Source organism: Pantherophis guttatus, chromosome 1 (genome assembly GCF_059756535.1).
Source record: "Pantherophis guttatus breed Tessera chromosome 1, ASM5975653v1, whole genome shotgun sequence".
Classification (NCBI taxonomy): Eukaryota; Metazoa; Chordata; class Lepidosauria; order Squamata; family Colubridae; genus Pantherophis; species Pantherophis guttatus.
This window is the reverse complement of record NC_142063.1, coordinates 280576449-280698344: the sequence shown is the minus strand read 5'-3', so window position 1 is coordinate 280698344 and position 121896 is coordinate 280576449. Positions and strand designations below refer to the sequence as shown.

General features: G+C 37.2%; 2 protein-coding genes and 1 long non-coding RNA gene across 5 annotated transcripts; 1 reads left to right on the top strand and 2 right to left on the bottom strand.

Moving 5' to 3' along the window:
• Nucleotides 1–3420: 3420 nt before the first annotated feature.
• On the top strand, nt 3421–33744 carry ADSS2 (adenylosuccinate synthase 2). Of its 2 annotated transcripts, XM_034428228.3 has the most exons (13): nt 3421–3851; nt 16655–16757; nt 19632–19700; nt 20598–20648; nt 22034–22100; nt 24317–24424; nt 24638–24719; nt 25544–25670; nt 26459–26613; nt 27350–27474; nt 29832–29929; nt 30401–30550; nt 31527–33744. In XM_034428228.3, the coding sequence occupies exons 1-13, from the start codon at nt 3519–3521 to the stop codon at nt 31577–31579; spliced, it is 1521 nt and encodes a 506-aa protein (XP_034284119.3). In that variant the 5' UTR covers nt 3421–3518; the 3' UTR covers nt 31580–33744. The 2 variants fall into 2 exon arrangements, with proteins under 2 accessions (XP_034284119.3, XP_034284120.3); XM_034428229.3 differs by lacking the exon at nt 24317–24424 and having other exon boundaries at nt 3451–3851.
• Nucleotides 33745–35562: 1818 nt separating this feature from the next.
• On the bottom strand, nt 35563–59904 carry SPMIP3 (sperm microtubule inner protein 3). 2 transcript variants are annotated; one of them, XM_034428230.3, is made up of 5 exons: nt 59729–59904; nt 41573–41648; nt 38994–39086; nt 37450–37625; nt 35563–36019 (listed from the first exon to the last, which is right to left on the bottom strand). In XM_034428230.3, the coding sequence occupies exons 2-5, from the start codon at nt 41638–41640 to the stop codon at nt 35907–35909; spliced, it is 450 nt and encodes a 149-aa protein (XP_034284121.2). In that variant the 5' UTR covers nt 41641–41648; nt 59729–59904; the 3' UTR covers nt 35563–35906. The 2 variants fall into 2 exon arrangements, with proteins under 2 accessions (XP_034284121.2, XP_034284122.2); XM_034428231.3 differs by lacking the exon at nt 59729–59904 and adding an exon at nt 56667–56749.
• A 39031-nt stretch (nt 59905–98935) lies between these two features.
• Nucleotides 98936–101988, bottom strand: LOC117671451 (uncharacterized). Its single transcript, XR_004592882.3, has 3 exons — nt 101876–101988; nt 100619–100680; nt 98936–99182 (listed from the first exon to the last, which is right to left on the bottom strand). It is a non-coding gene; the product is annotated as an uncharacterized LOC117671451 (long non-coding RNA).
• Nucleotides 101989–121896: the final 19908 nt, after the last annotated feature.

Sequence of the window (121896 nt, the reverse complement as noted above, 5' to 3'; positions counted from 1 at the left end):
TTTCTATTGCTAAAAATACTGCCTTGTACAATTTTATTCATGAATTTTGCAAATTGGTCTTGAAAGGATATATAGCCTGAAATACATCATTACAACTAGAAAATAAATTAAAAATAACTGCACCAATATTTTGAACAAATCATTATCTTCATATCACACACACAAAAAGATTGTGCTGGTTTTAAAAAATATTTAAATATTTGTTCAAAACCAACATTGCAAATTTAACTAAATTGTGTGAAATGTTTGTTCTATAGAATTGCATGCTTAGAAGAGGATTCAATGGAAAAAGTCTACAAATTCCCATTCTGTAGATTGTCATCTTCATTTCACTTTTCACATTATTCAATTATATTTGGAACCCTGACCTCTTGAATGAAAGGTGGGATATCAAATCTAATAAATAAATTGATTTATAAATGAAAAGACAGATTTAAATAAACTAAGATCTCTATTGAATTCATACAGTACTTGCCACAATGTAGTAGTTCTACTGCAGGACTGAGTGCTCTAAATTGCATACTAGTAATTTTTAAAATGTTTGTTACTATTACATTGCCCTTTTCCTCCAGCATAACACTAGTTGTTCCCCACAACTGCTTTGTGAGATATAGTGCACTGGGAGAGCAACTAGCCCAGGTGAGCTTCCACTTTTGAGAGTAACTTGAACCTGGCCTCCTCAGCCATAGTTCAATATGTAGATCAATATGGAGTTTTTTTTAGAAATTAGACTTCTCACATCAGTAATACTGTATATCAATTAACTAAAAAGATGGAAGTTCTTCTAATTTGTATGTATGTATTTTTCTATCTTCAGCATGGCTGAATTTAAAGGAGCTTTAAATTATCGATTATTTTTTGGAGTGTTACAAAATTTTAAATTTCAGTTTTATCTATAGATATAAATATGACATTGTATATGATGAACTGTCTTTTTTTCCCTAGAATAATTAAATTTAATGAGATATTTATAGCATAAATTTTCATAGCATTTTGTAAAAACATAGTCTCACATTTTGGCAATACAGATTTCCTATCTTGGTAATTGTTTTAACACATCATTCACTACAGTACCGCCGGTAGGAATGCCCCCCTCCCCAGATTAAAATAGTATTTATTCTTAATATTAAAAAGAGGCAGAATAAAATATTTTCCCCCAAAGGAGAAAAATCTTAACAAAGACAGAAAATAGCCCCAGTCTTCCTGCCATAGGAAAACAGCTTCAAACTTGAAGAGGCTGGTCTTTTGGAATGGAGATTTTGTACCCATTCAGAAAGACTGGGCCAATTTATTCATAAGCAAAGAGACTCCAAATAAACAATACAATTAGGCAAGGCAGAGCTGACAAGATTAGCTATGATAAAAACCTAGGCATTTCAATCACAAAGCCACAAAGAATGTTCGTCATGTCACTGAAGTTTCTGATATTCAAATAAACAGACTTTTCCTGCACCCAGCCTCCATTTTATTTCCAGCATCTTTCTCCCAGCTTGGAAACGGACTGGAATGTACTACTGCAATTTTAATCAAATATGTTCCCAAACCTCTGTATTGAAATAGTCAAACATGGAAAAATCATTTGTAAAGGAAAAATGCAAAATGGTGGATGAAGAGTTTCTACACTTTATCTTCAGAAAAAACCCTACTACCAGATTGTCCTCTTCCGCCCACCAAACTTGTTTCCCTTCCCCCCCCCAAAAAAAGTCAGTTCCATGTTAAGATGTCACAATGTCCATCAGTTTGTCATGTAGCCCATACCCACACAGGCTTTCAATATTGTAGTAACCATAGATTAAAAAAAAGAAAGACATCACAATATTCCACCAGTAGATTTTTTTTCTTTCTGAAACATGATTGGATTTTCTTTTTCAAGTTTGCATGCACATTGTGTAATAAACTCAGTAATTGCACATCACTTCAAATGGTATTTGCAATTTAAAAGGTGCACTTTCTACCACAGACAAATCTATTACCAGGATTATCCAGTTTCAGAATTGTGAACAGTTACCAAATTACAGTACTGTAGTAAATTTCTATAGCCATCCATGTCAATCTAATAGACTGAGCAAAGAACAATATCACAATTAAAACCATTAAAAAGTTACAAATAATATATATATATCCCATCACACACACACACACACACATATATATATATCCCATCAAGATTTATAATAATTACATAAAAAATTAAGTGCAACCAGGTAATGGAGCTTCTTACACTTTCAGGATCCCAGGCAATATACAGCCCTCCATACTGTTTAATTCCTGACTGCTAAATAACATCATAACTACGTAGTATGATGGACTTGCAGTGCCGACGCAAGGTATAACATGTTCATGCTGGTGCAATAAGACTGGGTGTTTTGTTAACATCCCTAACATTGGGTTAGGGATTTTCTGTCTTCATTGTGAGTTGAATTGTGTTGGGGGGGTGCACAGGGGAGCTCAACCAATCTCATTGTACATATGTTGTGCACTGACAATAAAGATTTGAAATTTAAATTAAAAAATTTCAACTCCCATTCTACCTCAGTGATATGTCTGATGAGAAGTCATGTTCAACAAGATCTGAAAACCAAGACACTGGCATCTTTGCTTTAAGTAGTGAAAATAAGTGGAATTCACCAAAAAGGGACAGTGATCATGTGACTGTAAAAGGTAACTGACAAGTATTACTTATAAACAAAATTTATACAACACATCCTTATTGGATAGTTATCAATTATACTGCCTCTTAGCTCCCACCTTGTTCAACTACAGGCTAAGCAGCAACGAGTTAGCTCAAAAAGGGAGCTATTAACACCCCCATATTGTTATTAACAAATTACAGTGCTCTTAAAAGTCTTATTTTAGCCCCAAAAGGGTCCATTTGAGATTGCAGTAGAATGTAGCCCTATACTCTTTCTCCAATGGGATACACACTAGTACGAACCCTTGACATTCTCTCTAGGACAAATTTTGCACAAAAGAACTCAAGAACACAAATTTGGCATCAGGACTCAGGACAAAAACAAAATAATTACGTTTCAGTTTCCTATGGCACTCTATTACAGAATTCAAAGAGGAAAAAAACCAAGACTTGAATAGAACTCACAACAAACACTCATTAACCAATAAGGCATTTGTAATTTTACTGACACCGAACCTTTATCCACACAAGCAACCCTGCCCTCCCTTCCCAACAGAATCCTCCATCAGCCAAGTCATGCATCTGATGAAATGAATAACGAATTTGGAAAGATGCTACCAAACTACTTCCTCTTTTTTGCTACCCTAGACTGAGGAGGTTTCCTAAAATGGAGCAACCGCTCCTCAATAGCCCCATCCAGCCGGTTCTTTCCCATGTCCGAACAGCAACTACGCTTCCCAGGATGACCCGCGGCGACGTTAGCCCAGTAGCACTCTGGGCAGCGTAGTCCCTTCTTCTATATATGGGCATGAAGCGGCATCCTTTTCACGTTATGCAGATGAGGAGGCGGGTCTCTTGATCCCGCGTACAAGAGGGCTATCGAAGAATGACCAATAGGCGGCGGGCAGCGCAGTTGTCGGATGCGGCAACGGTGTACCTTCTGTATGAGAAGGCGGGGAAGAAGGCGCCTTCACCGGCCGCGCCGTTTCCTCCTTTCCTCCTCGCATGTGTCTTGCAAACGAGGAGGGAACAGTCGCCTGCGGGAGCCATGTCTGAAAGCGGCGCCGCTGCCGCCGCCACCATCCCTAATGGAGGGAGCGCCGCTCGGCATCCCGGCAACCTAGTCACTGTAGTCCTGGGAGCACAATGGGGCGACGAAGGGAAGGGCAAAGTGGTGGATCTGCTCGCGCAGGACGCGGACATCGTCTGCAGGTGCCAGGTGAGCGCTCCGATGGGCCGAAGAGGGGTGTGTGTGTGTGTGTGTGTCACCTTGAGCCTTCTGGAGGCGAAGCCGGCACAAGACAAAGGCGGCAGCGGCGGGATCCGGAGGCACCTTTTGGAGCCTTTCCCGCCTTAAAATTGCGAGAGAGGCTGCCGAGCGCTGGGTCGATTAATTGCGCCCCTCCATCTCTGCGCGCCTCTCGGGGTTGCTTGTCCTCCGTTCGACCCGCTTTTCTCAACAACGGAGGTTTCCTGGCTACGTTGATCGCGCTATTGCCGGGTCGCCGCCGCCGCAATCTGCCGCTACCCGGAGGTTTTCCGTGCAGAAGATGCCCGAGCGCGAGTTCCCGTCTTTCCCACCCACCCCCGACGACGCTGCTTTATGACGGGACCGGGATCGAGGCAACCTCTTCCTCTTTCGGCTTCTCCCACGGCGAGCCCGTTACGGCCATTTCCCCGCCTGGGGAGGGGAGGGGATGGCTTTGTGGCCCGCCAGAGTCCGTTGTCCCTTGTTCCTGCAGTGCAGTAGGCGCGCGATTTGGGCGAGGCAGAAAAGCCTTTGCGGGACCAAACGTAGGAAGAAGGAGTAAGAAGAGCGATGGGGACGGCTGAGGCCTTTTTGCTCGCCCGTCACCAGGGATCTGCCCTTGTCTCGCTCCCATCCTAAACTCGCCAATGTGCAAAGAATGAATATTTGGGTTCCGTTCTCGTTGTGCGTCTAGCAGGTTTCCCTCCCATCTCAACAGGCAACCAGGGATCCGACACGTCTTTTTTTTTTTCCCTAGGTGCAAAAATATACCGAAATCCCACCCCTCCCTATTTGTGATCTTTTTGATGTTATTAGGTACACTGAGGTGCTGTGGAAGCCATATAAGAGCAGACGGTGTAATCCATCAGGATTAATATTCAAAGAGTTGTCTGCAGTTAGATATTTTGCAGGAATTGAGTTAGTCCATACATAGATCATCAAATGAAATTACAATTGGCAATAGGATTTACCGCTAGACTAAACTCTAGGCTAATATTCAAAGCTAAATCCATCTCTGCCCAAGAAATTTGTAATTTTATCTTCACCGGGTTTTCCAGTCTTCAAAAATGATAAACATGGGAGATGAACAGTCTGTTATAAATACCTGAAAATCTATGCAAATACTGTGAATGTCCTGTGTCTAAGCTGTCATCTGTTTATTTAAAACAGGCTGAGACTAGGAAAAGGTTGTTAGTCATAAGCAATGCTAGGAAATAGTAGTTTCATGCTTTTTGTTTGTTTGTGTGTGCACAGGTGCTTGCGCTTGTACATGCCTTTGAGTCAGAGTTGACTTCTGGTGATGCTTGGACTAGTCCCCTTAGTTTTTTTGGCAAGGTTTTATGGAAATGATTTGTCCTTGATTCCTTCCTAGGGCTGAGAGAGAGTGACTAGCCCCAGCTGGCTTTGTGCCTAAGGCAGGACTAGAACTCACTGTCTCCTGGTCTGTAGCCTGATGCCTCATCCTCTTCACCAAAGCTAGTTGTCTCTTAAGTTTTCATGCTTAGAAGTTGAAAACTAGATTGCCTACAATATCTAGGTTAATTTTAAAAACTCAGTAGGCTTCATTGTTTGCTTTGTACCCTGTTTTCCCCAAAATAAGACATCCCCTGATAATAAGCCCAATCGGGCTTTTGAGCGCATGGCAATAAGGCCAAGCGCTTATTTCAGGGTTCAAAAAAATATAAGAAGGTTCTTATTTTCGGGGAAACACGGTATATCTTAGGACAAAACCTTGACACCCTTTTCTGTTTGTTTTTAAAGAAGAAACAAAAACAAAGCACACTGGCTTGTTGTTTAGGAACACTAAAGTCTGTTTTGTTGGAGTCATCTACTTTATGGAAATTTGGCAGTATGATTGAAAAAATTCTGTAACTTTACAGAATTGTAGCACTGAAAACTATGAACATTTTGGTAATAGAAACAAAAATCAGAACCTAAAGGATCAGTTTGAATTAGTTTTTTCTTGTTTGCAGCATCAAGATCAAGCAGGTAATAATGTTTAAAGAATGGACTTAGATATTGGTTCATGTAAGAGATTTTTAACACTTCTCTTGAAAGACATCTCAGAAGGTCAGAGAAGCTTCCAGACCTGTCAGAGTTTTTTGTGTTAATGCAGAAAAGGAAAGAAGGTAATTATAATAATGAATCCAGTTCAGAGACCTTGGCATGGGACAAATTTGTAAAATGCTTCAAGGATAAATCACTTGTATTGATATTGACTGGAATGTGGCTTTCAGTACATTGCATACAAACTACAAAGTATCCAGCACTTTTTGTTTATGAGATTGAAATATGAGATTGTTTTCAGTCTTTGAAATCTAAAGATGTGTCTGGTCTACCATATGTTGTGTTGACTTCTGATCATTTTGACTTAATAGATGAAAAGATGTCTGCATGATGGACTGATGAAGGTAGCATTGATTTGCCCATTCCTGTATATGCCCTCTGGGACCAGACTTTTTTTTTTTTTTTTTTTTTGCTATCCTGATAATAAATCCCTCCCTTTTCGTTTTTTTTTTGAGGAAATTACACTATTTGAAAAAGTAGTACTGTATTTGTGCAGCTGTAGATGTTCTTGAGGAGCCTTGATTTAGGTTCAGTCATGGTTTGAGGTAGAATCAGCCAAGGCAAGTAGTGTACTTCCTGCAAGGTAGAGTCAGACGGAGTGTTATGTTATTGATTTTGCTTGGTCTCTTAATAACCATACCATCTATTATGCTGTTCTGTGTAAATTACACAGACTGCACTAAAATTAATCTACTACTACTTGCAGGGATATCTCAGAGAGCAGTTATTTGGCAACTCTCTGCATTCTGGCAACAATCTATAATGTGTTACAAATCACTGCTTTGTCCCCACTATTATTTAATATCTATAATGAAGCTGCTAGGGATGGTTGTCAAGAGTTCAGGGGCTAAGTGTAATCAATATGCCAATGATACTCTTACTCCTTGTACAGGAGAGACTGCGTGTTCTGAAACAGGATAAGTGACGGGGTGGGATGTGAAGTAAACAGTTTGAATCTTGAGAACATGGCGAGCTCATGTGGGTGAGTTTAGGAATTCTAAATGGGGTTGCACTTCTTCAGAAAGTGATAAGTAGTTTGGGCATGTGTTTGAAGTCATTGTCACTGGAAGCCTAGGTGGCCTGTGCAGTCAGAGATTGCCTGTCATCAGCTTTGGTTAGTGTAGTAATTGTTATTTTAGCAACTTGGGCAGAGGCAGCCTAGGCTAATGTTTACACATCAGTACCCTTGCATTTGGATTATTATGCTGAATGCAGAGTTTCCATTTGATCAAATTGTAGCTGTTTGGAATGCAGTAGTAGTCAAGTTGTTGGATGGGACACTTTCCTATATTGTAGTCATGTTACACGTCATTTGAAGCAACTGCACTGACTTCCAATTAACTATTGAACCAAGTCCAAGGATTTTTTTAAAATAATATATACATCACTAAATAACTTGGGATTGTTACAGACTTTGTTAATCATTAAGATCATTTGGGAGATCTTTGTTAGATGGCTACCATAACATCTTTCAGATGCTTTTTAAATGCCTGTCTCTTCACATTGGTCTTGTTGGGGCATAACAATCAGATGAGTTAATTCTACTTTATTATAAGAACTACATTGACTGAATTTTGCAAATCTGAAAATACATCCCCCCCACATCTCTCCCATCTTCTTTACTGTCTGAGAAACTAGGGAGGATCCCTTCTGGGTTCTTGCCCCATCCACTATCAAACTGTAGGGTAGGCTGTTTCTTACTTGATAGCTCCCTTTACCCTGTCTCCTAAAGTCATTTCCACATACCACTACAGGCCCTTTGTGAATATTCTCATTCTCCCTCCCTCCCCCTCCCCCCCCCACAGACACACACTCATACTCACACAGTTTTATTACAAGGTTTTATTGTAAAACACTTTGAAATGCAGTTGTCTGGAAAGGGCTATATAAATATATTTAGTATGTAACATATACATTTTATAAATTTGTTCCTGGTATTCTATCTTTTATCCATTAGTGTATTACTAGGTTGATCAATCAAATCCTATTGTTGAAATATTTACTTGGTTACAATACTTTTTTTCAATGTTTGCCCTTAAATTTTCTTAGTGCTATTCGATACTTCTTTTGGAATTACTTAATCAATTGCTAATTGATGAAAATAATTTTTGTATGGGAAGGCCAATCTTTTTCTATTCAGTTATTGTGAACAATTTCTATTCAGGACTGCAGTTTTCTTATAGAAGTGATTTGTTCTTGCTTTCTCATGTTTTTTCCAACTTCCCAATCTAGCCTATAACTGTCAGATTCCCAGCTATTCTGCCATGCAAATATTAATCAAAATTAACCCTGCTTGCTTAGCTTCTGATATCAGCCAGTCACACGTTTTTAAATGATTTCTGAATCTACAGCCTGATTTGAACATGGAAGTTAAAGAACTTGGAAATTAGAGAAGGATTATATTTCTTTTCCAAAAATAATGTGTTATTCAAAGCAACATTTTACAAGGTTATTTCAATTTCAGCTACTTCGTGATAGTACTCCCTCTGAATGATGTAAATATGCTTTGTTAAGTTAGGAAACAAAATTGAGATGTCTATCCTCTTATTCAAATTCTTTGCAACAAATTTGAGCAGAAAATAATATGCCATGTCCACGATCTTGTGGAGTTTATTTTGTGTCGGGTGTGTATGTGTGCTTATTTTTTAGAACAGCTCTCCCTAATCTACTATCCTATTATAGAATGGTGTTTCAAGCAACCTTGCTCAAGGACTCTTTGAATCTTTGTTAGAAATTTACCATAGTTATCTTGGGCAATCAATTTTTATCTGTTGAATAAGATATTAATACTGTACTTTTTTCTTTCAAACACATTGTATAAGAAACTGCTACCAGCGGTAAATAATGACGTTTTATCCTTTATTTGCCTTTAGTTATTCAAATAATTTTATGCCATTCTCTGCTGATAATTCCTCTTCTAATGATATCTGAAACTTTATTATATGCCTGCCCTAAAAAGCTGTTTAATATTTCTCACTTCATAAGAATTATGTACTGCTAATTTAGGCTGAAATCCAAAATGTTATTTAGAAACGAGCCCTAATGAATACAGGGAAAATATGCATTTCTATGTAAGCATACATGGACTTTGCACTTTACAATACGGCATGCCATTAATGCCCTGTATTATTTTCTGTTCTAAAGTGTTAACCTGTGAAATTACTAGATCATTTTCCTTTGAAGCATATTTATGTAACAGTTATAAAACTGGATATTTTAGAACTATCAAGGAGTGGTCATCTCCTTCAGGTCTAGCAATCTGAGCCAACATGGTTTTTTTAAAATGGTTCTGCCACTGTAGTCATAAAGCAAAGTTTTACCACAATATTTTTTTTCTTATTAAGATGGCATATTAAAATAAAGGTGATAGTGGCATCTAGTCAAAGATTGCCTTTATTTAATTGCATTCCTAAGAACTGAGTATGATTATGAGAGTTTTGTTCTATATTCCAGAGATTTACTGTCTGATATATTTCTAATTAGAATATCTGTTATGGCTTACAAAAGTTATACAGTAGTTGCAATGAGAGAGTGGCCTGTTCTCAGTTGTATTTCTTTATTTGGCTGTTGATCATTTTAATGTCTCCTGATTATGTTAAACTGATTGTATATAAGTATATGAACTTGACAGGGAAAAGAATTTGGGGATGTTGTCTGAACATCTTTCTGATCCAAGTGAATCAAGCTATTATTGCAGTGATATCATCGTTTGGTCTCCCTCTCCCTCCCTCTCTCTCTCTCTCTCTCTCTCTCTTTCTCTCTCTCTCTCTATCTCTCTGCTGATCTACAATAAAAGCTGTTAGGGGTTCTGTGCATGTTAGGATTTCTATCTGCAAGATCAGTATTAGTATTATATGTTAGACATACATTTTGTGATATAATATTGAGGTCATATTTAGTGGAGAGATGGTAATTAAAAGGTTTCTAGCTTGATTTGTTAAAAGCAGGATTTAATTAACAAGGTATAACTAAATTTATAATGTAGTTTAATAGTTTAAATTTATAATTTATAGTTTTAAATACAGTGGCCCCCAACTGGCCGCCAGGGACTGGTTTCATGGAGAAAGGTTTTTCTGTGGACCGGAGGGGTTGTGATTTTGCATGCTGCCTCCACCCTTCGAATGGGGCTTCACTTGTTTGTGTGGACCGGTTGCTGGTATGCTGTGGACCGATGCTGGTCCAAGGACTGGGGGTTGGGGAACCCTGGTTTAATACATAAAATGTTGACCTTTTTCAGTATGTTCAAATCAGGGGTGCAGTTTTTTGTTCTAGTGGTGTCATCTGACCTATAGATTACATTTGGCTGGTACACTCAGAAAATGGACAAGATTAGAACAAAAACAAACTTGATATATTTTAAATTTATAGTTATAGTTTATAAAGCAATGGATGGAAACTAATCAATCAGAGAAGCAACCTAGAACTAAGAAGACATTTCTTGGCAGTTAGAACAATTAATCGGTGGAACAACTTGCCTCCAGAAGTTGTGAATGCTCCAACATTGGAAGTTTTTAAGAAGAGATTGGACAGCCATTTTTCTGAAATGGTATAGGGTTTCTTGCCTCACCAGGGGGTTGGACTAGAAGACCTCCAAGGTCCCTTCCAACTCTGTTATTCTATTCTAAATTAAACACATTTATATGTGTGGAGTGCACTCTTTCCTCTTTTTATGTTATTAATGTAAGACTGATAATAAAGGTTGAAATGTCCTTTCAGAAGTACAACATGGAATGTCAATAGTTTTAACTAGCTTGCATTCCTCAGAGAGATGGCAAATTAGACTGTTACTAAAAAGGAATTAAATGTCATGTGTTTTGTTGCTTTCGTTGTATCAGTGGCTCCACTGAGACTTCAGACAAGTTGCTTATTATTTATTTACAGCTCTTAATAGTTAATTCCTTTGTCTCAAGGAATTAGCTAGAATAATAAACATAGAGATATTTTCGTATGCATGTAATGTTTTTGGGAGTTCTAGCCAGTGAAAATGAATCAATAAAAATAATAATAATAAAAAAAAACCAACCAGAAACCAGATATTTTATTTAATTTAAATCAGTTATACTGTATATGTATTCAAGTTTTTAATGTTTCATGAAAATAAATGTAGTTGAAAGCATGGAAGTCTTTGGGATTTTGCTGAATTTTGTCAAAATGATGAAAAGAGTGGCATGCTGTTGTGTTGTAAGCTCCATCCCTTTTGGATGTGCCTGCCACTTCATGTTGTACATACAAACGCTGTGGGAGTTTGCCACAACTGTGCAATGCTGCTTTTATCTTTTTGCTATCCTGTGGATATATCTGGGTCAGAGATATAATCAGTAATATAGAAAGATAAGATCCCTGAATACTGAATTTGATATGATAAGAGTATTCTAGACAAAGAGGAAGTAATCAGATTCAGGGAAAGTCTTTGTTAAATCAAAATTGATTCCTAGTTAGTTTATAGTTATTTCTGTATAATCTTGGGAGAAAAACAACATGGAAATTGTTCTCTATTGCCACATTTTCAGGATTTTTGTTTCTACTTTCCATCCTAGCCTACAAACAATTTACTTCCTTGGTGAACCTCTATCCAAAAATTAACCAATTTGATTCTGCTTAGTTCCCTCAATCAACCAAGATTAATTAGTTGGTTGGGTAAGGAAGAGTTTGAATATAAATTAGGGTGGATTTGATTTAAATCAAGTCGATTTAAATCATAATTTAAATCATAATTTAAATCACTAGTAAAAAGCTTGATTTAAATCAACTTGATTTAAATCATAATTTTTAAAGAACAACTGTCATCTCTGTCCCACAGCAGCTCCTTCTTTGACCCGCTGTTGACTCATTGACACTCCCAATATTGCAAAATATACAGCCTCATGCTACATAACTAAGCTCCATTTCATGCTGAATAAACTAAATTATGAATGTATCTTAAATAGAAAACTATCTTTTGATAGATTTTTACTCCAAAAGCATTTTATTAAAATAAATTTAATAAAAAATTTAAAAATCCAATTTTTGTGATTTAAAAAAAAAGCATCGATTTTTATCTACCCTAATATAAATATAAGGACAAGATAAAAGTATAGAATATTAAATTAAAGGTACATCCTTTTAGGCACATCTCTGATGATTTGTGGAATATGTTTTTGATACTGCAATGTATTTTCTATTAAGCAAGTTTTTTTGACCATTTATTAATAAAATTCCTGACTGTTTGTATCGGATAGATAAGTACATAGCAAAGTAATTCATATTGCAGCATGTTTACACATATAGAATTTTAAGCTAGTAAATATTTTCACTTTTAAGGCCTGTTGGTTATAGATAATTGTTTTTGGATATTACTCTCAGAATTCTGATGTTTGCTCTTGGAACCCTCATGTTATCAATAAAATGAAAAGTGGTGCCATTATGTTTTGGTATCTGAAAAAAAATAATGGGAAAGGAGATGGACCATAGATGTTACCTCAGCAACCTAAGTTTCAGACGTGTTCAGCAGCAAATTCTGAAAAGCAAGGCAACTGTCATTTAGTTGAATATAAATAGAAAAATGATATTGTAAAGAAAGGCCTAATATCATAAAACAATATGATAGGTGACACAAATCTTCAGAGAACTCAACCATATAACCAGTAATAAATAACCTCTTTGCTCTGAAAATTTTACTTTAATGTTGTTTATCTACAAATATAGTACTTGTAACAAGGAAAGCTTCATATGCAATGCTGGACTGTACATACGAGGGCATTCACAGGAGTTTAGATTCTTATAGAGAGAAGAGCTTCTTGTCACTGTTTACATTCTGCGTTCTGCACTGGTCTATGTTACCTGAACAGTATTTTATGCCTGTGCTAAAATAAACAAAAGAGGATCAGTTTGACATGTCTTCAGAGTGGTAGCTGTGTTAGTCTTTTACATCAAACCCAATAAATAAAAACTCTTAAAGGTTTCCCATCCAAACACAACACTAACCATCTGAATTTGATGGAGCATGAGCATGGGATGTGGGGGTAAAATTATCATTTGGATAAACCTATCACATACATCAAATTAGCTCCAATGAGTGTCGAAGATTCTTATATTTGAATAAAAAATGAGTGTGGTATCAGTTTCATTTGTTAAATAAAAAAATGCTTCTCTGTATCTTGATACATCCATTTGTGAAATCTTAGCTCATATCTTTAGTTACGAACAACAGATATGTGCTAACAAGATTTGTGTGCAAGTGAAAATATGTTGATTTAAATAATTGAGAGGTCATGGACAGAAAATAATAAGGGTAACAAAACAGCAAATGCTGTCTCTCCCACAAATGCTCAAATATATCAAAATTTTAGCTGTGTAACACTCCGATTCTGTTTGCTGAGACTGTAAGTGATCAAATGGAAAATTGCTCAAATAGCATGGAATTAAAAGAATACGGAGCAACTTTTTTCCCCCTGATTTATGAGAGATTCTCAGGCAATTATAAGTTAGGGGAAATTTATTATTTATTTAGCATATGGCATATCGTACATGGACTAGAAATATATATTAACATTCCACTTAGATTCATCTAGGTGAAATTTAAAGGTGTGTTCGTGATAGATCAGATGAGATCAGAATTCTCATCTTTCAACCTAATTTTTAATTTCTCATTTTTCAGTTTGCCACACCCCAAGTGGTTTCACAAAGCACATAGCCCTAATGGAGGATTATCTCCATCTTTAGATAATAGTGGACAACTGTTTTGTGTGTGTGTAAAGGAGGGGGAGGAATTACACTCTGGTTTTTTTGGATAGCACAACATGTCCAGTAGGAAAAGGAATACTTCTGAGTTCCATGTTGGAATTAAATACTTTATTTTGGATGAATGGAAGAGAAAATATAAAATGAATTAATGAGATTCTCAAATAAAGTGTAGACAAATGCACAAGAAACTTTCTGAATTACTTGTGGTATTAAAGTATGTCAGAGATAATGTGGTGTATTTTTATAAATATCCCAGTAAAGAATACTGTATTAAAAAATCGGCTTTAGAAATTTTTAGTACACTGTCAAATATTCAATGCTTCTTTCTTGGCTTTCTTGGAGGATTTAAATGGCCATGCTGAAGTTGCTACTTACAAATACTCCTTGACTTAGGATCATAATTGAGCCTGGAATTTTGATTGTAAGTTGTTGGAATAGTTAAATGGGACACCCATATGACCACCTAGCTCAATGACTACAGTCTCAGGTCTCTCACTTGTGATTGTTAAGCAATTATGCAGGTTAGGCAAAATTGCTGCCTACGAAGGGTTCAGGCAGCTTTCTTCTATGGGCAGAAGGAAATTGTAACGTTAGGCTAGAGAACAGAAGCTTGGATCTTTGTGATCTGAACTTTTTCTCCAGCCCAGTACTGGAGTTTTCTTCCCCTCAGTGGACAGAATGGTTGTGTGAGGGTCGATGAGGGGCAAAAACAATCTGACAGGCAGTCCTTCCAGTTTGCAAGACAACTGGCGGGAAAAGTCCATGCCAAGTGGGATTTTGGCACTGGGGATTTGTGGCAAGAAGCATTTGTTGCCAGCTTGGCTCCAAATGCCCCTTGCTGCAAGCACCTCATGCCATACTCTTTGACAGTAACAAGGCTGCTGGCGAGAGGGACTCCATTTCATGTGGGGTGAGACCAGTCTGGAGGCTGACGATTTTCCACTCCCAAACAAGCTGCTGGAAATGGTTTGTCCCAAAATGGATCCTGATGGTCCTTTTTCAGTTAGCCCCCTTCCCTCCCAGAGCCAGAAGGAGTCCTGACAGCAGATGGCAGTGGCTTGTGCCCTTCCCTCATTGACTTTCTTAGGGAAGCCGCTGGCAGGGAAGATTTCAAATGCAATCCTATGATCACAGGGTGCTTGGAAACTCATTGTAAGTGTGAAAGCTTGCCAAGAGCCCAGATCTCACTCACCTAACTGCAGAGGCCCTGCAATGGCTGTAAACTTTAAGCATGGGTCGTAAGTCCCTTCTTTCAACGTCATCATAATTTCAAACAGATGTTGAATGAATGGTCGTTAAGAAAGGATTACCTGTACAAGCAATTCAGGAGAACATGTATCCCATCATGACCATGGAACCTTCCTTAGCTAGTAAGCCCTGGCACCTCATTGATTTGGAAGGGAACTTTTCACCCTTCTGCCCTGAGTTAGGAACCCAAAACTCTAGGAGGTAGGCTGTCCACTGTTCAGTCTGGAAATTATTTCTTATTTTGAGTTTGGATTTCCCTCTATATCACTTTTATCCATTGGTTCTTTCTGCCCTTGGATTTATCTAGAATAAATCCCACACACTTTTTATTGCTAAAGCCATTCAAATACTGAAAGACTGCTTCCTGTCTCCCCATAATTGTCTCTTTTGTAGTCTAAATGTACCCCTTATCATTTTTATCAGATGGTAGAGGACTTATATGAATAACTTGGGGAGTGGGGGTGAGAATGCAGTTTTGCTATATTGTCTGTATTTCTTGGTAGGCCTTTTTTATTATTATTAACTGTAATATTCTTTTGGAAAGCTTGTTGAAAGAGGATGGGGGCAGCGGCAGTGTTTTTACAGTTGTTTGGATCATATCCAGGAAACAATGGGGATTGTTTTTTGACCCCTGCTGTCTCGGCACATAGGACCTCTGTGAAGATGCAACTATTTTATTGAGCTTTTAACTGTTATATGATTTTAGTATTTGTTTATCTTTAATTTTAATTTGTATTGATTTCATTCTGTTTTTCTTAATTTTTTAAAATTGTCTTGAGTGTTTGCCAGAGCATTAAGGCAAGCTATAAATCAAGTAAGGTAGCTATAAAAATAACTATTGCACTCTTCAATGCTTTTCCTTTTTTTTTTTTTTTTTTTGGTTGTTGCTGTTATTATTATGTGTGTGTATGTGTGTACTTATCTGAGCAGAAATATTATATTTGATGGCATACTTGCACAAGTGGTTTACTGCACGGTCACTGCTGTAGTATTTCCATGTTTGTGAAAAGTTGTTCTATTTTAATGCTGCATTAATTTGTTTATTTAGATGCTGCCCAAACAATAGATAAATAACTTCAGATTGACTCTTGCCAGCTCACAGTGCAAGATAATATAAAAACAACAATCTACATAAAACAGTAAACAGATGTATTGTGAATGACAATTGTTAATGAGCATTATGCTAATTCATAGTATTAAATAGCACCTGGTTGACATCTGCTACAGGAATACCTAAACTGAATAGCAAATACGTGCCCCACTTTGCTAAGCATTATATTCAATTCTGATTTGCATAGACCACAAACTATAGACAAAGCCTTTCGATTTTCTTTTAGATATTTCTGATTTCTGGAGGAACCAACCAGAAATTCTTGATCCAAATGCATATTTTTGAAAACTATTAAATTAATGGAAGTGTCAGTGCTTTAAAGGATGAGATCTTTCTTTCATTAAAATAACCCACTACAGTCCTAAATTTATTTCAACTTACTGTCTCCGGTAATAATTTTACTTCTTTATTAATACACATATAAATGAAAAGACGGGTTGGAAAAAGCAGTCAAGTGAATATCAGTGGACTCAAGAATATTCTTACTCATATTTGTTTTTGTTACTAAGACATGTGTCTTCTAGCTGTAAAAAGGGACATTGAAAGAATCAAAGTATCTTTAGTGAGAATATAATTTTTTAAAATATTTGTTTTTAAATAAAGCTAAAAAAATTATTTTTAACAGGGAGGCAATAATGCTGGACATACGGTTGTTGTAGATTCTGTGGAATATGATTTTCATCTGTTACCCAGTGGTATCATCAATCCAAAAGTCACAGCATTTATTGGTAAGTGATTTTTACTATTGTACAAACATACCATTCTTGTTAGTCAAGATCTTGAAGGTTCCTCAGTGTTTATGAAAAATTTGAAATACATTGTTCAGTAACTACAGTGAGGAAATACATGAGGACATATCTCACTTGCTGCAATATTTATGCAAATAAAGGAGGAAATACACATTTCTAGACACCACCCATGTTAATGGTATCTATGGAAATGATTTATTTGCTTTTGTTTCCTCAGAGGATCACACTATTTGTAGTTCTACTTCTGAAGTGTAGCTTTATTTATGACTAGATGCAAAAAATTAATACATCATTGCAAGAATGCTGGGAAACCTCTCAAGCTAAAACCTAGGAAAGAAAAAAAAGTATCCATATTGTATTTGGGTATTGCTGTTGTTTTTAATTGCCCAAGTGATACTAGGTTTGGGACAAGACTTTGTTAGATGAAACAATTTGTTTTACTGTTATGCAGTAAGTTGCAGAAGATAAGATTTTTTTTCCACTGAATATACTGTTACAGAGATGCTAAGCAAAAGGAATTGCATATCTCTTGCTGTGTGCCACAGGGTGATCCATTTTGACCTCAGAATTCAGGGTTGAATGAGTTGCCATCTGTCTTCCCTAGCAAATGTAACTGCAATGCATAGTGGGGAACAGGAGTGGGGTTTTTTCCTCTTCTGAGTCATTCCTATTTTCATACATGAATATATTTTTATATCTGCTTTATACATGAAAAATCAAGTTTTTATCGGTTAAAGTGCACCAATAACAGAGGTCGCCTATGTCTAAGTAGGCTCTCCATGTCTGTTGGAACATGTACAAGTAAAAATCACGATACCCACTCACACAAGTCTGGCAGTAGGGCAGGCAGGAACCAAATGCATTCTTCAAATAGCAGATGCATTCAGCAACAGTTATAGAGGAGCCCACCCTAATTTTATATTCCTTTAGCTATCTTGGACTACAGCTCACCTTATCCTCAACCATCACAATAGAAGTTGCAGTTTGATGAGTCTGGAAGGTACAACTTTCAGAAATACCTTCAAACATTATAGCTGCTGTTTTTCACATTTTTGAAACATAACAGTAGTTACACCAGAGAGAGATTAAAAAAACATGCATTACTTAAAATTTCCATAATGGCACCTATAAGAGCCAATGCACCCATCTACCATCCTCCTACACAATGGGAAGCTGGCACTGTATAAAGCAAAGAGCTACCCTATTAGTTTTATTTTGAGAAAATGTATTTTGACTTTACATAGATACTTTAGACATTCTTAGAAAATTAAAATGTTAATTGGAAGATTCTTGCTTGTCCAATATGAAGACAGAGTTAAGTTGCTGCTTATAATTGTGAGGCTGATAAAAACAGGTGGGAAATTATGTCTTACAGAGTGGTTGCCACTGATCATCTGAATCATGTGTTAAATGATACGCCCCTATGTGGAGCCATTTTGTGATAGCAATCACAAAAGTCTTAGATGAGTCCTTCATTCCAGAAGCTGTGTGTGTGTTGGGGGAGGGGGGAGATCAGACACATACCATTGTGGGACATTATGGAATAGTATTACTGTGTTTACATGAAAGTAATATTAGATTATTTTACCCCCAACATATGGGAAGGCTATCTTCCCATATGTTGGGGCTGCCCTTGAGGACCACTCGGAGGCTTCAGCTGGTGCAAAATGCGGCCGCGCGGGTTGTGATGGGAGAATCCCGATACTCCCATGTAACACCCCTCCTGTGCGACCTGCATTGGTTACCGGTTGCCCTCCGGGTGAGATTCAAGGTGCTGGTGATGACCTATGAAGCCCTACATGGCTTAGGCCCAGGATATTTGGCGGACCACCTGCAGCCAGCAACAACATCCCATCGCTCAGTTCGCGCCCATAGGGAGGGCCTGCTCAGGGTGCCGTCAGCGAGACAATGTTGGCTGGCGGCCCCCAGGGGTAGAGCCTTTTCTGTGGGTGCGCCCACTCTCTGGAATCAACTTCCCTTGGGGCTTCGGCTGGCCCCTGACCTTGGCACCTTTCGCCGCAAATTAAAAACCTGGTTATTCGAGTCCCCCGGCCTGGACTGATGGGGTTTTTTATGGGTTTTTAATTGTATCTGATTTAATTAGGCATTTTAACTAGCATTATGGATTGTGGTTTTATTGTTGTGAGCCGCCCTGAGTCCGTTGGAGATAGGGTGGCATATAAGCCTAATAAAATAAATAAGTAAATAAATAAATAAATCTTAGATTCTCCAAAGAAATGGCAGATTCATTTCTATTTATCTGTTGCTGGTTTTAGGGGGAATAAAGAAGTTTTAAATTCAGGGTTTTTTTCTTTCAAAATTACCATTAATGTGGTAGTTTTAAAGGTTGATGGCAACAACCTGGAAAAAAAAAGTATACATACCATTGAAGTAATTCCAGGTTAAATTGTAAGCTCTGATACAAGTAATAAGTAGAGATTAGTTCATATTAACCAGCTATAGTGTAAAAGTAAGAACTTCAAACTCTTCGGTCTGTATCCAAGGGGCTGGTTTATGCTACTTGAGACTACTTACTCTTAGGTAAATTGGGTCTCTATATTCGTGTTAATCTCTCTACTGAGTGAATAACACACTGCTATATTTCTATTATTCCAAAGGGTGCTTTAACTTTCTGGAGCTCCAGTGGAGGAGCAATTGGGAGAGAGGGTGAGAAAGTAAAATGACAGTGCTTTGCCTTGCGTGAGAAATGTACTTCCTTGCAAACCAAAATCACCAATACATGATAAAAATATGATGTGTGTAATAGTATTTACATTATTTTATCATACTTCAAACTGTGATTTTTGGAAGAGAGCTCACATTATTTTTGGAACCTTTTTTCTCTCTCTCCAGGAAATGGTGTAGTAATTCACCTGCCAGGATTGTTTGAAGAAGCAGAGAAAAATGTTAAAAAAGGAAAAGGTGAGAATATCTTGGTAAGCTACTATTTGAAGTACCGGTAGTTCTCATGGTCTTCTCACAACAGTATAATAGAACTGACTGATAAGATGCTGTTCTCATTCAGTTGCCTTATATTCAGTTAGCAATTTGATAATTCCCTTTGGCTTTTTTTTAAAAAAAATATTTGTTTCATGCAGCTAATATCTAGCAGTACAGTGCTCCAAAATGAAAATGATGTTAGTATGATGCTAAATTAAGTAATATCCAACAGCATATTGTGAAAATAAAAATAGAAATATAGACATTCGAAAAACATATGTGGAAGAACAGACTTATCTGAACCAATCTTCAAAAGCATCCCACAGTCCTGTTCTCTAACTCTTAACTTTATCAGCTAGGAAGATTTTTCAGAGCAGTTTCGAAAGACATAGGATTTGCAAGAGAAGGAAAGGATGTCTCACTGCGTAAATACAAGTTAATTGATGTGACATTAGAAATCCCACCCAGATTTTTGGTGAAAGTTCAAGGTTAGAAGTTTCATTGTGTCACTATGAAAATGACATTTTTTAGAATGGATTAAAAAAATTAAACACCTCAACTGCAGTGGCAATATATAGTTTTCTTGGTAGCAATATAGAAATGGTTTGCTGCTGTCTTTCTCTGGGATTTTTCCTTTTTCCTTTCTGCTGTAGCTTAAAAGCCTGGAATTCCCAAATGATATCCCAACCAAGCACTAGCCCGGACTGGTACTTCATAGTTTTTTGAGATCAGCCCAGATGGTTAGATGGAATCCTTTGCATACTTGAGTGTAATAACAGTGACTTAGGGGAATGTACTCTTGCATAAATATGCATGGGGTTGCATTATTAAACACTGACAAATAAAATTAATGAGTATTACCTAATATTTCTTCAAAAGGTTTAGAAGGCTGGGAAAAAAGGCTAATTATATCGGACAGAGCCCATATTGGTAAGTAATTATATTAATTGCACTCTCATCAATATATGTATACTGGTAATTCTTTACTAAGTGATGATTATGGATGAACTACTTGTCAATTCTTAAAGTAATTGTTGCAATTCCAAAGGCCATTTTTTGGGATCTGTAGCATCCTAGGACATTCAGGGGAAAATATTATTAAGTTAATGCCTCAAGCCATTTTTTTCTGATTATACTTAATCTCACTGAGATTTTGATTCTAAAATTAGCTTAGTGTTGTAGAATCAAATGCTGGCTTTTGTCATATTTTAAGATAACTTTTTCAACAGGGTCATTGTTCTCTCCAGTTTGGCAACTACATTGCTCAGCCAGGGAATACTGCCTATTCCCGGCTTATTTCTGCATTCTCATTTTTAGCATCAAATTCACATAACAAGTGCTGACTTTGCTTAGCCAAATCTTGACTCAAGCAGATATCTTTTCATCAGAGAAATTTTAAAAGCAATTCTTTAGCACCTTTCACTCATCCAATCAGTTGCAATGAGAACCTTTTCAGAAAAAATAAAAATTTAATCAAGAAAAAGCTGGTATTCTGGGAAATGTAGGTTTCCAAAGGTGTCATTTGCTTATCGTGTACTGGGAGTACTATAATGAATGAGGAAGATTTGCCTGCTGGTACTCTAAACAGTCTCAGTCCCAAGATCATAGTTACCCATTCATTACTGATTATGATTATGTGCCATCGGGTTGTTTCAACCCTACAGATCACATAGATAGATTTTCTCCATGACAATTATCATTTCTGATAAGCTACATTAAAGATTTATTGTTTAACCATGGGTAAGGAATCGGCAGTCTGCCACCTGGAAAGCTTCTTGTTCTGTTTCGTGACATTTCATCCACACCAGTTCATTAAATAGGTTTTTAAAAGTTTTCCCCTGGCACCAGAAGGTTTTTTTTTACCAAGTAAATGGCTATGCAAGAATGATTTGGGTGTGGAACGTTAACTAAAGAGAAAAATTGGCACTAAGCAATCATTACAGCCCGTGAAAGGTTTTTTTAAACTTTAATTTCAGAGGGTTCTTTGTGTTACTGTATGTTTGTATATGAAATTGCATAGGAAAACCTCACCAATTTAACTCTGAGACTGTTCACAATTGTCACATTATTAGATTCTGCTTGAGAAGGAATTTAAAAAAATATTTGAAAATATATTTTTATTTGCAGCACAGTACAATATAATTTACAATTGCCACATTTCCAGTCTTGCCAAAAAGTGTATAGTTTATAAACAATGTTTCTTCTGGTGTTTTCTGTTGGAGCTTTTGAATATTTAGTTGTTAATGAAAATAAGGAACTCCAAAATTTAAATTTGTATAGAAGTCCATTCATTTTGTACTCTTGAAATTCCTTAGTATTTGACTTCCACCAAGCTGCTGATGGCATTCAAGAACAACAAAGACAAGAGCAAGCAGGGAAAAAGTATGTTGTGCTTTGTCAAATATCTTACTCGTTTTAATGTCATGAAAGGTCTTTTTTGTCAATTCCTCCACAATATTTTAAGGACATTTTATAATAAGATGATTCAGAAACTTTTTATAGGATGTCTGAAACATCTATAAATTCCTACTTATTTTTGTATATTGATGAGGCAGGCAGTTTAAAGGTTTAAAAAGTAAGATTTTTTTTTCGGCAACCCAAATTGTACAACCAGACAATGTTGTAACACAATGTATGGTTTGTTCAGTAAACTTGGTTTTAAATTGTAAGCCTCAACCTGGAGGCTTACATATAACTCAAGGAATATATTAGAAAAACACTCTTTTTTCTAATGTAGAACATGATTGTAAAGACCATTTACCTGTTAAAGTATATAAATCTTGTTCTTGATCAGTAATAGAAAAATCTACCTGAATCTTCAGGATCAGAATACAACATGTTGTTGTAAACAGTGCATTCTAGAGATTACATACAATCATGAAATCTTAATCAGAATCAGGAAAATAGCTGTTATTAAATAAAATTGTTTGAGAATCTGTGCCAAAGTTTTGAGATGGCAGCATTAATCATTAATGATGTTATCAAGGAGGAAAAGTACAGCACTCTTTGTTTGCTTGTTATTTTATTTGTGTATGTTTCTATCTGTCATGCCAAAAACAAATATAAGTCCATTTAAAAAACACCATTGCCATCCTGGTGGATTCCCTTTAACGATGCAAAATAAAAATATGAAAAACTGCTTTTTATCACAATATAGGAAGAGGCGATATCAAATTATTGGTGATGTATTTTTTGTATGGGTGTTAAATCGTTGCAAACAAAAATCCTATAATAACAACTCTGGCTAGTTGTGTTTTTAATATTTGCTATGTTTTTAAAATATAATTTTTATTTGAATAGAAAGCTTTTTAGCTATTGATAGCAACTAATGAACCAAATAAAATCCAGTTGCACCTACAAATTGGCAAATGTGTTTTTACTATTTGATTCATATTAGGCTGTCAACGTATTATATTAGTATACTATATTATTTATTAATTACTAAGATTTCTATGTTGGAATAAGGGTTCCCTGTGATGTCACACTTAAAACTACAGAAGCACAGATAAAAGTTTGGTTTTGGGGGTTGGGTTTTTTCTCTCTTCAGTATCTGAAGTGCAGATTAACGTTGACTCATAGTCTAAACTAAAATTTAGTAACTGCAAACCCCAGATATTAGAATCTTTTATGCTTAATTTACATTGTCTTAAGCTTTTATTGAATATTGGTACAGATCAGCTGAGTAATATTATAGCATTTTGATGCAGAGTATAGTGAACTCTTTCTACTTTTTATATATAGCAGCTCAGATCATACATTACATTAATTCAGTATGTGTTTTGTCTGATTTAGAGAATGATGTGTGAATTCAGACATTGTGGTTTGAAAGACCAACATTTATATTTTTTAAATGTTAGTTTATTCAAATTATAGTTTAAAAAACCTTAGTTTAGTACAATATATAAACTGCTTCCTTTATTTGTGGTTAGAGGCCAAAAGCTGAATAGTTTGAGGGTCAGGTAAGGATATAGATAAAAGATATAAATGTATGTCCTATATACTGTAGGATTTGGGACAACAAAACTTTACTTCCAACTGTGAAAGAAGACTTTTTGACCACTTTGAATGATAATACCTATATAATTTTAATTTGAATAACCTTAACATTTAGCAATGTTACAATTTTTTTACACACCGCTTTATGTTAAAGCAATCGGTAACATGCTAATAATCATACTATTAAAATTCAGTGAAAACTATGTAAAATTTGTGTAAATTTTCAAGTAATGTAAAATAAATGTGTATTTTTATGTTTATCATATTTAACAACAGAAAGCTAGTATTTAAACTGTGTGCATACCGGCACATACCTGCATACACATACATACATTTAAATTATTTATAACAGTATTTGCAAAAGTCTGCCACTGATAATGGTTGTCTGCCTTTTATCCCACTTGCCTGCATTCTGCCCTTTTTCAATCCTCCCCTTGGATGCTCACATGAGAGCAAGTTTAACTCCTATGAGTGGCAAGTAAAAAGCCATCAAAATGAATTTTATTTTAAGAAATATTAACAAGAAATCAGTTATCACATTTGAGAGTCAATCAGATTGTGTAGTATGTGTGTGTGTTTTTTTATTTTTTTGTGTTTTAAAGCTTGGGAACCACAAAAAAGGGAATTGGTCCAGTGTATTCTTCTAAAGCAGCTCGAAGTGGGCTCAGAATGTGTGATCTAGTTTCTGACTTCAAAGAATTTTCAGAAAGGTAACGATTTCTCTAGTGTAATGTTACATTCTGTGTATATTTATTACTAGGGCAATCAGTTTTCTTATTTGTAGATTCTGATTTTCATACTCCTTGCTGGATTTCTCACTTATAATTTTCTCTCTTTTCACTTTCTAAAAGCAAAGTCTATATCAAAGATTTGTGTGAATATTTTACACATATAATAGAATATAAACTTTTTTTACTTTTTAGATTCAAAGTCCTGGCCAATCAATACAAGTCTGTTTACCCTACATTAGAGATCGACATTGAAGGAGAATTGAAAAGATTAAAGGTAAAACACAGAAATGGCCTGTTAGCTGATGGATTTTTCTATGTACATTTCCTCTAATGAAAGGGCTTTAAAGAAAACAGAAAGCTGCGACACTAATAAATATCTGTATAAAGATTTCAGAGATGCTACGAAAAGATTGTCATTGTATATTGCTGTGAAAAGGTATTTAGTGATTAAATTGTTTTATAGTAAATTCTCTGTTTTAGACATGTTCGTTTGAGGAAGTTATCTCTTAGAAGCTCATATTTCTTGTAAAAATCTGTGATTGGAATCTCAGGATCCATGTCTTACGGAGGGATAGGCATTTGTTTTGTAGTATCAAAATACTATACAATCCATGAATGGGGCTTGAAAAGACAACCACAGCTAAAGAGAGATTATACCCTCCTTAGAATAAGATCGTTATATATTCCTGTTTGCAGTTTTGTTGAGAGTATTTGATTGGCAAATATTGTTAGTTTGATCATATAGACTTTTTATTTGATCCCATGGGGATGTTCTTAATTTTTAATACAAGAAGAACATATTTGTTTCCTTTAAATATTTTACTATTTAGTCACACTCATACATACCTATTTCTTTCATACAAAGAGTAGCTCATTGGTGGCATCCATAACTTCATTTAAAGCAGGGCACTTAAACCAGCTTTCACCAAACTGGCACAATCCAGTGCTCTGAATTTCAAAAGGATATCTTGTTGGGAAGACATATGACTATTATTGTTATTATATTTAGCACAATGTCTACATTGCACTTTACTATTTATTGCACATCACTATGTACTAATTTAATTCTAATCTGTGCAACACTCTTTATTTGTCCAGAGCTATAGAGAAAGAATCAAACCAATGGTGAAGGATGGGGTATATTTTATGCATGAAGCATTGCATGGCTCTCCAAAGAAAATTTTAGTGGAAGGTGCAAACGCAACATTATTGGACATTGATTTTGGTAAGTATGAATAACAAAACGTGTTCACTTCTGAAAAATGACTAGTGTATAAATAACATCTCAAATTACTTTTCATGTCCTTAGGAGATGAGTGGTTTTTTCCCCACACAGGATAATGTATTCCATTAAAGCTTATATTACTGTTTAGTCTTTAATGTGCCATAGAACTCTTCGTTTTGGTAGTATTATAAATTCTAGGTACTTTTGAAAAACTTATTTTTAACTAGAACATATTGAAAGTGATTGCTAACTCTGTGATTTTTTTCCTATTCTAATGATGATATGGATGAAAATATGCGTTAATAAAATGGTCTAGAATTTGGAATGTTGAGATAAGTTTCCTCACATGGAACTAGTCTTCCCCTTCAAATTTAAACACAGAAATATACTTTAAATATCCTGCATTCCAAAAGCTGAGAAATAAATATACTTTTCTTCTGATAGAAACTGTGGTGATATGATGGAACATAATTAAATACGTGCATATCTGTTAGATAGCACATATAATACATGTTCAGATAGTGCACATAAAGTTTTTACTAGAAAGCATTTCTGAATTAAGCAGAACTGTAAAAATATCCTTGCAGTTAGCTGTAAATTTTGTATGGAATAAATGGGTGCTAAATAAAGCATGAATAAGAGCTACAGCTATATATCTCAGTGGAAATGTTTCTTGGTATAAAAAGCAGCACTGTGAATAAGATACAATTTATACACTGTTCAAGAACTTTTATTATAACAATACAGATCTTACAATTTATGTACCCTTTATTAACCTGTGTTAATAGGCACTTATCCTTTTGTAACCTCATCAAATTGCACTGTGGGAGGTGTTTGCACTGGCTTAGGTATGCCACCTCAGAATGTGGGTGAAGTATATGGGGTTGTGAAAGCATATACAACTAGAGTTGGGATTGGTGCCTTTCCTACAGAACAAAACAATGTAAGTATAATGTTAAAATATATATACATGGCCTCAAATGTCATGCATGTAATTTTCCATTAAATTAAGTAAAGATTTTAATAGACATTTTCTCAATAGTAGAGATGTCTATGGAGATTCTGAGTCATGCAAGTCATGATTGTCCCAAAGACAACCATGTTGTTGAGGCCTCTTGGAGGTTTCATCTTTACCCTCAGGGTCACCTGAATCAGAATGCAAATGGGACTGCTTCTTGAGACTGCTGAAAAGACTGTGTTGTAGACACAGGGATAAGTGGTGTCATACTCAGCCCCCACCCCCTTTGAGAGAATACTTGTTCAATCTTAATAAATCTGATCTCCTTGTCCCCTCTTTCAAACCAGTGGTCCCCTCTGTCCAAAACCAAGATTTTGCTGTCTTCAAAAGAGTGACTTGTCTTTCAGAATCTTGTCCCAATTAAAATGGGACAAGATTCTGAACAAGATTCAGCACCCCATTTAAATTTGAAAGACAAAGGTCACTCTTAGCATATAGACATTAAATGCCATTAATAGCTTTATGAGAAAATTGTTTATTTTGCTAGTATTTTTAAATTGCCTGACATTAATAAAGGTAGCTTCTATATTTTTATCTTGTTTCATATATGTTAACTTGGGTAGAATGTAAAACATACTTTATTTTGTTACAAATAGATTGGGTTTATAAGTTGATAAAATTGTTCCAAGATAGTATCAATACTGTGTTGGTTTTTTTTTAGGAAATTGGGGAATTGCTACAGACACGAGGAAAAGAGTTTGGTGTGACCACAGGGCGAAAGAGAAGATGTGGTTGGCTTGATCTCGTATTGCTTAGATATGCTCACATGATCAATGGATTCACTGCGTGAGTAATGTGTACTGGTTTCATATGGTCTTATTGACTGGTATATATTACATGTTTTGTAAAATATTCCAAGGGGACGTGGTGGCTCAGTGACTAAGATGCTGAGCTTGTCAGTCGAAAGGTCGGCAGTTCGGTGGTTCGAATCCCTGGTGCCACGTAATGGGGTGAGGTCCCCTTACTTGTCCCAGCTTCTGCCAACCTAGCAGTTCGAAAGCACGTAAAAAATGCAAGTAGAAAAATAGGGACTATCTTTGGTGGGAAGGTAACAGCGTTCCGTGCTCCTTTGGCGTTTAGTCATGCCGGCCACATGACCATGGAGACGTCTTCGGACAGTGCTGCTCTTCGCTTTGAAACGGAGATGAGTACCGCCCCCTAGAGTCAGGAACGACTAGCACATATGTGTGAGGGGAACCTTTACTTTACCTTAAAATATTCCAAAGTAACAGATGAAAATAATCATTACTCCAAGAAACAAAATTCCAGTTTTTTGAATGTCATCGTACAAACTCGTGATTTAAAAATGGATGTTATTGTAAGACTTTTGTATGTATACTAATTTTACATATTTCAGGATGGAAATGTAGTATAGGTAATCCTTGACTTATGGCCACAAATGAGCCCAAAATTTCTGTTGCTAATTGAGATAGTTGCTAAATGAATTTTGCCTCATTTTACAACCTTTCTAGACACAGCTGTTAAGTGAATCACTGCAGTGGTTAATTTAGTAACATACGTAATATGTTATTACATATGTTTATGTAGTAATATTTATGTAGATTTTATATAGACATATTTAGTAATATGTAATTTAGCTGTTAAGTGACTCTGGCTTTCCCATTGACTTTGCTTGTCAGAAGGTCGCAAAAGGGGATCATGTAGCCCTGGGATACTGCAGCCCTCATAAATATGAGTCAGTTGCCAAGCACCTGAATTTTGATCACATGACCATGGGGATGCTGCAACGGTTGTACATGTGAAAAACGGTGATAAGTCAGTTTTTCAGTGCCATTGTAACTTTGAAAGGCCATTAAATGAACTATTGTATGTTATACATTAACAGTGGACTGTCTGTTTTGAATTTAAATAGGGAATTGTTAGGGTGACAGGGCTTTGGCAGATCGGTTAATGATATTAGCAGGTTTTTTTTTTAAGTAGTTAATTATATCTAGCTCTATTTTCTATCACTGAATTTCTTTTCTGAGTTTCTGAGTGAATCACTAGGAAAATGTGATTTACGTGAGTTGATAGAATTCAATATAGATGAGAATATGCCTTGTGTTAATTAAAGTTTTAGGAATGTTTTGGGATTTTTTTCAATTCATTTAAGTTTTCTTTATTATAATATTGTTCCTAAAAATGTATTCTAGAAGAGGAATAGTAGTTTTTCTGAAAATGGAGGGTACAGCACCAAAGTTAAGCAATTGGTTCTTGACCATATTGGTTGTATGTCAGCCTTATGGGTTAGACCAGACAGAAAACACGACCGCATGAGCCAATTCTTTACTGTAAGGTTGTATTAACAGAACCTTACAAATCTGAAATCTCTCCCCAACTAGCATCCCTTCACAGCTCAAAAAACAGGGGGGGGGGGAATCTCTTTTGACCCTCCTGCCCCGCCCACATTTCTGCTGCAGACTAAGCTGCCTTTTATCTATCTGTTCCTTTCGTTTTGTCTGATTGCCCTTTGTTCCAAATCATTCCCACATACCATTGAGTTCTCTACTCAAATAGGACTTGTTTGGTTAATAATATAATTATAGAAATTTTCAAAGGTGATACCCACCAGTAGTGGTCTCCTGTTCTGGAATCTTTTTTTCTAGAAAGGGAATTATTTCCTAGGTAAAACAAATATATATTTTAATGCTTTTAAGACTTTTCATATAGTAATATTTTTTAAAAAGTATCTCATGCTGATTTTAATCAAAATTTGTTACTGCAGTTATTCCATTTTTGCTCTTTAGAAATAATTATTGTGTTTTTAGCTTTTGTTTTTAGTTTAATTTTACATTTCGCCTCTTAAAATTGTTTTTATTCTGCCCTAGCAAAAAGAATTGCTTTAAACATACTGTATATTTTTGAAGAAAAGTAATAGCAGTAGCTGTGTGCAGATTCTGAAAAAGAAAGCTGCCACTTCTCAGCGGTACAATTGGTACCGTAGAATATTGAACTACAATTACATCTGCAGGCAGCTAACTGGTGCATCGGCTCTAGTGAATAACTGCAATTTATTTGATGTAATTTGGTATTCAGTCAAATACTGAAGTAGATGGTATTTTAAGAAGGTAAATCTCAGTTTAAAATCCAAGAGTTTATGTTTGCCTACAAATAACTAAAATTTGAACATTTGTTTTAAACAGACTGGCTCTTACCAAATTGGATATTTTGGATGTATTTCCTGAAATTAAAATTGGGATTGCCTACAGATCAGATAATAAAATCATACCTCATTTCCCAGGTAAGAAAATTTAAATGTACCAAATATGTTCATTCTATAGTGTTACTGCCACTAAAAAGATATGGTTGCTATTAGATGTGCTCCACAGCTTCAGTTGGTTTTGTTGATACAATTCCATATATTTCATCTATAAAGAAAATACAGTTCTCTGCATTAATTACTTGGATAGGGAACTTTCCCCTCTCTGATAGATATAAGACTTTGGTTGTTTATTTTCATTCATTGTGTAAACTACCAAAGGAAAGATTCAGTACCATTTTAAGATGGGCTTATATTCTACAATTCAGTGATTGGATAGCTAACCTTATTTTTATGAATGTTTTTCTGTGATCAAAACAATTGTTTTGGACTCTTAATAACTAATTATTTAGTTACTTCAGCTATAGAAATTCCTGAGCACAATAATCGATTAGTCTTATGTTGTGGTAACATAAATCTAATTCTAATAGTCTGGTTCTTTTTTCTTCTCAGCAAACCAAGAAGTCTTAAATAAAGTAGAGGTGCAGTATGAGACCCTCCCAGGATGGAAGAAAGATATATCAAATGCAAGGACATTTGATGAATTGCCTGTAAATGCACAAAATTTTGTTCGATTTATAGAAATGGAGCTCGGAGTTCCAGGTAAGCGTAACACAACTGCAAGTTTGAAGGGATACTTGGGGAATCATACTTTTGTACAACAATTCATATTTTTGTTATTAGCTACTTTTAGCAATCAGATCATCGTCTGTAAATCTTAAATTTATGAATAAGAAGCACTAAGAAATCAAAAATAGAACATATAATGTACTTGTTTTTTTAAAAAAGGAAATTGTTGCATTTAATAATAATTTAAATTGATTGAATGAAAAGTTCCTTTTGAATTTTGAGCAATTAAAAATGATTGTCCTAATATTAAAAGAATGGAATTTTATCCCCAAATGTGTTTAAGCTTTAACAAGCACAATTTATTATTTTATTACTTGATAAACTGGAAAAGTTCATACTCCACTTACATTAGATGACATAAAATTTTTAAATGTACATTTAAAAGAAGAGTTTGTTGATGGAAAATACTGAGTTTTCATATATTATATTTTGCACCCTCCTCCCACTATGACAAAATTACTAGTTTTTCTAGTTATTGTTTTTTCCTGCATCAATACTGCAGAATTCCTAGGAAAAAAAAAGATCCTAATCAGTAACACAACAAGGATTAAGGAACAAAGCATCACACAATTCACTAATCACACTATTGACCAACTAGTTCAATGAAACTACTAATATAAATTATCTGTGAATAATAAATTGGCATGACCAAAATACCAAAGGACTATTAAGTATTGATTACATTTAAAAAGGGTGTGCCAATCTGCAAAAAGCTGTGTGCCAGTGGTAAAGTTGGTATCTGATGTAGTTTGAGCCAGCTGATTTTCTTGAGAATCTAATCACAATAAAACTTGCTTTTCTGACTAACTTTCATGTGGTAATTAAAATTATGGAATGATAATTAAAATTTTAAGCAATAATAATTTCTCCTATTGCTTTTGCATATGCTTTAGTTCGTAAGAAAGACTTCCTTCCAAGATATGATGCAAAAATGTTTTTGCTTTTGCAGTTAAATGGATTGGAGTAGGAAGATCCAGGGAGTCGATGATCCAGCTCTTCTAAAGATATTGGATAATTTGAAGAAAGGAAAGCACACTCCACAAAGACTGCTTGTTCACATACACACTCACACAGACATACGTGTCTTAACCCAATAAGCAATTATTTGGATGAGGAAATTGGAAACATCTTGTAAAACAACAATGTAAAACAACTAGAGGTAGTCTGGGGAAAAAAACAGTTGTTGCTATAAAACATTGACAGATCAGTATCATTTATCTTACTTTGTCAAAAGTTCTAGTGGCAAGTACTGCCACCATTTGCCACTGATACTTTTTCTCCAGATGTATCCCCAGGCCTTTTTTCTGTTTATGTTTCTGACTCTACTGTACGTCTGCTTTTGGTGGTATTACTTCCTGAAATTTTGGATGCTTAAGATAATGCAGTTTTGCACAGAGTTTTACATCTTCATTTGTACTCCTAAAGCTGTTATACCTTGTATGGTTGCTGACGTAGTGTGTGATTAAAGAGAGGGGTGATTTTATAATGATGACAAAATTAATTTTTTTGTTAACAGTTTTTATTAAAAGAATAATGAACCATAGTTTAGATGGGGTGCTTAATATGTATACAGTACAACTTAATTTATAAATGATATTGGAAGTGTTTATACCCTCGTATGGAGTTCATTCTTTTCCCCCCGTTATTGATACCTTTACATTTCAGAGTTTCATCATTCAGTTCAATTCATCATTGCATTGGCCTATTGCCCAATCTATTCAGTAACACCCATTCAGAGGGTGATTGGAAAAAGGATGACCTAAATATCACCCAATTAGCTTCTTAACACAGAAAGTCCTTGTGGGTTAAGCTGACTTGGCTACCTTATGTAAATAGGCATCAGAAACAATATTTATGTAAATTGACTTTTTAAAGAACTGAATTCATCCTTGGCAGATATTCAAGACAATATATTCTGTAGTTTCTAGTTGTGCTTTGCTAAAGACTTTTCTTTTGAGTGTATTGTATGTCTGTATTGAACTAGCTTGTAGAAATTGAAGTAATTTCAAGCCAATAATATTCTTTAACCTTAACACCATTCATGACCTTTTCTTACTCTGTGGGCATTATTTTGTAAGATGAAGAATGCTGATTTTCACTCTGTTTCTATGTAATTCTTCTGTACCTTTATTCCTGCAGTATTTTAGGAGGGGTGAGCCACGGCTTCACGTAGGATGCAATAATTGAATGTACATGTATATTTTTAACTGACATTTTATTAATAGGTTATATCTAATAGCTGTCTTACAGCATAGTATCTAAAAACAAGATGCTAACATCAGGGAATTTAACTTAAGTTTTCCAGTCCTGTTCATATTTGCACGTATGCAATCATGTCATTTGAAGTACATTTTCCAGAATGTACATTTTCATGATCGTTGTCATGAGTTCTGAAAAATGTATCTTGGAGTGTGAACTCTTAAAATAATGTATTAATTCCATTTGATAAAATGTGAGGATGGAGGGGAAACAGCAGCTTTTAAAAAATTTCTATGAAAATACCACCTCACTTTCTGGGAAAGTTAGCAGTAAGCTTTAGACCGATATAGATGTTGCATGAAGAAACATGATAAAGTTCTAACATACATAGAAAACCCTCACTGTAAAATAACCATGATTCAACACTGTAATAGCTGTTATTTCTTTTTACTTTGGAGAGGTTTTTTTTTTTTTTTTTTGCACATGGAATTTTATTTTGAAATAAAAGCAAATTTACAGTCAGCAAAAAGGGGCACACCAAGATTATCAGAATAATCTTAGACTATTAGACTATGTCAGAAAAATCATAGGCTAGAAGTGACTAGAAATTTTGAAGATGTTCCAGACAAGATAAATGGAAACCCTAGTGCCACAATGCCTTTTTAGAAGATTGCTTGTTAAACATGGCCTTGCAAAAATTGTAAGTCATCTGTTGTTGACAAGATAAAGTATTTTAGAAAACCAAAGTTTTCCAAGTTTTCTTTGTACTCAGAAACAAGTATGTTATTCCTAGTATTTCTGATCCAAACAAGTGCCAGCCTTGATGTTCTTGCTTGTAAATATTACAACAATAATATTTTAACTGCTGTCATATACACCTTTTTCTTTAATGTTACCCTGAGCCAATTTGTGTCAAAGATTCATTTTCCTGATTGCTAAAATTTAAAAAGTAAATAAATAAACCCTCAGCCCTGCATTTAGATTTATTTTCATAGAGCAGAATTATGTTTGATCCTAAACAAGGCTTTGATAATTATGCTTTCAAAATTATACCTCCGTCCACATTTTGGAATGTTTGCTTCTTGTATATCTGGTTTTCTTACTAGACCAGTGGTTCTCAACCTTCCTGATGCCGTGACCCTTTAATACAGTTCCTCATGTTGTGGTGACCCCCAACCATAAAATTATTCCTATAACTATTGAAAATATGTGTTTTCCGATGGTCTTGGGCGACCCCTGTGAAAGGGTCATTCGACCCCCAAAGGGGTCCCGACCCACAGGTTGAGAACCGCTGTACTAGACTAACATATTCTGGTTCTGTCTTTAAGATTTGATGCCTAGCACTGAAAGAAATATCAGCAAATTACTACTTTTCTTACTCTAGTACTTTGTATTTTGTGTTTTCTGTGTTCATTGAATATTTGAACATTACTTGTTTTATTTAAGCTCATATTTAACGTGGAGTGAATAATGCTACTGTATGTTAGTTACTGGAGCATTTTTATATTTTATAAATTTAAGATTTTACTTATGCACATATGAAAGAAAAAAACCTCAGACTTTAGTTTACTGCGCTCTACACACATTTAAGTTCTGTATCTAGTTTCATCAAGTTTCTTAGAGCTCTGTCAAATAATGAATGTGTTTGAAGAGCTAGTATTTTTAAGAAGCACCAGTGCTCCTACTGCTTGTTATTTTGGGGCATGTATGACATCACAGATGGTACAGATTCCTTAGAATGTCTAATAACAACTTTACTGATTACACATTTGTGTTTGTCCCAAGTTTTAGACTCTAACCAATTATGTTTGGGTTAAAAAATTTTTTTAAAAAAATCATTTGCTTTCTAATGTGAACTGAAATCTGTGAACTGAAGAAACTTCTTGGATGAGAAGGGAAATGTTTTCAAGGAATGGAACCCAGAAAATCCAGTTGCCTTTTGGAAAAGCACCTTTGGGACAAGCATGACCTGGATGATTGAGGATCTCCATAGGCATTTGCTTTTAGAGCTTTAAAGCTTTGGTTTTGTAATTGTAGAGAAATTAGAGTGACTCTGTTCTAATAGGAGAATTTTTCCTGTTATTAGTGTTGTTATTAGAAAATGTATGTCCTGACCATCTCTGTCATTTGTTAAATTATGTCCTGGGTTATTCATATCCAACTGAAAAATGTACATTGAAAACCAGACTGAAATAAGGACACATTTCAGAAAACATGCAAGGGGCATATCAGTTTCATCTTTCATTAAATTAAGTTGTCATGGAAGTGCTTGTAGAGTGGTTTAAAGAATGGTACAAATTTGTACTGCTTTGTTACGTGAAGCATAGACATATTTTCTCAGTGTCTCTTTTCCTTATTTTTATAGGAATACAGTTTTTCATTCAGTTGTTTGGCAAATTGATCATGCATACAATGCACATAATTAATTACAAATCTACAAATCTGCCAATCTTTGTTGTTCATGTCTATTGTATGCTGGAACACTTTTGTGATTAGAAAAAAATAAGACTGAACCAGGAACCCAAAAATGGTAATAACGGTTGGGTATTACTTTTTGATTATTTTGCAAAATTATTCCGTGTTCTTAAATGATTTCCCTTCAGTGCACTAGAAAGTTTCTGGAAAAATATAAATAAAAATAAATGGTGCCAATAACATTTTTAAATGTTCAAAATGTGTGGTGAATCCATCAAACTCGATTAAATTATCCAAACAGATGGTTAAAAAAACATTGTAGTAATAATCATGTGACTATGAAATAGTGAAAAAAAAATTGTTTCTTGAGATGTTGAAAATTACTTTTTAATTTTGTGTCTATTTGAGGCAAAATAGAACATTTTTTTCATAAAAAGCTTCCTATAACAATGACTATTTACTACAGTGAGAGGCTGCAATGCTGCTTCTTAATCCATTATTTTGTTGAAGTTCCTTTTCTTAGACTGAAATGTTTTTTTACCTTTTCGCTATTTACAATGGAATTTTAGAAGGGTTCTATAGTCGAATCTAACCATATTGTACAGCTTTTGCATAGGGCTAGCAGTCATCTTTAGTACATTTGGATTAGAAGAAGTCTAATAGGATCCTTTCATATTGCTGCTTTAAAAAAGAGAAGAACTTCAGAAGTTAGCAGTTATCCAAAACCCATGAAAGAAGGTTTAATTCTCTCTTTCTTCATAGCAGATGTACTTTTCCAAAGTGATAGTATTTCAGCATCTGATCTGTGGCGATAGCTATCTGCACTACCTATAATTTTAAAAGAAAAAAAAAAGTTTTTGCTCCTGAATTTAGAAAACACAAAATCCAAATTTGACAAGATTTGGTAGCAATGTGTAACATTTCCATTATCTAGATACCAGTACTAATATATAAGCAGATCTCAAATTCTCCAGATACATATTCTCCTTAAATGTCTTGTCCCCGGTGCTCTTTAGTGAATTGTCTTCTTTTTTAATTCATGATTTGCCATGACTGATATATTTGCATTTTCTCACATATCTGGGCGTAGAATTGAGGGTTGGGAGGTGGGCTGGATTCACACCAAGGTCATACTCTGACTTGGTTTTCATTTTTGTGGCATCATTCCTTGCCATGGATAATAGATCACTCCCTTCTATCTCTGGAGTATTCTGCCTCCTACTGGAGGTAGGAAGGACCTATTTAATCAGTGTACCCCAGCCAACTGATAAACCCAGTGCAGGGAATGTGGGATTATTCCTGAAACTCTTGCATGTTCTGGCTGAGGTATAGTTACTATTTGGAATGTGCAGGTGACAACAGACCTTAGATCAGATCACACTTATATGGATTCTGTGACCTGGGATCCCATGGAACTTCCTGATTTTCCAAGGAGTTCTAGGATATGAAGTATCTTAAGACAAGTATCCTGTTTTCCCGAAAATAAAACATCCCCTGATATAAGCCCAATCGGGCTTTTGAGCATGCGCTAAAATAATCCTCCTGAAAATAAGCCCTTCCCGAAAATATTTAAACGCAGAGCTGGAAATCAGGATGGCAAGAGGAACCCCATCTTGCTCCACACACCCCAAAATAAGCACTTATTTTGGGGTTCAAAAAAATATAAGATGGTCTTATTTTCGGGGAAACACAGTATCTTAAGATACTGATTCTGCCTTTACTGAACTGGCCAGTGATCTGTTCCCCTCCCCAAAACTTCCTTGGACCTAACAATACTGCACAACTTTCATCCAGTTTCCAACTTTCCTTTTTAAAGGAAGGTTGTTGAGAATTTTGGTATTTCTAAAATTCACTGGTCTCTTATTGGTGCCCTACCACTATTACATGAGCTGTATTGGCTTATTTGTTTCTTTAATAGGTTATAAGTTTTAAATTTTAATTCAGCTACATGTAATGATGCTTAGCTGGTCTAGTGATTTTGTGCATCTTGTCTACTGTAATTGAAAATACATGTCACTTTTTCAATTTCAGGATATGTCAAATACCGATAGTAAAATATGTCAGTATAGTAAATCCAGAAAAGATTTTATTTAAAAGTCCAATACACATCATGCCTTATTGCAAACTGAATATTTTTCCTCAGCTGTATTTTGTGTAATTTGGAAAGGGTCTGTTGATCATAGATAATTCTATTCCAGTGTCCTGACAGAATATATGTTTGTATATGAAATGTGCTAGCAGGTTATGAATTTACCCACCTGATTTGAAACATGGTAATGTAAATGCTTCTTTGTATGTAGTTTGTGTGTACCAGTCAAGGACCTTCATCTTTGCATTTTGATAATGAATATACTGGTGCAGTATTAAATAATCAAACTCATGTGGATATATGACTTCTTCTTTTTTGGGAGCTGGTGGTAGCTTTATAAAAGGTCTAAATGAAAAGCATAAATAGTTCAGTGTTTGTCAAAATAGTCTAATTTGCTAAACTGTAGACTACCCATAAGAATAGCACCATGTCCAAATCTTTGTCTAGGGATCTTAATGAAGACTATGCTGCCAGTGCAGTAAGCAGTGTTATGGCTTACAAATGAATACAGATAATTCCCACCTATGACCATATTTGGAGTCAGAATTTCTGTTAGCAAGAAAGAGGGTTGTTAAGTAAATCATGGCAGATTTTATGACTTTTTTTTTTTTGCTATGGTTCTTAAGTAAATAACTGCATTTGTTAAGTGAATTGTGGTTGTGAAGCAAATCTGGCTTTCCCATTGACTTTGCTTGTCAGAAACTGACTGGGAAAATCTCAAATGGTAGTTGCATGACTCCCAGATGCTGCAACCATCATAAATACTTGTTAATTACCAGGATGGATTTGATTTAAATCGAGTTAAATCACTAGTAAAAAGGCTTGATTTAAATCAACTCAATTTAAATCATAATTTTTAAAGAGCACCTATCATTCCTGTCCCGCAGTGGCTTCTCCTCTAACCCGCTGTTGACCCACCAACAATCCCATTCACTTTAATGGATGGCTGGTGATGCGGCAGTGACACAACAAGGTGAGGGACATGGCGGGCAGCAGGTGAGTGAAGGCCCGCTAACATGCGCTGCCGTAATGGATCTGAAGTGACAGGTGCTCTTTAAATGTAAGGACTCATTCTTGCTGGTAGTTAGAACTTTTAATATTATTTTCAAACAAAATGGAAGTTTCCTATTTAGCTTGCAGAGCTTGGATTCATTGAATGAGTTTATCAAAAATATAAATATTGCAGAATATACAGCCTCATGCTACAGAATTAAGCTCCATTTCAGGCTGAATAAACTAAATTATTAATGTATCTTAAATAGAAAACTATCTTTGGATAGATTTTTACTCCAAAAACATTTTATTAAAATAAATGATAAAAAAGAATCCAGTTTAAACTTAAAAAAAACTGATTTAAATTTTTAAAAATCCAATTATTTTTTTAAAAAATAAATTTTTATCCACCCTGCTAATTACCAAGTGCCCAAATATTAATCACATGACTGTGGGGATGCTGCGACAATCATAAATGAGTTAATAGGTTGTAAGACAGTGTCATTTTTTGCAGTGCCATTCTAACTTTTAATAGTCATTGAACAAATGGTTGTGTAAGTAAAAGATCCCTTGTTAGGAATCTAGGATAAATGGGGTGGGGGTGGGGGAGAAACAAATTTCCTACTTACACAATCATTTTCTGAATTAGGACTGAAAAGGAAATTTGTAGAATGTTGTAGGTATGTCTTTAAAATTGATAATGAAGAATATTTCTTTTACCTTAACCGTCCTTCAGGAGGATATGCAATATAAAGTCGTGCCAGCTGTCCAGGAAAGTAACCAATAACATCCTTTCCCTGATGAAAAATAGTTCTAATAGAACGAACGATTGAATGAGCATTTATATTTGAAATAGATTTTTCTAATTTGCATTAATTTAGTAGATTAATGGCTAAACATCCAGCTATTAAATAAAATCTATCCTAAAGCTCAAAAATTGCACTATTTTTTTTTTATGACTAACACGATAATGCCTAAAGAAACCATTGTGGAACTGGTGAGGTTCCTGTTAGTTATATAGTTAATCTGTGATACATTCTGCAGTTATCCAATTTTTACTAGTTACTTCTACCCAGTGGTGGGTTTCAATTTTTTTTACTACCGGTTCTGTGGGTGTGGCTTGGTGGGTGTGGCATGGTTTGGTGGGCGTGGCATGGTTTGGTGAGCGTGGCATGGTTTGGTGGGCGTGGCAGGGGAAGGATACTGTAAAATCTCAATTCCCTCCCCAATCCAGGGGAAGGTTACTGCAAAATCCCCATTTCCTCCCGATCAGCTGGGACTTGGGAGGCAGAGAATAGATGGGGGCCAGTCAGAATTTTTACTACCGGTTCTCTGAACTACTCAAAATTTCCACTACCGGTTCTCCAGAACCCGTCAGAACCTGCTGAAACCCACCTCTGCTTCTACCATGAAGTAAGAAAAGAGTTGTTTTTTCCTTAGCCAAAATGATTTGGGTAGAAACATACTTTTGATTGGCTTGATTTGCAAATTTTAAAAATGTTCCGAAGTCTGGAGAGCTTTATAGTCAGTTGAAAGGCAGGATAAAAAAATCAATCTAAATAAATAAATTTATCCTGCTTACCTGTTTTATCAAATTAATAAAATAAATGAAAATTGTATTAATCAACATTTTAAAATACTTAATAGTGATTATGAAATTGTAATCTATGCTCTGTTGTTTCTAGAACATATAGACAAAATGGTTTTTATAACAAATCACAGCAACTATAATTAATATTTAATCATTATTAACCAAAATAGGACTATACAGATAGTCCTCGACTTACGACCACAATTGAGTCCAAAATTTCTGTTGCTAAGTGGGACATTTGTTAAATGAGTTTTGCCCATTTACTACCTTTCTTGCCACAGTTGTTAAGTGAATCACTTCAGTTGCCAAATTAGTAACAGATTGCAGCTTGAAATGCTTGTAACCACATTTAGCTAATTTACCTAACAATACATTCTGAAACTAAATGGTGGGGCAGTGGTTAGAATGTGGTATTGCAGGGTAACTGCCCACTGCCATGAGTTCAGTCCTAGCCAGTTCAAGGTTGACTCTTTTCCATCCTTCCGAGGTCGATAAAATGAGGACCCAGATTGTTAGAGGCAATATGCTGACTCTACACTGCTTAGTGTTGTAAAGCACTATGAAGCAATATTTGTCGTAACTGCTGTTGCTATTGCTAGATAGATCCTTCTTTTCTGTCAGCAAGATCATTCCTGGCCTGGTAACAATCCTGCTGAAAAAGGATAGGGAGGAAATTCCTGACTTGAAACACGCAGTGCTTCATCATCCCTTCAAATTTCCTGGACATAGGAAGTCATGAGAGAGTCTTCTTCTTAGAACTGTACAAGACAATTCTATATAGGAGAATGCAAGTTCAAAACTGCTGATATGTTAAGCACAAGTTTAATATATAGGTAGTCCTTGGCTTACGCCCACAATTGAACCCAAAATTTATGTTGCTAATTGAAACATTTGTTAAGTAAATTTTGCCCCATTTTACAACCTTTCTTGCCACAGTTGTTAAGTGAACCACTTCAATTGTTAAGTTAATAACATGGTTTTGAAATGAATCTGGCTTCTCCATTGACTTTGCTTGTCAGAAGGTTGTAAAAGGTGATCACATGACACAGTGCAAGTGTCATAAATATGAGTCAGTTGCCAAGTGTAATTTTGATGATATGACCATGGGGATGCTGCCATGGTTATAAGTGTGAAAAACAGTCATTTTTTTCACTGCTGTTATAACTTTGAACAGTCACTAAATGAACTTATGTATGTTGAGGACTAACTGTATAAAGCTTGTATAGGCTTCCATTCCAAATGTCCTACAAATCCTGTTCTTGACCAATAAAAGTATTAAACATTTGCCCGCCTACTCAGGGAAAAAAGGCAAAGTAAGCTGATGAACAGAAAACAGGCACCAGTGGAGCAATTTTTACCTTATCTTTTGGTCAAGCCTCCCTACGGCAGGTCTTTAAAATTTCAAATGTTCCCATCAGTCTAAAACAATTATTTCAACTGATTATTAGGGCATTCTGATGTGAGTTGCAAAACAAAAATGTTTGTAAAATATTTTCAGCGCATTAAAAATATTCTGAAGCAGAGTTTTAACCCTATCGTATCCCTTCCTTTCTATGATGCATGAAAAAGTCATTTGAGATTTGTAATTAGACTGCTTCATTGTAATTATTTTAATGTTATGTTTAGTAAGATGACTTAAATAACCTCAAAATAATCATTCTGAGATCCTGGATCAACCTTGAGGGATGGATTGTTTTTTATACTTTACCCTGGAATGGTCTCTGGTGCTGGGTCTATAAACTGTCGTAATTTTATTGCTGCAACTTGTCCTGCCATGATAATTTCTAGAGGAAAAAAAAATACATTGTAATACCTACTGCTACTAATTCAATATTGACTCGATGTATAAAATCATAGTCTCGTAATATTATGTATACTCATGTAGAAGCCCACCCACAGATAAACCAACCTTTATACTTTTACTCAAAAATACTATGAAAAAACACCACTCAGGGATAAGCCAACCAACAATTTCCATTGTATTTTGGATAAAAATTCTAGAGAAGGCTTATCTGTGCATGGGCTAATAAACAAGTGCCATACACAAAAAGATAGAAATTGAAATTACATGGCAATCTGTTACTATGCTTACTCTCTAGAATAGCTAATCTCATTGGGGAATAATATTTCAGCAAAAATCAACATGGCAAAGCTTATTAACAGATGGAAGCAGAGGAAAATTCCAAGGTGTTTCTTAGTATAAATATCCATAACAAATTATAACTTCTTTTTGGAGTAGTACCAATGAAGGAGAATATTTGTAACTCATGGTTGAAATGAAGTGTCCTTGATGCTCTCTGAGCTTGGTTGTTTTCTTGCAGATGTTTCATTACATAAACTAGATAAACGTCATGAGTACTAGATGATGTTACCTAGCACTGATGGTATTATCTAGTTTAGGTAATGAAATGTCTTCAAGAAAAAAACAAGCTCAGGGAACACCAGGGACCCCTCATTTTGGAGTACTAGCTGTACAAGCACTTTGCACCACGTATTAAAGAGCTGGCTGTATTCTAGTGTTATTTGCATTACATTACTGGCACTGGAGAATGTGATGAAGTATATCTTGGAAACTTCAACAGAGCACTGCAGCAATCGGATGACTTGGCATTTGAGTACAATGCAACAAATCAGAGTTCATTAAACATAATATTACATATTATGGTCACACCACTTATGCACAAGGCCTAACCAAGTGAAGCAAGCATATTCAAATAGTTGGCATGCCTCAAGTCCACAAGAACTGTCACAGCTAGGATATTTTTAGAATGGTTAATTATTATAGGTTCCTGCCAAATTTGACCACCCACTATATCTTTTGAACACTTTACTACAAATGGAGAGGGGTATGGCAATGGAAAAAAACCCTGCAAATAAGCTTCCATAGAAGCATAGAAGCATTATACCCATAACGTCACATCCATAATGATCATCCAGATATAAATCCATTTCATGAATGTCTGGGAAAAAAACATTACACTGAATCAAAACTCTTGCATATTATTGCACAGTGCAATAATATGATTCATTGCACAATGAATCATGTGCCAACAATACAATATTGGGCTGTACTGTGTATTTTAATTGGATTTTCTCAAACCTAATTTGAGAAGTGTACAAGACAAAAGCTGGAATAAGATGAGAAATCTATACCGAAACATAATTTTCCATTGGACAAACTGAATTAAAAGAAACTACAGAGGGGAGTGTAGGTGGACAACAAGAAGCTTAAAACGACAGCAGCACTAATAGGACCTCTTTATTACATTGTAGAGATTGTTCCTGATAACATTCAGAAGAACATGTTGAAGAAAATAGAGATACTGAAAGAAGCAGTGACTGATATAGATCGGGAGACTCAATTATAAGTCCTGAATTACTGCCTGAGGCAGTTACCTCCAAAGTACCCACATTCTTGCTTGTAGTAATAAAGTAATAAAGATAATCCCTTTATCGTACAAAGCTAGCACAGTTCCCAGATTTATAAATACAATAGCATCTGTATCTTGAAGGGGGTGTTGATCATGTCAAGTTGTGGAACATTCTTAGAACGAGAACATCTCATTGGCTTTACTCAAAAGCTATAATCAGTCAGAAGCCACAGAATATGAACAGAACATGATAAAACAGACTAGTTTCAGGTTGCGAAACAAGGCTGAATTCTGTCCCTTATTTATTCCACCTATATGTTGAATATTTATTGAGGGAAGCTGGATTAAAAGAGGAGCATGGTTTTAAAATTGGAGGAAGAAACATCAATAATCTAAGCTATGCAAATGATATGGCTCTAATAGCTGAATAGGCAAAGGTTCTGCTAGCTTTAGTAATGGAAGTCAAGTAGCATAGTGAAAAAATGGAACCAAGATTAAATAAAACGAAGACCAAGTTAATGACAAAAGATACAGCAAATAGTCCTAGAATGGATGATTAAAATACTTTTAGGATAAACTGCTAGCAGTAAAGGAACCAGCAGTCTAGAAATACATTGCAATTACTGTTTATTTTTATTTTTATTTATCAAATTTGTGTAGCTATCTGTCTCACCAAAAGTGACTCTAGGCAGTATACAAAGATACAAACAACAAATATAAAAATATAAAAACATAGAAAACTACTGGAAGAAAAAGACCTAGTGGTCCATCAAGTCTGCCCTTAGTGGTTTTTTTTTAATTTTAATTTTTGTTGGTGATGGACATGTATTTATCCTAAGCATGTTTAAACTCAGTTATTGATGATTGATCCACTACCTCCACTGGACGTTGGTTCCAAGTTTACACTACTTTTTCTGCAAAGTAATACTTTTTAACATTATATTTGACTGTTCCCTCTTGTCAGTTTGAAGTTATGTCACTGTGTTTCTTTATATTTTTGCTTAATAATGAAAATACTGCCTTCTAGAACCTTATTCACACCCTTAATATATTTAAGATTCAACCATGTCACCCCTTTCCCTTCTGTCATCCGGGCTCTACATATTTAGTTCCTCCAATCTCTTCTGATGTGTTTCGTCTCTCAGACTTTGCATCATTTTAGGATTCATCAAACTTATCAATACCTTTTTTTAAAAAGTGAGCTCTCTAGAACTGGACACAGTATTCAAAATGGGGTCTGATTAAAGTCCTATATCAGTGTTACCGAACCTTTTCGGCAGCAAGTACTGAAATGGGAGCACACATACGCGCATGCGCATGTGTGCCAGAAACCAGAAGAGCAGCCGCCCAGTGTGCATGTGTGCGCCGGGCAGTTGCTCTTCCGGTTTCTGCTGCATGCATGTGCACCAGTCACCTGGTCTTCCAGTTTCTGGCACGCATGCGCACACAAAGACCAGGTGGCTGGTGCATGTGCGCCTGCCAGAAACCGGAAGTGCAGCCAGCTGTGGCTGTTCTTCCGGTTTCTGGTGCTCCCACTTGTGTGAAGACCAGCTGGTCGGTGTGCCGGAACCTGGAAGAGCAACAGGCGATGGCTTGCATGCCTGGAGAAATGACTCTGCATGCTACTTCCAGCACGTGTGCCATAGGTTTGCCATCACAGTCCTATATAGAGGGATTAAGACCTCCTTTTACCCTACTGGTGAGCCACCTAATTATAACAATAATTCAAAAAATACATTAAAAAGTAAATACTATAAAACAGATATACAAACCCTAGGCAAAGAGAGGATCTTGAATATCAATGAAAGAATAGGGAAAGATTCAACCATTATAACATGTCCATACTTTCAAAGATCAGAATTGTGCAGGCAGTTATTTCCTCTGTGACACTGGTAAAAATAAAAGTTGAAGGAAACAGTATAAAAAGAGTATTTATACTTTTGAACTTTGGATGTTCACAGATTTCTGAGAATACTGTGGACAGTTAAGTCACCAGGCTAAAAAAATGGGAGACTGAGTTCTTGTTCCACGTTAGACATGAAAGCTGGCTGGCTGACTTGAGCCAGTCACTCTCTCTCTGTGCAACCCATCTCACAGGGTTGTTGTGGTTGTGGGGAAAATAGGAAGATGAAGGAGTGTTATGTATGTTTGCCTCAAGTTATTTATAAAAAATGAAAGTGAGTCCTTATTTGAGACCCAAATGACCATTCCCAAATTATCGTACTTTATGCACTTTAAGTGAAGGCCTAGTTCTGTAGAAAAGAATGCTAGCAAAGGTGGAAGGAAAGAGAAGAAGAGAACAGGGGAAGAAAGATAGATGGATTCAATTGCAACAGTTCTGGGTTTACCATTAGGAAGGTCTGAAGGACCAGGTTGAGGACTTATCATCACAGAGAAAATTTATCTGTGTGGTTATTAAGAATCAACACTAACCTGATGGCACGTAATAAAAAAAGCTTAATGAGGAGTGGTATTTTGTACTGGCCTCTTTATATTTGTTGCTAGTTTGGTTATCCTGGTTAGGCCCATATATAAGAGACTGTAGGCTTTCTTGTAATAGTAATATTTATTTCTTTTCTTCCTCAGGAACACAATTAGACAAGCACTAATCTGGGAGGAGCAAGAACTTATATACAGAGAAGGCGGGGCTAATGGTAAGTACTAACCAATGGTAAGTGACACAATGACATCACACAATGACATATAAACAAGCACACATATTTACAGATATCAGGTTAGGTATTTTCATCTGTAACAAATCCCCCTCTAAAATACCTAACTAATGGTGGGTTATTAAGATTATATATGCACATCAAGTTTGGAAGTCAAATACATATGTTGTTTGGTTGGCAATGGCTTAGTGAGGATATCAGCAATTTGTTCACTAGTATTGCAATGGATAGCTTTAATAAATCCTATACTTGACAGTTGTCTTACATGTTTATATTTTATATCGATATGTCGAGATCGTTGACCTATTGCTTCGGAAGCTGATATATCAATTGCTGCCTTATTGTCCTCATTGATAATAATTGGATAAACAGGTTCATCCCACACATTGGTTAACAAGTCATCGAACCAAGTTAGATTGTTGACCGCTTTGGATAAACAAACATATTCGGCTTCCGCTGTGGAAGTGGCAATTAAATTCTGTTTGCCTGTGTACCAGTGCACCGCACAGCCATTTATAAGAAAAACATATCCAGAAGTACTTTTTCTGGTTTTTGAATCAGTAGCCCAATCAGCATCAGCGTAGCAGGTCAAAGTTGGTTTTTCAGAAATGAATGGTTCTAAGAATAAGCACATATCAATGCTAGACTTTAGATATTTTAGAATCCTCTTAATTCCTTCCCAGTGGTATGTGTTAGGATTGCTTACATGTCTTGACAACAAATTTACAGCAAGGGTGATATCAGGCCTGGTCCAATTAGATATGTATAATAAGGACCCAATAATTGATCGATATAACGTGTTATCCTTGAATGGTTCGTACTCATTATACACATTCCTATAAAAATCAGTTGACATAGGAGTATCACAAATTTTTGAATTAATTAAGTTACATTTTTGTATGAGTTCCATAATCTTGTCTTTCTGAGATAATTTGAACCCCTTATCTGTTTTGTCAATTTGGACTCCTAGATACTTATTTACCTTTCCTAATATTTTTAAGTTGAAATTTTTGCCTAGTTGTTCAGCGAAATTATCACATTTAATTTTGTCGTGTCCAAAATACAATATATCATCAACATAAATCAAAACATATTCAATAGAATCATTATTTTTTTTTGTGAAAAAACAAAAATCAGATGAAGTAGCTACAAAACCCATATTTTTAAGTATCTTTGATAAGCACTCATACCACCGCTTACCGGACTGTTTTAGTCCATAAAGGCTCTTGTTTAATAGCCAAATTTCTCCCTTTTTTGTATCCTTTCCTGGGGGTGCTTTCACATAAATTTCTTTATCTAGATCAGCGTGCAGATAGGCTGTCTGCACGTCAAATTGATATACTTCCAGATTTAAGATAGAAGCTAACACTAGTGCTGTTTTCACGCTTTCTGATCTAACGGTTGGGGAGTAAGTGTCTTCATAGTCATCCGGAAATCTTTGGGCAAAGCCTTGAGCCACCAACCTGGCTTTGTATAGGAATTTACCATCCTCTAGTTCCTTGATTTTATAGATCCACCTAGTGCCAATAGGGGATTTCTCAGTGGGCAGGTCTGTTGGTGTATATACATTTAGTTCTCTCAAACTGTCCATCTCTTTTTTCATTGCTTCCTCCCACTTACTTTTTTCTTCTAGGGGTAGCTTAAGTATGTCATCATATGTGTTAGGAGTCAGGTGTTTAGCTTGGATAGACAGTACGTAATCATCTAATCTTTTAGGAATTATGCCCCTATTGGATCTAATGGGCCTATTCTGGGGATGTTCATCGCTATGCATATACTTAGCTTCTTTTTCGGTTAATTGATCTACTTTCAAAGTGGGGTGTCCTTTTTTCCATTCATCATTAACTATTACTGGGCATTTGATTCTGTTAGTAGATGTGGATTTGGGGTTCGTATCTGATGTGTGATGTTTTGCGTGCGTGTGTGTAATATTTTTTGATTCTGGGTAAATTTCATTGAGATGTAATTTTGACCAGTTCATGTGTTCATGAAACACGGCAGATCTGGATACAATGAAGTGATTATTTTTATCAATGAAGCGATATCCCTTGGTTCCTGATTCGTACCCCATAAATATCAGTCTTTTGGATACTTTCTCTCCTTTGCGCCTTAACTGTGAGGGCACATATACATCAGCAGATACACCAAATACGTGTAAATGCCCAATTTTTGGTTTCCTTCCATACATGAGTTCGTATGGGGTCTTATTGATTGTACTGGACCATAAGCGATTTATAGTGTAATTGGAATAATTAAGGGCTTCAGCCCAGAATGACTGGTTTAAACCAGCATCATCTAACACACATTTAACCATGGTTTGTAGCAAACCATTCTTCCTTTCAGAGACTCCATTTTGGAATGGGGAAAATGGACAAGATTTAAAGTGCAATATTCCTTGTGATTTTAGCCAAGTTGAAAATTCGTTGGATAGGAATTCCGACCCCCTGTCAGTCATTATTTGTTTGATTTTGGTATTGTATTGTGTTTCTACCATTTTAAAGAACTCCTTAAATTTTTTGAAAACCTCACTTTTGTGGTTAAGGGTGTATACAAAACCAAATCTACTATAGTCATCGACTATGGTCAGGAAGTATCTTTTTTTGTATTTAATTGAAGGTTTTAATGGGCCTACTACATCCATATGAATTAGTTGAAAGGTTGATTGTGTGGTGCGAGTGGCTTTTTTGGGTTTTGGCTTGTTTTTAATTTTGGAAGAATTGCATACAGAGCATTCTAAGTAATTTTTACAGTTCTTTATTTTTAAATCTTCGGAACACTCTAACATTTTTCGTATGACTGGAAAGCTCGCGTGTCCTAGCTTTCTGTGGAGTAAGTGACTACAATTATCGTGAATAGGTTTTCCATTGTTTAAATTTTCAGACATATTAGTATCAGTGTTTGATGCATTCTTATCATTATTTTCATCATGGCTATCTGAATTTGGTTTTTTGTTTCTTAATTGATAGTTTGCATAGACTAGTTCGTTATCTTGTGGCAGTAGGTATGTTAGTCCATCATTTGTAAATAGTTTACCTATGTTTCTGTTGTTCTTAGTCATGAATACCTTTCCACCTCTGAAAGTGGTTTCTATTGCATTGTCTATGCTTAACTTTAGGGTTGCCAATATGTTATTTGGAATTTCGGGCACAAATAGTACCCCCTCTATTTTTCCTATACCTTTTATATGCGTGTCTCCTATTCCTCTCACTAGGACTCTATTTTGGTTTGCTACTTTAATATAATATTTCTTTTCAGTGAAGTTACTTAATATTTCTCTATTATGAGTTGTATGGCATGTGGCTCCTGAATCTATGAGCCAGGTGTTGAGTGAATCAGATATCAAAGTGTTATTATTTCTTATTCCATATAGTGATCCTTTCTTATTTTTTTCTAGGGTTATTTCTGTATGTTTGTCTTTCTCTAGAGTGTGGTGATTCTCTTCTCTTATACCTGTAATCTGGGGAGGTTCTGTCTAAAAAGTGTATTCTTCTATCCTTGTGTTTATATGAGTCACTGTATCCTATATTCTTGGGACAGTCTCTACTCTGATGTCTTTCAGATCCACATGTGAGACATTCATGTGGGTATCTGTCTCTGGCCCTGAAATCAGTCCTTCTTTGATTTCTACCTTCTCTTTGTTGTGTATATCGCTCTCTTCTAAGTCTATCTTCAGTAATAAGCTTATTGGTAAGGTTTTCTAAAGTAATTTGCTCTATACTTAGGTTATCTATTAGTGTAATGTAGTTATCCCAGCTGTGATCTAGTGAGTTAATTATAATGCTTTTCATGGTGTTGTCAGAAATGGTTTCTCCCCTTTGAATAAGGTCTGCTCTTACAGCGTTTAAATTCAAGATATGCTCACTCATGGATGTATCATGTTTTAGTTTGGCAGAATAGAATTCCCTAGAGATTTTTGTGGTAGTGGTTACATTTTTGCTATAGAACAGTCTGAATAATTTTTGATATACTTCAAATACAGTTAAATTATGCTCTATACTGGGGAGTATACTTGGGGAAATAGAAACAATTAACATATAGTATGCTTTGTGGTGGAGGCAGTCTATTTCATAGGTCCAAGGCTTATTTGGTGGGTTATCAATAAAAAATAAAACATTTTCTTTCATATATACAATCTGTAAACACTGATCCCATTCCATTAAGTTGCTTCCATCTAATTTCAATTTTATAAAGTCTGGAGGTATTGTCCCTGAGTGTAGTGAGGTGTTATTCATGTTTAGTAGCTGTCCATGATTTAAGACCTTAGCATACTCACAATAAGGCCTGGGTATGGTAGATGTATGTCTGTATTTACTTATCTCTATGTTGCGCTGACTTGTATTTATGTTTCCTTCTTCTTTCTTTGCAGGCTCGTTCTGGGCATGCTCAGTCCTCATTTTTCTCCAGCAGTCGATGAGGGAGGTTCCTGTGTCTGCAGCTCCTGGGGTGAAGTCCCAGACGGCCTTCTGTTGCTCTGCTTTGTTTCCGGAGGGCCTCTGGTGACTGAAGAATGCCTGGGGTGCTGCTCTGCTCATCGGGGAGTCTTCTCTGAGGTCGTCAGTAAGTGGAGCTTGAGGCGGGCCGCCATTGCCAATGGAGCCGGGTTGTTCAGGGAGCTGCTCTTCAGTAGGTAAGTATGATTGCCAGCTTGTCTTTCTTCGGGTGGCTAGGCCTTTCTTTAGACAGTCTATTTCTTTTTGGCCTTTGGTAGATGGTAGTTTAGAATTTTCTATTTCATTTTCTGGTTGTTTGTTTGGTATTGTTAGTTTAGTCCCGAGTGCTGCAGTTAGCACCTGTATAGCATTGTCTATTTCTACTTCAGTAGGTTGAGCTTTGTTTTGTTTAAATAATTGTTTTTTATTTGTTTTTGGACTCGGGTAATCATCTTCTTGGTAGGTTTTGTTTTTTATTTCGTAGTTTGAGGTTTGGAATTCTTTTAGTAATTGGTCAGGCATTTTAGAGGTATTAGGTGGGTAAGATGGCTGCCATGAAAAAGGCGGGAAGCTGTCGCCATCTTTGGTGTCATTTTTGAAGTCAGGGGTTGAATTTCTTACCTTGCAGTTTTCTTGTTTGTTATTTTCGTTATCTGCTGCTGTTCCGTGGTCGTTTATTATGCTGCGGATTTTCACAAGCAGATTTGATTCAGCTGTAGTTGTTTCTATTAATTCTAGTATTTTTCTTTTTACCTCATCTTCTTTGTTTGGTGTTAGCAGTTCATTTTCTTGTAATTGCGTTTGTTTCTTAATATTTTCAAGTGGTGTATATTTGTCAGGAGTTAGTTGAGCTGCCATTCTTTTCGTTATGTATCTGGTGGCAGGTCTTCTTTTGTCGTTATGTGAGTCTTGCATCTTTATGTTCGGTTGGGCCTACCAAACCATCCTCTTGCTACCAATTTGTTGCTAGTTTGGTTATCCTGGTTAGGCCCATATATAAGAGACTGTAGGCTTTCTTGTAATAGTAATATTTATTTCTTTTCTTCCTCAGGAACACAATTAGACAAGCACTAATCTGGGAGGAGCAAGAACTTATATACAGAGAAGGCGGGGCTAATGGTAAGTACTAACCAATGGTAAGTGACACAATGACATCACACAATGACATATAAACAAGCACACATATTTACAGATATCAGGTTAGGTATTTTCATCTGTAACAATATTATGAAGCATGTAAACACATCTGTGATCTTATCTCAGTTATCTTGGCCTGTCTGTATATGCTACAATTCTTAGTCTCATTGGAGTTAGTGCTGTTATAAATTTCAGTGAAGCATGCAGCAAAACCCCCTATTCCTTAGTCAAGTGCTTTTTATTTGATCAGCAGGAACGACACAGCAAACAAGCATTTGGAAAACATTATAAATTATCTGTCAACAACATGGATAAGTTATGCTTCGGTTATTCCATGACAAGAGCCACATGGGCAACATATAAATCTAATAGCTGAGTGAGTCGGAGATTGAACAGTAGAAAATTCCATGTTTCTGCCCTAAGTAAATAAAGTCACTCCCTTTTTTGTCTTTCAATAAAGATCTACTTGACCTTTGCTTTGACACACTTATTGTGTTTATACACCATTCAATTACCATACTTCTCTGGACACTTTACAGTAAAAATATTGCTGGAAGCTATCTCTCTAAAAACACTTGAAAACACTGAGTGCTAGTTATAATTAGTTTATCAAGTTATATATTTTGCTGTCTTAACAGTTGAATGATTATAATAAAGCTTATATGATATTATTATTTCTTTTTTTTCCCATTAAAAGTTTTTATTTAAATAAACAAACAAACAAACAATACATAATCAATCATTCAATATATCTTCTGAATACATCTTTTGTATCTTCTTTTTACTCCTCCAATATTTATCATATCTTAATATTATCATTTCCTTTATTATAAAATTTCCCCCACATTTCTTACTTCTCTATTAATACATTTATCTATCTTTTAGTTTTATTAAAATTTAAACAACAATTTTATCCCCAACAACCTTCAACCCCCCCTTCCCTCCCCCACCCCGACTTCCCAGAGCAAAAACAGGGTGTAACATTAAACAAGCATAAGCTAAAATATACTAACTTACTACAAGATTCAAAACTCTCTCACACTCTTTAACTCCTCTTTTAAAAATTATTCATCAGCCTCCCCTTTTAAAATTCTAAATTAAACATTTTAAAACTTTCTTTAAATCATATCTTTTAAAAGAAAAAAAATATTATTTTAAATTAAACCTTTTAAAATCTCTTAATACCTTTAATAAGACATTCTTCAAGATACAAGTTTCAAAACTTTTTTTTTAAAGGCAATCCATATCATCTTAAAAATACTAGTAATCCATTGAGTTAAATCATTTCTAACTCTTGAGTTCATTCTTCAAAATATCAATTTAAAAACTTTCAGAAAGTTATCAATTAAGTTTAAAGTTAAGCATTTTAATACCTCGATAATTTTTTTAAAAAAGCTATCCATTTTTAGTTAAACATTTTCACTTAAATTTAAAAAATACTAATTTCAGTAAACTTTTCAAATTTATTATTAAAATCCTCCCCCCCAAAAAAACCAATCTTCAATTCTTCCTTTCTTCCTATATTTTTTCCAGTCCTTCTTCAATAGTACTTTCTTCTTCAACATTGCTCCTCCCCCTGCTTTTATTTTTGAAAATTTTTGAATATAGATTTGAGGCTGATGCATCTTTGGAAATCGTTCTCTTCTAAAAGTTATCTCCTTCAATTTGAAACCTCCATTTCGACTCTTCCTGCTTATATAATCAGTCACTTCCTTCCTTGAAAATTGATTCTGTCTATCAAGCCAAAAATTGTCACGATAAAGTTTATCAGTTTGCAGGAAAGAGTCTATTTGCTGCTTTTCAGTTAACTGCATAGAACTTCTGCCAAAACCTCTGTTTTCAGTGTGCTAACTTCCATCGTGATCCTGACAGCCTCTTTTTCCTGCTCCAAAGTCGAAATAGCTTGATTTTTTCCTCTTTTCCAGCCAGCAAATCATTGTTGTTCTCCAGATTATAATTTTAAATAGTCCTTTCAACTGATTCCAATATAACAGAAGTATAAAAATTTAAGAGTTCTTGTAAAACCTTTACAGTCACAACTTGTGAATTTGCTGGCTCATATAATAATGATCCTCCATCCTTGATGTCAGCCATATTTCAATTTCCACTTTAAATTTATTCAGCTGTCAGGTCAATAAGTCCAATAATTTTCCACACAATTTAGAAGTATAAAGTAGTTGGGGTCAGTACCACAGCCTTTTTCATTCCACTAGCACTTTAAATCTTTTTCTTGCCGCATAATCCAGTAGCTTTTACAATGTTGCAGCTTTAACAATCACTTTCACTAGTAAGTTTCGTTTTAATGCCCTTAAGCACCATCTTTTTTCTTTTTCTTTTAAACGGAGTTAAAGTTTAGTACTTGCATTTTCTGTTCTCCTGATTTTGCTCTGCCAGCGTCCAGGTTCACATTTTCTCATAATCCTTAAAATTGCTCTGCTGATGTGGTCGTGACCCCTTGTTCTGCATAAAGCAGAATTGTCCCGGATCCGGAACACTGAAGGGCTTTCAGGGAGCTCTCACCCTGCAAACCCCAGGCTTAAAAAAAAAGCCTGGGGGTCTAGGGGAGCTCTACCCAGACCCTTCTGCTCTTCTCTCCCCCTTTTTTCCTGGGGGAGAGTTTTGAGCCGCTAGAACAGCTGATTTTCGCTGTTCTAGCAGTAAACGGAATCATGGGGCTGGAGCTCCTAAAGGAGCGTCCATTCGGCGAATGCGGAGCCACCGGAAGTCAAGCTTATATGATATTATTGAATGGAATGCAACTATTGTCTACAAAATATTTCAAGCCTTGTTAGTCAACCTTAGAACATCAAGCAGGAAAGTATTCAAACCTGATGTTTCTGATCCAACACATACAAACCCTGAACTGTTGAGACCTGCTGCATTTATCAACACTTTCATATTCATTTTTTCATATTTGTGCCAGCCAGCTACCATATGTCTTTGTAATTTTCATTATAAAGCTTTCAGTTCTGCATCACACCAAATATCAACATTTCTGAACTTAGCTCCTACCCTTTTCCTGTAAACTGTAGATTTATTGATTGATCTTCATAGTCCACTTTGATATTTTATGTATTTTACATTCATATTCTGGTCATGTAATGCATGTAAATGTCTTTCAGTACAAATTAAATTTCACAAACAAATAGGGGTATTTGAACTTAAAGCTGGTGTTTATGAAACGGCACCCACATTTCTACAGTATTACATCAAATTCTGAGATTTCTGTTAGTAATTTTATGAGGGTAGAAGGTGGTTTCCATTTAACCCATTCTAGAATTGTCAAGAAAGCTTCTGCAATGGTATTTGGAAATGATTGTGGGTCAGGACAAAGACCTATATTCTGGACAACCAGAGTTGGGGGTGGGAGGCACCGTACTAAGGTGGTTCTCCTCCTTTCTCTCCGACCGGTCGCAGTCTGTGTTGACAGGGGGGCAGAGGTCGACCCCGAGGCCCCTCATATGTGGGGTGCCGCAGGGATCGGTCCTCTCGCCCCTTTTGTTCAACATTTATGTAAAGCCGCTGGGCGAGATCATCCGTGGTTTTGGGGTGGAGTACCATCAGTACGCTGACGACACCCAGCTGTACATCTCCACCCCGGATCACCCCAACGATGCCCTTGAAGTGATGTCCCAGTGCCTGGAGGCCGTACGGATCTGGATGGGGAGGAACAGGCTCAGGCTCAACCCATCCAAGACCGAGTGGCTGTGGTTTCCGACGTCCCGATATAGTCAGCTAATGCCATCGCTGACTATTGGGGGTGAATCATTGGCCCCCACGGATAGGGCTCGCAACTTGGGCATCCTCCTGGATTCACGGCTGTCGTTAGAAGAGCATGTGACGGCCGTGTCCGGGAGGATTTTTCATCAGGTTCGCCTGATCCGCCAGTTGCGTCCCTATCTAGATCGGGACTCCCTACACACAGTCACTCATGCCCTCGTTACTTCTCGTCTGGATTACTGCAATGCTCTCTACATGGGGCTCCCCTTGAGGTGCACTCGGAGGCTCCAACTGGCGCAGAGTGCGGCCGCGTGGGTGGTGATGGGAGCGACATGGAGTTCCCATGTGACACCTCTCCTGCGCGAGCTGCACTGGCTCCCGGTGGTCTTCCGAGTGCGCTTCAAGGTTCTGGTTATCACCTTTAAAGCGCTCCATGGCTCAGGACCTGGTTATTTACGGGACCGCCTGCTACCACCAATAGCCTCCCACCGGCCAGTACGCTCCCATAGAGAGGGGCTCCTCCGGGTGCCGTCGGCCAAACAATGTCGGCTGTCGGCCCCTAGGGGGAGAGCCTTCTCTGTGGGGGCACCTACGATTTGGAACGAGCTCCGCCCGGAGATACGTAGGATCCCGGATCTGCGCACCTTCCGCCGCGCACTTAAGACTTTTCTATTTTATCAAGCTGGCCTGGCCTAAATCTTCCCCCTTTTTAAATGTGGAAATTTTAAATTTTTAAATTTTAAATTCGTCTTTTTATAGGGGTATGGGTAAGGCATTTTAAATTGGGGAGCCATTTTAGATTTAATTCTGTTTTAAACGTATTTTAATTGTTTATATTGTATGTTTTTAACTTTGGCTGTGCACCGCCCCGAGTCCTTCGGGAGAGGGGGCGGTATAAAAATCTAATAAATAAAATAAATAAATAAATAAAATAATATAGGCAGCTCAGTCTGCAGGTGGGAGAAAAGGCATGGGAATCATTTCAGAAGGGATCCTTCTTAGTTCTCCAGAGACTAAAAAGAGTGAAGTAGAGAAATACTTTCAATCCTAGAAAATGCTGTTAATATAACTTTAGAATAAAGTAAAATTAGTTCATCTGGGTGTGTTTCTTGTCCAGACTACCTTGCAAGGCTGACATCAAGGTTTCAAGACTGAAAATGACAGAGTCGCAGTCCTGACCCAGAGCCCGGACATACTTAAGGCCTGGATTGGGATGAACATAGGCTGAACCTTTGAAGAAATATGGGTCTGACTCAAAGAAGGAGGAGAGGAATGCTGAGCTATTACAAAAAGGATATCTGGATCGTGGGAAAATAGAAACCAAGAAAAAGAATCTCAAACAACTCTGTCTTCCTTGTCAGTTGACATAGAGAAAGACTTCGACAGTCATTCAAGATTCTATTATAATATGCTAACCACATTGAAGTATATTTTTGGTTTCTTAGTGATATCTGTTTATTTATCTTGCTTACCTTGAAGGGCTGACAGAGTCTTAAAAAAGACAAAATGGCTATAGACTGAAAGCTGTTCTCGATCTAAAGATGATGGCTGTAGATGGGGTTGTACTGCTACACGGGAGCTAGTTTGGAATCTGGGATTTCTCCAAGAAATGGAGGTCCTGCTGAAAACAAAGTGGTGGCCATGACCCGGAAAACATTTGTACAGACCCTTGTGGGTCAATTGGATCTCTTCCTGGATCAGGAGTTGTTATGCATAATCACCTGTGACCTTGTTACTTCAGGGTTCAACTGTTATAACTCAATCCATATGGGGGTGCTCTTCAAAGCTATTCAGAAGCTTGTACTAATGTTTTAATGTTTCACTTTCTTGTATGCTTCTCAAAGCCATTTTGGAATTGGACAGCATAAAATCTAAAAAACACAGTTTAACTGACCAAAAACCTGATGGGTAGGAGGAATCATTAATGGGAAAATCTAGTGATGATTATGCCACGTGGTAGTCTGTGACTTGAAATAAAAGAGAAGTAATGGTAAGCAGCATAAATTAACAGTGTGTGCAAAAATAAGAAAAGAGAAAGAATATCATACAACCGAATGTACGTTGTTCGATCTTCTGTAGAGGAGTTGAAAAATACATGAAAGAAGGTGAATGTGTACTGTATTGTAAATGAGAGTTAACATGGATAGCATAAAGTAGGACTTGTTATCATTATGGTTGTTGTGGATATACGTGAATCCATTAGTTGGTGAGAGCTGCTTGTTATATTCCAGTGAATGATGATAATGGAGAAACCAGAAATGAGTTTTGGGAAACATTGTACAGCAATCCGAATGAATGGACCGCAAAGTAAAAAATGTACTCTATAGTGTGACTGAATAGAACACAATGAGAATAGGGGTTATTTGGACCCCAAATGAACAAGAATGATGATTGGTGAATATCTACTTTGAGAAAATCTGTTTCTTTCAGATACCTGGTTTTGAAATAAGCCCATTCATATGGAACAAAGGCCTGAATACAAATCTAAAAGCATATTCTTCTTACAGGTGGCAGTACCAGCTATTTTGAGAAGATGGTGAGAAACCATTTCCTTATTACTGCCAAGAAAATGTCATGGACCTGTCCATGTAGTCACTAGGAACTAAACCTGACTTGAGGGAGTATTTAACTTTAAATTTCAGAAGTTGCATTGTTCCCTTGGGAAATCAAAGATCAAGAACTTGTACCAGAGTCTTTTTGATGTAGTTAAGGCTTTACATCTGTTCTGTATATACTATAGTTAAAATACTACATTTATTATTTATTTATTTTTAATTTGATTTATATGCCGCCCTTCTCCGGAGACTGAGGGTGGCTTACAATGTGCTCAGCAATAGCCTTCATCCTTTTGTATATTTATACAAAGTCAGCTTATTGCCCCCACAACTGGGTCCTCAATTTACCTACAACTGGGTCCTCAATTTACCTACCTTAGAAAGGATGGAAGGCTGAGTCAACCTTGAGCCTTGGCGAGATTCAAACCTGCAGTAATTGCAGGCAGCTAGTCTTAATAACCAGCTTAATAACAGGGTGCCTTAGACCACTATACTACCAAGGCTCTTATTCAAGCCTTAGTTAAAATGCTAGATATTCCTAAATATAGGGGCAAAAATGTTTTAGAAAGTATATTGAAGATGCCAGCTATGGACTCTAGGGACATTTTATAGTTTAAAATCAAGGGATTGTCATTTACTTAAACCCAAAAATAACATTTTACAGTTTAATACTGAAGTTTTTATACATAGATTCTTAATTCTGCATTCCACCCTCCAACTGTGATGAACCACAAATTCCAGTAGGAGCAGATTGTATATTCAGGTGACACAATGGTTAGATAAGAGGAAGTTTAGAAGTTTATGCAGCTGGACGGTGGCAGATTATAACTATAGTTATATAGTTATAATCTCTAATTACTTAAATCTGGTCATAACTTCACTTGCCCATTTTATTTCATTTCATTGTTCATTTTCTAATACTAATTCATGATATTGCTATGACTATCAAATCTTTCACTGGTTATATCATGAAAAGAGGGTGTTACTAAATATTGGTTTCAGAAGACATCTCCTATTGCATGTTACCACTCCAATTGCAATAATAAGATATTATTTTACTAAAGAGTTGCCACAGTTTGAATGCTATGTTGAATTGCTTGAGAGAAAGCTCTGAGTTATGTGAGGCATAGTTCTGAATAGACATATAAAAGACTGCATAGTGACATTGATTTCCATCTTTGTAATTGCAATGTCCCCAAATCTCGAGTTACATTTTTTCCTTCTCCTTTCATTGCAGTTCCAACCATTTAAATGGGACTAACAAGAGTTAACTGATCTATGTTTAGTTTCAGTATTGAAAGTCAGTGAGGGAGTAGAAGAACTATTTCCACATGTTTGCCCCAGAGGTTTAGTCCTTGATAGAATTAAGCAAAGCGTGGGGAGAGAGAAGCTTGTTCAAAGGATGTTGGAAACAAAACTACTCATGTCAGCTTGCTGAGGACAAGCTCATTGTCCTAAAATAATCCCCTCTGTGCTGATTCACTTCTATTATACAACTGATAAATACTACTGCCAATAAAAATGCTTAAAGAAAGATGCTGACAAATGAAACATCTCTTCCAGTTTAATTTGTAAGAGAGGATTTCTCACATTGTCCTTAAAAGAGTTTATATTTTATTTATTTTTTTGTCAGACCTACAGAAACTTAGACATTATATCACCTTCCAACATCAAGGCCAATTCTGGGATATGGAAGACAGAACTGTCCATAGAAAGAACTGAATACATGTCCTTCAACACTAAAGATGAAAGCAAAGGATATGGAGTGGCTTTCCCCATCTAGAAATACTTTTATTGGGGGCACCAGCTTGGACAAGGCTCTCAGACAGACTTCAGTTTTGATATCTATTGGTTTCTTAGTAATTAACTACTAAGTTCCTACAATTTAGCTAAGAATATATCTAGCCAGACCAATACATACAATTTTCTAAAGAATTATTTCTGGATTCTAAATAGACTGGGTATAAATAAGAACTTACCTGCTCTGTTTTAGCTTTATATAGCTAATTATATAGCTATCTAACTTTATTATGGGTTGCTTGAAGGAGCACCCTAGGAATGGAAACAATGTGAACCTAATGGAAAATTCCCATGTCAACTGCTTACCACGACTAGAAAGAAACAATAACTTTGTCTATATCCATAAAAGCAAGCTGCACACTGCATTGTGATGCGGATGAAATTGTGATGCGATGTGTTTTAGAAATCCATCTAGGAATTATCAGGTATTGCTGGGAGGAGGTTCTGAGGGCTCCTACAGTTACAGTTTAATCAAACTGAACTGTGATACTGACAGAATGTTTTGGCTCTGAAGAAGAAGGCTGGTAATTGACACCCCATCTTACGGAGTCTATCTTATTCCAGTTGCAGCTTTTGCATGGAAAGCTCTGTCACCTGAGATTTTTCCAAAATATATTTTCTCTCTGTCTCCTATCACAACTTAAAATTTTCCTGTCAGAGGTTTGTTTATTTCAAAGATTTATATGGCCACCCATTTTAAGCAAGTCTGGGTGGCTAACAACAACAATTAAACCATGAAATAAAATAACCATAAAACAATAAAAAAGGTAAAACTGTAAAACAAATCCCTGTGTCTTGATTGTCCTCTTAGGTTGCCCACAGCAGGCTCAGTTGCCCTTTCCATACTAACTACCAATACAATTCTATCTCAGCACAAGTGGCAGAGCTCACAGCTACATGGCTCCTGTCCATTTCCTCAAGATCAACCGGCTCAAACTACTCCTAGCTCAGACATACACTAGACACCTCCAAAGGATCTGCCCAGCCAGAGTCCAACTCCAGGCAAAGTCAAGCAACTTTGTCAGATGTCAAGAATATTCTTCACACTTTTCACTCTTAGTTCTGCACTTTCCTTGTATCTTCAATTATCCATTTTATCTTCTTTTGATGTTTAAATCCCTATGATTCAGTATGATCTCCATCATACTTTGCTAACTCTTAGTCCAAGTGTTGTCCCCACTTCCCCTGAAGCACAACACAATTATGCCCCACAAATATTACTGGAAATAAACTGTAGTGTTGAAGGATATTATGCACATTAATCTTGATATTATCAATTACACTATTACCAAATAACATTTTTGGGAATCCCTTAGAGTCAATGTTGATTCCTGGCCACGGCCCGGATTAGTTCCTGCAGTTTTCTTGGCAAGCTTTTTTAGAATGTTGCTTTTGTCTTCTTCCTAGGATTGAGAGGGATTAGCCCAAAGTCACCCAGCTGATGTTGTGCCTCGAGCAGGACTAGAACTTTCTAGTTTCTATCCCAATGCATTTAACCAATATACCAATATACCAAACTGGCTCTAAATAGCTATAGGATTGTAGTTTAAATTGGCAGGATAGACAAATATCCATTTTGTTCTCCAACAAAAAATGAGAATGCAGCAAATTTGTCACTTAAACAATGTCACAAATAATTGCTTGCTGTGACACTTTTTTCTTAATTTAGTTCAGAGATTATTGCTGCTTTCTCTTACTATTAGACTTGTAGAAAATCCAATAAAATATTTAAAATTTCATGAGATTCTTCAGCCCTATGTTTGCCCAGTGGAGTAAATCAGGGGTGAAATGCTACCGGTTCTGTTTGGGTCGCCCGAACCAGTAATAAAAATGCTACTGGTTTGCTGAACTGGTAGTAAAATTTAAAAAAAAAAAAAAGTTCCAAAGTTCAGCTGAGCAACATGTGATCGTCAGAATTTTTTTTAAACTTTTTAAAGCATTTTTAACTACCTGTTCCAGAGAACCGTTAGTAAAAAATGTTTTTAAAAAGTCCCCCCCCCCGCTGTTCTACTTACCTTCCCAAGTCTCCTTTTGGCGCATACTGTGCATGTGTGCATGCAGCGCACGCTTGGCGCGCGGCGCGCATGCACGGCCAGCAAACCAGTGGCAAACTGGTTCAGATTTCACCACTGGAGTAAATGTATATATAACATTGGAAAGATCACCTAAAGATAACAAAACCTTTATTCCTTTGGTGCTATATTTCAGTGACAAGGTCCAAAATCTCAGAGTTCACAATTTTCAAGTGATGAATAGTGGCTTTCAATTTGAGGGCAGAAGGTTCTTGTTGCCTAGTAGTTCAGCCATTCAGTGGTCTTTAAATACTATTTGCTTGGTAAAAAGCAACTAAGGCCATCAAACTTAGTGTAAGGAGAAGACTCAGAACAACATATGTACAATAGTCTCAGGAAGCAATGTTAAATAAGAAAGAAAAAAATGGTGTGTTCTATTCCCTTCTTGACTTTCACTTTTCTAACTTAATAGTGTCACCTAGTGGCCTTACTAGCCTTTGCGAGTTTTGCCTAGCTGACTCTTTAACCGCTTCAAGCAGGGGTCCCCAATCCCCAGGCTGCGGCCCACTACGAGGCCTTGGGCTGATCGGAACTGGGCCGTGGAAGTGCCTGCTGCTCATGCAAATGGAGCTGAATGCATGTACATATTCGCCTGCCACTCACGTGGAACCATCCCCCCCCGCTGGTCCGCAAAACCAGAAACGTCGGGAAACTCTGACTTAGAGACTGCTGTAAAATACTATGAAGTGGTATAGTGTTTCATATTCCAACACATTTTAGATCCTTACATTAATTAATTCTATTTGTCAACTATTATTATAATAGTACTCCCTCACTACCATTGTTCTAATATAATGATCACATCAGCTGGCAAAATAATTTGTTTTGTTCTTCTGAGTATTTCTGTGTTGGCATAATAAATTTTAGGGTTAAGTTGTAGAAGTGCAATTCCCCAATAAAGAGCAGCGGGGCAGTAGTCCCAATATCAGCGTTCTGAGTAATGCACCCATTGAAAGCGTAACTCCGAGGCAGGTAGATTCCTCAGAGGATATGTTTATTGGATACATCATATAGGCACAGCCGGTGAAAACCAACTCTGAATGTTCCCATGGTTTTCACCAGTGGTGGGTTTCTACCGGTTCACCCTGGTTCGGGCAAACCAGTAGTGGCGGCGACAGAAGGCTCCGTCCACCCTCCTGGATGTCATCACAGACGCTCTGTGCAGGTGGAGAAGCGCCATGCGTGAGCGAAATGAGTTCCAAACCAGTAGCGAATTAAAGAAGGAAACTTTTCCCCTCCCCGGTGTCACCAGTCACAGTCACATGATCCAAAGAATTCAACTGGCAGGTTCTTCTCCTCCTTCACCAGCCACCTGTTGTGATGACCTTGGTTCCCACAGGAAAACTTTTTATTTTGATTGTAAGTTGGGCTAAGTACTTCCTCCCTCCCCTTCTTTCTCAGGCTTTGTGGCAACTTTGAGGCAGCATAAGATGGCTTCAACCAGGTTCCCTTCAGAGTTGACACCTATGGGCATTGATGGAATTTTGCAAATTTTAATAAAAAGCATATTTCATCCTTTCAATTTTATGCTAAAGATTACATGGTATAATAAAGATACCTATAATAGCAATGCCAAAAGTCAATATGTCAAAGAAAAGACATTGTGAATTTGTTCTTCACAGTTGCTTTCACCTATACATAAAACAACTTGCTGTCATACTGATATGACAGACAATTTCAGCATATATTAGAACCCAGTAAGTAAGCATTAGTAGTGATGTTCGTATGAAGGAAGAGAGATACGAAAGAGAGAGAGAGAAAGAGAGAGGGGGGAGGGGGGAGGGGGGAGGGAGGGAGAGCATTCTGTATGCAAATTAGTACTATATTTAATTCAAACCAAACTTTTCCTAAAATAACAGGATGATGATTCTCATGTAATGAATGTCTGTATGAAAGGGTCCAATTTTTCCATCTAACAAATATTATCTTTGATTGTCTGAATCTACTATAAAATATGACTCTTATGTAAATGAATATTTTGAATGATCAAACAGACTGTAAAGGTTGAATTCTGAGACAGTGGCCAAAAGAGGTGACAGGAAGCGATTTTCCATTCTAGCAGCTCAAACTTTACAAACACCAGAAGAATCTTCTAAATGGAATGATCTGTGATGTGGAGCCCAAAATTAAAGAAGGAATGTTAAAAGTTGAGTAGAAGAAACTGATAATTTAGTAAAGACTTCCATACCAAAATGTTGCTTTATAAAGTTCTTGAAAACAATTTCAGTGTACTTAAAAAAAAAAATTTAAGTTATGCTTGCACAAAAGTGGAGAAAGAGCGACCTCTTTTGGTCAAGTTGAACAATTCACCAAAAGATTCATAGACAGAAGCAGTTGTATGTTTTATTGCCTGCTTCATTGCTTATAAATAAAGTCATGTAAATTGTGCTCTCAGCTTTGTTCTATAGGTGTTGTATACTAAGGTGTTGTATGTGTTGTATACTAAGACAATGCAGTTAGGCAATCATGTAATGAAAGTACTCAATGGATCATAACAAAATTAAATTAAATTCATTTACATTTAAATGTTATTCAAATTAAAGGTAATGATGTGATTGCCGTCCATTTATAATATTATTTAATAATGTTTCTCTTATATTAATGAACCATTATAATTTGATGGCATGCTCTGAAGGTCTCTAGAACTCCATGTTATTCTGAAGACACTGCTTTGAATCTCTGGTTTCTGGCTTTTAGCAAAGTAAGAAAAATACTTTGCCAACATTTGATACATTGGTGTTAACTGTCAGTGATGGATATTATTGATGAAGTAGAACAGCAATAAAGAAAATACTGGTAGCTGCAACTGTAATGTGGCTTTTTATGTGGTAATCCAGGGGTCAGCAACCTGCAGCTCTGGAGCCGTATGTGGCTCTTTCACCCCTCTGCTGTGGCTCCCTGTCACTCAAAATATGCGTCCCAACCACCAATGTGTGACACCTGCCAGCATGCGATTTATTGAGCTTTTCAACCCCCGGTAGGCTAACCATGGATAAATCCAAGAAAAGAAAAGTTTCAGGAGAAAACAGAACATTTAATTCAACTACATATGCTAGTTTTGTGGCTGCTCAAGAAATAGTCAGGAACAAGAAGGATTTTGTGGCTTCCGGTGTTTTCTGTGGGAAATGGGTCCAAATGGCTCTTTGAGTGTTTAAGGTTGCAGACCCGTGTGCTAATCCTTCACCATGATCATCATTAATGCCACACATGGAGAATCTGGAATGACCAATTAATAGGCAAAAGGAGGCAAGATTATTATTTGGCTTCTCTACTTCTCTTTTGGAGAAGCAGTAGGTGGATATTTCCCACTTAGTAATCTGCTGACAAGATCCTTTGCTACTTTAGAAGGAAGAACAGTGCTATTTTACATGTCATCCCTGGGAACAGCTTCTGCATGATAGTGTGCCTACAACAGCTGTTCTTGGTGCATGTCCATACAAGTACCAGATACATGAAGTACTGCCAAGGACACCCTAGCTCTGGCTAAATTGAAAAGTTGTAAACTAACGTATTATAGGAATTTGCTATTTTTCATTTTTGAGTACTTCAAATTAATGAAGTTTCACATTTCTCTGTGATGTGAAAATGTGATGCATTCTCTAAGAGAGAGAGAGAGAAAAGTCTATGCAAACATATATCAGGGAAAACTGGTGTGTATTAGTAAAACTAGCTTTCTATGAGGTTGCAAAACTGCCTTTGGAGAAAGTATCTGCAAAAGAATGTTTGGAGAAATGTAACTTTTGAATGACAGGCAGTTTGGAAAAAGTAAGAATCTGGCAGATTCATCAATTTTTCATTAAATGCACATGTTAAAATGGAGTGCACAAGCAAACTTTTTTTTAAAAAAAAAATTGGCTAATCTATCCCCCATGGATGAAGATTCCCCATTATCCAACTGAAATTCTGTTGTTGTTGAATTTTGGGCGGAATACGGCACATCGCACAGTTTTATAGGGACAATCACTCTTCTGAGAGGAGAGCTTATCCTTTTTAATGAAGTACATTAGTCAAAAAGGTGCTACCATATTTCTTCTGATTATTTTACCCCTCTGAGAAAATCTCTTGAAAGCAACAAGAACCAGCACTAACGATACACTGACTTATGGCTTATAGGGTTTATTCTGATGAGAATCATAATGAACGTCACAGTCCAGTAACCAGATGCAGCAGCATAATAGTGACTGAAAGAGTAAAATGGTGGTTCAGAGTTAATAAAGCCAATGATTTCATGCAACCCAGGCGCTATATATATTGCATATACTTGAATATGCAAGAACAGCTCAACATATGAGTTTGTATCAGTGGTAGCATTCAGCCGGTTCTATCCAGTTCGGGTAAACTGGTAGCGGCGGCTGCAGGAGGCTCAGCCCATCCACCCGGACCTCATCACGTCCTGTTTTTGATGCTCTGCGCATGTGCAGAAGGCCTGCGCATATGCAGAGATGTCAGGCACGAGCGAAGCGCGCATGAGCGAAGCGCGCATGAGCAAAGTGTGCACGAGTGAAGTGCGTACGAGCAAAGCGCACGCAAGTGCGCTCACACTCATATTTGCAAACCGGTAGTGAAGGTAAGTCAATACTACCCCTGGTTCGTATGGAACATGAATTCTGGCTTAAGAATGAAACTTTATAAATGGCAAGTAATCCTATGTAAAGACATGTTGAAAAGCAAACATTTATTTCTAATTTTGATAGGCAAAGAATAACTGAGAAAGAAAGAAATATTTAACATAATAAAGGAGAATATTTTAGCTCAAGATTGATGTACTCGCTGAGCTTGCTTGTTTGGTGCTCTCTGAGCTTGCTTTTTGCAGATGTTTTATTATCCAAACTAGGACAATGCTAGCACTGATGATGTTACCTAGTTTGGGTAATGAAATGTCTACAAGAAAACAAGCAAGCTCAGAGAGCATCAAGGATCCCTCAAATATTTACTCTTTAAAACAACAGCAACAACAATTTTTGCTGTTGAACATTAAATTATTGGCTATGAGAAATGCTTACTTATCTAATGCACTTTTCTCAGGCTTCTGTCAGTAGTTCTAAGCTACCTTCTACCTAGGCTGGACACAGTCACAAGAGTGGTTTGTGAACATCCTAATGAGGAAAAAAAAGAAAAGAAAAGAAATGTACTGTTGTTTCACCACCAGATGGTGCAACAACTTCAGAGATAATAAATGCAATGTTGTCTCCAGAAGCAATAGGTGGCTGTAGTCAACTGTTTTTGAACCAGAGTGACTGCTAAAGCTTTTTGTTTCTTTGGTTTTTTTAAAAAAAACAAAACAAAACAAGTTCAATGAAGCAAACCCAACTCTCTGTTTAATTTGTCCAGCTCAATTCTGGCTGGAACAAATGTGAAGAAATGAAGTCGCTTCAGAAGACTGAAAACAGTGTGGTTATTGTTGGGTTTGGCTCTGTTTGCCAATAAACATCAAAACATACTTTGGAGCATGGAGTACTACTGTCATAGAGAACTTTTGTTCCATGTTTTTTCTGGTGAGCTTCCAAATCTAAGCCATGTTGGCATTTGAACGTAGGCAGACAGAAGCATTTCATTCCGTTCTCATTGGCCCAAAAGGCAGCACAGTGTGTTCAGTTCTGATCTGACAGCCGATCATATCAACTGTCAAAGTGTTACTTCATCATGCAGAGGGCCACAATCAAGGAGCTTAAGATAAATCTGTAGAGTTTGGCAAATGCAAAAAAATGTAAATGAATGTGGTTGCTTTTTTTTTTTAATGGCATACAATAAGAATAAAAGGGAGATAAAATTGCCTCTGAATTTGATCAGTACATTTTACAAATTTAGGAATGTATAGGAATGCAGTTATACGTTAGATCTTGACAACATAAATCAAAGAAAATAATTACATGATTAACCTGTTCTTCCAATTCAGTGTTCTATAATGTTTTCCTTTTTATTAAACAACAGCAAAAAAAAGAAATATATCTATGAGTTTTCTTAGTGATGACATAGTGGAGTATATTATTTATCTGGGAGGGGAAGTGATCAATAATGATAATTATATTATCATTATAAGGAGGGATAAACATTATCTCATAAATACAATGTTGACACACAATGCATACAATAACCCACTACAGCAAGTCAGGTATAGATTTTTCCTTCCAATATTAAATAATAATGATTTGGCCTGTTACCTAAGCAAAGGAGTTCACAATTCTTGATCTCTCCCTAAATTTAAATGTGAACCTATGTATCCTCAAAAAATTATCTAGCCTCCTGTCCTCCAGATATATTGGGCTCCACGTTTTATCATTCCCCAAGGCCCTGTTGGCTGAGCATTATGGGGAATTCAGTTCCGATACTTCTGAAGGATAACTTAGTTCAAACAAGTTGTTTTTATATGTAATCATCCAAAATGTAATTTGCATCAGTATTTATTTTATCTTCGCAACAATGACATTCCTTTCCTGAGTGAAAACCTATATTTGTAGAATGATACCCTACACATTATAGAACGTGATGGGGAAGCTAGAATGTCCCCTATGGCAAAAGTATATGTATCTGAAAAGGAACTTGCGTGTGACATCTCTTCCTGAGGGAATGCTGAGATCACCTTTTAAACATGCAAATCTGCTGATAATATAGAAACCTGCAGTTGTGCATCAGTTTTTCACCACCTGCTGAAAAATGTGCAAAGACACTACCAGAACCACTGAATATTTAGGCCAAATTGTCAGAGGCTGAGAGTATTTACTGTATACTCCTGGCCAACTGATTGTTTGATTCAGAATTCTGTATCTGATCTGCAGAAGAACCAATCTGAGAGCTGTTCTATCCTCACAACAGGTATCAGTGAAAGCATTAGAGACTGAACAAGACCTTTGCTCACACACTTGTGTGGCAGCTGCCACGAGCACTCCTAGGTACTTCAAGAAAGCAGGATGGAGAGACATTTACCATTATTGGCCAGGAATATAGATATGTGACTCTGGAAGTTGCTCAGAAGCCCAACCCAGTGTAGTAAGCAAAAGTGAACTAGAATGGGCATATCATGAAAAGGGGATAGATTTGTAACCAGTATTGCATTGCTCATATGTCACAGAAGACCTCAATACTTTCCAGATGAAATAATTGCATTCTTAGAGTAGCAATGGGTAGAGATTCCAAATTAAAATGTAGCAATTGATAGCTATGTTGTAGCAACGGATTTTGAAAAATTAAATAGTGTTGGAACAGGTTAGTACTTGAATGGGAGCCCAGCCCTATAAACTAGACAGGAAAACAATCTCAGAGGAAAGCAATTGCAAACCATTTCCAGACTGTTTGCTATGAAAATTACTACGAAGTCTATGAAATCAACAGAAACTGAGTTTAATTCAAGGAAAGCTTTACTTTTACTTTGAATTTTGTATTGCACTTGCCCAACTCAGGCAATGATCTGAAGATGCAAAAAGTAATCCAGAAAGATCCACAATAGAACAATGACAAATTACTGACAAGTTCAGGCAAGCACACCCTGCAACTCCAATTCTGCATGTAGCCTTATAAATAATTGGGTGCCATACCCAGAGATCTTCCAAATGGAGTCACCAAATTGTAATTATTAATTTAACAGAAGGAGACATATTGCCAACTCATCTCGTTGCTTTGAACATTTGAACACCTCTGCTCCAGAATATGCATAACTTTAGGACATATGAGAGACAGAATAAAGAAACACTTGAAATACTGAATTGAATATCAAACTCTAAGAATGGGACTGTCAAGAAAATTCAACGCAGCCATATTGCATTCTTAAAGAGGGGTTTTCTTTAAAAAAAAGAGAGAAATATTTTAAATAGATATTTTCAAAAAGCTTAAAGGTTGTTTAAAATTCGAATCCCACAAGAATTTATAATCCTGTATTTCTTTTATACCTATAAGACAGAAGGGAAAAACTAATCAGTTAGCACCCACAATAAATTCTCTCCTACATTTTACAAAATACACAATACAAACATGTGCCCAGAAAATTAAAAAGGAGAATCTAGGAAGTTTTTTGATAACTTTTCTTAAATTAGTGTTTTTCAGATGAGATGAGCTGAAATGTGCCATCCTGTCAGAAATCTGGGTTTTACAGTTCCAATAGGTTGAGAAGATAATAAAGAAGTAATAAAACCTTTGGAGGAAGAGAAACAAATGCTGGCAAAACAAATATAAAGTGTAATAGTCTCATTGGGGGCGGGAGGAAGGAGAAGGAGAAGTAGGAAAAGGAAGGAGAAGGAGAAAGCAACCCAAAGACTTTGCAGACTGCCTTGTCTTCTTATGAAAGAGAGGGCAAAACAAGCAAAACATTTGTCCATTTCACCCCTTCTTTTTCCCGAGCTACTGGGTTGGCCCCATGGGTGGAACTACCAGATATGGGCTACAAAAATCCAGATCACCACTAGATGGAACCAAAGTCTTGGATGTTTTCCTGTGTCTCTTTGCACTCATCTAGCAATCATTGAGAGTTGTGCAGCCTAGATATTGGGGAAAGCACCGTGGTGCAAAGCAGCAGTGTGCATCAGTAAGTACACTTTTAGATGATTGCATAAGGGATCTGAAAAGGGATCAAGAGACTAATGAAATCATGAGACCCTTGTGTTATAAGTTGCCCAACTGTAATATAAATGGATTTAGAACTAATAGCCTGGAACTGAGGTTTGAAGAGAAGCATTACACTCATCTCTGCTGAAGTGCCCAAGATCACTGCTACATTACATGCCTTGACTCACAGGAAGATCGTAATGGCAACAGGAAAACCAACCAGGCCTCCTCATCAGTCAGCCAGCAAGGGAGGAGCAGGAAGTAGTTTTCTTGTGCCAGAAAGAACATTCAATTGCAAGTTGCTTTAGGAAGGTCAAACTGCAGGAAAAGGCACAGCAGAAAATCCAGGGCAGAGTCAGGAGAATAAACACTGGCGTGAAGTTTGGATTTCTGTTAGTGCCTGGTTTGTTAAGCAACTTTGGGGATCATTTGGTTCAGAAGAAGCTACGGTAGCAATCAAGCAAGAGGACTGAACTGAAAGATAGCTTATCTTTTTTACTGGCTGTATCTATTGTTTTAAATATTATTCACTTCTCCACCCCATGCTTGGAATGCCTTTCATGTTAATGGGTTTATGCTTCTCTGCATAGGCAACAAAAGAACAGGATTTAAATGTTCACATAAATATAAATAAAATAAATAAAAGTAAAAAATAATAAAATAAAATGCAGGTTTTTGATACAAGAACAGAGCAATAGCTTGCCTCCTTTTATGCTTATTCCTCAGGTGACTGACTTCCTTCATGTTACCAGTACTGTTGCAATGTTTTTGGTACAATCATGGTGAGATTAATTTTCACTTTTATATTAGAAACTACAAATCTTTGGAATTAAAAATCTCCTAATATTGATTTCTCGATTTTAGGTGTAAATTATACTCTGCATGATAATATCCAACAAAGCTTCAGGTACAAAGTTAACTGATGCCAAGATGATGCTCCAGACTTTCTAGATTTCAGGAAACATATGTATAAATAAATAATACACAGTTTTAGAAGACCAGATAGAGGAATTAAGGAGCGATGGAAGAGTAAAAATAAGAACAGTGGGATATGCTGGTTAGGAGTGGAAAAGGAAGTTGATTAATAATCTATGAAATTTCAGGGGCGAAAAGTAACAGTAGGCAATATTGTAAATATATTCCTAAATGAAATCTAGAAAAAGTATGAACTAAGAAGTACTACTTGACAAGCACTGTTTGTTATCTTTATAAGATTTTTTTAGCTTACAATTCACTTACCGACTTAGATGCTAACGTTGCTAACATTGTAATAATAAACTAGTCAGCCTGATTTCATCATCTTTCCTGCAATTGGATAATTGTATGCAGGAAAGAAGAGCTGGATACAATAACCTGTGTCAAGAGGGCAGATTTGCCTGCAGTAGCTACCCAAAGTAGCTACGATATTTTCCCTAGCTTGAATCAAAACTTCCAAGTGAGTATGGCTAACTCAGCTGCCCAGCCATAGAGCAATAATTTTGTAAGATATTCATTACTAATTCTGAGCAGACATACACTGCTTGGCATAATGTAGAACAGGCTTTTATAGAACTAGCACATCTATCAGAACCACAATTGCCACATTATCAACAAAATGTGAACAAAGAAACACGATGAGATGAAAAGAGAGGAAGAAATCAATTAGAAGGGAAATGTGATTTTTACAATTCTGTTATGGCTTTCCACACACATGCACACACACCCTTCCAATCCACACAGAATAAAGCAACTGGCAGCAGCATTTGATATGGATTGCAGATGGATCATGTGTCACCCATACAGCTGTACATATCTGGCACACAGGTGCTTGATTGTCTATCTGCCAGATGTCCAACAGCAGCCAGAGATTTTTCTGGCCAACAGAAAGGCTATGAGGAAACTCTTCGTGGTGATGGATAGAAGAAGGGAGGGAGGGAAGGAGGGAGGGAGGGAGGGAGGGAGAAAGGAAGGAAGGAAGGAAGGAAGGAAGGAAGGAAGGAAGGAAGGAAGGAAGATGAGAAAAGTCAGCAAGCAGCTAAAGAGACATCAATACTCTCCCAACTCAATGCTATTTCGGATATTATACATATGAAGATAGTCCAAGTTTCATATGCAGCATTTCAATAAATAAACAAGATTCTTATGAAACTGGATGGGTTTGATTTATGCAATGTTAGCTACATATAGCTCCTGTGAATTCCATGTTTAATGGCCATCTCAATTTTAGGAATCAACCCAGGTCTGTGGTTATACACATAGTTAAGATGAAAATTACTACAAAAACATTTTTTTTGTAAATTTTTTTTATTTTTTCAAACATAAACATAAAAATTTTTCCCCCCAAAAACAAAGTCTTGGTCCAATCACAAATAGGTATACTAGTTTAACAAATGAAGACTTATATTTTTAACATAAATTCCAACATCTTAATTTAAGTCTTTCTATTATCTCATCATACATCTTAATTTCCTACTAAAGCAAAGCTCATTTTTATATTCAATTATAAATTCAATTATAAATCAAAATTCAATACCGCTCTGTCTAAATTTGTCTCCATTGCTCCTTTTAATATCAACATTAAACACAAAGGCAGTCTAATCTGTTAATCTATATATTTACCTTACAATTTTATCACCACGAATCTTAATTTCTAAACATATACAACTCAATTTTTATTTCAATTTATTAATCAAAATTTCTTTCTATTTTTCTCGTTTTCTAGACCCAATTCATCCAATCTTTTAATCTTAAACTTTTACACAGACATCTCAAAATTTTTCATTTCATTTTAATTATCGCCCAACATTTTCTTTTTCACCCCTTATTAATAATTATTCTTCAATGTATTCTCCTCTATACCTCCAGTTATTTTGCTAATTTCTAGCATGGTTTATTTTAGCTAATTTCAGCATTGTCCTCCATCACTCCACCTATTGTTTGGCTGATTTCCAGCATAACATATTTTGGCTCAGTTTTCAGCATATTCTCCTCCTCCAACTATTATTTGGCTGATTTCCAGCATTTTCTCTTATTTTGGCTGATTTCCAGCATGCTTTATTTTGGCTGATTTCCAGCATTCTCCTCCATAACTCCACCTATTATTTGGCTGATTTCCAGCATTACTTATTTTAATTGAGTTTTCAGCATATTCTCCTCCATAACTCCAACTATTATTTGGCTGATTTCCAGCATTTTCCATTGTTTTGGCTGATTTCCAGCATGCTTTATTTTGGCTGATTACCAGCACTCTCCTCCATAACTCCACCTATTATTTGGTTGATTTCCAGCATTACATTATTTTGGCTTTCAGCATATTCTCCTCCATATCTCCAACTACTATTCTGCTAAATTATTTTAAAATTTTCTTTTTCAATATGTTGTCTATTAATCCACTGTTTCCAGCTATACTCTTCCAGGGTGTATCCCCATCTATTTCTTAATATTAATAATTTCCAACATGTGTTATACTCAATCTCAGTTATTACTTCCATCTATGTACCTTATTATATCATCTATAATCATTAACAATTGATCATAATTATCATCCACCACTTTGTTATCAAATTAAAACTAAAACATGTTACATCAAATTATGCTTTTATGAAGATATCACTTTTAGTCACCTTAACTTCCCACTTCTATTTTAATTATCTTTTATTTTTTATTTTCTATCTTTATTATACCATAAGCACTTCTTGTTTTTATTTAAAGCTCACTTAAACTTTGAACCATTTAAACAATTAAGCATTCAAACATTGCTATCTGATTTATCTATTTTGCTTCTTCATTTCCTTATCTGTCCATAAGGATTTCAATTCAAAGTCAATACTTCCACGCTTAAAACTCTGCATATCCTTTTTAATTCTATTAAAAAACATTTTTGATCTTAGACATATCAATGATCTCATAGTAAGACAGTAATTTGCATAAAGACGGAAAGCAGAGTAAAGTATAAGTAACATACAATTTAATTTCAAGTGCCAATGAAATATTTGACAAATATTTGATAGTCAAAGACAACCAGGAATGTTAAATTATGAAGATGGGCGGGGGGGATAAAAGGTGGAATCAGACATGTAATAGATGCTAGAATTAGTGTGGCTCTCAACTCAAACTGATTGGAAATAAAGTATATCTTCTCAAAGATGCTGCATTGGTAGAATGGTACTTTATATTTTTTAGATCCAGTCAGTTTTGATAAATGAATAGTCCAGAGTAACATTTATGAATAATTAACATTTATACTCACTCCTCTATGACTTGGTGCAGTGCACTTTAATGGTTGACTAAGGATGTTAAAATATTTCTACAATACAGTATATAATATAATGGGGATCTTAAAAGCAGATTATATAACAAACCTCATACAAAAATATTCTATATTCTATAATGGGTAATTAAATTGCACATAGAAAAATATTTCTATTTATTCTGAAAATGGGGGAGAAGTTAAGTCAAAATCTTAATCTTCCCACAATATGTATGTAGAAATAGATATGATTTTAAAAGCTGCATTTGTAATAATGTTAAGATTTTATTACCATAAGGTGAACACCACATTGTTGAGTGTATTTTCGTAATGTACAGCTGTCATTTATTATTGCTAAGTATGAATGGCTACTATTGATTTTAATAATGGATTAATATCCTAATCTATAAAATGTTGTTTTGCCTTACAAAGACTCCTCTAAAAAATGGGGGGGGGATCTCAAACTTTTATTTTTGTATGTTTCTCTCAACACAATGCAGCCCTTTGTTTACATACAGTAAATAATTCAGGAGGCCTCCTATAGGGCTGTTATTTCATATCTCCTCCCAAAATTAGTTAGAAGAACTAGATAAATGACCCTGGATTACAAATGAGTGGGCAGGGGGTTAATTCTTGTCATCATTGTCTGGATGGTAATTTACAAAAATGGAAATCAACTGGCTGCCAAATCACCAGGCAATCATGAAAGCTGGATCCACCTCTAACCAAACGGGAGGGAAAAGGAGCTCCCATTTAAGAGGGGAATTTATGGTGCCTGACAAAGAGGAGCTCATGATTGAGATGGATGGATGGATGGATGGATGGATGGATGGATGGATGGATGGATAGATAGATAGATAGATAGATAGATAGATAGATAGATAGATAGATAGATATGCTTCTAGCATTCATTAGATGGCATTTCCTTCTTGATGATTCCTTCTTCGTTTCAGTTGGGCCACCAAATTTAATGATGGAAAGCACAGGTGGATTGTTCCTGGAAATAGGATGTCTTCAATGATTTATTTTTAGGAGGTTGAAAATCTCTAGAAGAGGCATAGAAAAACTTAAAACAACAACAAGCATATAAAAATGTGCTCCATTTGTTTTCCAAGAAACACTAAGTTCACATTACTTGGTCATAGCATGTTCAGGAATATTTATATGGCAGACTAACAAATTAAACCTTAGAGTGATATATACATGTATATTTTGTTACAACCTATGGCACTATATACTTATTGTTGTGCTGAAGGTGGATTTTTTTTTAATATTGCAATCTGTCTAAAGATATAGAAAGGGAGTATAAAGAAAGCCTTAATTAACTAATTAAGTGTATCTCTTCCTACACATCTGCCCAATAAATATTATAGAGACATTTTTGTGGGCTGTGATATTTATGCATAGATCATTATTCTTCAAGCATGAAAATGGCAAGACGGAATGGGATTAGAATAAAGCAATGCTCTGTATGTGCATTATTCCAAGTTAAGAAGCTTGTTAATAAGCAAACCCACGCACACTATGTGCACCCCATCACATATTCCATTTTAACCATTATTTGAGATTTAGTATGTTCAATTGTATAGTTACTTTACAATTAACAATTTACTTTACAAAAAGTAATTACCACTGCTATACAAAAAACTCAGTGAAAATCCAAATTTGCCTACAACACTATCTATTTTCTGGTGACAACTTTGACATTTTAAACTTTTCAATATGCTTCAAGTATATTTATATATTTATTTCCCAAAATATATAACACACACACACACATTCATATTGTAATTGTTTTTTTGGTAAATCTGAGTTCAGAGGATGTTTTCCTGCTCTATATAAACAGAGAAATGATGCGATTTTTTGAAACTGCTTCTTTGTTAATTTAGGAAACAGTACAAGGAGCAATAAAATAGATAAATCAGTCAATAAATGGGTTCTTCTTCTTTTCCATATCATCTCTATTATGTGTTGACCCCAAACCCAACTACTTCTCATTTCTCATCTTTCCACTGTTTGTTTCCCATCTTTCAATTCTTCAACACTCTGTGTCATCACTGGCCTACAACATTTGACACATGTAACTAGAACCAAATATAATAAGGCTTAAGAATGCATACTGTATATATGTATTTGTATATTTTATATATTTTCTGCCAAAGCATATGGAAAAGAATGAGTAATTACATTGCTTTGAGAATGTATGGTCAAACATTATGTGTTCCATGTTCTGTTCCAATAATTAGCTTCTATTCTCAAATGTACATATGAGTCACTAAAGATTCTTGGTTATAGAATTCAGAATTTATAAAATTCAGACCACTATTGTATAGGTTGACTTTTCATGTCAGCTTCAGTCACTACCAGAAATGGGCTGTGTTGCCATTAGAACATAGCAGACAGAAGAAGATTGTTACATGGTTGGTTAGAAACACCAAAACCAACCATATTTGAAGCAGATCATTGGTCCATCTAGCACAGTGTTGCTATAAAATGCCAGGAGCTATCAAACTCAGGAAACTAGGACTAGTTCAGGAATTCAGGAAATATATTTTTTGTTGCTAGTAAATAAACAGAACTTTGAAAACCTAGAAAAGTAATTAAGGCAGAGTTATCTCAAGTTTCTTTCCAAATCTTCCTCCCTCACCTGGACCCAAAACTCTATTTATTTTATTTTTATTTATTTTATTTTATTTCGAATTTATATACCGCACCTTCTCCTGAGGGACTCAGGGCGGTGTACAGCCAGCTAAAAACATACAATACAAACATTAAAAACAATTAAAAGGATATATATTAATTTGGCCCCAATTTAAAATGACAAACCAGTTAAAAATGTTTTTTAAAAATGTTATGTTAAGCCAGCCCGGCTTGCTGGAAAAAGAAAGTTTTAAGGGCACGGTGGAAGGCACCGAGGTCTTGAATTCTCCTTATCTCTGGAGGCAGCTGATTCCAGAGGGTAGGTGCCCCCACAGAGAAGGCCCTCCCCCTGGGGGTCACCAGCCTACATTGTTTGGCTGATGGCACCCCGAGGAGGCCCTCTCTGTGGGAGCGCACAGGTCGGTGGGAGGTCATCGGTAGCAGCAGGCGGTCTCGAAGATAACTAGGTCCTATGCCATGGAGCGCTTTAAAGGTGATAACCAACACCTTGAAGTGCACCCAGAAGACCACTGGGAGCCAGTGCAGCTCACGCAGGAGCGGTGTTATGTGGGAGCGCCAGGCAGCTCCCGTAATTACCCGCGCGGCCGCATTCTGGACCAGTTGGAGCCTCCGGGTGCTCCTCAAGGGGAACCCCATGTAGAGAGCATTGCAGTAGTCCAGGCACAAGGTGACAAGGGCATGAGTGACTGTGCACAGGGAATCCCGATCAAGAAAGGGCCGCAACTGGCGGATCAGGCGAACCTGACAAAAGGTCCCCCTGGCTATCACTGTCAGTTGTTCCTCTAAAGACAGCTGCGTATCCAGGAGGACACCCAGATTGCGCGCCCTCTCCGCAGGGGCCAAAGACTCACCCCCCGATAGTCAGTGATGGAGTCAACTGACTATATCGGGATGCCGGGAACCACAGCCACTCAGTCTTGGAAGGGTTGAGCTTGAGCCTGTTCCTCCCCATCCAGATCTGCACAGCCTCCAGGCACTGGGACATCACTTCAAGGGCATCATTGGGGTGGCCTGGGGTGGAGATGTATAGCTGGGTGTAATCTCTTCTGTTCCCGCCCCCCCACTCTTATTGTCTTGCTGCCTCCTTTATATTCCCAAGGTCTATTAAGCATTCATCTGGAGGGGCTCTTCATATTGCCTGGAATAGCTTACCCAAATCATTTTGCCAACTAAAGCAGAGTCAGGGCCTGCTGGGTACCTCACCTCTAATTACATTTTCTACAGTAGCTTCCACCGAAAACAGTAATTGAATCAAACTCGGAAAGGGATGTTAAACCCATCAGGCTCTACTCAACCTCAATTCAGAAATCCAAATTAAAACATTCCTAGCATGGTTGTCCCGCTTTTTGTCCAATGAAATGTCTGCTGAAGAGGAGCATTGCATGTAAACTGGTTCTACTACTTTTGGAAATTTTTCAGTCCAACTCACTCCAGTCCATTTTGTAACTTCAAACTATTATCTATGCCCTGTGTTCTGGGATGATAGAGAAGAGGCCTTGACCTCTGTGTGAGACCTCTTCTAATTTTTGAAAACTGTAACTACACCCTACCACAGCAGTGATACACTCACATGCAAAGGGACAAGGCTTCAATCATACTGTTATGACCTTCATCTTGACTTTCTTTGATCTCCCAAGAGCTACGGTTGCCCTTCGGTATTGTTTTCTCAAGGCTAAACGTAACCAGTTCCTTTAGTCTGTCCTTGTAAGGCATAGTTTCAAATACAACAAACACTGATTTTCATGTACATGTTTTCAGTGCCTTGGAATATTTTGAAAAATTTGATGCCCAGAAGTGGACACAGTTCTTGACAAGTGTCTAGCTAGTGCAAAATACACTGGAAGTATTACTTCCTATAATGTAGAAGAAGCCTAAATGTGCATTTGAATTTTAGCAACTGTGACACATAGCTCATATTTCCCTTGCGATAAACTATAATTCCTAGATTCTTTTCACACTTATCATTAACAAAGCAGCTATCTCCATCCTACGCTTATGTATTTTTGTGTAGTGAAGAACTTCAAATTCATTCTGTTATTTTCAGCCCATTTATTTTACCTGGAAAGCTCAGAAGCTGCTACAAATTCCCAAAGACATCACCCAAATCTTGTGAGGCAATGTTTTTTATTCTGAAACTTGAGAAAGTATTTCACATTTCTTTGAAGCCTTTCACTCTGCCTTCAAGTTCAAGACTGGAAAGTTCTAAAAGAGCCGTTTACATATATAAAGCCTTTTATGTGGACTTACCTTAGACCAGGGATGGCTAACCTTTTTGCCATCGTGAGCCAAAAGTGGGGGGAGCGTAGGGGGTTGCACGCATGCGTCAGGGGTGGGTTCTACTTACCTTTACTACCGGTTTGCAATGGCATGTGCAGAAGCATTTTGATGACGTTGGGGTTGGTGGGGGGAGCCTCCCACTGGTTTTACTACCGGTTCTATAGAACCGATGCGAACTGGGGGCAACCCACCACTGGGGTTTGTGCCCACACTCATAATTCAATGCACCCCACCCCCCTGCACATGTGCGTACGACTGCCCTATGCTTTTGGCATGCGATGGCACGGTGGGCTTGGTAGGCCTGTTTTTTTGCCCTCCCCAGGCTCCAGAGGCTTTATTGGAGCCTGGGGAGGGCGAAAACACCCTTCCCCACCATCTGGAGGCCCTCTGAAGGCCAGAAACGGCCCATTTGCTGACTTCCAGTGGGACCGAAAGGCCCGTTTTTCGCTCTCCCCAGGCTCCAGAGCCTTTCTAGGAGCCTGGGGAGGGTGAAAACGACCTTACCCACCCCCTGGAGGCCCTTCAGAGGCTGGAAATGGCCCATTTGCCCGACTTCCAGTGTGCCCGGAAGGCCCAAAAATCAGCTGGCTGGCACGCACATGTGTGCTGGAGCTGAGCTAGGGCAATGCTCATGTGCTCACCGATATGGCTCCGCGTGCCACCTGTGGCACGTGTGCCATAGGTTCGCCATCACAGCCTTAGACAGTACACAGACTTTACTCCACAAGAGCAATATATGAGTGTGAGTGATCCATTAACAATAGTCCATAGTCATAAGACCAAGATGCTAACCAGGGATCCAACATTATTGGGACTCATGCGGTTAAAAAGTTTTATTCCTCATTCTGTAACCCTTCCCAGTCTACTGCCTGGGCAAATCGTTCAGTATATCTCAGGATGTATGGCCAAGGACCTGGGATTTTTCTGCATAAAGAGTGTGTTCTATGCTTTATCACTTAACCTGAACCTGTTACGTTTATGGGCTAGTTCATCATGCAAATATTACTTTAGGAAGCATTTCTATGATGTGAATAATATGTTGCAAATTCTACTAGCATGATGAATTCTAAACATCCAAACTGAAGATCCAGAAAAGTATCTATCTTCTCTGTTTTCTTAAATACCTAAGAATTATCTAAAATAACTGCATAAAATATTCTTAGTTGTATATTTGATACCGTAATGTGTCATTATTAAGGGCGAAAGAGAAAGCAATTGAGAAAAGGACATCAGTGTTAAATTAGAAATTTCTTGAGAAGTGGACCCATTCTGTGATTAAAAAGTCATCCATGAAGTGCTTATTTTGTATTTTCCAGTGACATTTCTGATTTGTTTTCTTAGATTTTAATTTAGTTTAGGTTGTCAACTCATGCAGAGCTACGAGCTGCCTTTGGTGAAAGGATGTCAACCACTGGCTCATAGGGAAAGATTTGTTAGTTATAAATACTGTATATTTATGGAGATTAATAGAGAAACAGACAGCATGAAGCACAGCTAGATAATAAAAGCAGAACCATGATGTCTTTTCTCCGTAGGACACTGAACCCAGATTCACTAAAGTTTGATACATGGGGAACTATTATTCTTCCCTGTTTGCTTCTATTGGGAGTTTAGTGAGGTTAAAAAAAATCAGGTTGCCTCCATTCTAGTAGCCAGTCTTCTCTCTCCCTCCCTTGTTATACAGTGAAACACTAATCCTGTGGGGAAATAGCACTATGAATTTATAGCTTGTATACTAAATTTTTGCTGGCATAACACTGGTTGATTTTTGATACAGTGTTTAACTTACAATCACAAATCAGATAAAAATTCTGATGGAATATGGATTTCAAGTGCAATATAAGCCACTCTACTCTTCATCTGTATGAATGAATTTTCTAAGAAGGAAATCCGATTATCGTGACAATATGACCTATTAAGAACAGTAAGTCTATATTTCTTTACAAAAGGAAGGGTTCTTAAGATTAACAATTAAAGCAGAAAAAAAAAATCTGCATTCATCGCAGACATTGTTCAAGAAAAAAGAAGTTACAACATGTTTTCATTTCCCATGTTGATATCAAAACAAGTGCTTTGGATTGACAAGTCTCACATCAATCTTCACAGTAATTGTCAACAAATGAAATGAAAAAAGAAGAATGGAAGGATAATAAGAATACCAATGATGGAAAAAAATCCTCTCCTGATCTTCAAGAGTGTTTTTGCTTTAGCGTACACTTCTCCAAGCTCAACCACTGGAGAAAAGGATAAACAGATCTGTCACTTTGTAAACTGACAGCTAAGTCAATAGGATTGAGAAATCGTGTGCTACCATCAGCTTTTGGATATCCTAAATTCTAATCTGTGTACTTTCTCCAAATAACTTCATTTACCAAAAAGAAAAGGAAAAAAAAAGGGAAGGATTGCTTATAACTACCTTATTCAGATTTATTTCTGTGTTGTGACGAAGGATACCAGTATACTGTATGTGGTCTCAAAAATTCAGTTTTTTAATGATGTGAGTATGGTACCCTTGAACTGATGGAAGAAATTCTCTGGAGGACTTCTTTCCAAGTAAGGAAATAAATAGATAATTGGACTATTACTGTAATTCTAGGAAGATTTGATTAAAAATAAATTTCTCTGTAGTTTGGAGTGGCCCTTAGGAAACAATTTCTCCCCCCCCCACCGATCTTTCCTTTAATTTTCTTTCTAGGCTTTGTTTTATGTTTGATGGGGATACTGACTTCGCTACTTCTTTGCAATCCTCATTTCCTACAGTGTTCACCCCTGGTTTCAATAGATCCTTTGCCAATTTCCTTTCTCTTCATTAAGATGAACTTAAGTGGTGTGTCCAGGCAGTTACCCTTTTATCCCTACATAATCATCCCACTATGACCTTCAATCATGTATTTGAAACAAATCACAGAATTACTGTTTTATCTGGATTACATTCATTCTGAATTCCACAGTTTTCTCCACCCCCCCAAAACTCCTTTGTGCTTCTGCCATTATCTCCATTCACTGTAGCATAGCATACATAACATCACCAACCTTGAATTCCTACTTTCAAGTGCACCTACAACAATCAAGATGCCCCCAATTCGTACATAAAGGTTAGACCTTTTATTCATAATTAAAGCTGCAACTTCACTTCCTTATATGCATTCATCAGTTCCATGCTATGCAATCAGATGACCTTCACTCAGATTTGTTCCATCCTACACTTTCTCAGTTTCCTAGGCACACATTTTTTTGTCAATTCATTCATAATTCATACCCTTTTCCACTCATTCCAAATTCCAATATTCTGTATGTCCTGATCATCCCTAGATCAGAGGTGGGTTTCAGCAGATTCTGATCACTTCTGGAGAACAGGTAGCAGAAATTTTGAATAGTTCGGAGAACCAGTAGTAAAAATTCTGACTGGCCCTGCCCCCATCTATTTATTTATTTATTTATTGGTTCAATTTATATGCCGCCCTTCTCTGGAGACTCAGGGCGGCTTACAATGCATTAAGCAATAGCCTTCATACTTTTGTATATACCTGCTTAGTAGGGCTTTCGGCCCCCACTAAGTGGTGTTCTATTTTATACAAAGTCAGCTTATTGCCCCCACAATCCGGGTCCTCATTTTATCTACCTTGAAAGGATGGAAGGCTGAGTCAACCTTGAGCCTGGTGAGATTTGAACTTGCAGTAATTGCAGGCAGCTGGTGCTACTTAACCTCACTTTAGTCTGCTGCACCACCAAGGCTATTCTCTGCCTCCCGAGTCCCAGCTGATCAGGAGGAAATGGGGATTTTGCAGTAACCTTCCCCGGGAGTGGGGAGGGAATGGAGATTTTACAGTATCCTTCCCCTGCCATGCCCACCAAGCCATGTCATGCCATGCCATGCCATGCCACACCCACCAAACCACACCCACAGAACCAGTAGTAAACATTTTTGAACCCGACCACTGCCCTAGATGGGCTCACAGATATTGACTCCTGCCTCCCATCATGGCTTGGTTGATAAGCCTTCTCACATAATGCATTGTTCTAAGACAAAGTAGGTGTGGATAGAGTGACCGGCCTTAGTCATATCTGTGCCATAAACTGCATTCATTGTTTTCAGTTAGGACAGATTTTGGGACAGATCTTGAGACAGATCCAGGACACATCTTGGCTAGTATAACAAAAGTATACCCCTATGGCCTCTATTTCCTCCTTTTTAAAAAGGCTAATACTAATAAAACCACTTATTTTATGCCTATTATGTTAAGTTTAAACATGTCTTACAAACTACATTAGCTTGTAATATATAAATTAAAATAAATACACTATCGGGGCTTAATTTTTAAGGTTCCACAAGATATTTTCTTAAACATTTAGAAATAACTTGTGCCCATATTTCTAAAAGCATTTTTGTGTGTCTCCTATAATTCTCTTGAAGCTATACCTTTCCACCTTCCATGGCTCTCAGCCTGAATGCCTTTAGAATGTTTTTTCTCACCTCATTAGCAATGCACTATGCTGGAGAGGAAAGTCAATCAGTGTTATCTATCAAGATTGGTTTGGCAGGGGTGAATCCAACAATTGCCATTGTTCCACTGAAATTCATGTAATGTACTTATGAATAAACATGTTACAATCACACAGCAATCAGCTAAGAGACTGTCCCACAATTTTGCTTTTGGGTAATAAAACAAGGAACTGTATCACCTAATCTGTATAATTGGATAAGATAAATTGACATATTTAGTTTGCTGATGGTTAAAGAACCAGAAGTTAAAGAACAGAGCAGGAATCTATTAAAACGAGAAGCAGGCTTGCAAACCAGAAAGTCTTGTATTTTGGTCAGAAAAAAAAAAAGATTTTCACCCCAGTAATGTCTATATTCTTGTCTTATGGAATTCCATCAAGGTAGCATGTGAAGACACTGAACTCCAAAAATCTCCAAAGATGATAAGTAAAACAATCAATCTTAAAGAAAAGACAATGGGCTTATCCTCAAAAATTTTTCTTTTTTTTTCTTTTTTTTATTTATTTATTTAAAAAAATACATCAAGAAAAAGAAATAGTCAAACAAATGATCGCGACAGGAACTTTACATGATATTTACACTTTCTACAGTATGTAGACTTCAGTCAGATTTAACAAATATTAAACATAATCCTGGTTATATTTGACTTTTTGGGCGTTTGTTGTTCAACCAAGCATACCATTTGTCCCAACATTGGAAATATACGGAGTCCTTTTGATCTCTCAATGCTTTAGTCAGTCTGTCGGCTTCCGCATAATCCCAAATTTTCTCCAAAAGCAAGCCGGCAGGTCTTTCCCCTTCCAATATTGGGCGAAACATATTCTTGCTGACGTGGTGATAAAAACACACAGACACCATATATTTGTGCCTATGTTGTCTGGCCTAATGTTCAGTAGGTAGTACTCTGGTTTCAGAATTAGGTTATAACCTGTGATTTTCATGATCCATGCCTGTATGATTTTCCAGAATTCAGTCGTCCTGGAACAGGTCCACCACATGTGGAAATAGGTGCCAATCTCCCCACACTTCCAACAGTTTGGTGAGAGATTTGAATACATTTTAGAAAGACGAGCAGGTGGAAGGTGCCATCTATACAGCATCTTGTACACATTTTCTTTGTTTGATGTTGCCCACAGGAATTTCATATGTTTAAGCCAGATTTCTTCCCATTTTGTCATATCAGTTGGATAGCCAATATTTCTCCCCCAGGCAATCATAGAGTCTTTAACTATTTCATCCCCTATCCAATAGTCTATTAAAAGTTTATATATCCTTGATAACATTTTGTCCTCTTTTCCTAGAATGATATTGTCCAGATCATGCTGATTCAAATTAATACCATCTTGTTCCCTATCTTTTTTAAATTTCGAGCAAATTTGGGCATAAGCCCACCAATCCAGTTGTTTTCCCTGCAACTCCAACTCATTTCTTGATTTCAGACTACCATGGGGGTCTAAAAGTTCCCGGTAAGGGAGATTATTTTCTTTGTTATATAGAGGCCTATACATTATAGCTTCGAGTGGGACCAGCCAAGCGGGGATTGAAAAGTAAAATTTGCCCTTAATTTTCCTCCAGGACTCAATTAGAATATTCCTCACATAATGTCCTACAAGGCACCTGTGCTTTGGGATTTTGTTTTGTCAAAGAAAATAATGCCAACCTTGGTGTAGCCCCTCACCTTCCAGGATCAACAACCTCCTTCTTCTCAACAATATCCAATCCCTGATCCAGACTAAATTTGCGGCCTGATAGTAGTATTCCCATTTTGGAACACCAAATCCTCCTCTTTCTTTAAGCTCTTGAAGCATTTTAAGTTTGATTCTGGGTTTTTTGTTTTGCCAAATGAATTTAAGAACATAGTAATTTAGTTTTTTAAAAAAACTATTATCCAATCTAGCCGGTGCTGTATAGAAAAGGTATATCCATTTCGGGAGTATGTAAGTTTTTATAATTGCTATTCTACCTAGTAGGGATATCTGCATGTTCTTCCACTTCTCTAGATCCTGACCTGTTCTCTTGAGAAGGTTCAGATAGTTGTCTTCTTTAATCGTGGAGCATTTGGCTGATATAATAATACCTAAATATTTTAAATTTAAATATTTTAAATACTACGAAACCCATATTGATAAACAACTGGCCCTGGTATTCATGGATGCACATAAGGCCTTTGATCGTGTGAACTGGAGCTTTTTAATAGGTTTACTGCAACACATGCAATTTGGAGAAAGATTTATTCGGGCAATCCGTGCAATTTACTCGAAGCAGACTGCTAAAATTTCAATTAATGGTGATGTATCCGGTCAAATTGATATTGAGAAAGGAACTAGACAAGGGTGTCCGCTTTCCCCGTTGTTATTTATTCTGTCATTAGAACCCTTACTGAGGGAAATTAGACGTAATACGGGGATAAAAGGTCTTTATATCCAAAATCAACAATATAAGGTGCAGGCTTACGCTGATGATTTAGTATTTATATTAGAAGATCCGTTGATATCGGGACCGTGTCTGACCCAGGAAATAGAAAAATATGGTAAAGTGGCGGGATTAAAAGTCAATAAGGAAAAAACTAAAATTATTGCCAAAAATCTGACAGTAAAGCAAGGGAAAGAATTAGAAGCGGATTTGGGGTTCTAAATTGTAAATAAACTCAAAAATTTTTCTTAACAAAATTTCTACCATGGACACTGTAGCTGAATGACTGAATCTACAGATGGAAAACTGAAGATCTCAAACTTTCTCTTCTAAATCTTCTTCAGGATTGCATATCCTTTCCTGCTGCCGTTTCCTAACTTTCAGGAGGCACTTTGCCTGGTGTCCTCTCCTTAAATGTATTTTGGGACAGAGCTAGGCAGTTCATAATATGTACTAGCTTTCTGGCAACTAAAAGATCAAAAATGAAAAGAAGCAGAAAGAAAGAAGGAAGGAAGGAAAGAAGAAAGGAAGGAAAGAAAGAAAGAAAAGAAAAGAAAAGAAAAGAAAAGAAAAGAAAAGAAAAGAAAAGAAAGAGCCTTGGTAGTACAGTGGTCTAAAACACCCTGTTATTAAGACCAGCTGCCTGCAATTACTGCAGGTTCGAATCTCGCCAGGCTCAAGGTTGACTCAGCCTTCCATCCTTTCTAAGGTAGGTAAATTGAGGACCCAGTTGTGGGGGCAATAAGCTGACTTTGTATAAATATACAAAAGGATGAAGGCTATTGCTTAGCGCATTGTAAGGCGCCCTGAGTCTCCGAAGGGCCTCTAGGGGGGAGGGGAAGGCTGTTTTTGCCCTCCCCAGGCTCCTAGAAAGGCTCTGGAGCCTGGGGAGAGCAAAAAATGGGCCTACCGGGCCCACTGTGCCATTGCGTGCCAAAAGAAGGGGGAGCATGGGGGGGGGTGAATAGAATTATGGATGTGGGCACACGCATGTGTGACAACCGCCCCCCCCACGCTCATCCCGCTTTTGGCACGCGATGGCAAAAAGGTTAGCCATCACTGGTATAGGATGCTGTTTCCTTTTTCTAGTGTTGTAGGACTGCTGAAGTCCATTTGTACCCATCTGAATAATATTCTTTCATAGGTTTCTCATGTAGGAGGTTGGGTTGTTACTTTGGTAATGGAGCACTTAGTTAGCGTGGGATGTTTTTCAAGAGACACTACTAACTTGCCAATATTTCCTTTGCTAATTAGGGTATCCAGGAAGGGAAGTGTGTTGTTTTCTTCTTCCCTTGTGAATATTATTTCTTTGAAGATATTGATGGTTTCATGTGTATTATCTAGTTGTACCTTTTTATTATTATGACAAAGGTGTCATCGACATACTGGACCCATACTTTTGGTTGTATGTGTGGGACTGCTATGATTTCTAGATGCTGCATTATGGACTCTGTTATGAGTCCTAAGAATGATGATCCCATAGTGTTCCTCTGATTTGTTGGTATATTTCTCCATCAGACTGAAAGTAGATAGCGGGGCAGAGGTTGATCAGGTCTGTGATTCAGTGTATTATAATTTGAGTGTATTAGGTTGAGTATTGTTGCTATGGATTCTTTTGCTAGTTGTAGATCTATGGACACAAATATATTGCTCAGATATTGAATAAAACCATAATTTCATTTCCTTCTATTTTTCTTTGATTTTCTGGAGGCACTATAGTCAGGAGTTGACATAACATTCTTTCCCCTCTGTGAGATGCCCAAACTGTTTTGTAAGCTCCTTGGCTATCTTATATTATAGATGACTTCCTCCCACATCACCCCTTGGTCCCTCCATGGCTGGTAAATTGTCTCACAGGTATGACGGAGTGATATGGGATGGAGTGGTAGGGAGCAACCCAGCGGTGAAATCCTTTTACCTTCGCTACCAGCTCGGGAACGGGAGCACACAGGAACGTGTACGTGCCCCCACACGCATTGCAGAAGGTAAAAAATGGGACGTAATGATGTCCCAGTGGGTGGGCAGAGCCTCCTACTGCCGGCACTACCGGTTTGTGCGAGCCGGATAGATCCGGCTGGATTTCACCGCTAGAGCAACCCCAGAACTCCTTGAAATTCCTCCATGCCTCAGGAGTGTGTCCTCCCACTCCATCCTGCACCTTTCCTGTGCCCCTCTGACCTTTCAAATGGGATATTTTGGGATACAAGTCTGTCATACTTTCAGAAGAGCACCCAAGCTATGTTTCAAAGTAGCTTAATTGATAGACCTCAGCACCTGAAACCTGTTAATTGAGCAACTTGACAGGTTGCTAAAACTGCCATTCCAAGCACTCTGACTTGTCCCGTAAGTTAAGAAAAGTGGCCAGTGATTGCTTTTCTTGCTTGAGTGATGCTCAGCAGGACAGGAAACAAAGCTAAGGGAATCCACCAATAGATTTTCTTAACTTGAAACTATAGTGACACCATCACTTGGCAGTCTCATTACTTGAAGCAGAAAGAGCTCAGTCACTGGGGCAGTAAATTTTCAGCTGGCATACTTTTCGGCTGGCTCACGGACTAGCGGATTGCCCTTTCATACAGTCGACCGGCTGTGCTCAATGCCATCTCTCCTGTCATGCTTTCAATATAATCCTTTCTTAAAAGAATATCTATTTTATATTAGAAAAATGCAGAGAATGATGCTTGCTTGAAGTTCAAAGGGTAATTCAACATGAAACAGTATTAATTGGATTAAAATTAAATAGCTTCCCAGATCTCAGTAAGTGGCACCACATGTCTGACCTTGTGTGGGCTTAGAACAATGTTTCTCAACCTTGGAAACTTTAAGATTTGTGGACTTCCACTCCATGAAGCACACTGGTTGAGGAATCCTGGGAGTTGAAGCACACACAACTTAAAAGTTGCCAAGGTTAAGAAATACTGACATAGAAGCTAAATAGGATTAGGTCTCTTTAGTACTTCTGTGTGTGGATATACAAAGGATGTAGATGAGGCTGGAAAGTAAAAATACAGCTGGAAGATGGCAGTGGCATGCCATGTCTGTATTGTTAAAAAGACACCCAAATTGAACTCTATTCAAAAGAAATGTTATCTTTAAACAGCTTCCCAGAATCATTTGAAACAATTATGAATGCAACTGTGGGCATTGTGAATGGTAAATAAGGAAAGATGCAAACTCAAAATTTGTAATAAGCTAGTCAAATGATTTTAAAGTATCAGAGGTGCTGAAAAGAAACCCGAAGGGATCAAATAGGCTTCAGCTAAAACCAGAGATAGAAGCTGCTACCTCTCTGGTCATCCTAAGCATATGCAAATCAAGGGCACCCAGAGAAAAGGAACTGCTGATGAGAAACCAGTCAAGCTGCATTCCAGAAGGAATGACGCAACGCCGGACAATAGAAGGAAAGCTGGCAGACAATGATTTTTGGCACTGCTTCTGAAAAGCATTATGGAGGCATTTGCACTGACTCTAGTACTACCAGAAATTTCATTTAACAAGAGAGAAATGCCCTGAATTACATGTGGATTGCAAAACATTCATTCACCTCCTAGAAATGGAAGGCAGAGACAAATCTTTGCTGAAGGTAAAGGAATTGCAAAGCTGCACAGCAAACAAAAAAATGGAAAACCAATTAAATTGATTACTAAAAATGCTTTGTATGTACCAGTGCAAACTGCTAGTTTGATACCAATGAAATGTGCCAGGATGAAGTAACATTGGAAAGACAGCATTTTTTTGTCACAGATGGAACGGAATTGTTTGTGAAGGGGACCCAGTGGTGGGCTGCAAATTATTTAACAACTGGTTCTCTGCCCTAATGACTGGCTGGGTGGGCATGGCTGGCTGGGCGTGGCTGGCTGGGCGTGGCCAACTCAATGTTACTTACGTTGAGGGGCGCTTCACTTCACCCATCCTCTCATGACCGTGGGGATGCTGCAAAGGTCGTAAGTGTGAAAAATGGTCATAAATCACTTTTTTCAGTACCCTTGTAACTTTGAATGGTCACTAAATGAACTGTTGTAAGTCAAGGATTACCTGTACAAAAATACAAAAAGCTTCTTTGCTTGCAAAAAGCTGCCCTAAATAGCAGTCATTAGATTAGAAATGGGGGAATACACACTGAAGATCAATGAGTCACAGCCGTCATGGAAACCTAAACCATTCTGTCTGAATAGCTTCCTTTTCCTCAGCAATACCTGCAACCCGGAGTTACAAATCAGGCAGATTGCCAGAGCACATTGAGGAATTAAAATAATTACAATACAAGAATAACTATCAGCAGCCAAGTTACTCTTGCTCATAAAGTAAAACCCTTTAGTAGAGAGGTCATTTAAGCTCTCCAGAAAGTGGGTGGGCATATTTGGGCTACAAAATGCCGAGCTAAAGAGACCGATTAACAAATTAACATCTTGAGTGAGGGCTAATCCCATTCTGCCTTTGTTCAGACCTTGCTGCGGGAATTTTTGCCTATGAATATAGCTATCTATCGCTTTATCTCTTAAGTGCTGACATCTTCTGTGGCAGTGGTGAAATCCAAATTTTTCTACTACCGGTTCTGTGGGCGTGGCTTGGTGGGCATGGTGTGGCTTGGTGGGCGTGGCAGGGGAAGGATACTGCAAAATCTCCATTCCAACTCCACTCCAGGGGAAGGATACTGCAAAATCCCCATTCCCTCCCCACTCCTGAGGGTAGGATACTGTAAAATCTCCATTCCCATCCCACTCTGGGGCCAGCCAGCGGTGGTATTTGCCAGTTCTCTGAACTACTCAAAATTTCCACTACTGGTTCTCCAGAACCTGTCAGAACCTGCTGTATTTCACCCCTGTTCTGTGGGCTATTAAGGAAGGTGGGGGCTGCTTTCTCCCTCTAAGAAAACATGTTTCTCCATTTTTCATTCAGGGAAATATATTCTTCCTTTTTAATATTTCTCAAAATATTTCATTCTTCTAGGAGTGGGGTGGGTGCTAACTTTCTACAATTGGTGCCATGTTACTATGCCGTATTATCATTAGACAAAACTAAAACAAATTGGAAGGAGATCCACTTATTATCAGTGAGCAACCATGTGCCTTGCCCACTCCGAAGCAATGCAAGAGACTCCTGTCCCAAAGGTGCTTTTTCAAGAGGCAACTGGATTTTCTGGAAACCAAGAAAGTCCAATTGCCTCTTGAAAAAAGCACCTTTGGGACAACCATGACCTGGATGACTGAAGAATCCCCATAGACAAGAGACCCCTGTGCTCAGTGAACTGACAAAGCACAATTTCCCACCCAGGAGAAGCAATCATTAGATTCATTTGCACCAGTTAAATATACCAGCAGGTCTCACTCATCTCACAAGATATCCTTAGATAATCCTCCAGATTTAAGGAAAGATCACATGCCCCCAGAAAGGCAGTAAAAAAGTAAGTAGCTGTTCCAGACATGTTGGAAGTATACTCCAAAAAGCTTAAAACAAACCTTTAACCATCTTTAAGAAAGTCAAGCCCCAGGAATAAAACTACCACAAATAACTCCGGGGCGATGGGGGGGGGAGGTGGCAGGGTAGCAGCTCTGGAGAAGTTCAGTCTATAGACAGAAAGTCTGGGTGTAAGCCTTACAATGTAACACACTTAACCCAGAGGCAGTTTCTGAAAACACTTAAAGCAGCAGAGCAATTAAGATAAGGATTAGGCTAGAAATACAGGCATACCAGAATGTTTCCTTCCTACCTCCCTTGCAGGATTAGCCCTGTAAAGTGGGAAAAGAGTTCTTCCAACAACCGGTTCTCTGAACCGCTCAGAAAATTAACATCCGGCTCAGGAGAACCAGTATGAATCTGTAGCAGCCCACCTCTGAGGGGACCATCAAGATGAATGGCCTATATGAAGTGGGCAGTAGAATGGAAAGGCTAACATAAACAAAACAATCCTGACATAAGAAGTGTTCATATTTGTGGTGTAAAAACAAGGCCATCCAATCTTGAATGCAGTAATTTAACTTGAGAAGAAGGATTTATTAAGAGACTGGAAATTAGATCTTTATGAGGGTAAATGTATAACCTGTTTTTAAAAAAGTGAACTAGCCCCTTTTTTTGGGAAAAGAAAAGCAAGACACACAGTCTGTAGATATGATTGAAAAGATAGATATGGAATCATCATGACTAAATATCCAGGAGCAATTGATATCTATTGATGTTTATTGATAGCTTCTCCAGATATATATTCACATACTTCATCAGTGAGAAAAATCAATTGTTTTAAAAAACATGTTGCAACAGCCAGCGAATCATTGGATTGGAGAATCTCAAGTTCTGCATTCTGATAAGGGAAATACATCTTTGGAGAATAATACAGATGGTCCTCACTTAATGACTCTAATTGGGACTGGATTTTCCATTGCTTAGCAATGTCAGTTCCACTAGATTCCAAGTATAATAATTAGGTGAGGACCTCTTGCTTCTCCTGCCTTGTGTGAACTGCCTGATTCAATCCTCTGCCTGCTACCATGTTTCCCCAAAAATAAGACCTACCTCAAAAATAAACCCTAGCCTGATTTTTAACTGTGTGCCTAATTATAAGCCCTACTCCCAAAATAAGCCCTAGTTAAGATCATCATCAGCTCAGAAGATGAGCCTCCCGTGGCCGCCCACCCACTCCGTCCCACTGTCTTTCGGCTTGCCTGCGGCCTGCACAGCACATCCAAATTATGTGTCTCCCCCCGTGCCTCTGCTTCTGTCTGCTGCCAGTGCTGCCTGCTCTGGGCAACTGACTCTTGGCTTTCCCGCCGCCTGTGTGGTGTGTCTGGATTGCATGCCTCCCTCCATGCCTCTGCTGACAATTGCTGCTGGTGCTGCCATGTGAAGATGAGCCTCCCGCAGCTGCCTGCTTGCTCCGACCCACTGACTCTCACTTTCCTGTAACCTACCCTGTGCCTCTGCTGCTGTCTGCTGCTTGGACAAGTAATAAACTCACCTGCATAGTGCAGGCTGTGTAGCCCCAGAGTTCACTGACCAAGGGGCTCACGCCTTTTGTACAGGCACTGGGGGGTGGGTGCCCATCCGCGCTAATCACCTGAAATTGTGTTTCCCTGAAAATAAGCCTTATGCTTATTTTGGATCCCTAAATAAGAGCAGGTCTTATTTTGGGGGGAACATGGTAGCTGCCCATCCTTGAAGAACTCACTTCAGAAGTTGAGGCTCTGCCACTCTATTGGACTTGCCTCAGATTCAACTCCCCCCACCTGCCTATCTGCCTCCCATCTCTGACCTCTATTAAAGGCCAGCACTTGCCTCACCTGGATGCATCTTGTGAATAGTGGAAGACAATAGTGAAGATCAGCTGGGGTGGCAGGGGAGACAGATGTAGGAGCTGTAGAGTGCAGAGTGTCCAAAAAGGCAAAGATGAAGGGAGATAGGTGGGTGGGAAAGTTAATGTGTTGTCAGGGGAAAAAAAATACTTCACATTAACATCTTTTAGGCATAGTCTATCCATTGAACCAGACATCATTTTTAAAAAAGTTTTATTGGATTTAAAAAAAATATACATCAATATCAATACATGAACAGTGTGGCCTCTGGGCATATTCATTTTGATACAAACAGTAATAATATTAATAATAATAATTGTTGCATTAATCAATCTTATGTAATCCTAGTATTTATATACATGATTGTTTTTTAGAGTAGTTATTCAATATTTCAATGTTCTATTTTAATGCCAATGATATTATTAAGCATACGTAGTAATACCATCTTTCAACCTCTAATCTTTCCATCTAATTATTACTTATATTCTATTATATAAAATTATATCTGCTAATATTCCCCCTATTTCTTATTTCTACCTCTATTCTAATTTCTAATCAGGCCACCATTACTAATCCTAGCGTTAATACACTTATTTATATTAAGACATAGTCCTTCATTATTTAGTTGTTCAAAATCACAATGCGCCATTCCAGTAGCAGTCATCCTATTATTTAAACATACCTAATAATATCACCTTTCAACCTCCAATCTTTCCATCTAACTCTTACTTAATATAAAGGTGTGTATAAAGGCCATCGTTATATTAACAAAAAAGAAAAGAAAAGAAAGTAATGATAATTCCTTTCTATCCATCATCTCTTGCCCATTTTAATACTTCAGTTCTTATTCGTTTTTTGTCTTGCCTCCCATACTCCTGTCTTGGATCTGTGTCTCTATCAACATCTGGGTCTTCATCTTTGTTATGAATTTCAATAACTAAGGTAGCCAAAATTAATCTGGTTCTCATAAGTAGTTATTTATTTTTTATAGTAAATTCCAAAATCTTATAGCAAAAGTCAACCAGTAGCCTCTCACCGACCAGTTCGCTCCCATAGAGAGGGACTCCTCAGGGTGCCGTTGGCCAAACAATGTCGACTGGCGGCCCCAGGGGGAGAGCCTTCTCTGTGGGGGCACCTGCCATCTGGAACGAGTTCCCCCCGGAGATACGGAGGATCCAAGACTTACGCATCTTCTGCTGCGCCCTAAAAACGTTTTTATTCCAACAGGCTGGTCTGGCCTAACTCTCGCTTCTAAATTGGCTTTTAAATTGGGTTTTAAATGTTTTTTAGATAAATTGGATGTTTTAATTTTTTGAGCCTAAATTATTTAATCTGTTTTTAATAGTTTTTAACTTTTGTATGTCTTTGTATTTTATTTTTGGCTGTTTACCGCCCTGAGTCCTTCGGGAGTAGGGCGGTATACAAATATGAAAAATAAATAAAATAAATAAATTCCAAATTAGTATTTGCAGATCCTTTGTATTTTTTGGCTATTGGCTAGTGTCATCAGCACAAAGCAGGTTATGATATTTTAAATTTTAAAACCATACTCATCTGTTTCTAAATAAGGTTTCCTTAATATATATTAAGCATATAGGTTAAATAAGAGGAGAGTCTCAGAAATTCACAAAATTGACCTTAGGCACACTTTCCAATATTGTGGCCAAAACCTGACTTACTTAAAGCAACCAAATCACTTGGAAGATACAATATAATTTTATTTGCATATATACAAGCAATATACTGGACTCCCAGCAAAGTTTCAATGCTTACAGAGGCCATAAGCAAAAACTGCTTATATACCTTTGTCCCACTAATTGCAAAGGAAGATAAAGAAAAAGACAGATACAGTGAAAATTATAGGGTCATAGTGGAAGGTCTTCCATAATTGCATAATTTGCAGATAGAATATCTGGCAAGCCTTTTTATTTAATAGCATCAAGATTCCAATCTTTTGTGCTACCAAGATTGCATAAATATTTGAGTTAATTTCACTTGAAAAAAATGTAGTATTAATTTCAAATATGCTGTATGCTTATCAATAGTTTGGAATGTTTATTGTCCTTATTTCTAAATTTATTTATCAAATTTGTAAGGTGCCAATCTCCAAAATTATTCTTGGTAGCTTCACTGGTGAAAAGAAAAGATTTATGTAACATTATGTAAAAAGGACAGCAGCCACCCTGAGCAAAGAGATAAAACACTTTCCCTACATCATCATTAGTAGATACCCTAACTCAAAGCCAGGGGAGAGAGTCAGGTTTGAGACTTTGCTTGCTTGATACAGATTAAAGATGATAGAATGTTATCTTGCCTTAAACTGCCTACAAATAATATTTAATGTGCCTAATCTTTAATCCTTAGTAAGGTTATGTAGACCTGGAGAAGGCAGAGGAAGAGTAAAGAAGGAGTTGCCATAGTTACAGGCAACTGCATAACTATTTGGGTGTGTGGAAAAAGCTGTTTTTGGTATACAGTGTACTTTTTATTTCCTCGATATCTGTCATGGATTACTATTGCAATATCCATAGATACTGAGGGATATGACACAAGGTGCCAACCTCTCTATGCTGAAACACTATCAGGATAGCGTGCAGTTATGACTATCAAATAATGTGACTGAAATGTGATCTGGAGCATTTCAGTGCGTGTGTACCAATGGTGGGATTCAATTTTTTTTACTACCGGTTCTGTGGGCGTGGCATGGCTTGGTGGGCGTGGCAGGGGAAGGACAGTGTAAAATCTCCATTTTCACCCCACTCCAGGGGAAGGTTACTGCAAAATCCCCATTTCCTCCTGATCAGCTGGGACTCAGGAGGCAGAGAATAGACAGGGGCAGAGCCAGTCAGAGGTGGTATTTACCAGTTCTCCGAACTACTCAAAATTTCCGCTACTGGTTCTCCAGAACTGGTCAGAACTTGCTGAAACCCACCTCTGGTGTGTACATAGTACAACTTCAGAAATAAGCCCCATCAAGTTTAAAGATGTTTTTTCCTAAAGGTTAAGTGGAAGACTGCAATTTCAGTTAGTTTCCATATATTAAACCAGGAGTACCAAATCAGCAGCTCAAATGATCTTCAAAAATTATTGGTGTAATCTTAAGAACCTATCAAAAAGTTATCCCAGATTTGCAGTTTTTAACATGACAGAAGGAATAAAATCATTGCATATATGGGGAGTCATCCTAGGAACTATAATTAATTTTATTTTGGCTTTGCTCTTATTCCTTTTATTTTTGACCTGCCCTCTTCTACTATTTGGAATTTGGCAGGTAGTATTCAAGTTAAAACTTAAGCATGACTTTGTTTTCAAGGGTGAGGTTCTTGATGTTTCAACTAACATTTTTAACAACTGGCACATTTGGATAAATACTGGACATACAGTTGAAATATATGCCTTTATGGGTATATATAACTTTATGGCTTTATAGCTACCCAAATAATTATAATGGATTCCATGTAAATAATGGATACTAAGAGAAAAAAGTAGATTTTGTTTTTTTTATATTAATAATGATAGATAATTAGTGCTTCATTCTTACCAGTGTAAGTTTTATAATAACAGGTATCGTGACAAAAGAATGAGCTGCATTAGAAGGTTGTTAGCTTATTGTGAAAGAATCAGATTAATTCATGTGGAAGATGGTTAGTCGTGTTTAAAAAAAAAAGCAAAGACTATTTCACACATCTCAGTTTCATCTTGCTTGATGCAATGTTGCAGTCATCCACTATTGCAGTCATTTCAGACTATGTTGGACTGCCACAAAATTTCTGGAATAACAGTTTTGAAGCGTAAAGACCATTTTCAAGTTAGTGAAAGGTGTTTTTTTTTAGCAGTCTGACCATGCAAAAGAGAAGTCTGTAAGTGTAATATATAGTCAACGGTACTGACTAGAAACTGGAGATTTTGGTACTTTATATTTTAAATTCAGTCTGGGGCGTTGAAGCAAAGATATTTGGTCTTTTCTTCATGACATAAAACAAAAGCTGGATGTTCTCCATATTTCTGTGAAGGGAACAAAAATTAAACTTCATGAATCTGAACAAAAGATGGATAATTTAGAGGAAAACAAGTGAGGGACTGTAGACAATTAGGACTGTAAAGTCTTAAGCAGCATCATTAGTGAAGGTTTGTGTCCAATTAGAAAGTGAAGTCTGAAAATCAAAAGAAAGCTTGTATGTGGGCCCATTTCAATTCTACAGATGAAAATGTATAAAGCAACTCTCTTTTTTCTTCAAGTAGATTACTAAAAATATTGTAACTATTGTTATACAAAGTGATGGTATGTATTTCATGGTACTATTTACTTGCTTTAAAAGGGGATTGGAAAAAGATGTGTAAACAGATGCAGTGTCTCATATGGAGCATGGGTTAAAATCCTCCTAATAGCTAATTTAAAATCCTCCTAATAGTTGTATATTCCTAAGACTACATGGTCAGATTTCAAACTGCATAACTATGTTTTATTAATTAGAACTATGTAAAACACAACATTATTGAACCATAAGAACTGCTTTTGTTGAATGCTTTGTCAAGATCAAGCTACACTATGACCACTGCATTCCTGTAGTCAACTAAATTGATCGCTCTAATAAAAAGAAATTGGGTTTGTTGGCATAAACCCATGCTAATTTCTGCCAAGCAATGCATTATTTTCTAAATACTCACAAACCAACTGCTTGATCATCTCTTCCAAATTTTTTTCCACAATCAATGTCAACCTACCCTAACCAGTCTATGGTTGCCTGCTTTCTTTTTCCATTATCTGAAGATAGGAAGAAAAATTGCCCTTCTCCAATTGTCTGGTATTATACCTGTCCTGCATGATTTGTCACGGAAAGGGGCACTAGGATGACTACCATAAGCTCTTTCAAGCCTCTTGCAAGTAATAGGTCTGGACCGTCTGGTATGTAAGTCAGTTTGAACCCAATGAACCCACTGATTCATTTAGAAATATTTTAACTTGGCTCTTCAGTACCTTAAATTGCATTCATCTTAAAGGAAAGATAATTTGCTAAATTTATATGCCACCCATCTCACTATTCAAAGTAACATCAAATGTACTTCTTTCCTAAGTAACAGCAAAACAGTAAAAAGTTGTGATTAAAAAAAATATCTCTGGGTTGACCTCTAAACCAGTGGCCCCCAACCTTTTGGGCGCCAGGGACTGGTTCCACGGAGAAAGGTTTTCTGTGGACCGGAGGGAGCATGATTTCACGTGCTACTTGCATCCTGCGGATGGGGATTTGCTTATTTGTGAGGCCTAGTTTCTGGCATGCCATTGGCCAGTCCATGGACCAGGAGTTGGGGACCCCTCCTCTAAACCCATTTTCCACAAATTTCATTGCTGAGATAAATTCAATAATCATTGCTTTTTTTCCCTTCTAAAATTGAGGTAGATATAACAACAATAACAAAAAGCTTAGTTTATTCTGAGCCCAGAACAAAACCGCCCAGTCCAGATTGTTCTGTAAGAATATTTCAGTTGTACAGTTCCAACAGAAGAAAGCTCAAAATGTATCTTCTGATAGAGCAAATCTTGGGTGTCTGAAATATAGAGCATTGAGAACTTGAAACACACTCTTTCCTTGCTTCGAATTCTATGATCGTAAAACTAAGTGGGGTGGTGGCATGTGCTGAGCCTTAATTCCATCCAACCTAGAGAGAAAAAAATGATCAAGTGAATGAATTTAAAAAAATATAAGTACAGCAAATAATGGGGAAAAACTTTGAAGCACAGTTTTTGCAGCTTCCTTCTGCATGAAGAATTTATTAATCTCTTTCTCATACATACACACTTCTCTAAATGTAGAAACTCCCCTCCCCCTTTTCCCTGGAACTATTTCTGTTAACACATTCTCATTATGCATAACTTCTCTTTGCACCTTTATTAAAACCTGGATTGTTCCCAACGTATTTTCTAGTGCCCCCTTTATATGTAAGTAAGATTTATGTATGACAAGAGAGTTAAAGATTCTACAGGAAACTGTACTGTCCAAAACAATTATAATTCCTTTAGGAAAAGTTAACATAAATTCAGGCATATAAAAAGAGGCATTTGACATCGCAAAGTTGTGGAAATGTTAAATATCTTAGGTTGGAAAATTGTACTTCAAATTTTAAATCAGGATAATTTTGGGGCATGGAAAGATTATAAAGATTATTTACCGTGGGCCTCACCCCTTTCCTAAGAGGTCCCTAAAGGGGCGTGCATAAGCGCACCAGCATGCCTATCGTCCCTGTCCTACTGTCCCCATTTATTTGTACTCATTTCCTGTGTTCATGTCCATGTTTATACTTATACCTGTTATCTTATACATGTTTGACAAACTAACTAACTAAATAAAATAAGAAGGTGTCACACTAATGAAAGATTAGGATGATTCCCGTATAGGGGAAAATAGGCCATCTTCATAAAATTTCAGTACTGTATAGCAATAAATTTATGCATCCCTTATACCAGGAAATAGATAGGAACTAAAAGCCAGAATTATAATAAATTTTGGTCCAAATAATTTCCTGGAAATTAAATCCCGAAAGACTGCAGAAAATGGGTGAAATGTTTCAATAATGACTTGTTGATAAGCATATACCGTATTTTTCAGAGTATAAGATGGACCTTATTTTGGGGAGAGGAAAATAAGAAAAATAAAATCAGCTTGAGAGGCTCTCTGTTTGAGAAGCTGTGTTTGCAGCCTCCAAAAGCTCCAAAAGCTCCATTTGCAAAGGAGCTTCTCTTTGTAAAGGCAGCCTCTCAAACGAACCTTTTGGAGAATGTTTGAGAGGCTCTCTGTTTTGGGAGGCTGCATTTGTAGCCTCCATAAGCTCCAAAAGGATGGGGGCCGGCGGGTGAGGGGAGCAACATTCGGTGTATAAGATGCACCCAAATTTTCACCCTCTTTTGGGGGGGGGGAAGTGCATCTTATACTCCAAAAAATACGGTAGTTTTTCTAGGCGGTACAATATTTGATTTAGAGCATATTCTGCAATAAAACAAACAACAAAATTTGCTTTGTGTGTCAGGCAAAGAAATACAACTCGGTTCAGTCTTATTTACTAACAAAATATAAGAGAGTATCTTCTTTGTGACGCACATTTTAACTCTTTCACTTCCTCTTGTGATCCTTGGACAGTCACTTTCTTGTGAGATGGGCAGCTATACAAATTAGGATAAATAAAGTAAAATAAAACTTCTCTCAGTTTCCGTAGTTTGACTACTTGATATACTTCTTTTATCTTTGTTGGAGGAGATAATCATATTATAATATAGAATTAGAGTTAAGAAGACAGCATTACTAATATTAGTTTTAGTTCTCTCCACTTTTATTATACCATAGATACTGATTGACATTAAATTCCTTACAGATGCCTCTTATTACAACTGCAAAACATGGCCTCTGTGGCTCTTAAGGCAAGGATCTGGCTGCACACATTGGCACGTTAGAAGCAAAATTAATATCAGCTTTGTGTTGCCATTCCAACCCCCTACTAACTGTAAATAATATTTCAGAGAAGAACTTGATATATCATGATCTATTATGTTGTGGTGATGAGGCTGGTTGTTATGTCCTTAGCAATGATTTATCATCCTCGGCAATGACACAAATCATGGATAGCTCATGACTTGCCAGGATGTATGGTCCCTTAGTTGTGACAGTGATGAATTTTGTGCTTAGGTCATAACATTTGGGGAGGTTTATCTGATGTTTTCCTTTCATCTACTTCTCTTTTTTATGCTTTACTTCCACCTACTTCTAAGATGAACACAGATGCCTTTGCTGTTTTGTGAGTAGTGTCAAGGCAGTTTGTGGTAGCTTTTAGAAACTTGAGATATTTTCCAGTGTAAGCATGGCTCAAGTGATTAACATGAAGCTTTGGTTTACTTATGACCTCAATGTTTGTTTCATCTGCATATCTACTACTCTGTATCTTATGACCTTACTATTATCTTTAGTGAAGTTTGTTTCTGGAATTCTCTGTTGATAGGGATTGGCATTGAGCAGTCTTCTGTATAAAGGTGTCCTTTGGGTATACTAAATTACAAGTCTCAAACTGGCTGGGGATGCTGGAATTTATAATCCATTCCATCTGGAGAATGCTACCCTAAGGCATGTCAGATGTAAATTATGTTGACCATCTTATCCAGATTCCTATAAAAATTATTATCCTAGCACCAGCAGATTATTTGTCATGCGTTCACTAGGTTCATACTTAGAAACTTGAAAATTAATGATATTTTAAAACTCAAATATTTCTTATTTTATGTTAGAATAACAGGCTGTAGTGCATATTCTTAAGTTATCAATATTGTTTCTAAAATGCAAAGGACCTTGCTCATAGGATGCTCTTACCTTATATTTTGGTCCTAGGGGATATATTTTGATATTGCATTGCATTCATAATGAGTATAAAATGTTCTCCAAGTACTGAAGTACATTCATCTGTTTGGGTTTGGTAGACTTATTCCGACACAACAAGCCCACGTTCAAGCTGTGAATAAAGAGAAGTGTACACTCTTTGGATTGGAGCTGATGTAATCCAATGAGTTAGTGTCCTGTCAGCTCTGCTCTGGAGAAAATGAAACTCATATTCCAAACATTTTAATTTTTTTAAAAAATCTGTTTTATTTTCTTTCCAAATAGTTCAGACATTAAGAAGACATCACCATTAGATCCTTTGACAATTATTTTTAAAAGAATGTTAGTTTGTATATGTATGTAAACAATTGGTAAAGTAACTTCAAATTCTATAGCTCCAGCTATTGGTATAAATATATATATACTTAGCTATCAGTTTATTACAATTTATTTATTTATTTTATATAAAAAGAGAATATACACTATTTGCTTTCTTAGCTAACCATGACAGGGTTGAACAAAGTACAGCTTTCACTCATGCTACCCTCATGTTGTCTGTCTCCCACGAAGATAAATCCTAAAATTATTAACTTTTACTTAAACAAAATACTTAATGATGCCCATAAGATCTGAAAACCTTTTAGCCCTTCTATCAATCAGTTAATTGTTACGTAGCCAGGAACTCAGTAAACAAAGAGAAACTGGATGATGATATTGATAGCCTAATTGAATAGCTTTTCAATCCTATTACACATTAATGAAAATCACAACACAAGGAGCAGAAGGTAGAAAGAAAAGGATAATTCTTGCAGTGGAGAAAAATAATCAGTGGGGACTTTCAAGAATACATATTAAGAGACAAGAGGCGTTGTTCACAAGTGATCAGGAAATAGAAATGAACAATGGATGGTCTATTTGCAATTAATCCCCGGGTTTTTCAGAATACTGTAATGAAAATGTAAGTAAAATATGAACAGCTTGAAAATTATCTTCCCAGGCTGGGTAAATTGGGAAAGAAATGGCAAAATATATAAATAAAAATAATTTCCCGTACTTTGCATAAAATATAGCAATCAGAATGAACAAAACTGGAGGTTTCTGTAACAGAAGGACTTAGGGATTTGGGTTCATCAGATGATCAAAAATATGGGCCAATGGATGATAAGAGCTTTTCCCCCCCTCTTAAGTCTACAATGTAGAGGACTCCAGTGAAATTAACCAGTAGGGAAAAAAATCACATTATACATTAATTTATGTAATTGACTGGCACAACTATCTTAGATATTTTAAAAAAGGATTAGGATATTTCTGGAACATAGTCTCTCAAAGGCAGAAACTAATACTAGCATCATGGTGGGGATAATGGACCTTTAGAACCAAAGGCAGAAATTATCATTTATAAGGGAGCTTTAGCAGAAGTAGGCTCTTTGCTCCAAGTCTTGCTAGTGAGCTTTTCATTTTAGCCATTTTGGGAAGGAGGAAGTCAGCCCAATTGATGTTTCATTTAGGCTGATTGGTTCATTTAGGCTGTCCACTTTGTCTATGACTCTAGTCATTAAACATGAAAAGTTTTAAAAAGCTTATAATAACAGGTAATAACAGTCTTATTAGATTGGTTAGAATGCAGTACTGCAGGCTACTTCTGCTGGCTGCCTATAATTTGGCAGTTTGAATATCACCAAGCTCATGGCTGACTCAGCCTTCCATCCTTCCGAGGTCAGTAAAATGAGAACTCAGATTGTTGGGGGCAATAGGCTGACTCTGTAAACCACTTAGAGAGGGCTGTAAAAGCACTGTAAAGTGGTATATAAGTCTAAGTGCTATTGCTATTACGCAAATACACAAGATGATCTCACCCAACAGCCTGATTTAAATCTTTGGGGAAAGAGCCAGGTTTTCAAAGTTCTACAAAAACCAGCTGGAAAGATTTTCCTTAACTTGCGCGATATGCTGTTCCAGAAGGTAGGCACCACGATAGAGAAGGCATGCTTCCTGGATCCCATGAGATGATATTGTTTAACTGAAAGGACTGAGAGCATGCGGACCCAATCTGATCCGAGATAATTGGAGATGGGTGATCCTTCTAGTAAAGCACTCCTATGCTATGGATGTCTTTAAAGGTGTAAGAAACATCTTTAATTGTACCCTGAAGTCAACTGGAACCCAGTGCAACTCATAAAAAAGAGTTTTTATATAGGTACAACAATATTACTCCTATGGGTATATTCTTGACCAGCCATTAGCCCCCGAGTGGTCTTGAAGGACAGTCCCATGTGCAGAACATTGCAATATTCCACACAGAAAGTGATCAAAGCATGAGAACTTCCAAGTCTAGGAATTGGCAAAGTGTTGTGACCCAGGCCCAAGTAGGTATCATCAGATGCAATCAGTTTGAAAACAAACAGACTTTATTAGAACAGCTGAGAATTAACTCATTCTCAGCATAGTCCAAACTAATTCAAAACGAATTCTTCATAACACCATTCTTCAGCCTTATCACCAACCTTGGTCTAATTAGGCAACCTGCCAAAGGCTTTTCTTGGCAAAAGTTCAGAAGCAGAAGACGCTGACAAGAAATAAATTCAGCAAGACAAGAAACAAATTTAACAACATTGTTATCTGATAAAGAGCCCAAGAGCCATTGCTGGTCTTTTAAGCATTATGGGAGGAGCCAATCATCTCTTGGCCCTACTCCCAAGTCATCCTCTTTGCTGTAGCTGCTCTTGCTTTCTGGCAGTTCTTCTCATACATGTACTAGGAACAGGCTCCTCCTGTTCCTCTGCCTCTCTGATGTCAGCCTCTGGAGGCTCTGGAGTCCATACATCACTCCCAGATGGCTCTGGCCCCATCTCTGCCTCCAACACAGAGCCCTCGTCTGGGCCTTCCCCAGTCTCCAGGACTGGCCCATGTTCTTCCTCAGCCTCCTCACTGTCCGACTCCACTGCCAGCTCCGCAGGCTGCTGACAGACCACAACACGAAGTGGTACAAAAGCTGAACTTGTGCAAATGCCCCCCAAGGGTACAGTTGTCATCTACTGTTTGAGCAAGAACTAAGAAGATCTCCAAATTGCACTCCAGTTCTGGCAGAAGTACCACCCCATTCAGAATAAATCATATTAAGTCCCAGATTGCGGGGGAGGGGGGTGTCTCAAAACCTATAGCCATTCAATCTTGCCAGGGCTAAATTGGGACTTCCTCATCCATTCAGACTCCCACACCTTCAGACACTGAGAAACAACCCTGATGATAGCATCTGGATGACCTTGGTTAGATAATTGAGTAATACCATCAACCTTAATTCTGTACTGGTCTTATCCAGTGGCTTCATGGAGATGTTAAATAGGAACAGAAGAAAGTCTATGCTTGTGGCACTCAGTACAATAGGGGCTTAGGGCTAGATCTCTTCTCCCTTCCAACTGGAACCAACCCAGGAAGAAGAAGGAAAACCATCATAACACCATGGCCCTTGACTTGGTCAACTAGAATTAATCAATGGAATAGCTTGCCTCCAGAAGTTGTGGAGATCGAAGATTTCCACACTGAAGATTTTTTTTTAGAAATGTTTTTTTTCCAAAACAAACCCACACAAACAAACAAACAATACATTTTTTTCTGAACAGAGTATTGGCCGAGTCAAAATTTGTACAGCTTTTAGTTTTCTCCAACACAATTTATATATTTCACTTTTTGCCATAATATTCTTTCTCTCTGATTTTTTGTTTTATTTTCCTTCTGTTTCTTCTGGTATATAACCAATATTACCATTTGCCCTAATCTCTAATCTTGGTCAATTTTTCTTCCCCCCCACCTCATTACATTTTCCAAATTGAAATCCTTTAATTTAAAGTCAATCATTTTTCCAAAACCTAACCCCAACTATAAATCATCTTATTCAAATATTTCCCATTGCTCCCTTTTCACAACATAATAGTTTTAAATATTTTCTCTAGATCCCTTTATTCCAATTATAGATATTAATATTCATACAATTTTACATGTATAATCCATTTCCTTCCCTTTTTTCCATTTCTTTCCTTCATCAGTTTATCAAAATACTACAATCAAATATATTACTACAATTCACTTAAGTATATAACATTAAAGTCATTCATTTCTATTTCTCAATTCCAATTGTTTTTTTAAATAAACCCAATTTTCTATTGCTTTTTCAAATATATATACTATCTATACCTCTTCATAATAAACCATAATCATAATCAGTAATATTTCCCCCTCTTAAAAGTTAATTTCAATTATTGCTAACAGTGTCTTAATCTCTTCATGTTAAACAGTAAACAAAGTCAATTTTCATCTTTTCCCTTTCCCTTCTCCTCTTATTTAATAATTCATTAATCCCTTTTCACAATACAATATAATTTCAAATGCTTTAGCTGAATTCCATTATTACAATTAAAGACATTCCAAGTATTAGATATATTAAACTTGCTACAATTCATTTATAATTATAGATCTTACTTCAATTCATTTATAGTTCTAAATATAAAACATATTTTCCCTTTTCCTTTCCACTAACTACTCCTTTTTCTCTTTATCCCACTCTCTTATTTTCTTATTTTTCTCTTTTTTTCTCCTAATTTTAAAGTCCCTTACTCTCCTGATTTGCCCTGTTTATCCATCTGCTCTCCTCGTTTTTCCCCTTTCCCCCTTTCTTATTTTCCCACTGTTGATCCCAGTGTAATCATTTGAATTTTTTGTGTTTTGTCTAGGGGTGAAATGCTCCCAGTTTGGACCGGATTGCCCAATCCAGTAGAGATGGCAGGGGGTGGTTCGGAGAACCGGTAGGAAAAATCCCTGCCCCCCCCATGTCCAGATGAGCCGTGCGATCATCAGAGGCTTTTTAAAAAACTTTTAAAAGCATTTTTTCTACAACCTCTTCGGCCAAAAAAATGCTTTTAAAAGTAAAAAAAAAGCCTCTGATGATCACATGGCTCAGCTGGCATCGTCAGAGGCTTTTAAAAGCATTTTTTTACAACCTCTTTGACCTCTTTGGTTTTGTCTCTTCCTCTCTTCTTTCTCTCCTTGTCTCTTTCCACTTTCTATTTTTGTCATTGTTAATCCCAATGTAATCTTTAAAGTTCACCTTTGTTTCTAATCTTTTCCCCTTTCCTTTTCTTCCCTTAATTGTTTCCTTTTTCCAGTTAATTTTCTCCTAACTCCTCTCTTTTTTTCATTGTTACTCCCCACATGATTATTTGATATTTCATAATCAATGTCTTTATCTTCAGTATTAATTTCTTCCTTCTCATTCATAGTTTCTTTATCCACTTGGGTATGTTCAAACACAGTCTTTAGTTCATCAGGCTTAGGTTTTCCATCCATCATTATAATCATTTCATTTAATTCCAATTTGAATGATATGCACATCATTTTAATAATTTCAATTAGTTCCTGCGCCATTTTGTTGTTTCTGGGTTGTCGTTGTTCCAATTTTAAGTTTTATTATAATCCAGCTTCTTTGGTTGTCGAAATCAAGCAGTTTAACAGAAAACAAATCCTCCTCAAAAGTTCCCACCTCTCTTATCACTTCAATTTTTTCCCCCAAAATACAAATTAACCATCATAATGTTTTTTTCCACCAGTAGATGTCTCTCTCCAATCCACAATTCCAAATCAACAAACTAAGAAAATATCCATTTTATTTATTAAATCCATGTTGCCAATATTTACCAATTTCCAACTTCTTCTTAATTTTGTATTCCCCCAAATCCAATTTAAAATCCAGTTCCAAATCCAATTAAAAGACTTCTGTTACAGAGCTTTAGTTTAAAGTTTTTCTTTGTTCTTCCTTCAATGGTCAAAATTTTAAAAGTTATTTCCAGTCCTCTTCACAGCTATTTTGGGTTTCTTCTTCTAATAATTTAATTATCTCCACTCATATTCTAATCCAAAAATCAAGTTCCATTTCGTGCTTTAACACTTTAAACTTCCGCTTTGTTCTTCTCTCTCCATTAACATTCCCCCGTGCCTGTTAGCTGCTGTTTCTTCATTGGGGCACCTTTTAACAATTTAGAAATATTTCTTTTTACCTATGAGCTGACAATCACTCACCCGGTACCAGTACTCTGTCCAAATCACTGCTCCTGCTCAAAACTGCCCCAGCTTTATGGTGGTCGCTATGGCTGCCGCCCCTGCCGCCGAGTTGAAGAGTTTCCTCCAACCTCTGAGGAACTTGGTAGTACAGTGGTCTAAGGCACCCTATTATTAAGCTGGTTATTAAGACCAGCTGCCTGCAATTACTGCAGGTTCGAATCTTGCCAAGGCTCAAGGTTGATTCAGCCTTCCATCCTTTCTAAGGTAGGTAAATTGAGGACCCAGTTGTGGGGGCAATAAGCTGACTTTGTATAAATATACAAAAGGATGAAGGCTATTGCTGAGCACATTGTAAGCCACCCTGAGTCTCTGAAGAAGGGCGGCATATAAATCAAATTAAAAAAAAAACAACTTGCCTGTTCCTCTTGCCTCTCCTTCTCCATCCCTACAGGACAAATCCGGTCCGAAGACCCTCCCCCAATAACGGTTTGTCAGACTGGAATTCCGCAAGGCTCATTGGAGCTCACTAATTCCCAACTGTCTCGCCGCAACGCTTCCAGTCGAATCTGAAGATTTTTAAGAAGAGATTGGACAGCCAATTATGTGAAATGGTTTACAGTTTTCTGCTTGAGAAGGGGGTTGGATTAGAAGATCTCCCTGGTCCCTTCCAACCAGGAGTGGGTTCTACTTACCTTTACTATTGGTTCACAATGGGAAATATGCAAAAAGAGTGTTTTTCCTTTTGTGTGCCACAGTGATTGGGTAAGATATTGTTCCACCCTAAACAGTTTACCTTTTGCACAAGTAAAACACCTCTTAAAAGAGAAGGTAGTGTGTGTATGTGTGGGTGGGCTTAAGAATTATGAAAATAGAAAGGTAAAACTGAAGACTTTCCACAGACTCTGGTTAGCTTGGAAGCTATTATGGAAGACTAACCTGACATACTGTGTCATAACTAAAGGGCCACCATCAGTGAGCTGTTGAACAGGATTACTTGGTCTGTTGTGTGGATGTTTGGGTGGTTTAGGGGTTGGGAATTTGTGGTGGGTGGGGGGTGTTTGGCGATTGTTATGTATGTTGGACTTGGTCTTTGGGTGTTAAGTGAATTTCGTTGTATTTGTATACTGTGTATACATGTACAATGACAATAAAGTTGTTGTTGCTGTTATTGTTGTTGTTGTTATTGTTATTATTATTATTAAGATTAAGTCTAATAAAATTTCCCCAGAGAAGAAGAGGACCTTGGAGTACATACTTAAGGTGATTGATGCATGAGAGTACATATTAAGGTAGGAGCACTTGACTTTTCCTAGTAGGAACATAGGTAGGAACATACTGTTGGATCTTCCTGAAGCCGGGAATTGGGCCCTATAGGGTCTTGCCATCACTTTTGGCTGCCTGTGCCCCCTTATTGTAGACTACAAAAAGACAACTGCCATTCTCCTGGAGACACATGGTTTCTTTTCACCAACCTTGCCTTTGAGAGTCATTACTTGTACAAGTCTTTCTAGCTTTTTCAGCAAAGCTAAGACCAGAGGGAGTGCCATAAGAAATTCCAATGCCTGGCTGATCCTGATGTAATGTATTTTATTGTGTAATAGTCACTTTAAAGATGGTGTCCCTGAACTGTTCTCACTTCCCTTACATGTCTTGTTTTTCTGGAACACCAATTCTGTGTTAAGAAGAGAAGCATAAAAGCATGCTAGGAGTCTAAAGTACACTTCAAGGTCTGCTCAGCATTGCATAGAATTTTTGGACATATTCTTAGCTGACCCAGGCAACCAATCATGCTGGAAGTAAAACCAGAATTTGGATTCACTGGCTGTATTAGCTTAATGTACCAAATCATAAATTGGCCAACTATATTTTAGCATCGTAAGTAATATGATTCCATTATGAAATGTTGGTTTATCGAGCAAACTGTGATTAAGTTTTGTGTCAGCTTTTTAAAGTTACCATAAATGTGTCTGTTAAGGATATTCTTGTCTTACAACATACAAACACACAATGTTGGTTTATATATTTCTTGACCAACCAGCTGGGTAATAACAATTTCCTAACAGTGTCGAGTGAAGTCACCCAATAACTAATAATGGGCACCCCATGAATTGTTCTGCCCCATGAAGGTGCCCAAAATAGACAAATGGGATATTCCTTGAGGCATTACCGATGCTACATCTGAATTGTATTTCACAGTACTGTATGTTAGAGAAAAACTTTGCTGGTGCAGTAAGAAAAATACAGCTGTTTGAAATATTCGTGGGAAATTAGTTGCTGTTCATATATTTTTGAGGTGACCAGTATGACAGGATTGATATTTTTTATTGCTATTTTTGATCTAAGCATCAACCAGATCAATATTTGTATTTTATGTATGTATTGGAAAGTTGGAATCATTCTCACAAATACAGTTGCTTATATTGGAACTTGACAAGTGTGTTTCTCTTTTTCAATCACTTTTAGAATGGCAGCTTGCTTCTTGATGTTCCAAATCTAGTAAAAAAAAAATATATAGAACGAGATCAGCTGTCTAAGGTAATAAAATGTGAAATGTTAGCATTAAAAGACTGAATCTTATCTGTGATATACATATATTCATTCTGAGAATAACCATTCTGACAGTATTTTTCTCTCTCTCCCTCTCTCTCTCTCACACTCATATATAACACCAAATGTATCATGTACATAATATTTTTTCATGGCTTATACATTTAGGCAAGTACTCCATTTCCCAACTGGCATATGTTCTGTTGTGGCTAATGCATGTATTTCAAAAACAATGATAGGTTTCCAATACCATCTTCTACTTCTTGGGGTTTTTTTGGGGTTTTTTTTTTTTTGATGAGCAATAAAATAGGTTGAGGTGGGATGTGTTGTATCCCACTACATTAGATCATTCCTCTTTTTCCCTCTCTGTTGGATGGCAATCGGGGACCCTCATGCCAAGCTTTGGAAGCAACAGCATCTGGCTCCTTGGCAGATTTTGTAAGCGGTCTTGTTGCCAGCCTTTAAGCTGTGTCTGGATCGGCTGCCTGATTTGGCTGCAGATGGGCTCTCTGGGTTGCCTTGTGCTTCTGGGTTCCAGTTTTGGCTTACCTTTGATTCTGAAGACTTTACTCATTTTTATTCATTTGTGAATACAGGCCCATCCAAACTGATCCTGATATTTAGAATTAGAAAAGCAGGGCTGGTGGGGGTGGGGGGGGGAGAGAGAAGAGGAGGGATAAAGAGATTGCCATTCCATCAGTCCAAAGAAGAGAATAAAATTGCCAGAAGTGACTATCCAGTATAGAGTTTTATTTTTTTTCCTAAATGTAAGCTTGGATTATTCCTCAGATGAAGTTGGATATAATGCAACACTGAAATAAAACCATGTTAGATGTTACTGGAATGTATCCGGGTGGGGGAGGGGGGCACAGGGTTAACTTGTGATTTGTTCCTCACTTTTGATATAGCAATCATACTGGAATGAAAAACGGTTCCTTGGAGTTGAGATCTATCATTTTAGAGCCTTCATTTAGAACCCATACCCCTATGCAGATACTGGAAAGTGAGTTCTGTTGTACTCATGCTCGCAATAGTTCTTTATTAATTCAACATGTATCTATGCATTTCTGGACACAGGACACTCAAAATGGTAAGTTAAATAATTTCCTAATCCTTATTAAGGAATTCCTTCTTACTTAGAAATCAATGTAAGTAATATAAAGAGGGAAAATAATATATATATATATATATATATATATATATATATATATATATGAAAAGAGGATTCTTACATATATACTCTAGCTAAGCCAACTAGAGTAATTGGATTGCAACAGGGTATAATTGCAATAGATAAATAAACACATAATAAGAGAAGTTAGACAAGGTCATGATGCACAAAGGACTGGGATGGCTTTGAAGTCTCTAGGTGAAAATGAACTGATTTGTGTGATAGAGGATCTGAACAGAGGCCTCAGAAGATAAATGATCTCAATATTCATCCTCACAATATTCTTTTATGAAGCTTGTGCAGACACCACCTATTTGGAAAATATATGAATGTAAGTTTCCATTTCAATGGTATGACCTATATCTATTGTCAGAGGATAGTGAAGTCCAATGTGAAAGCAACTTCTGTCCACCTAACACTTGATGGCAAAGTCCATAGAGATATTAGATGCAAAGCCTAACCACTGCCAGATAGACACATTTTGTTCTGAGATTCAAGATGATTGTTTGGTATTCTTAAACGGGCTCTCAGACGATCTGCAAGTTCTAAATTAGGAATGCACAACTTCAGCTAGCAGACATTGAAAGTTATATCTCAAAGATAGGAGTGGCCAGACCCAAGGTTTCAGGAATTCAGACGGATGAAATGGGTCCTTTTAAGGAATGTGTTTTGCCGCTCAAACTCTAAAACTCCAAATGCATTACAGGATTTCCAAAAGTCCATTATGGGTGTCTCTGGTGGCCAGTCTACATTTGGGGGGGGGGAATCATGTACCGCTGGATACATTTTATGGCTTATGTTTTGAGATGAAAGTGATTTATTTATCTGTCCCTTTATCCAGGCTCTCTTAAGCATCATTACTGAAAAAGGCAACTGTATGTCGTGCAACCTGTCATTTCTTTAAAAAAGAGAGAGAGAGAAAATTTATTTAATCGGTTTAATTATTTATCTGTGCTCCTCTCCTTCAACATCCGTACTGTTCTCTAGCTATTCAGGAATGCATTTAACAAGACAAGTTATTAGTTACTCTGTCTGACCCTAGTTTAGGTCTTCCTCCGAAACTCAAATGAAGAAATTGGGAAATTATTCAAAAGTTCTTAAAAATGAAGCCCTGAACAGATGTTCTGCATCCATCATGCTGCCTGCCTCTGGATTGTGTGGACTGGACCACAAACTTTTCATTGCAAAGCCCTTTGACTTTCAGCATTTATCCTGAGCTTGACAATGTCTACATCCCCTTTAAATAAAGAGGCATATGCTCTTCATCAGGGCATATTGAGAAATCACAGGAACATGTTTCACAAAAGGTAGCCATTTCCCTTTTTGCAGAGGTGGTATTCAGCAGGTTCTGGCCAGTTCTGGAGAACTGGTAGCGGATATTTTGAGTAGTTTGGAGAACTGGTAGTAAAAATTCTGACTGGCCTCACCCCCATCTATTCTCTGCCTTCCAAGTCCCAGCTGATCAGGAGGAAATGGGGATTTTGCAGTAACCTCCCCCTGGATTGGGGACGGAATGGAGATTTTACAGTATCCTTCCTCTGTCACATCCATCAAACCACGCCCACCAAGCCATGCCATGCCCACCAAGCCACACCCACAGAACCGGTAGTAAAATTTTTTGAAATCCACCACTGCCTTTTTGGAATGTCTTATAAACTTTCTGAACTCAGCAGAGCACGAGGAGCACTTCATAGTGCATTTGTTGCATCTGTATCAGCACATGTCTGTTTAGAACAAAATACTAGGCCAGTCTTTCCTTGGCAACTTTAAGACATGTAGTCTTCAACTGGCTGGAGAATTCTGGGAGTTCGAGTCCACAGTTCTTGGGATAGTGGAGAGAATGCCTTGCTAAAAATCATGATTAACAAAACCCGTAATTCCCTATTTGTTCATTTCTTTTCTGCTATCTCTCATTGGTTTGACAAAGCCAAAGCCAGCCGGACTTCTGAAATGTGGTAATAGATGCTGAACAAGTGTAGCTTTAATAATAGAGTTGTTATAATAATGTTCTGAGTGACAGATATGATGAAAGTAACCCATCTACCACTTACAGGGTTACAACTTTTTTGTTTTTCCCTCTTGCTCAGTTCATTGGCCCTTTCAATTCCCCCATGCTTTTCAGCAATTTAGGTACCGTGTTTCCCCAAAAATAAGACCCTGTCTTATATTTTTTTGAACCCTGAAATAAGCGCTTGGCCTTATTGCCGTGCATTCAAAAGCCCAATTGGGCTTATTATCAGAGGATGTCTTATTTTGGGGGAAACAGGGTACCTTATGTATCTCTGAAGGTTCAGCCTTCAGAGCTGCAAGGAATGCAACTGAAAAATGTGGTTCTTTCTTAAAATGTCATTCATGAATTTCTTCCACTTTTCATATCAGCTATTGGTTTCCCCCTTTTCTGTTGGTGCTGATGGTACTAACATTTTAAAATAAATAAATTCTTGAATGGATTTCAGTTCTAAGGGTTATACTGTTGCTGTCTGTTAGCAATGGCATTTGATAAGACAAAATACTCTTCTGAGAACAATATAGTACAGCAAATAGACCCAGGATTTAGGACTCCAAAAACTCCAAGCAAGCACATTCCTCTGACAATCAAGTGTAACACCTCCTTCCTCCACTTCCTGGTCTTAATTCTTTCTCAAAGAAAGCTGACAATCTCCTCCTGCAAAGATTAGAGCCTTCTCTTAGATTAGTAGATTCTCTTTTACTTCACTTAGGGGTACAGGCACATGGAATGCAAAATTTGAATTGATCAATTTTGTGGGGCTTTGGCCCTAGTAATTAGGATATTTGAAGATTCATTTCTCTGGGGGTTTCTCTGAGATGTATGAATCTGAGGTCCAGTGTCAGGTAGGTCATGCTTGTTCATTAGTAATGAAAGCTGTGGTCAAACCCATCACCAAATGGTGGAAAAGCTGGCCTCAGTCTCCCATGAGCTGGTTCATTTGGAGTCGGCTGGCGCTAGGATGCCTTGTCAGATTTCAGCTGCTTTCCAGGAACCTGATCATCTTGGCCAACCCATTTTTCAAATCTTTTGATGGACTGCTCAATAATATTTTAGCACTAGCATTCAGTTTTTCTTCATCTTTGAGGTGGCAGAGGTATTCTGGTCTCCTGGCAAGCTAGCAATATCGGAAGATGCTAGAATGTGTGGGTCCCCTAAATGATGAACAGATTTATATCTTCTTGTCATGCTGAACAGACAAAAAAAAAAGAAGCCCAAAATATATTTTGGGATTATTATTTAATAATGAGTTAGGACAGAAATTATTAAAATTAAACAAATAAACTTTACAAACAAGTACACTTTTAAAACTCTTCAGGATGGTAAATATGTACAAGATTTTAAAGACCTATCTTTTTAAGCTTCATTCATAAAGTCTGGAGAGATTTGGCAGGCTAGGTTTCCATACCTCATTTGAATAAAAGGGGGAGAGGGAAAGACAGGCCAAGACTCCAAGACTTTGTTGGATTAGAACAATGCAAAGTAAGCAGGTTAGTTCCTTGATTTTGATTGATTATGTGCTATTAAGTTGTTGTCAACTCTTAGCAACCACATAGATAGATTTTCTCTATGAAAGCATGCTGGGCATTTATATAAACATAAATGATGATGATAATGCTGATTAAATATGTGAGAGGCATTCACTTTTGCAATTTGTTTCACCGTATCTCATATTTTTCATGGAGGATAGCATCTCATCATCATATTTTTCTTTCCTGTTAGCAAAACAAGCAAGGAGAAACTTTTTAAAGACCAGGAAGAGCCATTGAAGAGATGCATTATATATAGAAAATCTTAACCATGAAGCATATCAGTAGTTAAGTTGCTTGAACAGCTGCCAAAATTTCTGGTTCCCAACAGGGACAAACAGAGTGACAATGCTTGTTCTAACTTTTAAAATAAAGTTTTAGCTTGATGTTTTGCATACAGATTTGAACTACTGATAAATTTTGGATTATACTTTAATGGAAAGAACATCCCTTAGAGTGGTTGTGAGTAGAAAGGGATTTATAACTGGTGAACTAATGATTCATTTTCTCTCTTTTTCTATTTTAGTAGATGACCACAATTTAAGTTAATCTTAGTGGTTTTCAAAATTTAAGGGCCAAACTGTGTATGATCTTGGAAATTAATAACTGGAAATTCCACAATTTGTCCATTAATATCATTTGCAACAGGAATCTTGTTAGTCTGGCAAAATAGCTAGAATGGCAACATTTATCAAATCTATAGGCATAATGAAAAGGAGCAAAATTCAAAAGTGTCCTATCGTAGCACAGACACATTTTTGTCTACAGTTTCACTGATCGATACATTTGGCTGAGTTCGATCAACATTTACATTTAGAATAACACTATGGATCCTGCGCTGAATTTTTGTTTTTAAGTTTGTTTACTTTGAAAATAAAAGCAAGAAAAAAAAATCTCTCAAGCTTGCTTTGAACAATGTCCTCACTTCATTATAATAATCCAAACTGCAGGCTCAGAATTGAATGCATTTCTGTACATCACTTTAGAAAAGGCTTGGATCTGGATAAAAAGAAGAACGCACTGAAATGCAACAAAGAAGTATAAATATGAATGTCAAACTGCCCCAGTCAAATACTAGGGAGCTCCACAGTGCAGTCGGCCATATCAACACAATGAAATTATAATGAGGGGAATCAGTGATGTAGGCCACCCACCAATAGCTTTATTGCAGTGACTTGGAATGAAGATTCTCAGTGGAGCCATTTAATCTGGATGGCTTTGTCATTTCCAGCACATGCTGAAGTAGCAATTCTGAAAGGATGTTTTAACTGTTGTTTTTGACAAACAGCAGCCAGACTATTTATGGGCAGCTCCCCACCCACTCTTGTGGCTTTGGCAGTAGGTAGGAGGGAAGGGAAATACTTTGTTCGAGCAGGATTTCTCATAATCACCATCTGTTGTTGCCCATATATACTTCACTTCCTTAAGAAGAACAGGGCCTGATTCACATCGCTATTCAGCAGGATTCTCTCATCTGTACAGGGATGAAACAAATATTTGCAAATATTAAAAATTCACTAAGATTTGGAACACAGCATGTGAAATTTGAATGCTTTCAGTCCAGCTTTCCATAAATTCTGCTGGCAGGTTTGCCGTCCAGTACATCTGGTGGTCACTAGGTTAGGAAAGTCCACTTTAGATACTGGCAATTCGTGCTTGAATGGGTGTAGGCATCATATATGAGATCTCACTAAACAGTCAACTGGCAAATTTTAATGCTGATTGCTTGATAATTAAATGTCATCAGATACTAAATACCAACGCATGTTATCTATCAGATATATGGAGTTTAAAAAAAACAGAATTATATGTTGGCAATCAGTATTATATCTTGCCAACAATTGAATACTGTCAAATGTTTTTCAACTTCCTTCCTTCCTTCCTTCCTTCCTTCCTTCCTTCCTTCCTTCCTTCCTTCCTTCCTCTTTTCAAAGTCTGTTTGATTAAGGAGTGATAGGGTTGGAAGGAGCCGGTACAATAGCCAAAACAAAATATAACTTTCCACATAATTTCATCTTCTGAAATCGACACAAATCTAGGTAATAAGTGATGAATTCAGCATACTACAGTACATGAACTCAAGAAATTGGTTTAGTTGAACAAAATATGGTTCAGTTAATTAAAACTATGAATAAACTCACCCAATGTTTTGGGTGGTTGTCAGGAGCAGGAGGAGGGTGTGAACTAATGGCAAACTGTTGCTGGCCTAAAATCCGCTGTTAGATAGAAATGGCTCAGCAACAACTCTCCAAACCCATTGCAACTAGAGCCTTAGTGGTCTAGTTACAAAGACTGTTCTCAACATATGCCCTACCCCACCAATTCTTTGCAAAGCTTATCTGGCTGCAAGCCAAGACTACCAAATTCCTATGATCAGGCTGGAAAATACATTGAAATGAGTCTAGCAAATCATTTCAATCTACAATTGAAAGGAACTCACTTCTTATCTAAAAACAGAATATTAATGAGTATTTTTATGTCATTGGGTCCAAGGTGAAAGCCTTTTAAAAACACAGTTTAGCCTGCCTTCTGGAAGCCCAGTGCGATTATGCTTTGCTGTGGAGTGATATTCGGCAGAACACAACTGCACTCGGCTAATAGCTCTTTCAGATAAAGTAGATAAAACCTAAAGCAGAGATGGGAGACAAGCAGATTGCCAGGCTGCACTGCATCTTGCATTCATGCCTTACTGTTATTCACTTTCTGGTATTCATAGTCTTCCTTTAAAAAAATTGATTATAAAAATGTTGAAGAGAGAAAGAAAAATAAGAAGCTTTAAATAGAGTGGTAGGTCACCTACTATTCTGAATTTTGCTTTGGCTCTAAAATCTGGCAATGAGATACATGATTACAAAGAGTGAAGGAAGGTAACACATGTATCTCATACCCAAAGAGGGATGGTTCCCTCTGCAGCCATGTGCTCTGCTCACAGAACAGGTGTTCTTTTGTCTTTTCCTCTCTATTCTTCTACCCTACTACTTTTGTGTGGGATACAAGAATTGAGAAATGCAATATTCACTGACATCCTGAAAACATTGATAACTAAATAAAAATGGTGACACTTTAATCTCAGTCTTCTGAGATTAAATGTATAAATTCATCAAATGTACAGTAGGCTTAGGCAGCAGAAAAAGCAAAAAAATTTACATAAACTTTCTGCTCCACCCTTAATTGGCAAATAAACATTAGGGGTCGAGCACCTAAACTTGTCCAAAACTTGTTTGGACTAAATAGCAATAATCTGCTCTGGAAAGAGAAAGGGCATTTCTACATTTGCACTGTTCCAAAATTAGATCTCCAACTGCGTTGATCTGTGTTGGGCAGCTATGGCATATCCAGCAACTTCTGTTTGCAAGGCTAAAAGCTCTGATCATCTTATCAAGCAGGACATTTTCCATTGGTGTGTCCTGGCCTCACATTACTCCTAGTCTCAGAATGGCATCCTCAGCCTCCCTGAAGAGTTCAGTTGTCATTGTTCCTTGACAGTTTTGCACCTTTCTGCTCATTGCATGGCTATCTCCATAAATAAATAACACTAGTTGGATGGGAGTGGAGAGGATGAAATCCAGTAGTGAGTTTCAAATCCCGTCGCTACCGGTTCGCTCGTGGACGCGCATGTGCGCTTGACACTTCTGTGCAGAGACGTCTGGGTGGGTGGGTGGAGCCCCCTGCTGCCGCCGCTACCAGTTTGCCTGATCTGGGGCGAATCAGTAGCAACCCAACACTGATTAAATCAGTAGGCAAATACAACACCATATGACCTGACAGCATGGAGAAGGCAGGGTATGATGGAGAGCAATTTACTCTGGATGGAAGAACTGATAGGCTCATACTCTCAGAACTTTGCATCAGAATCTTAACTGGTGAAATGGCTAATGCAATGGTAATTTAAGGCATGATATATTACAATAAACATTGTCTTGGATAATAAGAATAGGACATCTGTAAGAATCCTTTTAGAGCTCATATTGGACAGAAACATTCTTTTGGTGTATTTTGAATATTGTTCCCCAACTCATGATATTAAGTCTTAACATGACAAGACAAAATATTAGGAAAGACATTATTGAAAAATACTTATTCATTTGATCTCTTAACTCAAATGTGGGTATGGTGTTCCAAAGAACAGGCACTATGGCAGGAAAAGCCTTCTTCATTGGTCCTTTTAGAGAAGACACTCCTCCAGGGGTGGGTTCTAAATTTTTTTACTACCGGTTCTGTGGGCGTGGCTTATTTTGTGGGTGTGGCTTGGAGGTCATGTGACTAGGTGGGCATGGCTAGCTGGTCAGAGTCATTTCTGGAAGGTCCTCGCACTTACGACCAATCCTCGCACTTACAACCCAACTCATTTGTTTGCTTTTAACACTGATCAGCTGTAGGACGGCCCTTTGAAGCCCCGCGGCAAGAGTTTAAACAGTTTTTTTCCCTCTAGTCATCAGCTGGGACTCAGGAGGCAGCAATAGATTGGGGGTGGGACCAAATAAAAGGTAAGAATAACGTGGGCGGGGGGGAGAACCAGTTCGGTGATGTCATATTGTCACCGCTACCGGCTCGGTGGAACCGGACCGAACCGGGAGGAACCCACCACTGCACTCCTCCCCCACATAGAGTAGCCTAGGGGGATCCAGAATGTGACCAGGTGGGATTGGAATAAACAACCAAGGAGAGGTAGCCCAGCCCAATGCATGAAGGACTTTATATGTAAGAAACAGAACCTTGAATTTCATCTGGAACAGAGGTGGTATTCAGCAGGTTCTGACCAGTTCTGGAGAACTGGTAGCAGAAATTTTGAGTAGTTAAGAGAACCAATAAATACCATCTCTGACTGGCCCCACCCCCATCTATTCTCTGCTTCCCAAGTCCCAGCTGATTGGGAGGAAATGGGGATTTTGCAGTAACTTTCCCCTGGAGTTGGGAGGGAATGGAGATGTTACAGTATCCTTCCCCTGCCACGCCCACTAAGGGATGCTCACCAAGCCATGCCATGCCCACAGAACCGGTAGTAAAAATTTTTGGATCCCACCACTGATCTGGAAGCATACTAAGCAGGGGTGAAATGCTCCCGGTTCGGACCGGATCACCTGATCCGGTAGCGATTGATGTGGGTGGTTCGGAGAACCGGTAGCAAAAATCCCTGCCCGCCCCATGCCCAGCTGAGCTGTGCAATCAGAGGCCTTTTTTTTAATTTTTAAAAGCATATTTTCTACAATCTCTTTGGCCAAAAAAATGCTTTTAAAAGTAAAAAGAAAAGCCTCTGATGATCACGCGGCTCAGCTGGGATCATCAAAGGCTTTTAAAAGCATTTTTTCTACAACCTCTTCAGAGGTTGTAGAAAAAATGCTTTTAAAAGCCTCTGACAATCCAAGCTGAGTTGCCTGACCAGCAGAGGCTTTTTTTCTTTTAAAAGCCTCTGACGATCCAAGCTGAGTTGCCTGATCGGCAGAGGCCTTTTTCCTTTTAAATGCCTCTGATGATTCAAGCTGAGTTGCTTGATCGGCAGAGGCTTTTTTTCTTTTAAAAGCCTCTGACGATCCCAGCTGAGTTGCCTGATTGGCAGAGGCTTTTAAAAGAAAAAAAGCCTCTGCTGATCAGGCAACTCAGCTGGGATTGTCAGAGCCTTTTGAAAGCATTTTTTTACAACCTCTTCGCCAAAGAGGTTGTAGAAAAAATGGTTTTAAAAGTAAAAAAAAAAATGGCCACTCCCACCCAGTCACATTACCTCCCCACCAAGCCACGCCCACAGAACCAGTAGTAACAAATTTTTGAATCCCACCATTGATCTGGAAGCATACTAAGACCTAGTGCAGCTCAGGAAGCAGAGCTGTAAGATGGTGCACCCGTAACTGCTGCACTAGTGCATTCTGGATCACTTGAAGTTCTGGATGGTTTTTCAGAGTAGCCCCACATATAATGCATTGCACTAATTGCCTCAGGGATTGGCAAAGGCATGAGTGACCATAAGCAATGCCTCCAGTCCAGAAGTAGAACATCTGGTGTACCAAATTGTTCAAGAGCCTTCTTTGTCCCAGCTGCCCTCTGCTATTCTAATAGGAGTTATGGAACAGAGAAAGTATTTATTTCTCAGTAACTCAGAAACAAAAAAAAAATTGGTTGTGAAGGTATTCCAAGAATAAAACTGAATGTAATTATTTTAGGAAATAAAACATTGGTTTAAACATACTCAAATTATCTGAGCTGTTGACAGCATTCCTGTCAAATAAACTTGAGGGTCAGTCTCAAATATGTCAATTGGAATGCTTTAGTTTGCATTAAAATACTCTGGTTTAACAGGTGTGTAGAGCTGGCTGCTGATCAGATTTAATCTAAGCATTCTAGTTGAAACATTTGTAGATTAACCACAGGAATATAAATCAAATTGTGCTTTTGCTGCATTTAATTAGGACTACACATATGCAATCAAAGGTAGAATGTCATTCTTCAATTGTAAGCTAATTGGTAGAGAAACTTTAACAAATCCTGATTTCACTCCAGTGATACACAGCCATCTGATTGAATTCATTAGTAAAGATTTCCTAATTGTTTAGAAAAGATAACTTGAGATTGTTTTGAGATAAAAACAAGTATCACTGCCAAATTCTGAAAATACCTAGAATCTAGCAGATTTGGAGAAGAACCTTTAAGGGATTTCTGTAAGAGCTGGCAAAATAGCTCACCATTGCCCCAAATGAGTTGAAATTTATCTCTTACT

Excerpts from the sequence above, each read along its gene's own strand:
- ADSS2 (XM_034428228.3), top strand. The coding sequence starts at position 3,519 with ATGACCAATAGGCGGCGGGCAGCGCAGTTGTCGGATGCGGCAACGGTG. Across the intron at positions 20,649-22,033 it reads ATCGGACAGAGCCCATATTG|TATTTGACTTCCACCAAGCT; the intron begins GTAAGTAATTAT and ends GAAATTCCTTAG. Across the intron at positions 29,930-30,400 it reads AATCATACCTCATTTCCCAG|CAAACCAAGAAGTCTTAAAT; the intron begins GTAAGAAAATTT and ends TTTTCTTCTCAG.
- SPMIP3 (XM_034428230.3), bottom strand. The coding sequence starts at position 41,640 with ATGGCAGGACAAGTTGCAGCAATAAAATTACGACAGTTTATAGACCCA. Across the intron at positions 39,087-41,572 it reads GCACCAGAGACCATTCCAGG|AACTATTTTTCATCAGGGAA; the intron begins GTAAAGTATAAA and ends TCGTTCTATTAG. Across the intron at positions 37,626-38,993 it reads CCTCCTGAAGGACGGTTAAG|ACCTTTTATAAAGCTACCAC; the intron begins GTAAAAGAAATA and ends CTTTTCATTTAG.